Genomic DNA, 121,896 nt, shown 5'->3' with positions numbered 1-121,896 from the left:
TTTAAGGAAGAACCAGTGAATGAAGGATCTCTCTCATTCAAATAAATGAACTTTAAAAAGCGAAAGTGTCAAGTGACCATATGAGGAGAAAAGGAGAAAGCACCTTGGTGTTTGGTGTTTGCCTTTTCCTGGCGCTGTCAGACGGGTAGCACTGATCGGCAGGGGGGAAAGCACATTTTGTTCCCTCACTGTGTGTCTGCTCACCTAAGTGCAGTAAGTTAAGGGAATGATTTCCCTGCCACCTGGTGAAGCACAAGATAAAGAAAGGCAAGCACACAGAGAAGGCTTTCCAGACTGCAGAGAACTGGAAGGGGCTGACTAAGGAACTCCAAGAACACCTTAGAGGAACGCAGAGTTTCAGTCATTTTGAATTATGTCATTTACATTTGTATGTTCATATTACTTTTGGTGTATTTTTTGCCATACGTTGAGAAAGTCAATGCATTCAACTGATTTATTTGAAATACAGATCTTCCATCTGCTCTGTCACTCAGCAAATGGCCACAGCGGCCAAGGCTAGGTTAGGTCAAAGCCAGAGGCCAGGGATTCCATCTCGTATTCTTCATGAGGTTTGAGGTTCAAGTGCTTCAGCCATCACCTGCTGCTTCCCAGACACATTAGCAGGAAGCTGGATCAGAAACAGCAGGGCCAGGATACGGACAGCACTCTGGTATGGGGTGTATGCATGGCGAGTGTTGACTTAGCTCAGTGTGCTGCACCTCTGCCCCTAACTATTGCTTTTGAATGAGGAGGACAAACCTTATAAAATACTTGGGGCTGATGTTGTGGCACCGTGGGTTAGACCACCACTCATGACACCAGCATCCAATACGGATGCCAGTTTGAGCTCTGGCTTCTCCATTTAAAGTGGGTGGTAGATTTTATCTCAGTCTCTATACTTATTACTTCAAATACATCTTAATTAAGTATAAAATACTAAAAGGTGACATGTGCTAAAAGCAGTAGGTGATACACACAATAGAAGTTTGGCCAAAAGGGGTCGGATGTGGGCGTGAATACTTGGGGGCTGTCTCAGGTCGCTAAGACATGTCCCTTTCTCTGCCACTGCCACCAAAGTCATTAGTACTTCACGCCAAGTTAGTGAATTAGAGTAGAAGGAAAACGAAAAGGGGTAGGATAATATTGTGACCCAAGGGCTTTGTACCACATAGAGAATAGGTGCATCCTGTCCCTTTCTGTTGACCGGGGCTGGGTGTGTGTCAGGGGAACAGGAAGTAAGTACAGGTACTTCCACCGTAACTTTCTAAAAAAAAACCTTGTTCTTAATTTTTGAGGCCTCTAAAAAAAGTCCGAGTCTGAATGTCACCATTTCTGGGGATCTGAGAGAGACTTCTGTTTTGTTTGGAAGAGATTTCAATGCGTCTAAGATGAGCTGAGCTGGAATCGCACTGAACACTGCCCTGCGTAGCAGATGTGACTACAGTGAGGCTTCCGGGTCGTTCCATTGCAGTGACTCGTCTGCTTTCCCACCGGGCAGATAAGAACGCTGTGAGTGTAAAACCATCCATCACGTTAGGAAAACCAGAATGATTGTGTGACTCATGTTCATGACTTGCTCACACTAACCATGAACTGGAGCATAATGTTTAGGTAGCCAGGATCTTAGCTGGTGATAACTCTGTCAGTATCCTCAAGGAAGAAACCGAAAACGATTGGAGGGTCAGAGAGCACCTGTCATTAAACACGCCTCTGTTCACCTGGTGAGCCACTTCGGTGATTTTTCAGAGTGTTGACTTTGGAGTTTAATCATCACTAAAGAAAGGATTTTAGAGGGGAGTCATGGCACAACTGATTAAGCTGCTACTTGGGACACCACATTCCATATCAAGAATGGGAGGTGGTCCTGCTTCTTCACCCAGCTTCTTGTTAACGTGCTCCAAAGACAACATATGGTGACTCAACTACTTAGATCCTTGCCATTCTTGTGGGAGATTCAAGTGGGATTATGTATTTTTTTTAAAGATTTTATTTCTTATTGGAATGTCAGATATACAGAGAGGAAGATCTTCCATCCAATGGTTCACTCCCCAAGCAGCCACAACGGCTGCAACTGCACTAATCCAAAGCCAAGAACCAGGAGTCTCTTCTGGGTCTCCCATGCAGGTACAGGGTCCCAAAGCTTTGGGCCATCCTCTACAACTTTCCCAGGCCACAAGCAGGGAGCTGGATGGGAAGCAGGACTGCCAAGATTAGAACGAGTGCCCATATATGGGATCCCGGCGCATGCAAGGTGAGGACTTTTAGCTGCTAGGCTACTGCTCCAGGCCCTGCACTTCTGATTTTAACTTGGCCCAGCCCTGGATGTTGCAGGCTTTTGGGGAATGAGTCAAAGGATGCAAGATCTCTCTATTATTCTCAAATAAATGAAAATGAATAAATATACATGATTTTAACAAGTTTTGTTTTCCAGTGGCAACTGGACAGAGATCATTTTGAGACTTGAGATGAGCTCCCACTGTGATGGAATACCCAACATGATGGTGGCAGACAGTGAGCTTAGCAGAACATGTGACGCTCATGTTCAAGTGCTTTCCTGTTCTGGTGTTGCAGAAACTCACCAATGACAGTCTTCATTAAACAATATCCACCAGCTTGAGTCCTTGCAGAATGGACAGTGCTACCCGCATTCAATAATGACTTAAAAAGACTTAGTACCAGTAATTTCAACAGTGTTACATAAACATTAGCTAATATTATTTTTTTAGGGATAGAAACAGCAGGCCAAGCATGAAGGAACAGAGGTGATAGTTGGAGGTGTTCAAGGAAGAGGAAGAGTTTGGAATGGGGCAAATGAGACTGAGCCTGTTTCAATTCTTTTCTTCACATCTTTTCATCCTAATTTCCCCCTGCTCAAATCCAGAGAATATTAGGGTGTATGCCTGTCTTTATTCATTTGTTTTAAATTTATGTTGCTTATTTTAAAGGCAGAATGAAAGAGAAGGAGAAAGAGGTTTCATAATTGTTCCCCTAAATGGCCACAAGAGCTGGTTCTGGGCCAGGCCAATGCCAGCAGCCAGTAATTCCATCCGGGTTTCCCTGCAGGTTGGCAGGGCCCCAATACCTGCATCATCTATTACTGCCTTCTCGGATGCATTAGCAGGGATCAGGATTGGAAGTGGAGCAGCCAGGATGTGAACTGGCCTTTCGATGTGGGATGCCGGGGTCCATGGTTACAGCTTAGCCATCCATACTACAACACTGACTCCAGGCCTCTCTTTAATCAGCTACTCAAGTATTACTGTGCTAGGAGGAAACAAAGCGAGTGGGAACCATGGGAGCCTTTGCGACAGTGTGGATCCCAGACAATTAGCTATCACACTTGTTGAAAGGAACCTGGCAGAGAAGGATGGAAGAAATAATGGAAGGAATAGAACCCAGAATTCTCGATTTACAAGAAGGATATGCCTTTATTTGATTGTTAATGGCTTTATACATGTTTCTAGTTAGTGGTCCCAATTTTGTACTAAATAGATTGTATACTTGTGCATGTAAAGAAGAGACCACTTAACAGAATGCCACTGAACGGGTCTGAATTCATTCTCATTGATGGCTAGCATAGGGGACTCAAAAAGTTGATGAAAAAGTGGATTAAAGTTCACAGGGTGAGTAGCTGGTGTAGCCCACAAGACCCTGCAGAATAACTGAGTTTGAATTCTGTCTCCACTCCAGATTTTAGCTACTTGACAGTGCACAGGTGATGGCAAATGCTTGTCTCGGCTACCCACCTGGGAGACCTAGACTGGGTTCCTGGCTCTGAGCTTCAAGCTGGCCCAGGCCTGCTCCTGCAGGTATGAGGGGAGTGAAGCAGTGAATAGGAGCACTGTTTATTCCATCTGTCTCAGCCTCTGAAATTACAAAAAAGGAAAAAAATCAAAAAGGAAACTCATTTTAGTGAAAAACAATTTTGAAACCCATGCTTTTTCGATCTGTATTTTTCATGATTTTTTTTAAGATTCCTCCCATATTCCAACAGAATGGCTCTGGACATGGTAGAGACTTTTGTCCAGGAATAAAGGTGGCATTTGGGATGTCTGTGTCCCACATCAGGGATCCAGGTTCAAGTCCTGGTCCTGCTCCCAGTTTCAGGCTCCTACCCATGTGTCCCCCTAGGAGGTAGCAGGTGATGGTTCAACTATGTTCCAGCTACCCACATGGGAGAATTTGACTGAATTTCCACCTGCCAGCGTCAGCCCGGCTCAGGCCCAGCCCCTCAGGCGTGGCCATGCGGGAGTGAAGCAAAGGAGAGCTCACTCTTCTCCTTTTGCCTCTCAAAAAACAAAACAAAACAAAACAAAACAAAACAAACAAAAACAACAGCCCATGGTGGATTTGAAAGTTTGTTTTGCTCACTCCAAAAAAACCTTTCACTTACTCTTCTTGCCTTCAATCTTTCTCCCAGCTCAAAAATTCCCAGTCCATTGCTGAGAGAGCAGTCCTTCTAGAATAATGCTTTATTGGCACAGCTCCACTCGAGTTTCATCCTATTGACTAGAATGAATCTAACTGCACACTGGAGGCAAGATCTATTGCAGTGTCACCTTGAAGACTTTCATTTTGTCAGAAATGAGCACAAAATAGGGATACAATGTATTTTAAATTGACTCAACACATAGCAAACCAAGTAAACAGACTTGTCATTTTATGATCACTAACCATGTTAACTGGTTGCTGAGCCTGACCTCAGTAAAACTTGCAACGGTGACATCGTTTACATTTTTTATTAATAATTCATTATCATAGCCCCAAAAGGTTTTACAGATTAAAATCAGAACAATGAAAAGAAAACCTCACCACTACAGACAACCAGTGTGTAGACTTTATTACATAGGCACATATTTGTCTTAAAAAAAAGGTAAACTGGTTTTTACATTTACCACAGCAGTGAAAGAAGTTACATCGAGTGAAGACAGACTAAGACAAAAGGAAAATACAAGACTTGGATCAGAAGAATCATTCATTAGATACTGGATTCATCTACTCTGACATATTTGAATTCATTACGGACAATTAAAAAAAGGAGGGCTTCTGTGTCACACCATGGTGGAAATACTGACTCTGAGTCATCCCTTGACTGTGCTGGTTTTTCCAGGGTCTGTTGGCAAGTGGACACAAAGGGATTCGCTGGCTTATGATCAGAGAGCTCCTTCTTCTAGCCCTACTGAACACCCTTACATCCACCGAGTTGTTATCAGGATGTGACCGTGTATCTGTGTTCTCAGAACTTGCATGTAGGACAAGCATAAGAGATGAACAATGGTGCCCATCACAGGATGGCTGCATGGTGTTGAAAACTGGAACTGAGGGTATGAGCTGGGGTAGAATACAGGACTAAGAAGACGCTGGAATGCCTAATTCTAACCAGTTGAACTGGATCCATTTCACCTAACACTATAACCAGAAATGAAACTAGAATCCCCCACACATCACAAGACATGTGATTTTGTAGCTTGTACCTTTTAACAAAATTTAAACTACATTTTCATGCCACTAAGATGGCAGGAGAGGAGGGGGAATGCTCCATCACCTTCTCTCACTTGGTGTGGCTCTACTTTGCAAAAGAAAATCATCTGAGAATGCTCATTGAGTTCCTAAAAATGTTCACTATTTTTTGCCTGAATTTATGCAGTCTTGCTTTAACTAAAAGGACATATCTATTTATAAGTTGTTGATGATTTTAATAGTTTGTATTCCAACATCCTCAGTAACCTGGAGGATTAGACCTATGTTTGCTTTTAGTAGCCCAGAAATCTTCACACCATCTTGTTCCTCTTCACACTCACTGAACTTCCAAAGCAGCATTTCCACATTGCAGCCACTCTGTCCCACCACCCCTGAGCCCCTTTCTCATTCATGCTTCTGATAGCAACTGAAATACAGACGGCACCAGGTTCTTCTGTTTTCTGGGCTAATGGTTAAATGTAGATACAGACTTGCAAAGTAAAACATGAACCAGATGATTTTCACAACATTCAAACTTTTCAATTTCTTGGTTCTTACACTAAAAGTGGTACCCAATGTTATTTTGTTAAATACTCATAAAGCTAGATCTGGGAAGGATGTGAGCATGTCTTAGGAAACTCAAGCTCAACTCAGCAAAGAGCAAGTCTTTTGACGCAGCGATTGTCTCCATGCCCGTGTCAAGATTCACACCAACTCCAGCTTCCCCACTGGGACACGATACACCTGTGTTTGGCCTTTGCCCCCCGCCACCCTCAGGGAGAGGTTGCTAACAGCACCATGACTGGATGATTACATGCTGAGGAGAATTAATCGTACTGGTGATTCATGCTATGCAATCTTTTCTTTTTCCCTAGAGCTCCTTACTTGAAGAGATGGGCTGTGGTTCAAGTATTTTGAAGTTTGGTGGCTAATGTCATATTTGTCATTTCTCTGCACTTTAGTTTTTCATAATGAAATTCTGGGTCTTTTTTATACTTTTCTTTTTTTGCTTCTTATGCATCCAGTTTACTTGCCTCTTTCCAGTTCCTACTGAACACACTATCAACTAGACTTTCTCCTGGCAGGTTTACACTTGTTAAGGCATACTAGAAGAAATGGAAAATTCCATCCTTGATTTAGTTAACACATAGGAAAATATTACTATCATATACAGTTAACATTGACTTTTACCATATACATACTTCCTTCACTTTTAATTCTGTAAACACATAGCTCTGAGTCACAATATCCCAAGCCAGACTCATTTACAGAAAGCATAATGAAGATTGGTGATTTGTAGGGAACTGGCACTTAGACGTTGGTTTAGAAAAATAATCTTTGAAAACAGATGTCTTGACTAATTTTATATAAAAAGTTGTCAGTTCAGATGAAACTTGGTAGTGAAGTGTTGGAAGTGATTGGTTCACTACAGTTTCGAGTGTGTACATTTTATTTTTTAAGCTCTGTTTGAATTTCTTGTTAAACTGCATGACCTACACCTAACTGTACATACACTGGAATTAATCCATAGTCATGATTCTCAGAAGAGTTAAGTTTCCACTCTCAACTGGGAGCATTTGTAAAAGTGGACTGGACGGCAGCACTTCCTACTCACACCAAGTTGATACTCACAAAGCTTTTAAGAAGAAAACTTCAGAGGGATGGCACTCAGCCAGCGTTTAGATGACGACATCCCACACTGACGTGCCTACATTTGACACCTGATTCCACCTGTCTCTATCTTCTTGCTCATGTGTACCCTGGGACGAGACGAGGTGGATAATGACTCAAGGAGCTGGGTGACTGCCACCCATCTGGGAGACTGGTCTGAGTTCTAGCTCCCTGCTTTTGCCTGACCTAGCCAGAACCATGGCAACCATCTGTGAAGTGAACCAACAGATGGGAGCTGAAGAACTAAAACATTAAGAACTACTTTTCAGTTCACTCTGCCTTCCCACCAGGACACTCCTTATGTAATATAAACCATCTCAGAAACCATGACTTCATCAGGATGAGTTTTGGCCCTACCCTCTCCAACCTCCAACTCACTATGGTGACAAAATAAACACAGGGCAACACTGGTCAGTGGCTAATGTTAGGGGGAAAGGCCCAACACACCAAGCCTGGCTGTGCACTCTCTCAAATGCTTTCTTCTCCCTTTGGCCATGAATGGACAGGGCTCAGGCTCAGAGATCTGTTTTGCTTACAGCAACAAACCTGAATGTACAATCCTTCAGCATGGATGGCATCTAGGCTATTCTGCGCCTTGGCACAAGTACATGTATTTCAACGTCAGGGGCACTGTCGTTCAAAATCAGCAGCACCTGAAGTGTCTACATGCTGCTAGTTACTGGTTGACTCTAGAGACAAGAATAAAAGGAAAGCAAAATGACTTAAGTCCTCTAGGAAATAAAAGCATGCATGTGTGATTTAATCTGAACATCTGATAATAAGTATGGGTTAACTAGACTGGGTACCTGATCATTTACCTTTATTTCACAAACATATGTTGACTCTACCAGGAGATTGAGGTGGCAGAATCCTGCTGTATTCCAAGCTTTGTGCTAAGTATTGGAAACATAAGGAGTATGACTACATTCTTTGCCTTCATGCAGAGCATTTCTCAGGAACACGATTCCTAGGGAAATACATTTTGGTTCCCAATCATCAGATTTCAGCAGAAATTCATCTTACTTCAAATAATAAGTTTTAAAAAAAATAAAAAAGTGTTCAAGGATTATGAGCCCTCTCAATAACACAGGGAGGGAGTGAGTAGGGACAAACAGCAAATAGAAAAAAAAAGAAATTAACCAGATAATGTCTAATATGAACAGAATGCAAACTTTTTTTTTTAAGAAGCACGCTCGTGATGTCCAGTGCTCTGCTTTCTTTCTTTCATTTATTTATTTATTTTTATTACACAGTCAGATATACAGAGAGGAAGAGAGACAGAGAAGAAGATCTTCCATCCAATGATTCATTCCCCAAGTGACTGCAATGGCCAGTGCTGTGCTCATCTGAAGCCGGGAACCAGGAACTTCTTCTGGGTCTCCCATGCGGGTACAGGGTCTCAAGGCTTTGGGCCGTCCTCAATTGCTTTCCCAGGCCACAAGCAGGGAGCAGGATCGGAAGCGGAGCTGCCAGGATTAGAACCAGCGCCCATATGTGATCCTGGCAGGTTCAAGGCGAGGACTTTAGCCACTAGGCCACGCCGCCAGGCCCAGAATGCAAACTGTTAACAGAGAATAACTAACGCCAGGGTCAGTATAGTGGCTCAACTGCTCTTCCTCAACCTCCAGGTGCTACATTCCATATGGACTCTAGTTCATGTCCTGGCTGCTCCACTTCTGATCCAGCTCCCTACCCATGGCCTGGGAAAGCAGTGAAGGGTAGCCCAAAGCCATGGGAACCTGCACCTCTGTGGAAGACCTGGAGGAAGCTCCTGGCTCCTGGATTCAGACAGGCTCAGCTCTAGCCATTGTGCCCATCTGGGGAGTGAACCAATGGATGGAAGATCTCTCTGTCCTTCTCTCTGGAAAACTGCCTTTCCAATAAAAATAAAAATAAATCTGTATATCTGACTTTGCAAAAAGAGGAGGAGAAAAACAGAGGAAGATCTTCCATCTGATGATTTACTCCCCAAGTGACCACAATGGCCAGAGCTGTGCTGATCTGAAGTCAGGAGCCTAGCGTTTCATCCATGAATTGCACGTGGTGCAGGAACCCAAGGACCATCCTCAACTGCTTTCCCAAGTCACAAGCAGGGAGCTGGAAGGGAAGCGGGGCTGCTGGGATTAGAACCGGCGCCCATATGGGATCCCGGTGCATTCAGGCAAAGACTTTAGCCACTAGATCATTGTGCCAGGACCAAAATAAATAAATCTTTAAAAAAGGAGAACTAATGCTATGTATAAGAGCATGGGGAAGGGAGTTTAATGTCCTCCAGTAAGTACTGTGATTTTTTTTTTTACATATTATAATGAGTAATTTTTTTACTCTTTTCTGTAAATTCAAAAATCAAGGCCAGAACTTAAACGAAAGCACAGCTCTTGATATTACATGCCATCCAATTTATGCTCTGATAGGAATACTACACATTAGTAAAATAAGCTCACTTTTACTATCTTTTTATTATTTATAATAGGGAAGGATTATTGGTAACCACAAAGAAAAGAGTTAAGGGTGGCAAGCATGGAATGGACACATTACTTGTGAAGTAAGCTTATCACATAGGTAATTTGTCTAGCTGTGCTTTCTCTGCAGGTCAATGGTCAAATGATAGATCTAAAATATACAGTATAGATTGAGAAACCCGTAAGCTTACATTCTGGGAACCAGAGTATGTCAGATGTCAAGTTTGGCTTGTAGAATAACTGTACATACAACTATATACATAAGTATCTATATATATCTCATACACATGGCCTGAATATAATTTTATATACAGTTTAAATAGTTTTGTGCATGAAACAATGCTTTCATTGGTGGTGGCATTGTGGCAAATCCTCCAAACTTTCAGATTCTGGGACATTTTAGTTTTCAGATTTTCCAATTAGGGATATTCAGCATGAATTATATTCCCCAAGGCCCCAAAGCCTACCCAGAATCAATTCTTAAAAACAGTAGAGGGCAAATAACAAATGAACTAAATGGTAATAGTTTTAAACAGAATTCATTTGGGCCCTGGCATGATGGCTTAATGGCTAAATTCTCCCCTTGCAAGTTCCAGGATTCCATATGGGCACTGGTTTGTGTCCTGACTGTTCTAATTCCCATCTAGCTCCCTGCTCGCGGCCTAGGAAAGCAGTAGAGGCCCAAAGCCTTGGGACCCTGCACCCACCTGGGAGACCTGGAGGAGGCTTCTGGCTCCTGACCTCAGATCGGCTTAGCTTTGGCCACTGTGGCTATTTAGGGCACTGAACCAGTGGATGGAGGCTCTTTCTTAGTCTCTCTTCTCTCTATAAATCTTATCTGCCTTCCCAATAATAATAATAAACCTTAAAAGAAATTCATTTGCTGGATGTAGATGGCACAAAAGGGATTTTTACCAACTTGGTTTAAAAATATACATAGTATAAATGTCCAGGAGAAAGCACAAAGACTAATGAGAATTAACCAAGGGAGCAGAAGAGTAAAATCTGCAGTGATGCTAGCTAGCAAGGGAGGTGGCGTCTCTAAGGCTGACTAAGGAAGATGGTAATGACCTTCATTCACCTTTCCAGCTCTGTCACCTGTTCTAGGAGAAACCTCAAGTGCTCTTAGGTCAATAGGGGAAGGGACATGCTTAGAATCCCTTGACAATCTCTAGGGGATGTCAGTGTACTGCACACAGCATTAGAAACCACTTGCAGAGGGAAAGACAACGAGTTAGAGAGCCCTATTACCACTGCAGAGACTAAACCTGCATTTAAGGAGGACCCGTGGCAGTCTTCTATCCCAAATACATCCATTGGAGGAGTCCCATTCAAAGCACCTGGCACAGGTAGTTATTTTAAACAGTTGATTTTTTGCAGCAATAGGAAATTTTACTACTTGAGTCCATTCCTGTTTAGAACAACTTTTATTAGAAAGTTCTTGTATTGAAGCAACCATTTGTCACTTGTAAAGTTCCTCTTCATTCTTGCTGTTGCTCTGTGAAGCTACAGCGGGTCTCATCCCTCTTCCCTTATATAGTTGAGCAGGAATTCGGAGGCAGCTCAGAACATTCTCTCTCTGCCCTCTCTTCCCAGTAGGTTCTTCAAGGAACCTGTCCCCTGGTGTCTTATACAAGCAGACTCATTACAAACCAGTCACCTGGCTGTGGACACAATTTATTAATAGCACTCCTTAAAAATATGGCACCAATAAGGGAATCCAATGCTATAACCACATGTGGACTAACACTGCATGTAGGGCTCCCTGAACAAATACTAACACAGGTTGAATGTATTAGCTTTGTGAATAATCACAATATATTCCTGATGAAAAAAAAAATGAACACTCATTTCCTAGGAAAACTTTCTAAATGAACTGCTGTGAAATCATATCTTACTAACACTCGTGACATAAACACAGATACAAAAACACACATTTGTACACTGTACTTGGTACTTCAGGGTTGCCTTTAAGGAACTTAGAATATACGATGGCCCACTAATGCATACTCAAGCTCATCCTTTTAGTTTCAGTTCTATATTCAAGATATTTCAAAACATTTTATGCTTGCTATTCCTACTTGTCAGTACACTGACTGTTCACTGGAAAAATCAATCTTGCACCTACTGGCCAGAAACTGGAGATTATTGTCAATTTCTGGATCTTCTACAATTCTGATAAAGTATGGTTTCCATCCCTGCTTCATTCATCACGGAAACTACCAAGATGCAAAGCAGCAGCTGAAGTGAGCAGGACCAGACGGAGGAGAAGACTGGATGGTCCGTGGAATCAGGATTTCATGTCCCCAACATTAAAAAAAATGCTTTTCTCCATTTCTACCCTTTTGATTTGTTTCAATACTGATAGTATCAAACTCTGAATCTAGGGGAAAGCTCATTCAAGTTTGGTTTGACACAATTATTTTAATATAGTCTCAGTTTAAGTTTCCTGTTGATTTTGCGTTAAAGAGACAGGCAGCTGTCTACTGGCTCTGAGGTACAGAGATCCCCTAAATGCCCCTGAGGTATAATAAATACAAATCCATGGATTTCAAGAATCAGATGTGGCCTACACCCGGGAATTCAGTGAGACCGAACCTGTCTCCTAAGCTTGTATTTCATGTCCCCTTTTCTCAGAAGGAAGTAAAACAAGCTCGATTTTGCTTTCCCTTCAGCAGCCCCCCCCCCTTTTTTCTTTTTTTGCAAATTCTGGGCCCAGTCAGAGAACAAAAAATTTCCCGACAGGGACCTTTCCCCATTGTGTATTGTGACTCAGGATACCAAATCTTACAAAGATAAACAAAACAACAAAAACCCAAGGCATATGAATCTAAACAATGAAAACCAGGAAGAGCCCTGTGGCCTGGTGTTCACATGGAAAGGAAGCAGATGCCTGCCCAGGTCCCGGGCCCACCTTTGCATGGAGGGAGTGACAGAGATGGACCCCTAGTGAACTCCTCGGGACTGCCTTTCTGCAGAATCTCCGCAGTGACAGGAGAACACGAACGAGGAGCGGTGCCCACACCGATGTGGCAGGTTGGTTTCCTAACAGTCTCAATAAACCACATACCAGTGCTGCATGACGAGCAGGGAGGAGATAAGGAGGCTTGGTTACACAACAGGCTCCCAGAGCCAGGCGGACCACAAGCTTCAGGCGGGCTCAGAGGCAGCGAGCCTCTCGGGTGCAACGACCTCAGGGTCCCCGGCTAAAATGCACATGACTGCCAAGAGCCAAGGCCGACACCCTGCTCCTAGTGTGGACTGGCCACAGCAGTCCTGACTTTAACCTCAGCTATCCAGGAACACTCCCTATCATAACGCTTGGGTCAGGGTCCCTTGCTGTAGGGCTTGGTCATTGAACCCCACACTCCCTGGGATTTTCCATTTCATCTCCTTCAAAGTCTGGCTTCAAACTCCTTTTCTGTTCAATTTCCACCTGCCAAGAAGAGAACATGGAAATGAGTACCAGAAAGAAGAGAAATGCACGCAAACAAGTAAACAGACGGGAAGGAGGCACCTCAGTGGGTTCCTTGAGATTCTTTGTCATTTTGCCAAAGTTCAGGACTTCAGCCACGTTAGAGCTACTGACCCTAACGATATTATGACTCCTCTCTTTGCACACACTCTTCACTCCACCTGGAATTTTCTCTTGACCTGCCTGGAAGGAAGTCTTTTTCTCTGCCTTGCACTGTAGCTCGATGGTCGTGCTTGCTTGTGCAGGGCTTCTTAACGCACGGACTTGACTTGGATGCTTTCCACGGTGACTGTTTCTGCTGCACCTTGGACATGGTCCAGATCGCAGAGGACAGCGGCAGGATCCTGTCCTATTTCATCTAATCAGTTAGGAATACAGCGGGTAATCGACAAACCGCTTTGTAATGATCTAGTCTCACTTCTCAGAAACTTCATCCCTTTCAAAAGCCTCCAAAATGTTTTACTGGAGTATTTACAATTTTATATTTTTTGTAAAATATTGTAGCTATAATTATAAAGGGATTTAATATATTAATCTTGCCTTGAAAATAAGAAACTTCAACTGAATTCAATGCTAAGGGTGTACTTTGAGATCAAGAATTTAACAAAGTTGCTTTTCTCAGCAGCACTAGATGTACTTGGATGTCTAAGATGTTAACACTTCATGATCACGCTGGGGGAAGTGCTATCTTCTTTCTGGCCACAAGGTGGCGGGTTCGCTCTTTCCAGTAGCTCGAATGTTTCAGCCCACATAGCTAAGGAAACATTTACAATAAATTTAAGGAAACTGTCACGAGTAGAAAATTACTATAAAATCTTGTAAATTCCTTTTTCAATAACTCTTTTCAGGATCTGTCATTAAATCGACAACTGAATTTTTAATTCTTCAAGAAAGTATCACTACGTATCTCAGAAACATTAAAAGTGCTTATCCTGTCCGTAGCACTGATGTACATGCTGAGATCTTCAGATGCCACCCGGTCCTACAGCTCAGTTACACGCTTTGGGTTAGCACCTTCCTGACATTTCAATAAGTCATACTGCAAATAAGTGATCACTTTATCTCACTGCTCTTTTTCGTTGTTGTTCCAAGTGACAGAAACATGATATTCTCCTCCTTAACTGGCCTCTTTATCTTTTCTCAACCTTTCCAGTACCCAAGAGATCCACTTACAGCACAGCAGATTCCTCCACAATTCTGCATGAACTTCCCTGAAGGCAGGAAGGGAACGCCTGGCACTGGTTAAAAGCAGCTCAGTGGGGGAGGGGACCAGGTGAACAGAGGTACTTGGGAACATGGCAGACGCCTGGCGAGGCTACCTTGTAGCTGTAGTGCGCCGAATAATTGACCCACTTCCTGACATCAATCTTGTCCTCCACAGAGATGGATCTTACAGCGGCCTTGGAGGCTGAGGTTGTGGGCATGCTGAATTCCACATTCACGTGGTTGGCGAATCTGGAAGGCACCTCCCGGTCAGAGCCGAGTTCCAGGTGGCAGAAGAAGCAGTGTGGGTGACCGGAAGCTACGAGAAAAACAAAGTAATCAGAGGTGAGGTTCTGTGGGGGAAAGACACTGGAATGTGAGGGCAAAAGGAGCCTGCTCTGTAACAATGCTGAGTAGAAGACTGGCCTCCGTGGAAACCATGCTCGGGTTGTTGGCCAGAACACCATCTGAATACAGTCGTCCTGGGATCCTAGCAATGAAACCCACAGCCCGAGAGCCTACTCAGGTCACAGCAGATGCAACACAGCGAGAAACAGGGGCTGCAGGTTGGCAGAACACAACAAAAGGGAGCAGCACTCAGCACCTAGTAAGACGCCAGTGACAGCCACCTGGAGCACAATCATGGCTTTCCTTTGAAAGACGAATTGAGTTCCCGTAATAGCATTTCTTTATTTTCAGAAACACTGTTGGCATGTCTCTGTGGGTGACTGATACGTGTGAGGCACAAAGGCCTCATGCCCAGCCCGTGTTAGAAGCACACAGAGGCCTGGACAGAACACCTGGGTTCACTGCTGGCTCACCCACGGAAGCCACAGAGACCCCACACTCGGGGCTTTTGTTCTTCTCTCATCTCAATTCTTCACATGCAGGTTAGAGTACTGGGGGGAGGGAGGAAATGAGTCGCCTAGAACTCTGTAACAACATCATATAAACTGATTCCCAAAACCTATGGGCAAGCGGGCAGCACTTGGACAGCAAGCTTAGGGTTGCATTTTCATTTGGGTTTTTATGGAAAAGAGTCAGAAGGTAGTTTTGTGACTACAACCACTGAGGCAACAAGGCCGCGTCTGTGAATATTCCTAACAATCATTTGAGGTCACAGCAGTTTGTTATTACTGTTACTGCTTATTATTTCTGTGGAAAAATGAGGAAAGCAAGATTTCAGGAAGCCAAGCGAGCCGCCCCAGGTCATGACCGGTGAGCGCTAGGACTGAGACCTGGAGCCAGGGGTCTGACTCCACACTGCTGTTGACCACAGTGAGCTACGACCTCCTGGGCTCTAAACTACACAGTGGCGGCATGTGCAAGGCTTCCACATGGGTGAGGAAGGAGAGAAGTGCAGGAATCCTCCTATGGATCACAGACATGAAACGGCTTGGACTTCAATATCTGATACACCCCGTTCCTTACTCTAGCTTACCGACATGAAACAATTCTAACCTTCTTTGCTGGTCTGGGTAGGACTTTTTCATTTCAGAGCGTAAGGACATAGATACCAGCTCCCCAAAGAAACGCTGCAAGGTGAAGTATTTTGCTTTCACAAATGTAACATATTAAAATCATTATTTCTACAGTCATCATGTTTGGAAAATAATTGAAAATTTTGTATTGATTCTTAGGGAAGGGATTTAAATGACATATGATAGTAAAAATTACATTATTTGAAAATGAGCCCATTGAGTATTTTTAAGACTGTACAGCACAGATGTAATTAGATAGTTCTCATTTATGGGGCATTTATTACATGCCAGATAATGGGGTAGGCACTTAGAAACATTATCCAATTTCACTCAGAACTGGCTTGATATTAATAACCCAATTTTATAGGTGATAAAAATGAGGTCCCCTGAGAGGGTTAAATAAATTGCCTGAGGTCACACCACTATTAAGAGGTAGAGCTGCGGATAAAATTTAAAAACTGACTCCAAACTATGTCCTCAATCCTTCTCAATACACTGCTATGCAATCAGATCACTCTAAAGCAAACAAGAGTTGAATTCAACAGCAGCCTGAATAAAAATTTTATCAAATGACTCTTACTTGAACATGTTGGAATACTGTGAAACCATTTTAACCACAAAGACACCACCCCTTCTACTTCACTGAATGATATTCATACCAGATTCTGAGATGAATCCCTCACACTCCCGGCATGCACTATGAGTGGCACAGGGCGGGGAGACAATTAGAAACTGCTCAGTTCATGGTCATGAACTACAAAAACCCACTACGGCATCTTTCTTGATGAAGTTGAGAAAATTTAACATTCAGGTTTTTATTTTCCATAAAGGGTTGCTTTCTCCTTACCTAGTCTAATGAGAATGGAATTCCAACCAAGAAATCTACCAATGCAAAGAATGTTTATTTTATTGGTATACGATGACTTGTTCTAGTACCTTCTAAGATTAAGAAAAATTCTTTGAGATGAAGCTGGGAGGCATCCTTAGGAGGGCTCAGTTAGAAGTTGCAAATGAACAGGGCTTGGCAAGGCAGGGCCCTGATGGCCAGAGTCATGTTGGAATTCATAGATAGCCATTTAGTGCCCTGGTGGCCGGGGCTGAGACAAACCCTCTGTGGATGCAAGCTTGTGATAGCAGAAAAACCAGGCAGCTGAGCTGCTGGCCCAGCCTGGCTGCCTGCAGCCTGAAAACCCGCCTTCTGAGGTCTGGGGATGCAGAGCCAAACACAAGAGGGAACGGGTGTGGAAGGGTTCCGGCCTCCCCACCAGCTCAGCCTAGTGACCTCATGTGGGCCCCAGCTACGTGACTTTAATGGAGGTAAGAGAATTATTAAAAATTATCTCTAGAGGGCAGCTTCCCAAGGCTAATAGCTAGACAGAAGAGCTCGTATTACTCCTAATAGCTCATCAGATCTCTGGTTTGGCTGAGTGGAGCACTGGAGAGGAGGGCCAGGAGCTGGGCACAGTGAATACTGGCCATGGACAAGCACCATCATTTGGACTGGGATTCAGAACCTGAACATTTGCAGTCTCCAGAAGGGGCTGTTACCAACCTCCTGCACTGATAATGGAAATATACTGTTGGCCAGAAGGACGAGAAACTCACTTGGCGAGTTTTACCACCAAAAACGTTCTATAACCATAACAGCTAAACACAGCAATGGGGGTGGGGGACTAAGGAAAAACATCTCCAAATCTCCTTAGCTTGTCCTGCACCTCCAAAATCTTCCTCAGGTGAGGCTCTAGTAAGCTGAAAATACACGTGAGTAATACAAAAGCTGCATCGTCTCGGGCTTGAGCCTACAGAACCCTCTCCATTAAGCATTAAGGAAAGTCCCTGCTAAGGCCTTATTTTTTTCTGCTGGTCCTGTGTCCATTCTGCCTTTCTTGTCATCTCTGTCTTTTTCCACCTTGGTGTCAAGTCAGCGAAAATGCACTGACCGCCCATTTCCAAGCCATGGGCCATGACACACAGAACAGGGGTGGGCCGGCTCTGGCAGCTGAACCTCAAGGAGACATGACCACCCATTTCCAAGCCATGGGCCATGACACACAGAACAGGGGTGGGCCGGCTCTGGCAGCTGAACCCCAAGGAGACATGACCGCCCATTTCCAAGCCATGGGCCATGACACACAGAACAGGGGTGGGCCGGCTCTGGCAGCTGAACCCCAAGGAGACACATATCTATTTGTTACTACGTCTGCCCTGAACACTACCTCTCTGACTCCCCCTGCGTTTCCTAAGTCCAAGCGACAGCTCCCCTTTCCTTTGCTTTAAAGTCTCTGATGCTTATAAACAAAGATCTCTCATTTAGTAAGCACGTGAGAGAAATCAGTTGGAACAGATGACCTATGTTTGTACACACCGCAAAAACAGCAGCTCTCTGGTCTCCTGGTGGAAGTTGTTCCAACTCCAGTTTTTTCAGCCGCTGACAGGCAGCTGGGCCACTCAGAGGGCAGCCTTGTGACTGCAGATGTGCCACACATTACCTCCTGGCGCTTCCCTTGAGGGTAAAGAGACTTCACCATGCTATCCCCTCAGGTCCCGTCTAGCTTGAAGATCCAGTAACTCTGCCACAATTCTCTCTCCTTAAGGGCTTTGGGACCAAAGAGAATCCAGGTTCTGCCCTTTCCTCCGTCAACTGACAGGCCTGAGTCAACACGGATAACACAGCATTGTCACCAGGAGAGCCCAGGGCTGATTTCAGGTGAAATGAATAAGCAAGCAGAGAGGAAGACCTTGTCTTAAGACGACCGTCAGTGCAAAGACAAAGGGTGGCAAACGCAGCCTCTGTCCCAGAGGTGCGAGCTCCCTTCAGTCTGCACTACTCTGCCAGCTGTCTGACACAGACGGCCCTGCTCTGTGACTCTCTCTGGACCACTTCGGAAGCTGCCAGGCCCTCTTGCTTCCTCCCATCATGTTCCATTCAAGATGTGATGCCGTGGGCCACTTGGAGCAGGGGAGGGATGCTCTGAATACTGTCAGGATTTATAGGTGAGAAAGGGGGAAAGAAGGCCTGGTCGCTTAAGAGCACAACATTAACAAATCCACTTGTGTTGATAGATTGGCAAAGTTCACATAAAAACAAGAAGAGAAGTTGTCTCAGGTTTTCCAGGCTTGTTGCCTGCAACTCAGGTCACTCATTCTCAGAACCTGGGCTATTATGGTTGGTTTGATGGCCCCTGAGTTTCGTCATTGCAGGAAGTACCACTGGACCCGGGAGCAAAGTCATAGCCTTCTGGGTTCACTCAAATGCAGACGCATCACACGTAACTCTGAGCAGGACAGCGAGACTGGAAGCTTTAGCTGCTTAAACCAAACACTCCTTCCTTTACTTTTTTTTTTTTTTTGACTGGCAGATTTTTAGCCCTTTTGGATCTTTCTTTCCCATCCTAAATGTCAAGATCCAAACTCTGAGTCTGAGATGATTCGACTGACCAGCCTCCACACAGTGCCTGGAGTCAGGATCGAACCCCTCCCATGTGTTGTATTCTTATCTGGACTCAAGCCGGGTGCAGGCAGAAGATGCCACTTCAGAGCCCACCAGCCTTCCAGGATCCAGAAACAGGCTGCCCGAATGCCTCATGCCAGAGCTCATACTCAGTTGGTTTTAATTTGAGAGAGAAAGGTTTCATCCACTGGTTCACTTTCCAATGTCCAAACAACAGCCAGGGCTGGGCCAAGCCAGGAGACAGAAACCCCATCTGAGCCTCCCCACGGGTGGCAGGGATGCACACACTCCAGCCAGCATGTGCTACCTCCCAGGTGGTGCACTAGCAGGAAGCTGGGATTAGGAACAGAGCCAGAAATGCAACCCACACACACTCAGGGTGGGAGGCAGGCTTCCCAAGAGAAACCTTAGCTGCTGCATCAAATGTCCACCCCCACAGCTAATATTCAATGAGTCCCAAAAGAATAAAAATCCAGAGGACACCACGGAAACTTCTTAGTTGCCCAGTGGGAAGAATAACACAGTCTTATGGAAGAAGGGATAATGAAGTGGTGGTGTATGTGTGTGGTGGCATGTGTATGATGGTGGTGGTGGTATGTGTGTGATGATGTGTGTGTGGTGATATGTATGTGTGGTGATATGTGTGTGTGTGTGTGTGGTAGTGTGTGTGTGCGATGGTGGGCTGTGTGTGTGTGATGATGTGTGTGTGTGGTGCTGTGTGTGTGTGTGGTGGTGTGTGTGTGGTGGTGGGTGTGTGGTAGTGTGTGTGTGGTGGTGGTACATGTGCGTGGTGGTGGTGTGTCTGTGCGGTGGTGGGCTGTGTGTGTGTGATGATGTGTGTGTGTGGTGATATGTGTGTGTGTGGTGGTGTGTGTGTGGTGGTGGGCTGTGTGTGTGTGATGATGTGTGTGTGTGGTGGTGTGTGTATGCGGTGGTAGGCTGTGTGTGTGTGATGATGTGTGTGTGTGGTGATATGTATGTGTGGTGATGTGTGTGTGTGGTGATATGTGTGTGTGTGTGGTGGTGTGTGTGTGTGTGGTGGTGTGTGTGTGTGGTGGTGTGTGTGTGTGTGGTGGTGTGTGTGTGTGTGGTGGTGTGTGTGTGTGGTGTGTGTGTGGTGGTGGGTGTGTGGTAGTGTGTGTGTGGTGGTGGTACATGTGCGTGGTGGTGGTGTGTGTGCGGTGGTGGTGGTGTGCGTGTGGTGGTGGTGTGTGATAGTGGTGTATGTGTGGTGGCCGAGTGAACTGAGCTCTGCTTATTTTTCACTTGGCTTAAGTATTTCTACTGTCTCTCACCTCCCCCGTGCCATCACCAGTCCCATCATGTGACAACAGGAGTGTGACGTGGGGCTTGGATCCCAGCCCTTTTGTAATGATGTAAGAGAAAGCAGTTCCTACCTGAGTTTTTGTCTGGCAGCCGGTTAATCCTCCACACGATGGAGTTGAAGGCATGCTCATACTTGGCAGATCCCAGGGTCACCCTCATCACAGGCTCAGAGCCGGAGATGCCAGCTGAGCCAAAACTTGCCCCCCGGTTCACTTTGGCTTTCAAAGACTTTTCCCCCAGGACGCTCTCCCGGCGGAAGTTTTTTACCCACTCGCTGGGCACAGGGTAGCGCACCATCACATTCTCACAGGGGACCTGAGTGAGAGGGTCCCGGTTGGAGGAGAAGCCGGTGGACATCCTCAGCCAGCTCTGCACCTCCACCTCCGCCCCATTGATGCTGGCTGCCGTCCTGAGCGTGAACGGCAAGGTCTTCTCGGCAAACACCGTCCTGAACCGCATCAGCTCAAACCGGCATGCATCCAAGGGGTTGAAGAGAATGACTCGTGAGCTGTTGAAAACATCCTCATCTGCACACCCGTGAAAACGGCACTCGTGGAGCTTGATCCACTTGGTGGTGGTGGTGGGCATGATGTCCTGCCGTGAGACAATTTCATTCCCTTTGATGAGGACGTCGTTGAGGCCCAAGCGGCATTCTGCGAGCCCAGAGAGGAAACTGAGAACGTGGATCCGTGTCAAGATGTGGTGCTGGAGGATCTGGTTGTCGCCTTTGCTCACGATGCCAGAGAATTCATCTCGGACATCCACTGTTATCTCTTCTTCCAGGTAATTCAAACCAACCGTGCTGAGCTCCATGGACATCACTGGCAGTTCCATGAGACGGTCCTGCACCGCACGGATGAAGCTCAGGAAGTCGTCATAATTGGTGGTGCCCAGCTTGATCACTTGTTCTCTTTCTGCTGTATGGGCCACAGCGGGCTTGGGCTGGTATTTCTTCTTCTCCTTGTATGTGACGCGATCTATCCGCAAGCTGTGGATCCTGCCATTTTCATCATAGTTTTGGAGCCGGGGTTCTGAAATCTCATGGTAGATTTCCAGCTTGAACTCACGGAAGGGTTTTTCCAGGCCCTGCTCGTAATAGAGCTGCAGGTAGCCAGCATCCGTCAGTTTGATGTAGATTGGTCCCCAGTGTCGGGAGGACATGATGTTCTTCTTCTCGGGGATTCTCAGCATCATGGGCCACCCGTCCCTGGGCTGGGGCTGGGCCAAGCCAGGCAGGTGAGAATCTAGCTCCATCCAGGCTACAGGGTCATCATCTGGTAATGTTGCGCTGCCCAAGTGATCAGGGTCATCAATTTGGAGCTGCTTGAGCTTTTCAACAGCAACAGAGTGTGACTGGCTTTTGCTCGAGTCATCAAAACTGATGGCATCTTGGTAGACGACAACAAGGGAATCCCTCTGACTTTGGCTAGCGGCACCGGGCACAGAACTGTTTTGGGAGCGTCTTTCCCGTTCCTCAAAGAAAGCGCTGAAAGGGTTGATGGGGGAGGGCTGCACATCCTGCAGAGTCTCATTGAGGAAAGGGTTGGTGGCGCTCCATGGTGGAGCCTCGCTTTTGGATGGCTGGCGGCTTAAGGAGGAAACGTCCAGCTTCTGAACTTTGGAGAAGTTCATCAAAGTGCTCCTGGGACGGTCCCTCTTCTTAAATGACCCAGTTGAATTACATGTTACATCTGGGATCTCAGATGCAATAGGTGGTGTATTCGGCTTCAGAGGAGAGGTGACCAGCGGCCCAGGGCACAGGACTTCATTGTCATCAAAGGTGACCCAACTGGGGAAACGAGTAGAGGTCACTGGATGGGCAGGGTGCCCATTCGTGGCTGGACTGCCAGCTTGCCAGCCAACGGCCTCCATTTCTACTTCTTCGTCTTCCTGGAGCGAGGAAGAATTGTCTACAAAGAAGAGGAGAACATATAGCAGCTGCCATTAGGGCCTTCTTTAGATGTAGGACACTGAAGTATGGGGATGGGAAGTGGCTAGAATTTTATCTAGTACATGGCCCATTCCAAAGTAGCCCATAACCTTCCTCAAATGCTTGCCATTTTGTTGTCATTTTGTAATAGGTAAACCAGAGGACCATCACAGAAGATTCAGTAAGAGCACATTGGCTCAGCCAATACAGAAGCATTCAGTGGTGAAACCAAGATCCTTTGTAATTTAAATCAAAATACCTTCCCTTCATTTTATAGAAGTTTCTGGAATAGATGTTTTCTTACTTAGTTCTATGGTATATATTCTTAATTTTTAAACATCTAAAACCACACCCTATATAAAATGTGATTGTTTTAGAAAACGAGTTATCCTCTGTTAAATGATAATATGATTGTAAATAATGTACTTTTGTTGGGTGACAAATTTACACAAGAAAATAAGAAAAACATAAACATTTCAGTAGAAAACTTACAAAAAAGAAACTAAAAATGTTCAATAAATATATGAAAATATCCAACCTCACCAGTAATAAAGAAAATGCAAATTAAGCAAGATCAAAAGTTTTTCTGTAGTCAGTGAAGGTAGCAAAAACTCAGTGAGCTGCAGATATCTTGAGAAAAACACTCAATTGAGATTATATGTTGCTATAAAGCTTCTAAACTATGCCTTGGCAATTTAAAGTTTGTACCAGTGGTCACAACAATGATTTAAGAACTCTTCCCTAAGAAAATAAATTCATTCTGTGGATTAGGTCTGAAGAACAAAGAATCATTTTAGCACTATTTACTGCTGGGGAAAGATGTAATACATTTTAAACATCCAACAGGTGGGTGGGTGAATGTTCAGAAACTGAGTACTATCCAGACATCAAAATGTTTAGAAGTGGAAAGGTGTGTGACGCAGTAGGTTAAGCCACTGCCTGCGACTCTGGCATCCCATAGGAGTGCCTTTTCAGGTCTCAGCTGTTCCGCTTCCAATCTAGCGCTCTGTGAATGAACCAGGGCATGCAGCAGAGGGCGGCCCAAGTGTTCGGTCTCCTGCAGGACCGGAATGAGACCCGGAAGGAGTTTCCGACTCCTGGCTTTGGCCTGGCCCCATCCTGGCTGTTATAGCCATTTGTGAAGCAAATTAACAGAAGAAAGCTTTCTTTGTTTCTCTCTTCCTCTTCCTCTGTAACTCTGCCTTTCAAATATATAAAATGCCTTAAAAATAAATAAATAGTTCCCAGTATGTATTAACAGGAGAAAAAATGCACATAATATAATTTTGTCTTTTTTCCTCTGAACTGCTTTTCAGTCTTGGGGTATGTCTATTCCATAATTAAAAGCTTATTACGCATAAGACTTCACCATAACAGCATTCAGAGGAGATGTGAGACCCAAATGCTGAAGAGGAGATATGCCAAACCTTTCCACTAGTTCAATTGCCCTTATGATAAGGGTTTGCTGGAATTATGGCAACTGAAGGGATGTGAGGCCTTCAGCAGAAAGGTATACCAGTTACACATGCAACTTCGCATGGGTGCAAAGGCTGGCTTGTCACCCATCTTCTAAGCAGTCCATCCAGAGAGCAACTCCTTCAACTAAAAATGTCACTTTCAAAACATAACCACGAGTATGCATACACATGGATTCATATGCACCTCAGGAATATAACGGGCAAAACGCATTTTCTACATGTACAGCACTACAAAGGGATTTCAAAGCATTTAAAATTAAAAAATGAGGATTTCCTTCAAAGTAATCATGAGTTCATTTTTTCTAGGCACATAAGTGATTTAGTTTCTGAACAACGAACTGAAAACGACCAACAGCACATTTAACTCACTCGGCGATACTCTGTGATGAGGGCTGAGGGAGGACTGCGGGGAGCACCTCCTGGGGACATCAACACGCTCCTCCCTGGACAGCTGGGGAAGGGCTGCGCTTCCAAAGTCATGCATTTCTAATGAGGCAGCCCTATGGAGCTTGCATGAAAAAGTACTGCCACCTAAACAGTCCGTTATAGGCCCTCCTGGAGTTCATCACTATTCCTCCAAGATCATTTCTCAATTTATTTATTTTTATTTTATTCAAAAGGTAGAAAGAGACAGGTAGGCAGACAGGCAGGGATAGATAAATGGTGGATTCTCCTACTGTTAGACCACAACTTATTTTAAGTTCCTAATTTATATGATAACAGTAATCAAAGCTACAAAAATGGAAGAGAACATCAGAGCTTTAAAGGTACTGCAAATGTAGCAGACACTCTGTCATCATTTTTCAATAATTGATTTGCTATTGCAACAGCAAATGCAGAAAACGTACTGAAAGTTGTTCACTGGAATTTATTAGAAGTATCAAGAACAAGTGTTTTCAGATTGCTGCCAAGTTTCTCAAAACAGCCTTCACTGATATATAACAGCATACATTTAAAGTAGTATAATCAACTTCAGATCCACAACAGACACGTAAATATTTATGGACTAATCTGTAAAGTACAAGGGGGAGCACTGAATTCTAGGCTTGACAAGATTTTAAGTAGTAAGATTTGACCTTTTCATTATGTGGAGAAGCTGAGACTCGGCGATTTTAATTGAACTTCCCAAAAAGATCCAAAGTCAAAGTTTCCTTTTTTCACTTTCATCAATCCTAATATCTCTTAATGATTATTCATTATGCTCAAATCTAATTTTTGCCTTTGAGATTATCAGTAGTTATTCTGACACACAACTTCTTAACAGCATTGCTCAATGGGGAAAAGAAGTTAATTAAATAAGGATCAACATCCAATTACACAGAGATGTCTTTAGGCCCAAAGTCAAGTGATGTAATCGTCTAACGTGCAAATGTGTACAGCTCAGAGTAGGGCATGAACCATCTGAACCTTATCAAGGGAGCCTCTAACTTGAACAAAAGATGTGGAGACCTGCCCTGCTTAGTCATCACAATACACAGCTACCTGAAATAGGGGAGGGGCAAGGGGAGGAAGTAGGGGAGGAGGAGGGGCATGAGAAGAACAGGAGCCAAGGCTAAGTCTACTGCCCTGCTTTCAACACTCCCACGGGATGCTTTGGTGCTGGTGAAACCACCTGCTCAGGGAAGCTCCAGAGTCATCACACCCATTTTTTTTTTTTTAAGATTTATTTTGTTTGTTATTGCAAAGTCAGAAATACAGAGAGGAGGAAAGACAGAAAGGAAGATCTTCTGTCCAATGATTCACTCCCCAAGTGACTGCAATGGCTGGTGCTACGCCGATCCGAAGCCAGGAGCCAGGAACTTCTTCCAGGTTTCCTACATGGGTGCAGGAACCCAAGGCTTTGGGCCATCCTTGACTGCTTTCCCAGGCCACAAGCAGGGAGCTGGATGGAAAGCGTGGTGGCCCGGATTAGAACTGACGCCCACTGACGCCCGTATGGGATCCTGCCACATTCAAGGTGAGGACTCTAGCTGCTAGGGCACTGTGCCGGGCCCATGATGCCCATCTTAAGCACTGCCTACCACCATTTATAGAAATCTGTCAAGGATCCTCAACACTGCGATCCGATTTTGATTTAGTAAGGGAATCTATAAAGCAGTACAAAGCATTTTCCTCGGAGGACTGATGTGTCTGGCCCTGCTGGTTCTCCCCTGCTTCTCAAGATGGTCTGACCCAAAGTATTTCAGGCTGAGTGTGTGTTTCTGTTCAAGGAAACAAGTGCAATATATTCAATTGTTGAATGGCTGAGAAAATCTTTTTTTTTTACCCCTCATATTTGGTCTTTTAAAACAATTAATTCATTATTTGAAAGGCACAGTGACACAGATGGAGAGACAAAGGAAGATCTTCCATCTGCTGGTTTATTCCCCAAACAGCTGCAAACTGTCAGGTCCAAGCCAGGCCAAAGCCAGAATCCAAAAACTCCAACCTTGTAAACACCGGGGTCCCACATGGGTGCTGGTTCATGTCCTGGCTGTTCCACTTGCCACCCAGCTCCCTGCTTGTGGCCTGGGAAAGCAACGGAGGATGGTCCAAAGCCTTGGGACCCTGCACTCATGTTGGAGACCCAGAAGAAGCTCCTGGCTTCTGGCTCCAAGCTTCGGATCGGCTCAGCTCCAGCTGTTGCAGTCACTTGGGGAGTGAACCAACAGATGGAAGATCTTCCTCTCTGTCTCTCCTCCTCTCTGTATATCTGACATTGTAATAAAAAATAAATAAATCTTTAAAAAAAAAAGAGCTAGATAAGAAGATGCTTGCAGTGATTATAGGGAAAAAGTGCTCACAACATTTCACACTTGCCTGACTACTGAACAAAAACATTTTAATTAAAATGGAAAGATTTATTTGAAGTGCTGGGAGAAGAGAGAATGAGCTCCACTCCACTCGTGTGCTCCCCAGCGCTGAGCTAGGCCAGAGCCAGCAGCTGGAATCCAGTCCAGGCCTCGCACGTGGAGACAGGGATTCGAGTCCTTGAGCCGTCAGCTGGGCCTTGCCGTGTGCATCAGGAGGATGCTCAGAGCAGGGGAGGCCAGGCCTGGCCCTGCGGCACTTTGCAATTGGAATGCAAGTGCCTGAAGCGGCATCTTAAGTGTCAGGTCAAACATTTCCCAACTATTTCAGCTTTGTTATCCCTCCCTACTCTCTTTCCACAAGAACACAGATATACACTCTTATTAAGCAATACAAGACACACACTTTGAATCCCACAAATGTGAAGTGAATAAGTTCTTATTAAGCCCATTATCAGAACTGCCATATTTGGTCTGGGTGAACTTGAGTGAGAAGCAGACAGTGTCGACTGCATTGTGGAGGGCTCCACCTCACAGGCTGTGGCTCTATGCTGGTTCAGATCCTGGCTGCTTCATCTGCTCGCTCTATGACTAAATACACACACACATACACACATTTAAAATTTACCTGTGTGACCCATTCTATCCTTACATTTGTCTGCAACAAAAAATATAAATATTCTTGAAAAAATATAACTGTGGACCTAGTGGCTTTATTCAGGTTAGTGAAAAACTAGAAAGCCTACAATAATTATCAATGGGAAAATGGATAAACTGTATTAGATTCATACAATGAATACTAATATTTCAGTAAACACAGGTTTCCCATGTATACACACAACACCATGATGAATCTATCGCTATCTGAGGCTCACAAGTTCCTACTGCATCCTCTATCCTGGCTTGGAGCAGTCATTTAATCTCACAAAAATCCTGTAGCATAGATGTGATCCCTCTACTTTAATAATGAAAAAGACTTGCAGAGGATAAATAATACCTAGATTTTATTCATTCTTTCATTACATATTTACCATGCATCTAATATTTGCTACCAGTTAGTGTGAAATCTGCTAAGGATTTAATGTTACAAAAAACAGACCCAAGATTTAAACTCAAATCTTCCCTTACAAAACACTGGCGGATACTATGCTAGGCAAGCATTACAAAACAAACGCCTCTTGCCTTCAATAAGTTTAGGGTTTAGCAGAGGACACAGGTGGCAAACAACACAAAGTGTTCCTTTTTTTTTTTTTTTAAAGATTTATTTATTTTCATTGGAAAGGCATATATACAGAGAGCAGAGAGAGGAAGATCTTCCATCCGATGGTTCACTCTCCAATCGGCTGCAATGGCTGGAGCTGAGCCAATTTGAAGCCAGGAGCTTCTTCTGGGTCTCCGATGTGGGTGCGGGGTCCCAAGGCTTTGGGCCGACCTCAACTGCTTTCCCAGGCCACAAGCAGGGAGCTGGATGGGAAGTGGGGCTGCCAGGATTAGAACCAGCGACCATACGGGATCCTGGCACATTCAAGGTGAGGACTTTAACTGCTACGCTACTGCGCTGGGGCCACAAAGTGCTCTTAACATGTAGGCAAAGTGATGTATAAGTCCAAAAACTGAAACGACTGAAAGTTTTGCTGAAAACAGATGAAGCCAAACTGGCAAAGGATTTGACAGCACATTTGGCTGACACACCATTAGACAACGCCTGGAGGCACTGAGGCAGAGCAGACAAGATCTGGAGCTAAACACACCTGGTCAGGATCCCAGCATTCACATCTGTGAGATATGAATAATTATCCGATGACTTGAAGGGCTCTTGTGAGAACTAAAAAAAAAAAAGATCTGTGAAGCTTTGCACTCTGGCAGAAGATAGTCAAGTTTTTAAGATGCTTTTGGTTTTTGAACTAATAACCAGTGTTAGTCACATTGCCAACACATCTCCTATGAGAACTAGTGTCACTCTTCAGAAAGGCTTGTCCTTGGAGTAGAGCATGGCCCATGTCCTTGTGACCCTGCACCCACAGGGGAAACCTGGAAGAAGCCCTGGCTCCTAGCCTCAGATCAGCCCAGCTCTGGGCATTGTAGCCATCTGGATAGTGAGCTAATGGGATGGAAGATCTCTCTGACTCTTCATCTCTTGCTCTCTGTAAATTTTACCTTTAAAACAAATATAGTTTTAAAATGGCCTAAGTCTCAATACATACTACGACCCTGTGGATGAGGTGGATTTGACCTTCTCAATCTGAGTGGTTAGAGACCAGGACACAGTAACAGTGATGGCCACTCTGCAGACTGTGTCCTCATAAATAAACTTTCAAAAGCGTTTACTTGAGGTGCTCTGTTTGGCCAAGGGGTTAAGCTGCCAGTTAGGATGTGTGCATCGACTTGGAGGAGCCAGGTTCAACATCTGTGTCTAGCTTCTGATTTCTAGCTTGCTGCTGATGCAGACCTGGGGAGGCAGTGGTGAAGACAAAGGTAATGGTGTTTCTAGTATCCACAAGGGTAATTCAGTCCATCATGGCCATTGCAGGTGTCTAGGGATGGAAGCAAGAGATGGGAGCTTTTCTCTCTCTCTGCCCCTCAATACATTGAAGACAAGGAGAGACAACACAATAAGCAGTAGTAAGTGCTTTCATGAGCTGCCTCTTCTGTGCTCATTTTGATCCATATCAGATTCCCCTATCTGTTGGCACATTTTAAAAACAGATGGTAGCAGTTAAGTATTAAAATAGTTTGACAGAGACGGTCCAGTAGGGTAGGACCAACGTGGTAGACTTTACTCAATCTACCCAGGTTCTTTCTGTACTAACTAGAAGGCTTGCTTGCATCCAAGATTTTAATATAGATAGTGAAATAGGCTCAATATTTCTTCTGAACACAGAGAGGTTAGCGTTGCTGAAAATGAAGGCATTTATAAAAGAAGAGCTCAGAAGTTGCCAGTAAGAGTAAGGCTGCCTGACTCTTCACTGATAATTCCAGTCAAACCAGGATCATTAAAGCACCGAAGTTGCCATGGTGTTAGAGACCATGGGGCCACCTCCACTAAGCCCAGATGCAGTTTACCGGGTAGTTGGTGAACTGACCCAGAGGGTGCTGCCATCACCGTGTCATCACAGGGGACACTGAGGATGGCTCTACAAAGAGAATTACACATGGAGAGCGTGTGGGCAGTGGCTGACAGTGGGAAAACCATTTAAGTAATCCAAACGTCGGGTCCCTCGCCTATAAAACAGGATTATGATGCCCTGTGGGATATTGAGAGAGTTACAGAAATGTGATCAAGTGCCTGGCACAGTGCCCTGCAGAGAACAGGTGCCTAATAAATGTTTGCTTCTGCTACCACAGTAATTAATTAAGGCATTGCCATCCATAGTGCTTTATTTAGGGAGGGCACAGGAAGGGGAAGATAGATACCTGCTATGAATACATTGCTTTTGTTGGAGAGAGATGAACATGCTAATGGATTTTAATCTGCTTATACGGAATGGAGTTTGCTGAAGTGTGTGGTGAGGAAAGAGGGGACAGGCAACAAACATAAATGAGAATGAGAAAATGAGTACCGGGTTTGTATAGGATAAGGAGAAAGAGGAGGAGAGAAGAGAGAAATAGCCCTCAGAAGAAACATACATAGATAAAAGCCTTCACCCTCAGCATTTTATTTTATTTTTATTTTTTATTCTTCATCATCATTGCAACCTACATCAGAGGCTTACATACTGCCTGGCATCCATTAAATATTTTGCTAAGTGCACACCTGGATCAGGCATTGGGCGGCTTGCAGATGTTGCTGTGACTAAACACAGAGAAGGAACCCAACAGCGGTGATGTGAGCAGCGCCAAGCCAAGGCCCTGCCTCACAGACGTGCCCTTTGCCCCTTGGTTGAGTCACCGCACCACGTCAGTCCACAACACCAGTCATGACATGGAGCGATTCCTCTAGCAAAGCAGCAAGCCCTAGACACAGCTCCAAATCTTAACGTAGGAAAGGTCTGCCTAAAACTGCTACCCCGTCAGCAAACGAGATGTGTGAAATACTTGACTGTCCCATTCTGGACTAGGTGTTCCCCTACATTGCTTTTATTAAATCCTCAAGGTAATTCATAGTCATAGAACTTAACCTGATCAGATATCAATTAGGTTTCAAAACCACTACCTTTGTCATTGTTGTGAAGTATACAAACACACAGAGTGGTGCACTGGCATAGGTGCCGAACTCTGTGTACTTTCCCAACTGAGCACCTACACAACCAGCACTCACACCAAAGAGGGGAGCCCTCTGTGCTCTAACTGGGAGGAAGCACTACTCTGACTTTAAGCAATGCTGAACATTCTTGGCTACAGTAATCTGGCTTTCCTACTGCATTCTTCATTTTTCTTTATCTATAAAACCATCTGGAATTTTCTCCCGAGTTATTCCTTGGTAGCCACTTGGAATTAATTCCAGGACTCCTCACAGGCACCCCAATAGACGTTGTTGAATTCCTTGACATAAAATGTGGTAGTATTTGCATATGACCTATGTATACTCTCTCACATATTTAGATCAGCTCTTGGCTACTTACAATGGTTAATATAATGTACATGTAATGGAAATAGTAGGAGAGTGGTGCAGCGAGCTAAACTGCTGCCTGCAATGCTAGCATCCCATACCAGAGAGGTGTTTCTAGGCTATGGCCATTCTAGTATTGACCCAGTTTCCTCCTGAAGTAATATGCCTTTTCATACATACACACATACATATATATATATGAAAATGTTTATATAATGTATATAATTAATATTCATTAGTTGGCCCACCATGATGGCTCAGTGGCTACTCACCTTTCATGTGCCAAGATCCCATGTGGGTACTGGCTTGTGTCCTGCCTATTCCACTTCCCTTCCAACTCCCTGCTTATGGCCTGGGGAAGCAGTGGAAGACAGTCTGAAGCCTTGGGTCCTTGCACCCACATGGAAGACCCAGAAGAAGCTCCTGGTTCCTGGCTTTGGATTGGTTTAGCTCTAGCTGTGTGGCCACTTGAGGAGTGAACTGGAAAAATTATTTGTTTTTATTGCAAAGGTAGATTTACATAGAGAAGGAGCTATAGATAAAAACATCTTCCATCCTCTCATTCACTCCCCAAAAGGCTGCAGTGGCTGGAGCTGAATCAAACCAAAGCAGGAGCTTCTTCTGGGTATCCCATGTGGCTGCAGGGTCCAAAGGCATTGGGGCATCTTCTGCTTTCCCAGGCCACAAGCAGAGAGCTGGAAGGGAAGTGGAGCAGCCAGTATATCAAAGAACGCTCAAATGGGATCCCAGCGGAAGATGGTCCAAGTCCTTGGGTCCCTGTACCCACACAGAACTGGAAGCAGCTACTGGCTCCTGGCTTTGGATTGGCTCAGCTCTGGCCACTGTGGCCATTCGAATCAGTGGATGGATAATCTTTCTCCCTCTGTTCCCTGGCCCTTCCAATGGCCCAATAACTCTGACTTTCAAATAAAAATAAAAATAAACCTTAAAAGGGAACAGTAGATCATTAAGTCTTAACAAATTTAGCAAGCCAAGACAGCTCCGCAGCTGTGCCTGACCATGATAATTACTATCTTTTTAAGCTTGTGGTGATAATAGCAAACACTGGCTATTTAAATTGAAGAGCAAACAATAATTTGGGTGAAATATTATTTATATAAGGAGCACTCTGTAAAACCAAATCCATTTTCAAGAGCAAGCTTGGGGAGGCACACAGGTACAGCAAGAGTGACTATTCCAACCGGAAGAGGGCTCAGGGGTTTAGCTCAGACATCATTCTCATAGAATCCTTTTCTTGAGGCTGGCTAGGTGCAATTTTTCTAGACACTAAAATTTACTTGCAGCAAAGCTGCAGAGTCAATTTCTATATATTTCTCCTTTTAGTTTTAAGGAACACTGTAACACAGCACAAAGAGCTTGGGCTTGAGAGTCAAGAGAAATCTGGTGACCAATGAACCTTTGCCAGGATGGGGCTGTGAACATGACCCTGCCTAGTGAAGCCTCAATGCCACTGATTCAGAGAAGGAACTAAGAATCTATCTGACAGGTGTTGTTTGATAAATAGGATAAGGTACGGGAAGCTATGATATTTTTTATTACAATAAAGAACAAGACAGGCTTTTGTCTATCGAATGTAAACTGATTTTAAAAGGACTCTCTCAAGGCAAATTTGCAAGTTTTTAAATACTGCCACAACTTAAACTGTCTCCAGATTTATGCAATCTAGTTTGGATCAAAAGTTAAAAATGACTTCTAAAGAAACTCAGAGCAGAAAAAAAAACCACGATCCCAGAGTCCCAAGTGCTAAAGTTGGGACATTTGCTCATAAGTGCACCTCTTGGCGGCTAACAAGAACTGGTTGTTCATACCACAGTCTGTCCTTAGCAACTTAATGGCTGTGGGGGAGGTCACTGAAGTAAGAGTACTTTGTGGTGGGAGAAAAATGAAAGAATTGAAGGTGGACATGAAACTTCTCAAGGGATAACCAGATTCACCCAGAAGACCTGTTTTAGCACTAGAGACACTCAACAGATAGTCAGGGGACACAACGGAAGAGGGGTCAGGAAGGCTGTTCCACTGGCCTGCGTCTGCAGAATCCACAAGGGCTGGCTTCTCCGAGACAGCCAGCAGGACAGCCTGGGCTCCTAACAGGAGTACTTCAAGTGGTTTAGCAGCTGGATTAACAACCTTTCCCTGACTGCTTCTGTAAGGACGACAGTTAAAATATTGAAATGTGTGTGGCTGTACTGGCCTTGAGCCTTGGTGTCCCATTAGCAACACGATGGAATAACATCTAACTCACAGCCTGTGCAAACTAAATGAAATCTTACGAAAAGCATTTATTACACTGCTTGACAGATAACAGTCACCTGATTGATGAAAGGTGTTATTATCACTGGCCTTAAGCTCAGGAGATGTTAAATATCTTCTAAAATTTTAATCTGTAGGTTGAGAGAAAACTGTGCTCTGGATATTTCTAGAACTTGCTGAATTTGATTTGAATCACTATTATATTCTGGATGTGTATTGTTTCCAAATGTTTTATTACTTTCTCATTCTACACGTACTCTACAAGTGTTACTTAGCTAAGAGCATAAAGCAATCAGTTACCCTTGAGAAATTCTACTCCTAAACACCCAGGCATTGTGCTGTGTAGGTGTAAGCCTTCCGTGGAGTTGTAAAACGAGAGGATGAAGTTTTACCATGAAACGTTTGTCCAGCTCACCCTCTGGAGCATGTGTGAAACTCAGCAATGTCCTTCTGTTTTGACTACGACTGTGTATCTAAGGGCACGACACCTGCGGGGGGGAGTTACTCCACCGAGGGAAAAACAGGAACTGCTCCTTCTGTCATCACTGCCTCTTTCGAATAACAGAAGCACATTTTCTACGGAGAGTCAGGGATGATGTGTCAGAGAGAGGAGGAAACTGGGTCAAAGGGATGCTATCTCATTTGAGAATCCTTCCCACAGAAGAACACCCCTGCATTTCAAAACAATGGCTGTCCAAATGTTCTACGTTTGTGGTGACTTTGGAAGTACCCCGGGCCAAGAGACCACATATGCAGGAGAGTTAATTAGGGCTGAAATATCTATCTTATGTCACTTGGAGACTTTATCTTATTTATTTTTTTAAATTGCAAAGACCAATATACAGAGGAGAGACAGAGAGGAAGGTCTTCCATCCACTGATTCAGTCCCCAAGTGGCAAATATGACAGGAGTTGAGCTGATCTGAAGCCAGGAGCCAGTAGTCAAGAGCCTCTTCCAGGTATCCCACTTGGGTGCTGGGTCCCAAGGCTTTGGCCGCCCTTGACTGCTTTCCACAACTCAAGCAGGGAGCTGGAAGGGAAATGGTGCTGCTGGGATCAGAACGGGTGCCCATATGGGATCCTGGTGCGTGCAAGATGAGGACTTATAGCCACTAGGCTACTGCACTGGGCCCTAAAGAATTTATTTTATATCCTCAGGCATCGATGTCCACATTTTAAAGTGAGGGCGGCTGGGTTCCATGATCCTGAACCTGTTGTCTTTAAACCACTACAGAGGCCTGTGCTGTCATGCAGCAGCTCAAGCCACCTCTTTGAGATGCAGACATCCCAAACTGGAGCACCAGTTCCAGTCCCAGCTGCTCTGCTTTTGGGCCAGCTCCCTATTAATATGTCTGGGAAAGCAATAAAGGATGGCCTGAGGCAGCTTAGGAATCTGCCACTCGTGTGGATTCCGACAGAGTTCCTGCAGCCTCACTTTAGCCTGGGCCACCATGGCCACTGTGGTCATTTGGGGAAGTAAACCAGTTGGTGTAGAGCCTGTCTCCATTATTCTGTCTTTCAAACAACTAAAATGTATGTTAAAAAAAATTTATATACATTCTATATTTTACCACAAAACAATATCAGCTACCTCATAATGCTTTCAGATAAGACAAAAAATGAAACAAAAAGTTCTAAATTCATGTTCTGTACAAAAGTACACTTTGCACAGTAAAGTTCAGAGACTTTGGACCAGAAAGTCTAACTAGCCCGAAGCAGCTGAGTGTCTGAGAGCTATTCATGAGCTAATTATGGGTGATACTTATTATTGCTCTACACCAAGCCCTACAGCCATAGGCTTTATGGACATTAACATCATTAATACCTGCTAGTTAATCCTGTTTTGCAGGTCAGGAAACCAGGGTGCAAAAGCTCAGGGTCCTGGCCGTGCTACACAGCTGCAGGATGCTGACAGCTGTTTTACAGCAGAGAAGAACAGGAAACTTCCTGCTTCCCCTTCCCGTGCCCTCTTCCCAGGGGCACATCCCTCTTCACATCCCTTCTTCTCAGGCCTGCAGATCCTAAGAAACTGGCTGACTCAGAATTTGAGACTTGCTCTTTGACTTTTTAACAAAATATTTTCCTCCAAATGGGCCAAATGGTCCTATGACTACTTCTGTGTTCCAAAGGAAATCAACTGGTTTCATTTGTATCTGTGGAGTGCTCATGATGAGCAATTAGCGTTAGCAATGAGTCCACGTGACAGGACAAGGTAGGATTTGTGCTAAACAGCACGGAAGAGGGTAAGGTGAACCTTGAATTCAGATGGCCACTTCGTGGAAGATAAGCAGGCTTCACAGTCCTTTTCTGTATTGTACCTAGGATTGTATCCAACCAACAGCAGGTGACAAAGCAGAATGGTATGCTGGGAAAGGCAATGGAATAGAAGAGAGGAAAATGTGTGGCTTGGGTCTCCATCAATCCTTTTCTGCTCTCACCCCTCAACCCAATGAAATTCATGGTATTGATAAGTTCCAAACACCTTGTTGAAGGTGTTACTAACTTGAAAGGGGCAAAGAAAAGTAGTTAATGCAGTGGTTAACAATCATTCCGCATGGGGAGTCTGGGTTCGAGTGCTGGCTCTGCTGCCTGCAAATGTGTGTGAGGTAGTATTGGTGGCTCGGGTACTTGGGCTGCTGCCACTCCTGCAGGAGGTTGAGTTCTAGGCTCCTGGCTTCAGCCTGGCCAAGACTTGGCTACTCTAGGAATTTGGGGAATTAGCAGATGCAAGGTGTTTTTCTTATCTCTCTTTATGGCTTCCAAATTGAAAAAGTAGATATTTTTAAAGGGTGCTGGAGAAAGGAAAAGGCTAGGTATCTTTGAGAAGTAGTTGTAAAAACAGTAACAACTTCAAATTCCATAATATGTGCCAGGCACTGTGCAAAAAATGATTTCTCCGATGAGCACATTTGCTTCTCCCAAGAAGTCTCACAGTGGACATTCCTATTAATTTAGTATAAAGATGAAGAACACAAAGGCCAGAGAGGATCCACACGTCTGGTCGCTGCATAGGAAGGGGCAGAGACTGAAGAGAGAGGCTGCCATGGAAAAGAAGGGGATGTGCTTGGGGAAAGACTGGATAAAATATTTGCTTTTCCTGAAAGGTTTACAAAGAAGCAACACACAGAAAAGTTTGTAGCAGACCTCTGGAACTAGCCAGAGGACCTCACATGGGCATGCACCATACTCCTCTCCCGCCTGCACTCCCTTCCAATATGACCTTTATCTAGTGGACTTAAGGAGTGGCTACAGTGCCAAATGAGAGAGGAGCCTCATGTTTGGCAACTTGTCAATACAACACAATTATTTCCTGGTTTCTGGCCAAGGCAGCATACCATACAGTCTCATTCTAAGCAAGCAGACTGGATGGTGTGTGTGTGTGTGTGTGTGTGTGTACATACATGGAGTATTTGTGCAATACAAATACAAAGCCCACAGGCACACTTTGCATTCTTGGCTAACTTTCCTTCCTCCTCACAAAGAGAAGAGATTATGTGATTATTTTAGCCTTTCTTCTCTTCCTGAAATGGTTTAGGAAATACAGTCTGACTGGAATTAAACTACCAACTGTACCACATCTAAAGGCAGGCTGCTGATACCCTGTGTGATGTGGTGTTCCTAAGAAAAGGGAGCAGTGACAACAATGCAGATCAGGACTATCTTTGGCCACTGAAGCTGAACTCTTGGGAAGAGGACCAAGGAGAAACCTCCCCACCTCACCCAGCTGTGCCCTCTCATCTGTTATACCCGTTCTCAGATAGGTGGAGGCTGCTTTAGATTTCTGAAACTAGAGATTGCATATTTTCTTACAGATATTTAATTTACTTGCTCAAGTTTCCCTAAGCCACTTCCTCCGCACATTGCAAAGGCACTGAAACCAAAAGAAGTCATAGTTTATCGTTTAACCAACCCCTCCCCAACTGCATGTGCTGGGGAGCAGCTCCCACGCCTCCAGCCTAAGGGAAATTCTCCCTCCACATTCTCAACACCTAGGCTTGGGCTTACAACTTAAAACCAAATTGCTCCTCAACTGGTCCTCCTCAGTGGAAAAGGCAGAGTAGTGGACAACTGGCCCAGATCCACACAGAAGATATGGCAGAGAACATCTGGTACCACAGCAGAGAAAGCAGAGCATAACAAAGTGGACAACTACCCAATTCAAGCGATGACAGCAAATATCTGGGTGAATGGAGACTCTAAGGTCAACTATGTTAGCCAATGGACATTGAAAGGATTCCCTCATTTTTGGACTGGTGAGATCAACATTTCAGTGTGTGCCACATTGGGACCTTGGGTTAGTATCAGGTGGCCATTCCCTATCCCAGGATACTGGGGTGGTTGGAAGGCCGGTATGGCTTCTCTCCTTATCTCTCCCAGTCCCAGAAACAGTAAGAAGAAATAAAAAATTTGGAACCCATGATCACACCCACTTTACCCTAACCCTCGATCCTTTCCATCCTGATGAACTATGTAAGGAAAGGATGCACAAATGTGGGGGGGAAATCAAATTGTTCTGTACTGTTTAAATGCAAAGGGTATTATGGTTAGCGTGCATTCATGAACCAAACACTTATTGTTTACAGGAAGCTGTCAATCCTTTTGCAAATTGGGACCTTTCTGCTTTTTAAAGTGAAATGTTTTCTGGTATCTACTGCAGTTAACTTCTTGTGAATGTGAAATTTGTCTTGTTTCCTTTTTAGAAACATGTGCTTCTTTCTTATCTATTTTAAAGAGACAGATAAAGATAGAAAGACCTCCCATCAGTAGGCTCATTTTCCAAATACCTGCAATGGCCAGGGTTGGGCCAGGCTGAATCCAGGAAGGCAGAACTCAGTCTGGGTCTCCTATGTGCCTGACAGGGACCCTCCCGCGTGAGCCATCATCTCCTCTCTCCCAGGAAGCTGGAATCAGAGGGCAGCAAGAGTACTCAAATCCAATCCCACTGACATGAGACCAGGTTCAACTGTGTCTAAGCCACTATACCAAACTCCCTCCCCTGAAATCTGAGAGCAAACTGGGTCAGTACTCAATGCAGCAGGTGAGAATTCTGGGTTGGTTTGTTTATAAAACCCAGTAATCAAATGGCAAGGTCCTTCAAGCTTATTAAAAAGGCCCAGCCCCATACTCCCAATGTTCTGGTCCTCCCTCGTTCTTTCTCTTCTGGTTAGTGACTTCTGTTATATGTACCCTTCTCTAAAATCTCCTTCCAAGGACTGGTCACATTTCATCGGTTCTGCTACAGAAGACTTAAGGAGACCAAGGAGAAGGAAAAATCTGTTTACTGATCATATCAACATTAAGAACCCAGGGTTTTTAATTTCCATTTCCTGCAGCATAGTTTGGGCCTGAGGTAGATGTGGTTAAAGGAAGAAAAGAAGGGTTGGTAGCGGGTTAAGTCACCACTTGCCAGCCAGCAAGCTATATAAGCACTGGTTCCAGGCCTAGGAGCTTCACCTCATATCCAGTTTCCTGCTAATGTGCCTGGAAAAGCAGTGGAAGATGAGCCAAGTCCTTAGGACTCTGTCACCCTCATGGGAGACCCAGGTGGGACTCCAGGCTCCTGCTTTAGCCTGGCCCACTCTCAGGAACTGTGGTCATTTTGGCCATGAACCAATGGATGGAAGATCTCTCTATCTGTGTAACTCTACCTTTCAATAAATAATCTTAAGAAAAAAGAGAGACAAAACAAACAAAAGAAACAGCAAGACATGGAAAGCCAGAGAGAGAGATCTTCCAGCCACTGGTTCATTTCTGAGATGGCTACAACAGCCCCATACTCAGTAAAAGCAATGTCAGGAGCTTCATGAAGGTCTCCCATGTGGGTGAAGGGGGCTGGTTTTTGCTGTTTTTTCCCAGGCCATTAGCAGAGAATCGGAGGAAAGGGAGCAGCTGTGACTCAAATACCTTGCAGGCAACAACGTTACCTGCTATGCTACAATGCTGGCTCCCAAATCCCATCTTTAAGATCTTTGGGGGCACCTTGAGATTTTAATCAAGTTGGAACCCTCCAAAAAGCCTAATATAGCACCTTCAGTCTTTCAACAAATGTTCCTTGGCTCCCAAGGTGCAGATGCAATGGTGAACAAAACAGATCAGGAGTCAGCCCTAGAATTCACCAATTCCTGGTGACCAGTGGAATGGGATTTAAAAAAAATGTAACATATGAAATATTACAAACCCTGACTGAGGCTAAAGAAAGAATGCCCCAGGAAGTGAGTGCACTATGATTCCTGACCTAGCTGGGGATTCTGGGAAGGCTTCCCTGAGGAGGTGGCCTTGACAATGAGGCCTGAGATGTGAACAGGATGCAGAGGACAGGGAGCAGCTGAGCTTTCTAGCACTTTGAGACTTTAAGACCCCTATGAGGCAATGACTGTTCTACTTTTCAAGGAACTGTAATGCTACTTTTTTTGTGTTTGGGAGAGAGGTGGAAGAAATCCCAGAAATCACATCTAAATTCTTTATTTTACCTTAAAGGGAGTAAAATATCCTCACCCAAGGAATGGAAATAAAGTCCCTACCCCACTGCTGGCTAGACTGCCAGCCCAGTGTCCTCTGACCTCATGATCACAAGAATGGCAGATTCAGCAGCCACAAGGATTGTGGGGGCAGTGATGATGGCACTCTGTTAGAAACAAAACAAAAAAAGAACAGCTGATCCCACACTTCAGGAACATGTAGTGTTGGGGGTTGAAGGGTTTCACTGTGGAACACTTCTCAGACAAACTCAGCTTTGCTGAGATTGGCTCAATGTGTTCCATGTGTAAACCAGGAACAGCGAGGCAGGCAAGCAGATTTTCTTGTCCGCATAAAAAGTGAAAGCAAGATGTAGCGGTGATAATGGAATGGAAGCAGTGGGATCAATCAATCTGGGGTGAGCCTGAGGGTCCATTGATTTTAGCCATTAGCCCAGCATGAACCGCAATTATCGCCAAGCTCTGACTTTCACCACACCTGAGCTTTCCTTGCCCCTCACAGAGATAACAAGAAATAGGAGCCCTCAATAATAGGCTGGACACTTTTTCTTTTAAGTGCCTGTGAACTCTGCAGGGCACTTAAGATTACTTAAGTAACACTTTTCAGTATCGTCTCCATTTCTTTTTTTCTTCTCTTGATAATACTTTTACAACAAGTAAAAATAACCCAATTCTCAGTCTCCATTCTCTTTTCAGCTTGGTAAGTAAGGCTGGCAGAGTTGGTTAGACGGACTGGTAAATGTGGAGGAAAAATCCACATCTTGGTCCAGTCTGGCTGCTTGCAATACTTAGAAGTGAACATGGGCATGAGTTCAAGTGGCTTTGCTATAACTGTATTTGCTGAGCAATAATAATAAGAGAAAATATTTCAAATGCTGCCTGGGGGTGGGTATTTCTTAAAAAAAAAAAAAAAAGAGGCCTCATTAAGAAAGGAGAACAAGATTCCACTGCCTACAGATTAAATCTCAATTTCCTCCCCACTTCATGCCTCTTCAGGGGACAAAAGGTTGGAAAGGTCCCTCCCAACCAAACAAGATCTCCCAGTGCCTTTCTGTGATTCTTAGCCCCAGCTCTGTGATGCTTCGTTGAAACATGATTTACAAAATAATAATAATAAATACATACATACATACATAAATAAAATGAAATACCCTGCCACAGTTGTTCCCCCAGACAATGAGGTCGCTTGCAGGCCGGCATTTCCAATGTAGGCAAGTGACAATGCTGGCAGAATTCTCAACCTGTTGCTATAGTAGCAGAAAGAATGTGATCCAAATCCTCCCGTTCCCTGGAGAACATTAACCCTTCAATGCCCTTTACCGGCGCAGAAGCACCTGGGAGGAATTCCAGTGTTCCCTTGGGAGCTGGATGCCAAGGTTGGTGCATTTGCTTATTCATGCTTTCACTCATTCAATACTTATTTACTTAGATCCTGGTATTCTGCCTCCTGGACTCTCAGTGGTAAATAAGGCAGATGTGGCCTTTGGCAGTGAGCAACAGGAGGATATTAAATTATTGCTCAAATAACAACATGTTATGTAGCCTCAGTGTGTGTGGGAGACATATAAGGTTTTCAATGATGAAATCCTTGGCAGGAGAGTAACTTCTCCATAACAAGCCGCTTACCTATTTATTGAGGTAGGCCCATACATTCTGGGTCACTGGAATTACTGCTTGCATGTATTACTCTGACAAAACCAGAACTAGAAATGCCTGCTCCAATTATATCACACCTTTGATAAATGATCAAATCCATATTCTACACAAAATAGAAACCGAAATATCTATTAGACAACTGCTGCAACTGGTGGCTAACGATGAGGTGATGATTCTGTATTTACACTCAGTCGCCATGCAACTAACTTGGAAAGGGAGGTCTCAGGAAACACATGAGGGGCAGGCATTCAGCCTCACAGTTACAACCCTGTGAGACTTGGGTATGGGTTGGAGGCCCAGTCTCCTGATTGCAATTTCCTGCTAACATGATTCCTGGGTGATATTTCAAGTAGTTGAGTCTCTGTACCACATGGAGACCTACAGTTCCTCTACTCCTAGCTCTGGCCTGGTTTTGGCCTGACCTAGCCCTGCTTATGTGGGCACTTGGGGAGTAAATAGGCAGATGGGACAATCTCCGTGTTTTTTATTCGACCTTTCAAATAAACTAAAAACAAAACAAAACAAAGCAAAAAAAATCAACTTAACAAATATACAGATGGGGGGCCAGTATTGTGGCTTATCCAGTCAGACTGCTAAATGTGATTGCCAACATCCTATATGTATGCCAATTCAAGTTCTGGCCACTCCAGATCCAACTCCTTGCTAATGTGTCTGAGAAAGCAGCAGATGAAGAACCAAGAACTCGGGACCTTAACGAAGTTCCAGACTCCTGGCTTCAGCCCAGCCCAGCCCTGGCCATTCTGGACATTTAGGGAGCAAAGTAGCAGATGAAAAATATCTCTCTCTTTTTCTTTCCCTCTCCCTCTTTCTCTTTAACTTTGTCTTTCAAATAAACAAATGTTGAACAACAAAAACAAACACACAAATACATACACACACACACACAGAAGAACCTGTAATAACCTGTGAAAAGTCCCCACCAGAAAAAATTTATGTCTGTCGTCAAGGCAATAATGAAACTTTAGGAAGTAACAATTTAGAAATGAACCTGCAATCCATCTTGCTTTCCTTAACACTCTGGTGTGGAAATCTCATATTGGTGAACACCCCCTTTGTAGATTTCCTTGTTTCCCATGGAGCATGAATACTAACAAGGTGGGGTTTCTCACGAGGATAAACTCAGTAGGTAATGGTATCCTGAGAAGCATTTTGTGAAATATGACTGCATCGATCAGACTGCCAAGAAAAAGCTAGAAAGAAAGACGACAGTTGCTAATCTCACTGGCCAATAGATGTGGTCACAGGGACGTTACATAATCGTTTGGCCCTCAACATCCTCAGAGGTAAATTTGATAACCCATGCAGATTGAAAGGCACAGACTATGCAATAGCAAGGCTTATCAATGACTGATCTTCCATAAAGTGCTCCATTCTTATGCTCAGTCACTAACCATAAAACATGATTTCCGCCCTGGTAAACATTTGAGAACAGCAATCACATGTTAGAATACTGATTTCCTTTCTCAATGGGAGAGACTTTGGCTACAAGCCTTCCATGAAACCAGTCAGGAAAAGATGGGCATTCAAGGTTTTCAGCCACCGTGATATGCTGTTGGGCTAGGGTTTAGGGAAAGTCCTCAGGTTCAGCTGAGATGGAAACAGGTTCCTTTTCAAGCTGAGAAAGGGACTGCAACACAGGGATGCTGTGCTGTGTGACTGTTCTGCTTCTGGAACTGAAGAGCCAGGTACAGACAGAAATAGAGGCACCCCTTGAGGATCCCACTGCTCATTCACCTTCTGCAACCACCAAGCTTCAACATCTCGGGAAATTCTTTCTCCTTTGAAATTCCAACAGCCCAGTCACGGATTAGAGAGACCCAGAGTGACTTCCACCTGATGTCACAAAGAAACAGGCTGGCTCCAGTGATAGACATTTCTCTGAGATCCAGCTCTGGCTTCCTAGGGGACTTTCAAGGTAGGAAAAGGAGCCACTTCCTCAAACGCCCCTCTGCCACTGTGAATGCTTACCTTAACAGCGCTATTTCTCCACCTCTCTCTGCATCCATGCCTTTTGCAGCAAGGCTCTGCAGGTGGAAGATATTCCCCTGCTCCTTGACATGGTATGTGGCTATGCGGGTTGCTTTGGCCAACAGAATGTTAACAAAATACTAACAGTCAAAAGCATGAAATGAGCTTGCATACTGAAGTTTGTGCCCTTGAGTCTGCTGTCATCAGGATAATAATATGCTCAAGCCACCAGCAGGTGCCGGGAGAGCGTGAGGGACCTGTCAGGCAGTCACCTCCATATGAGCTCAGCCTACAATCAGCTGATCCACCCTCAACCTGAAGACACAGGGGTTACCAGATGCTCTGCTGCATTCCAGAGATTTTGTGGTAGTTTGTGTGGCAGTGTTGTGGTGGCAACAATCAACACACATACAACAGTGAAATCTCACTTATAGTTTAGGGTTAAAGTAGAGTTTGCCTTATTTTATTTACTTGTTTATTGTTATGATGACAGATGTGCAATTCTCTCACATGCTAGTTAGACTACAAGATCCTACAAGGACAGTTCTAACACATTCCCAATGCCCAGGATATGTTTATCAGTCCATACCATGTTCTATGCCTCAGGGGTTACACCAGCAAATGACACACAATTCCAGCCAACATTCTGTACCTGCAGCAGGGTCAATGTGCTTTTGCCTAAAGGTGATAATAAAGTTTACTTCTGCAGCTGGAAGTACACCAAGTCACTAGCCAACTCTAACTGCCCGAATGTTATTTGCTTAAGTTCAGGGGATTGGAATAGGATCACTGCATTTCTTTAGTAAAAAAAAAAAAAAAGTTTGATAAAACTAAATTACTTTTTTTTTCATCTTCGACAAACACCAGAGCTTCTGAAATTATTCCAGTTTCCATCAACAGACATCTGAATGAATATTTTGACACAATGTCTAGTCATCTATATTGAAAAAAAAAATGTTTCAGACCACAAGAACTGAGACTTGCTCCCCCAAATAACAGCACTCCTGCATCCAGTGGCTGAGCCTCTTCTGAGTTGAACCAAGTATTTGTAACGACACTAGCATGTATAAGAGTGAGAACTGAGCACTAAGAAATGTGGACCAGAGAACTACACTGCAAGTAGTCACTGTTTGCACACAAACTATTTCTAGATGCAGCAGGTTAAAATAATAATAATGATTTAAAAAACCACACTTACTATTTCTCATGTATCCTTGAGTGATCAGATCCTTGTCTGATCTTTGCATGGCCCACGCAAGTGTCTGAACTCAACTGGCTGGTCTAGGATTCCTCTACTCTATGTCTGGTGTAGGACCCCCTATCAGTGGGCCTCAGCAAGCAAATCCAGGAATGTCAGAATGATGAACAGGGCTGGATTCCAAGAAAGCAACCAGAAATGCAAGAGTCCTCATAAAGACAGAAGCTGGCAGCTACACACGCTGACTTCTACTCATTCTATTGGCTACAGTAAGTAATAAGGCCAACCTCAGATTCAGGGACTGGGGACATTTCCACATCTTGGTAAGAGGATTGGTTAAGTCTCATCACTACAGAATTGATGCAAAGAGGAGAATAATTAGGACCACTTTTGCAAACAACCTATTTTCACAGCATAATGGGATTTCTGTTGGAGCCAAGGTTTTAACCTTCATCTCAGAGTCCTCAGGTAAAGGCTTACCGTAACAGTTTCATTTCTTCCCATTATTTAACTCAAGCCAAAGCAAAGTACTCTATTCTCAGCATGCTTTTCTTTCACTCTTTGAAGATGTGGCTCATGTATCATCCTCACAAGAACTTGCTTGGAGCAAACCCTTTTGGGATGCTGCTGCTTGCCTTGGGATGTGCCTACAGATGAAATGTGAAAATGACCATCAAGGCTACAGCTTCCAAAGGTCCCCACAGCATGAGGTGCATTAAAGAATTAAGAAGAAATTGCAGAAGGAGAACACAAGAAGACCAGCCAATCGCCCTATGTAGTAGTAAATTGGGACCTACTAAAGACTCTAGTTGGGCCAACTGCAAGGTTAAGTGCCCGTCTTTCCATCTCCCTACCTCATTCACCTTTGCCTAACTGTGACCACTTAGGAAATGCATCATACTACAAAACCTATATCTACAAGGGCTCTCCCAAAGATGAGGGCTGAAAGATACACACAGCCTCACTCGGATGCTGAAGCAGTGGGTGCAACATCCCTGTAACTGAAAAATTGCCATGACCCTTTGGTTAGTTCTTCTCAAATTATTTTAACACTTAGTTCAGACAGCACGGGATAGGAGAGAAAAGAAGCCCTGCAACCAGGATGGTAAAGGAACATCAAAGCTAGACAGTGTCTTAAGGTTCTTTGGAGGGAATATCGCAAATGGGAAGGAAAAAGTGCATGATGTTTGCAGGCAAGACTTCAGAAGCGGACAGTCTAGCTCCTATGCATATGTTCAGTTTTTGTTGTGCTTGATAGAATTGATGCTTTAAAGGACTAGGCATCAAGAGTGAACAAAATACACTGTGAAATAAAAAAAGAAATGGTAAAGTCATCATCAAAGTTGTCTTTCAAAAAAACCTAAATTCAAGCAGATGGTGCATTCACTTGGGTTTACAAAGAAACCCTAGGAAGTTCTGAAAAACATATTGAAAAAAGGCAATCCCTGGGAGGGAATAATGCCCACCCTCTTACCAACTGGATTTTCTCTGAGCACTGGCTCTGGGAGGGAAGCAGGTTTGGTAGGGCTCATGATGTTCTTGCCCTGTAGCACGCAACACCCAACAGACAAATGGTCATTAGACCAGAATGGCAATCAGGAGTAAGAACAGCGGCGCTCTGGGATGTCTCCTATCAGAACGTCTGGCTTCAGTTCCAGCTATTCTACTTTCTCTCCATCTTTCTGCTAATACGTACCCTGTAAGGCAGCAGGTGATGGCTCCAGACCTTGGTTACCCATCCATGCGGGTGATGGAGTTTGGGTCCCTGTGTTTGGCGTGACGTAACCACAGCTGTGTGTGCAACTGGAGAGTGAACCAGCAGACAAAAGATCTTTCTAAATTTATCAATCTCTTTGCCTTTTTAAAAACTGATTTATTTATTCTACTTGAACATCAGAGTTATAGACATAGAGAGGGAGAGAAAGATCTTTCATGTGCTGCCACTCGTTCACTCCCCAATCGGCTGCAATGGTCAGAGCTGGGTTGATTCAAAGCCAAGAGCCAGGAGCTTCTTCAGGGTTTCCCATGTGGGTACAGTAGCCCAAGGCCTGGGGGCATCCTCCACTGCTTTTCCAGGCCATTACCAGGGAGCTAGATCAGAAGTGCAGTAGCCCAGAACCGAACTGGCGCCCAAACGAAATGCTGGCACCACAGGTAGAAGATTAGCCTGATATTCCACTATGCCAGCCATTCTGTTTGCCTCTTAAATAAATAATAGATCAATCAATAAATTTTTTAAAAAAAAAAAGGCTATCAGTTACTCCACAGGTGACTTCGAGTGACAGTTACTTGTTTTTTGGTAATAACTAAAAATTCATAAATATACATTTGTAATCTCCAGATGAAGTCATTATAATGGTCCCCACCTTGACTTCTTGCTCACTCTGCCTTAAAATACCTTGCAATTTTGGATCATTTAAGAAACTAGCTGGGCCCGGTGTGATAGTGTAGTGGTTTAAATCCTTGCCTTGCACGTGCCGGGATCCCATATGGGTGCTGGTACTAATCCTAGCGGCCCCACTTCCCATCCAGCTCCCTGCTTGTGGCCAGGGAAAACAGTGGAGAACGGCCCAAAGCCTTGGGACCCTGCACCCACGTGGGAGACCCAGAAGAGCTCCTGGCTCCTGGCTTCAGATTGACTCAGCTCTAGCCATTGCGGCTGCTTGGGGAGTGAACCATCGGACTGAAGATCTTCTCTGTCTCTCCTCCTCTCAGTATATCCATCTTTCCAATAAAAATAAATAAATCTTAAAAAAAAAAAAGAAGAAAGAAATTGGCTGGTTGGGCTGAAGTCATTCTTCACTTCTGATTACTTAGGGAAGGAGAAGCCAAAGCTGTTGGAAAGGCAAACGACTGGCCTCATCAGCACAAGAGCACTGAGAACCACAATGTGGGAGAATTCCAGAGTTCTCCTCAGCAGAGAATACTCCCTGCTTTCCTGAAAGGCTGTAGCACAGCGGTGGAGGGGGGTGTGCACTCTAAGGAAAAGGGATTCTCATGCCTGTGCCCCCGCCAGACATACTTAGACATAACACATTTCATGTCCTTTTTTTTTTTGCACCAGAAAGCTTAAGCATGCCATTCTCAAACCATGTTTTTAGAACTGTTGTTCACCACAGTTTTAATACCTAGCTATGTTAAACACAGGATGCTCCTAAAGAGAATCATTAAGTTGGCTGCATAGAGAAGCCAGAATGAACCCGAGTTGCATTTGTAGAAACACCTGGGGTTGGGGTCCAACTCTGCCAAGTGTCACGGGAACCCTTCTGTGACAGGAACGCTACTATCCCAGTTTCCTGCGCCACAGTTATAAAAGAGTGTTTGGTGCACCACTTAAGCCACCACTTGGGACACACACATTCCTTATTGCAGCTCCTGGGTTCGAATCCCAGCTCAGCTACCAATTCCAGCTTACTACTAATGCACCCAATTGGTTGGCAGTTGATGATAGTTCAAGTACTTGGGTCCCTGCAGCCCCAGATGGCAGACCTGGATTTCGTTTCTGGCTTTCTGCTTCACCCTGACACAGCCAGTGCTGCTGCAGGTGGCATTTCAAGAATAAACTGGCAGATGAGAGATATCTCTCTGCCTTACAAATACAATTTTAAAAATTAAAGCCTTAAATTCAGCTTCTTAACACGAATGTGATCACGCTGTAATTCCTCACTGCTGTCAAAAGAATGGGGCTGATTTGCACACTGCATGATGGCAGCATAGTATCAAATTAACTTTACACTTTACACGCAGCGCAGCCTTATCTTCCCTACGACGTTTCCCTTGAAATCCCTCCAACAGTCTCGGCTAGACCAGGAACCAGAGGCAGCAGTTTTATTCCTTCACATGCCAGTTGCAACCAAAAGCTGGTGTTCAGAATAAATATTTGAAGCACAGAGGCCAGTTAACAATGCAGCGCTTGATTGCCCTGAATGACTTCTCCCAGGCACAGCAATCCGGGACGGAATCCTTGGCATCAGCCCCAAGCAAAAAAACCTGCTCCCCAGCCGCCTCCCATTGCCTTCCGACCCTCCCCTCACGAAGTTCTCAACCCTCTACAAAGATCTCTCTTTTTCTCTCTACATACCACACCAATCCCACACTGAACATAAGAATTTTTTTTTCTCCTTCCCAGAACAACACAGATTTAATCCAACACTTTCACACTCATACATATTTGCACTAGATCAACTTATCTCTTGAAGGCTTTCCTCACACCTCACTTCTGGCACTTTAACATCCAACACAGAAATCTTTTAATAAGGTTTTCTGTGGCTTGTTTTCTAACAGTGGTGAAATGTCATCTTGGTCTATTTTAAAACTGTGGTCACAATTGGACTGCACTACAATTAGCCAGTGGTGCCTGAGTATTAAAGCACCCACAACTCTCAGTACTTTTTCTTCCCTAAAAATCTATTCCGAAAGCTATGAGATTTTTTTTTCCTGTACAAGGCCAAAAGGGCTAGCAGTACTAACCAGCGCTAATCAGTGTGTTAAGCTCTGTTCCAAGGCAATGCGATCAGGTTACAAGTTCTAATAACCCCTGTGAGGCAACGAAGTTTCTTTGTTTTACGACCCTCAAAAACTAAACAACCAACCCAACCCAACAAAACACCTTCCATTCTCTGTGAAACTCTGCCCATTGTAACACCATCGAGAGGCAAAGCTGACACTGAAGCAAATACAGGTGATGAATCGGTCCTGCTCCTCGCAGCCCTTACCATTCGGATTCTCATCAGGGCTCTGGCTCCTCCTGAGGTGGGGAGGCAAGAGGTCCAGGCTGTGTGTGCGGGTGGATGTGTGCTCCCTGCGTGCTTCAACAAGACTCTCCACCGTCTGACTGCCTGTCTGCCACTCGGGCCTCTCGTCTGGGTGGGAAGGGCCAAGACGTGAAAAAAAAAAAAAGCGCAGGTTACTCACTGGCCTTCCTGGGAGGACACACCCAGGAGGAGGGAGAGGCAAGGCGCAGACAGAGAGATTCTTCTAGGCGGGGCCCAAGATCATGCTTCTGATTCCTTTTGTTATTACTTCCTGGACTTTCAGCTCAGTCTGCATGGGCACTTAAGGGAGGCAAATAACACGTGGGTACCTGGATTCCAAGAGCGCCCAGCAAAGGTTACTTACAAGGCAATGCTTCAGCTCACATCCCTTTAAATTCAGCCCTGAGATGTGTTGCTGCCGTGAGAGCATTCACATTGGCAAAGGAAAGGAGAGTGAAAGGTTACTCCGGGCCAAGGGCCTGCAAGAGCCCGCCAGCAGGGAACAAATCTGGATGTGGTTTAAACAGTGAATTTCCAGGGGCCAACGTTCAGACTCAATTTCAGAAAAGCCAAGATTCTCAACAGTCTCCCAGGGTCTATGACCTTTGCCTTGTACAAGAGGCACATTCTTCGAATAAGGACCTGTAAAAGCAAGGTATCAGAAATGGAGTCATTGTCAAGGCAAGAACTTGTTACCTGATAGCCTGGCCTCTGATTACTCCTGAAAACAAGTCACCTCATAAATGGAGGGGTCCTTGAGGAATTTGTTTGGGTGCATGTGGGTGTTCATAAGCAAGTGACCTACAAAACGCAGGAGATAAAACCAAGGTGAGGAGAGGCCAACCATCATAGGAACAAAGATGAGGCCCTTAATTCACTGTGCACTGAAAATGCCTGGGTAGGGAAGGTATTGTTACCTCTTTCACATGTGAGCATACATGGACTCAGGCTGGATAACCTGGCTCCCGGCCACCTCTGGGACAGAAGACCCAGGATGGAGACCCAAATGTGCCTGAATGCAAGCCCGTGTACTGCTCCACGGCAGCCAGGAACATCTCCTACTCCGCCTTACTACACGCTCACCTTTCTTCCACTTGCATGAACCTTAGGCCAAGTCACCTTAATTTTGATGGCTTCTCAAAAATTGATATGCCATAGTTTTAATAACATGCTGTAGGATGTTAACAAGCATAATAAAGGCTGGGGAGAGGAACCCATATACTGTATTGGTTACTGAAGCTTTTCCCAGACTTCAAAGTGCTAATATCTACCATGGCTTTCCAAGCTTGGAGGGTCACGTTTCCTTGGCCAAAGATGTGCCGCCCTTGGAAGGGTGAGGATCTTATCAAGTATGGAAAGCATAGCTACAGAGATGGGATACTTTAGTTTTCTTTCTCTTGTATTTACAAAAAAAAATTATAAGCAATATAGGAAGGCATAAAATAAAAAGTAAAAAATCTCTCTACTATCCCTAATAATCAGTCCGATTCCCCAGAGATAAGCACTGTTGAGCAACTTCTTGGGTATCGGGTTCAGGAATTTTTAAGTAAATAAAGCATCTGGGAATACTCTCTAAAAAACACTACTGGAATTTAAGTATACCCAAGGATGTGCTACTCAGCATTATTCTTCACCTAATGATATGTTTGAGATTTTCAATATCCGCATGCAGACCTGCCAGAGCAAGTCAGACTCAAGAAAAGTAGAACGTGGTCTAAGATACTACACTACCACTTTATAAAGAGCCCCCCTCCCCTGGTGTGGATCACAGAATACTTTATGACTTGATATCAGAAAGTCTGGCTTCCCATTCCAGTTTTAGCTGTGTAACCAAACATACTTAACACTCATGTACAACATGAGGAAGAGTCCAGCCATGACGTCACAGGTCGTGCTGTAAGGATCAGTGACAATGAAGGCAATACCCCCGGAGAGAAGCACGGCCAATCTTGGCCAAAACTGACACAGCACGTCTTCCATGCCAGGCACTGAATGTTGTGGCATTAACACAGTAAACAGGATAGTACAATGTGGCCCTCTTATTCATCATACCCAACATTGACTGTCCACCCAGAAAGACATCTATAGGGGGAGATTAGGTAGAGCATTCTTGCTTTGAAATGCACATATATTTTAAAGATAGATATAAAAGTTTTTCTTGGTAGTTCTAGCAAATACAGTATGACAGAAACATCAAGTACACAATGACCTTGAAGGAAGGGTCTGAACCCAAGTAGTGCTGCCTTTCCACCTCCCAAGGCTGTGATTGTGGATTAATGAGAAGAAGTTTGTAAAACACCTTGTATGCTGCGGATCTCTGTATAAATGTCAGGTCATGACCGTTACTCACTCTGGCTCTCTGAATGTGGCAGCAGTGAAGCTTGATACTTGCTGTAAAAGATAAACCAAGTTGTTGCCTTTGACCCCTGCCCAGCACAGGGCCTACTCAGCTGCTGTTCCCAGAAGAGGTCCCGCTGAACATCAACCAGCAGGTGAGCTCAGGTCAGTTGGAAAATGGGACCTGCTTATTGTTTGCATATGGACACACCTTTTCCTTCATTCCTGCTACGTCATCAGACCTTCTGAATGGCTTCCTTTTAGAATACTTACAAAGCTATTTTTTCAGTCTTTGTTATGGAAAGTTTCAAATATATACAAAATACATAGAAAGGTAAGTGAACTCCACTAACATCAACTTTATCTATAATCAATTCTTTTAAATCCTGTTTCCCCTATAGCCCTATCACTCTGGATTATTTTGAATTTCCAGTATTAAGCCTTCTACCTTTAGAAATGTCTCTGCATATATCTCCAAAATATAAGGATTTTATTTCAAAGCACAAAACATTACATATAAAAATGAATCATATTTACTTAACATTCTCTAATACCCAAAAAGTATTAAATTCCTACCAGTGTCTCAAAGATTACTCTTCTTTTTGCCTTACAATTGGCTGACAGTAATTGTCTGACAGTAATTGTATATTGTAATCTAAATGTTCTTCCATCCCTTTTTTCTTCCTTGCAACTTATTTGTAGAAGAACCTGGTTTTTGTCATGTAGTTTGTCCCAGAGCTACGTTATGATAGGATGGTCTTGATTTTTCTTTGCTTGTTTTCATTTTATTTAAAAGACAATGGGGCCCGGCGCGGTGGCGCAAGTGGTTAAAGGTCCTCGCCTTGCATGCCCGGGATCCCATATGGGCGCCGGTTCTAATCCCGGCAACCCCGTCTCCCTTCCAGCTCCCTGCCTGTGGCCCGGGAAAGCAGCAGAGGACAGCCCAAATCTTTGGGACCCTGCACCCGCGTGGGAGACCCGGAAGAGGCTCCTGGCTTCGGATCGGCATAGTATCGGCCGTTGCGCTCACTTGGGGAGTGAATCATCGGACGGAAGATCTTCCACTCTGTCTCTCCTCTCTGTATATCCGCCTTTCCAATGAAAAAATAATAAAAAATAAATCTTTAAAAAAAAAAAAAACAATGACAAGAAGAGCACGAGAGAGAGAGAGAGAGAGAGAGAGAGAGAGAGAGAGAGAGAAAGGGATCCCCCATCTGCTGGCTCACTCCCCAAATGCCCACAACAGCTGGCTAGGCCAGGAAGAAAACAGGAGCCTGGAAATCCATCCAGATTTCAGCCACAGGTGGCAAGAACACAAGTTCTTGAGTCACCAGCTGCTGCCTCCACCATCTGGCTTAGCAGGAATCTGGAACTAGAAGGGCCTCCAGAGCTTGAACGAGGTAACCTGATATGGGATGCGGGTGTTCCAGATGACCATCCTAATGAGGGTATGATTTAACATGTTCCTCTACCCCTGTATTTCTTGCCAATTCATGGTTAGACCTATGTCAAGAGCATGCTTCAGTGATGGACAATTAGTAGATGTTCCACAAACTGTAGTTACTACACATCTCACTATACTTTCCTTATGCCTAACACAGTGCCTAGAAAGCAGTGATTCTTCAGTAAATGCTGGGTTCGTAAATAAAGGGATGACTGGCTGACTCTGTCCCAAGTTGATGGTGGTTAGCACACAGAAGTGAGGAAAACAAAGTCTCAGCTTATGAATTTGCATGCAGTTGGATGAAGAAATAGAAAAGAGCACAGTGTCCTCCCAAATTCAATGATCCCAGCTGACTGGGAAGCAGCTACTGTTGGTACCCCACAGATCGGGACTGAGAGAAGAGCAAGATCAATCCAACTGCCACGGAGGATGTGAGAAGACATCAACTTCCTCCAAAGCTGTCAGGACCTCTGACTTGACCTGAGGTTCACCGACGACTCACCCAAGGCAGTGGACTGAACTGTGTACTCCTCTGGAACCTGAAAATGTGACCTTATTTGCAATAAGCGTCTTTCCAGATGTACTGCTAAGATAAGGTCTTACCGGCTTGGAGAGGAGTCCTGATGACATAAGGAAGGTGGTGGTAGAGGTCAGAGTTGTGCTGCTCTGTATCAAGAGATGCTAAGGATAACCACAACCACCAGCCCTAGGGACACACTGATAGTGAATTTCTAGCCTCAGGGTTATGAAGGAATACATTTCTATTGTCTAAAGTCACTTGGTTTGTGGCGATTTGTTGACAGTAGCCCTGGAAAATTAAAAGCATCCAGAGAACTCAGACCAGAAGTATGGATCTCTGCATCTACCTGTGGCTTAAACTGTTTAGTGGGGAAGAGAGAGGGAGGGGGTGGGGAAATTCTAGACAAGAGAAACAGAATCAGCTTTCCTTTGTCTTACATCCAATGGCTGACTCTTCAAAGCGGCCCAAGTATTAACAAGGCAAGCCTGCTTTACCTGAAAGACCGGTGGGCAGAAGTCGCAGAACCTGTCCCCCTGATAGCCTGACCATGGGAATGCTCCTTGCAGCTCCTACAGGTGGGGAAGGGGGACTATTCGTGCAGCCTGGGGATGGTGCCAGGGGCATTCTAAGCTGGGCGTCCAGCAGTCATTCCTCACTGCATCTCAGGAGAGCTCTGTGGGCTAATGGAACAGAACGTCCACACACTGCGGAACAAGCACAGCCTTACTTAGCTGGCCAAGCCAGGCCTCCACATACCTCGTCCCCAGCACCATGATGAGAACCCAGCACAAAATGCAGCAGAGACCTGGCACGACAGAGGTGCAGATTGGGCGCCCTTTACAAAGCCACTGCAATGATAAGACTGGTGGTGGCCACTGACATTCATCAGCCCCTCAGTAAATGCTGGCCACTAGGCAGGACACAAGGAAACCTCAGGAATCCTTGATAAATGAACTGTGTTAGGGAGGGCCACAGAACAGAGATAGTGTGCTGTCTCTTACATTATTCTTTAAATGTTATAATGTTCAATAATAAATTAGCTTACAATTAAAAACTCTAATTTTTAGGAAAGCAATATAAGGGACCAGTGCTATGGTGTAGCAGGTAAAGCCACCACCTACAGTGCCAGCCTCCCATTTGGTGGCCCAAGTCCTTGCAGCCCTGCACTCAGGTGGGAGACATGGAAATGGCCACTGACTTTGGACAGCCCCAGCTGTTGGGACTGAACCAGCAAATGGAAGATATATCTCTCTCCTGCTTTTCCTAATATTTCTCCCTCTGGCTCTAATTCTGACTTTCAAATAAATAATAAATAAGCATATTTTAAAAAGTAATGGGAAAGCTGCCACATACATTGTTTAAAAAACACTTTTCTTTTTTCTATAACACTGCTCAACTGCACAGCACAGCAAAACACTAAGCACAGAACGGGGGAACAGTGCTCCCCCTCCACTTCATCCTCACCCACAATGAACTCCAACACAGGGTCAGCAGCACAGCATCTAGCATTTAATAGATGACTAAATAGTTCAGGTGTGCTGGTTTTATTTTTCCCAGTCCAGCTGCCTGAGGAGCAGTAATTACCTACTTTCACATTGTCTGTTATCACCTACTCAGAAGCCCACCATGCCCCAGGATGCGTTGGCTTTACAAACAGGACAGGGCAATAAGCTCTTCTCCATCTTTCTGGGCAATGAGCCACAACAAGCTCCTGGAGATTATGTTAAGGCAAGCAGGAAAACAGGAGAGGCTATGACTAAGAGGTCTGCTCACTTCTGGGGTCTGCTTAGTCATTTCCTATTGGTCCACCCTGAAACGCTGGTGGGACCACCATCCAGCTATGACCAAAACAACAGTGTGTGCTTGCCTGCTTATACTGTGCACAGGCACTGACGTGTGTATTATCTCAAGGCTACAGGACAGAAAGTCTTTCTTAGGATGAGGTTTTTAAAGAAAACCAGCCTTTCTCAATGATGTGCAGAATTGACGTTCCTTCCTGACAGCCACAGATGTTTTGGGTACCTGCTGCAATCAACTAGTTGAATTCAGCCCATATGTCCTTGGAAAAATGCCAGATGCTGCACTGAGTTCTTCACACTTGTTCTTTCATTTACCTCGCGCAGAGGTCCTACCAGAGAGGACAAAGCCTGTTTCCTGCGGTGGGAAACTTCCTAGAGAGAGAAGAGAGAGCCAGACCTCACAGGCAACTCCAGCACAGCTTTCTTCCTTTAGCACAACACAACTGGGATGGAGGGCAGAAAGGCACAAAGCCAGCATCAAATAAACTTGTTAGTCCCTGGACTTTTTTCTCCCTGTACTCTCGGACACTTCCCACAATAAGAGCAATGAATTTTGGACGGAGACCTCCAAGAGGCAGCAGTAACTGGGCCCCTGCCACCCATGAGAGACACTGAATGAGTTCCAGGCTCCTGGCTTCAGCCCAACTGTTGCGGGCATCTGAGGAGTGGACTAGTAGACGAGAATCTGTGTTCGCTTGTCTGTGAATCTTTTCGCTTCTCAAAAAAAGAATGACCATATGTCAAAAATAAATAAATAAGGCTCTATTCTCCCGCCTCTTCATGCAGGGCTGCTGAGGTTAGCACCATAGAAAACGACTGGAGGCCCACCACCCTAGCCTCGGTGCTGCTAATACCAGCTGCTGGGAGGAGGGAGAGAGGGAGGCCCCGTCCTCCCCCTCTTCCCTGTAGTTTAATGAAGACCCGGCCTGTCACCTTTCCCGGGGAACAAAGTCCAAGGCCGTCTGAGAGAGACTGACGTTTATCCTCAAAACAAACCAGCAGATTCCCTGTTAAATGCCAGAGGTCTGCCATAAAATGGGGCACAGAAACGTATTTATGGGGTTATAACCCCCTCAGAGTAGGCAAGTGGATTTCCCTCTGCTCCAGGACCTGACAAAGCCCTGCCTCCTGGGGCAGTTCTGGGGCACCAGTGTTGGGGAGGGGTGACCTTACACGCATTCCTGAGGCCCAGAGCTCACCTTGTTTACACAAGTCACACACACACACACACACACACACGTGCACCCAGTGCCACCACTTAGCAACTGAGGCTATCCTGCCTGCTTTGCACAAAGTTCCAGGCACTCTCAGAAATGTTCAATATTTTCTCACATAAATGACATTTGAAAATTGTAAGTACTTTATATACTTCATAAGTAAGCAAGGCCTATCTTTGAATACAGCAAAAACCCAAACATTTTCTTAGTAGATTTTATTTATACTTTTTAAGTTTTTTTTAAACTATATTATTATTAGTTGAAACACATCCAGAGAGAGATGTTTTGTCTGTTGGCTCACTTTCCAAATGCAGTCAACAGTCAAAGCTGGGCCTGACTGAACTCCACTCGGATCTTATCATGGACCCAAATACATGAGCCATCACCTCCTCTGACTAGGGTGTTCATTAACAAGGTGCATTCGAAGTGGAAGTAGGACTTGAACTCAGGCACGCAGTTACAGAATTGAAGTTTCCAAACAAATTTGCTGTGCTGCAGCACCCACTGCTAAGAAGCTAAGGGCTTACTTTGTCATCACAGGTAATATTCAAGTTTCTAAAGAAAAGATTTAGATATGTACATCTGTTCTCAAACAGCTTCCATTTCTTTTTCTTTTCTTTCTTTTTTTTTTTCTTGGAAGCAGGTGGTTAACGTGTTTTTGCCAAAATTTCTGTTCTAAAACCAAAATGCTCCTAAGTGAGGCAGGTGCCATGGGCAGTATCTACAGTTCATGCTACCCTGAAACAAACCCAATCAGAATGAACATCAAAGGTCAAACCAGGAAAATAAGGCCAGAAGTGATTAGGGCATGAAGCAACCAGGTAAGATTCCATTAAAGAACCCTTTTCAAGGTCTTGATTACAGTGGTAGGACCTTAATAGTTGATCAAACCTAATATCACTTCCTCTCTGCTGCAAGTACTGGGACTAAAAAGCATCTATAAAAGACAGGTGCACACATCAGATTTGATTTTATTTCCACCACACACCATAGGGCTTTCAAAAGACAGGAGGTGGATAGGGTACCAAGTTCACTGTCAATCTGGGAATCATTAAGAGACAGGGATCCTGACCAAGCTCCTGGAACCGCCTAAACAAGGACAGCATCATCATTTATTACCCTGGAAACCAATAACTGGAATTCCAGGACTCCACCATCTTCCTCTCTCTCTTTCTTCCAGTTAGTTCCTCCCAGCCACCTGTTTCCAAAAGGCTCTGGTACCAGGGAGGAAAGACATGCTTATCCTTTTGGAAGGGGCTGAAGCACTTTGGCTGCTGTTATTTCTACACGTGAAGCTGAGCAAGAAACCACCGGTAAATCGAAGGCAAAAACAGAGCAGAGGAAGAGGGGAACGGGCAAGACAGATGGGGAAGAAATACCAGTTCAAAAACTTGCTTCCAATTTTATTTTAATTGTTACAGAGAGGGAGGGAGACATACACATACCCCGCCCCCTCACACACACAGAGCAAGAGGGGTCAGAAGAAAGAGAGAGAGAGATCTTCCATTCACTGGTTCACTTTCCCAAGTGGTTCCAGTAACCAGAGCTGGGTCAGCCTGAAAACAAGAAACAGGAGTTCCACCCAAGTCTCCACTTGGGCCAGCTTCAGCTGCTTTCCCACGCATGTTAGCAGGGAGCTGGATCAGAGGTGGAATAGCTGGGACTTGAACCAGTACTCACATGGGATGTTGGCACAATGGGCAGTGGCTTAACTCACTGCACCACATGCTGGCAGCTCTCTGCCACCAATTTTAAATCTGAGAGTCGGCACTAGAAATGAGGATACCCTCTCTGTATACAGAATGAGTAGGGACATTCATCAAGACATTCCCCAAGGGCCAAGTCTACATAGCAATAGAAAGAGAAAAAGGAAGAGAACAAACTAAAAGAAAAGGTAGAGGGGAAGAGATCTCAGTACAAAATTTATTCATGACCACATGAACCTCCCCATCCCAGCCACTCTCCCTAGCTTCCCTCCAGTAAGACAAGCCTGGAGACAAGGGAAGTCCTGCAGAGTTTTAAACACAGCGGAGGAGGAAGCTGCTCCACTTGTCCAGAGCTATTTTGTTCTGTCAGGCACCCTGCCACACGGAAAACTCTACACTGACTAGGGAGCCACAAGGAGACACCTGAAAGGAGAGACAGAGATCTAAACTGCAGAAAGACCAGGATTTCAGACCATGGCTGCGAAATCCGAAAGCTTTGTAAATAATATTCTTGGATGTATGATGGAAGACAGTCCTGGCAAGACATATACCATGGCTAGAAACTTAATTAAGGAAAAGTCATTAAAAAATATCAACCCAAGAAGGAGTAATACCAAACAAGCTGTTCTAAGAAAGAACTGATATAACATATTTTGAGAAGAGAGAAATCTAAGAATTGAAGAGAGATATAGAACATGATTTGTAAGGAAAGATGTTAGGAGGAATACAGTTTTTTGTACTAAATTTGTTTTTCTAAAATTTTTCATTTTTATTTATTTTGAAAACTGAGAAATCATCCATTCACTGTTTTACTCTTCAAATGCCTGCAATAGCAAATGCTGGGCCAAGCTGTAGCCAGAAGCCAGGAACTCCAGCTGGGTCCCCCACATAGGAGGCAGAGACCCAAACACTTCAGCATTATAATGCTAAGACGCATTAGCAGGAAGCTGGATCTGAAGCAGAACAGCTAGGACCCAGTATGAGATACAGTGACTTAACTTGCTGCAAAAGCCTGCTCCATTATTTTATTTAAAGGAGAGTGATCTGATGTCTGTCAGTTCATTTCCGAAATATCTGCAGCAAGCAGGGCTGGGCCACGCTGAATCAGGGAGCTTGGAACTCCATACGGTCTCTCCGATAGGCGGTGGAAACCCCAGTACTCTGGATTACATTAGCAGCAAGTTGAATCAACAGCAGGGGAAAGCAGGACTTGGGACTTGAGCCAGAAACCCTGATATGAAATATGGGCAACCCACATGGCAAATCAACTGTGGGGCAACTGGTCACCTTAGGAGCAAGCTTCTCGAACAGGCAACTTTAATTTAGGTTTGGGAGGGGGGGTTAGTAGAGCCCAGAGGGATGGAGGTGATGAGTGTCTGATAGGACTGAGAAATAACTACTGGGTTATTGTGGCAGTGGGTCAAGAAATCAGAATTCTAAGGCTGTTGGTGCAGGCGTTTAAGCAAAAACTGCTCTTGGGCTCCAGCCAGAGTCATGAGACTAATGACGCCAGGAGACTGACCAAGAGCAACATCCTGAGTGAAAATGACATCCAAAGTTTGGCAATGTGTACAGCAGCTGACAGGCTAGCATCCATTAACACCTGATGCGTACATACTGATCACAGTTTATAAGTTAATGTTACACACCTCGGTTCTCAATGAGTCCTTCAGTTCAGTTATACAGGGTGGGTGTCATTATCACCACCTCCAAATGAACAAACTACAGTTCAGACAGGTTGAAAGGCCCATGCTTTTGCTGCCGAATGGGAGAATGCGGCCTCCAAATAAGCCTTTTTCTTACTCCTAGCCCAGCATCCATTCCATTCCATTATAACTCCAGAATACTAAAAATATCCTTAAGGGGAATATATGTTTGGGCAAGATTTAAGTCAAAGGCTAGAGGCAGAAATGTGAAGCCCACGACCTTAGTGGAAGATGATAGAAGTGGACAAACTGAAGGTTTACATAAAAGTAAGAAACGATGACTTCTCAGTACTGGAATGTAAGTAACTGGTGAAAGAAGATTATGCCAGTCCTGACAAGGGTGAGGAAACTAGGACCACAGGGAGAAAGACAAGCAATTATAAAAACTACGATGTATAGGTAGGGAATGCAGGATTAGTTTTTCACTGTCAACAAGGGTTTGAAAGATGTAAGATAGCTCAGGATGTAGTGAGTGGATGAGTGAAAGCCAAAGCAGGGATGGGCATGTGGCCTATCAGTTAAGGTTCCACTTCAAAACCTGCGTCCCATTCCAGAATACTTAAGATCTAAGTCTTGACTCCATTTTCTAACTCAAGCTCCATGTTTAGGCGAGAGATGATGGCTCAAGCACTTGAGTTTCTGCCACCCACGTGGGCGTTTCAGCTTGAGACCCCAGTCCCTGCCTTCAGCTAAGCACATGCCCAGCCATTGTGGGCGTTCATTTGTCTCTCAAACTAATTAACTAAATTAAAAAATTTAAAAACATGCCAAAGGATCTGGGCAGAGGGGTTTTGATCTCAAATACATGATAACAGCAGCAGGGATGAGGAAGAATGGGGGTAGAGAAGAGGTGAGATGGTACCACTGTTAGGGAAGAGGCAGCTGATGGAGAAGGTGCAGAACCATCCCAAGGTCCTAGTCCCAGTTCCAACACCCTACCTGCAATGTAACTTGGAGATGTGAAAACTCCTGTGAGCTTCAGAGGACGTAATGTGTGTATGTATATATATATATATATATGATGATGTGCCTGCCAAACAGTATGTGCTTAATTTCTTTTTGACTGAAACTGAAAAGCTGAGTCACAGAAATCCTGAGAAATTTCCTCCTCACTTCGACCTTTGTCTTTCAGTCAAATATTTACTATATGCTGTACGGGCAATGTGTTTGAGGTGATCTAACAGTGAATCAGAAATGGATATTGGTTTTACCTCTGGATACATGTGAGATAGATTACACTGTAATCTGATAGTCATTTCTCAGCAAATAGTTACTGAGCATCTGCTCTGAACCAGCCAGTAACAAGAGGCTGGCGACAATAAAAAACCCTGTGCATATGGGTTCATATGAATACAACAGAAACATGTTTTCAAATGGCTCTAAGTGAAATGGCACAAAGTGGGCAGAGACATGGAGAGTAAATAGGGCACAGGGCACCCTCTTTGAGGTGGGGTGGTCTGAGAAAGCCTGGATGAGAAGGGAAGAAAACCAGGGGGCACCCTTCAGAGAGAACAAAGAACAAGGAAAAACATCTGAGACAAAAGCATAGCAAGCAAGGACAAGAGGGTGTGGGGAGCAATGAGTGACACTGTAGTGCTGCTCTGAGAGAGGCAGTCCCACCGTGGGGCTGGGATGTCATGCCTGTGTCATGAAGGCTTCATAAAAACCCAACAGAACAGGGCTTGGGTGAGCTTCCGCACAGTTGAACTTGTGGAGTTTCCTGGAAGGTGGTATGCTCAAAGAGGGCATGGAAGTTCTGTGCCCTTTTCCATATGTTTTGTTTTATGCATCTTTTCATCTGGTTATTGTCATAAAAACAAACAAACAAGCCAAATCAAACAACAAAAAATAAAAACTGGGACCGATGTTGTGGCACGGCAGGTAAAGCCACAGTCACAGTGGGCAATGCCAGCAACCTTCATCAGTCCTGGGTTGTGCTCCAGCTGCTCCACTTTCGATCCAGCTTCCTGAATGGGAAAACAGTACATGTACATGTGCATGTGGCACATGGTACACGTGGCAAACCTGTAAGAAGGGACTTCGGACAGGACCACAACCAGCCACTGCAGCCATGTGGGGAATGAACCAGCAAATGGAAGAGTTCTTCTTGTTCTCTTTCTCGTTCTCTCTTTACCATAACTCAAACAAATAAATAAATCTTTTTTTTTTAAACAAAAAGCTATTAAGAGTTAAGTGTTTCCTTGAGATCTATAAACCACTTGAGTAAATTAATCAAACTAAAGAAAGGGCTCATGGGAATCCTCAAGGTACACTCAGCAGGAGAGAAGTCTATGTGACTGTCCACCCTTTGCAAATGACACCTGAAACAGGGAGGAGCAGACTGTGGTGCTGAGACAAAATCAAAACTGAGTTAAACTACAGGACACTCAGTTATCCACTGGAGACCTGGTTGTTACTGATTAAAGAAAAACGTTCACAAATTTTGGTGACTAGAGGTGCAGCATTCTGTATGGAAAATGAGTGTTAAAAAAAAACATTTGATAGTGGGTGGCAGGGGGTAAGACTATGATAAGGAATCAAGGATTACTTTGTGAAAGGGTTGGCATTTGACCTATGGCAAAACAACACTGTAAACCAAGGTGTAAAGGCAAGAAAGGCAGAGCAGGCAAGAAAGGGTAAAAAGAAAGGAGAATTTAATTGTTTGGAATACATATATCATCTCCCCGGCACTGTGCTAAGCATTCTATGACTTCATTCAATAAACATTTAACCCCAAGTCAGAAAGATTCTACTCTTAGTTCTATTAATCACCTCCTATTTGATATGACCTAAAGGCTCTTCACTGGGAAAATTCGTTTTGACACGAAAGAGAAGAATGGGTGCACATGTTCCCTGTAAATTCACAGACAAGATTACATTTTTATAAATAAAAAATATCATCAGCTATCCTTCGTGGTTTATTTATATTTTCTCATTTTATAAGTCCCATAAAGTCTAGTCCCGATCCTATTTCTGGAAGGCCAGAGAGAAGCAAAGCCAGACCAAAGAATGCTCTGACACCTGATGCAGCGCTACAGGAAGAGGATCCTCCCAGTATCTCTGAAGGATATCAATGCAGAAGCATCAACTGGGCCCACCTGGGGCATAGAGACCCAGCCTCAGAACTCCAACAAACTCCTGTTGCTTGTTCCAGACTCCTCGACACTGCCTCAGGCAGCCGACAATAAAGTTCTGACAATGTCATACTTAAAGCAGGTGACGTCGGAAACTTTTCAATAAAGGTACATTTTCATTGTACAGTCACTTTCCAATATGCTAAATAACAGGTTCGTGGTGACTTGAAAAGGTTTATTTCTCTTGTGACACCCATCAAGAATCCTCTGCAGTGGATCGTTTTCCACATCTTGACTCACAAGAGCAGCCCCTCTCTAGAACATCACACAGACCTGGCTAAGAGTCCGGAGGCAGGTTCACAGAACATAGAAAGCATTTAAAAATACACGCCAAGTTTTTAATCAAAAGTTTTGATTAAGTACACCCTAACTTTCTCAACCAAGATATAATTACAACCTGGAAGGCTAAGGCACAACAGCACAGGGCAGAGTGAGAGCTGCCCTGGACCGGAAGGGAGTGTTCGCAGCCACCCTCCTCCCTATGCGGTGCCATCCTCGCGGTGAAGGCCCTGTGTGCTTGAAAGTGCCTCCTCTCCCCACCACATGCTCAAGCTCTGTTTCTAGCTCCTGTAAGTCTAAGGGGGTACACACACACACACACACACACACACACACACACACACACACAGACTCTGGAAGAGGCCCAGAAGTCACTCCGAGGCTGTGCAGTCTGAAGATTCTTGAGTCCTAGGTCCATGACTATGATCTGGAAGGTGGGGCATGGCAGCACGAGAAGCCAGAGGGACAACAGAACAGAGTCCCAGCCAGAGTCTGAGGGGCAGCATACAGGGCAGTAATCCAGAGCTTTGACAGAAATACAGGAGTGGTGAAGGAAGCACCTGGAAATCCAGGCTGGAAGGCTCATTCCCCATCTGCATTTCACTGGCTCCAAAGCAAGTCACACGGGGAAGTCCTATGGCAACAGAGTGGGAGGGTTGTCCTTTTGCAAGGAGGCCCAATCACAGGGAGGGACCAGGAATTTTTTCACCAGCGAGGGTGATGCAGAGAGGCTCAAGTCTAGTTCTGAAAATAACGGTTAATAACTTATAAGCGGCTGCTTCTGAAATGGAATGCAGTGACCCCAGGCTTTACAGCACAGCACACGCACAGCGAAGGGTCAGGGAACTGGGCTGAAACACATCAAGTGGAAAATGTCCTCCCAGTTCCAGCATCCTCTGCAGGAAAAGCATAACAACTTGGCAAGAGGGAAAGCAGTGAGTCTCCTGGGATACACTGCAGCTCAACCTAATAATGTGTTGCTTGAGGCAACCAATTTGTGCAAACAAACCAATGCAGAGGAGGAGGGGGAGGCCACTCACCAATGTAAAGCTGGCAGTTGCTCCCTCCCCCACTCAGCCCTCCTCCCTCCCACGTCTGCTCAGACAAGCTCTCCTTCCTGGTTCCAGTTCTACAGCAAAACACCTTGGCAGGCGCTGCTTCGCAGAGCATACTGGGTCAACTCAAACAGCTTCAGTCAAACACTAAAGAGGAGCTGCCTTTACAAAGAGTGACCAGGGGCATCAAATTAACTCTTCCTCATTAGATTTAGCTGTTTTTCTGTGATTTGAAAAAAAAAAAAAATCCTACGCATTCATTAAGTCTAGGCTTTAAAGCATGAGGAATTCTGAAAACTCTCCTACTTTGCTCTTGTCAAATTACTCCTCACCAAGTTTTGGGAACTTCAGAGACCCAGCTCACTCAGCCCTCAGAACAAACCTTCACACTTTCTGTTGGTGCTATTTCCACTTGACAGTTGAAAAACTGAAGGCACCTGACGATGCTAGATGATGCTCACAGAGGAGGGAAGTGACAGAGTTGAACTCCTGTCGGCTAAGCCCTACAGACAACAGCTTTCCATTATGCTTATGCCCTACAAGGAATAAGCAGCCAGCATGATGGTAGCACCAAGTTAAAAACCGAGCACATGGCCCTTACACAAAAAAAACAAGAGTATTTGAAACTCTGGCACATCCCAAGGTAAATGGGCCATGTCCCCACTATTCAAGAAGATAGACCAGCTGCAAAACAAACATGTCTCCCATAAAATGCTTAATAGAAGCTCTGCTACCATTTTCAATTTTATTACTGATGGCAAATATTTTTCCTGATTTTTAACTTATCGGTATTATAAGTAACTCAAATCTGATATAAATGAATGCATTAGGAAATAAAGTCGTCCATCCTTAAAACTGCTGATAGCAGCCGCTGTTTGGGATACACTCTGTTAAACCTTTTCCTATAGATTTAGAAATGTGAGTTTATGTCACCACATACACCTACCTATACAAATACATACAGTACAGCAAAACTACACACAGGTCAATGTAGCAAACTATTACTTATCCTGTTACCTGCCATTTCTTTTTTTTTTTTAAGATTTATTTTTATTATTTTGTTATTGGAAAGGTGGATATACAGAGAGGAGAGACAGAGAGGAAGATCTTCCGTCCAATGATTCACTCCCCAAGTGAGCGCAACGGGTCGATACTATGCTGATCCGAAGCCAGGAGCCTCTTCCGGGTCTCCCACGTGGGTGCAGGTTCCCAAAGCTTTGGGCCGTCCTCGACTGACTGCTTTCCCAGGCCACAGGCAGGGAGCTGGAAGGGAAGCGGGGCTGCCGGGATTAGAACCGGCGCCCATATGGGATCCCGGGCGTGCAAGGCGAGGACCTTTAACCACTTGCGCCACCGAGCCAGGCCCGTTACCTGCCATTTCAATGACCAATATAATTGGATACTTTCCATGACCGAACATCATTTTATTGTATAATATAATTCATCTAATATTCTGCTCGGTATTTGGGCTTTGCTTTTGTTAATTAGTAAAGTACTGTACACAGGTGCACGTGTAAGTATTTCCCTGGGATAAGATGAGGGGTCTTTCCAAACCCACACTCCTAACATTGGAAATTGCCAATACTTAAACCTCGCTGGGCTGGTACTATAGTTTAGCACACTAATCCTCCACCTGTAGCACTCCATATGGGCCCCAACTCGAGACCTGGGTACTTGACTTGGCTTTCTCCCTGGTAAAATGTAGAAATTCTACAACTCACACATAATCTTTAAAACGTCTCTTAACATTTTTTTTAAACTTTTCAAGCTTTTATATTCATTTACTCAGTTTTAAAGATTATGTTTATGTGTATTGGAAAGGCAGAATTACAGAGGCGAGACAGGCATAGTGATCTCAGTCATACGATCATACAGGTCATAGTGTTGGTTCACTATCCAAATGGTGGCAATGGCCGGAGCTGAGCTGATCCAAAGCCAGGAGCCAAGAGCCTCTTCCAGGTCTCTCACAGCAAGGGCCGAAGGGCTGGAGATGTTCTCCACTGCTTTCCTTGGCCATTAGCAGGGAGCTGGATTGGAAGTGGGGCAGCTGGGATATGAACCAGCGCCCATATGGTATGCTGGTGCCAAAGGCAGAGGCTTAGCCTGCTATACTACAGCACCAAAATTTGTCTTATAACTTTAAAGATCTGTGATGCTTATAGAAACCACTCACTAAATCTCTAAAAACCGATTAAGAAACCATTATTTCTAAAGGCTCTGAGTCCTCTGCAGCAATGATAAATAATAAAATAAGAATGATATTTTATGCCAACACCACAACTACAGTATATTTTGGGAGCATCTGATTTATGCTAGCGAGACATTGCTAATCCTACTGTGGTTTGTTGTCTCTCTCTGCAAATGAGGGAAACACTTCTTTCACTGCCTTCCTAGAAGCTGGAGATGATCAAGACGTTAATCATCCAAGTTCTTGAGCCCTCTGGATTCTAAAAGGTTCCAAATATCTAAGTTTTGATCAATTGCTTAGAACTAAAACAAAGCAAAACAAACGAAACCATGTAGCATCTTAAACACTGTCCTGTAGATCTGAGAGCAGAAACCTAGGTATTTTAGAGACTCAGTTCGAAGAAGGGCAGGGAATGTACAATACTGGCAAGCATAGGAGGAGATCTTAGCTTTGTCACTCAACTAACACATGGTGGGCGTGGTCTCCATGATGGTTCACTTCAAGGTGTCAACTTGGCTGGATTAAGGAATACTTAGAACCTGGAGAAACATTTTGGGAGTATCTCTGAAGGCGTTTCCAAACAGAATGTGAGTAAACCAGATGTGAAGAAGACCTGGTCGTGATATGGCTGGACCATCAAGTTGCTGGTGATCTAAAAAGGCTGAATACAGAAACAGAACAGATCTCAAGCTCTCTCGCTCTCTCTCTCTCTTCATTTCCTTCCTCCTGACCCCATTCTCTGAGATGCAGTATGCCAAACTCCAGCCATGAACATCTGTTGCTCACCTTTGGACTCCAAGCTTAACACTTGCAGTCCTTTGGCTCGTCTTCAGGCTTCTGACCCCCACGGGGAGTCACGCCCTCTGGTCTGAGGCCTCTTACTCGGCCTGAGCCATACTGCCAGCAGCCCAGGGGCTCCAGCCTGCAGAGGGGGCTATATGGGACTTCTCAGCGGCCATCACCACATGAGCCAATTCCCCTAACCAAAACCCTCGCTAGCACAGCTACATAGATGTCCTGCACTGCTGTCTCTCCAGAGAACCCCGATGGACAGTGTCCTCATCCGAAGAAGACAGATCCTAACAGCAAGAACATCACAGGAGGCAATCCACACAAGGCATTGTCACCTTGTCTTTGATCACCATCCTGGCAATTCTGGAAGAGTTCTGCAAACTCTGCAAACCTGTGGTTGGGGACCACAGGTCTTTAATTAAGAGACTTCAAAGTATCTAGTTCAGATCACCTGTGTGAAATACAGCATCTTACCACTCCTGAGCAAAAGAGGCTCAACAAAGATGGTTCAGCAACTACAAGAATCTATCTCAATATCATGGAAAAGCTTTTCCCAACTCACTTTACACTCTGAGTTGAATAAACATGGACAGAACATATAGAATGTACAATTATAAGACTGAGATTCTGAGAATCCCAAACTCAGCACCCTTCCACTGCAACCACATACATGCATACATAAATCTTAGATGAAATCCAATTAAGGCCAGGAAAAACAAAACGAGTGGAAGCTACTGGATTATAGCCTCACATTTGAAAACAAGGAGGGAAAATTTTATTTCCATGCTAGACACATCTGCTTGTTCTCTTGTAATTCTTCTCAGTCATGAAATTACGCTGCTATGAGCAACACACGCAAGTGTAGGGAAAAAGACTTTTCCTTCTATATCAGCATAGTTCATTTAAGCCATGAAGATCCACTATGTAATTTCAATGTGCCAGGAAGTAAGCTGGGGACATGAACACATACTGTTCCTTTCCTCAGTCTAGTGGGAAACTCCTAAACAAATCGATGCTATTCAGTAGAGTAAATGAGAGGTTTGTATATGTCTCCTGGGAAATGCCAGAGTAACAGCACGAGGCGTGCACAAGGCCCTCTAATGACACCTTCCCTGTACTCACTGACTCACAACACGAGGCTTTCAGAGGATACCAGTACAGGGCAGGGGATGCCAGGCACAGGGTAGGGGATGCCAGGCACAGAACAGGGGGTGCCAGGCATAGCACAGGGGATGCCGGGTATGAAGAAGGGGATGCCAGGCACAGAGCAGGGGATGACAGTCAGAAATGTGGGTCAAATTCCAGCTCTGCCATTAGTGAGTCACATGATTTTGAGCAACTGATTTTTTGCGGGTGTCTACTTCTACAAAATGGTGCAGCACGAGGTACTTCTTAAGATTGTAAAGGTTAAAGGAGACAATGAATATACAAAATGTATCATATATTCCTGACATGTAGCAAATATTCTATAAATAGGGATATTTAAAATTATGTAAAAATCCTTTTCAATGCAAAAATGTCTCTTTGCACATAATCAGTTCCTCATGAGAAAATGTTAAGTGCCTTATTCTTCTTTGTAGTTTCAGTGACCAATAAATGGGAGGAACATTAGTGCTTCTGAGACATTTTTAATCTACCCAGAGAAACTCTCAAAGCAATCACCACTGCTTTTATTTGTCTCTGGAACGCTGATTAGAATACGAAATGTATGATTTATGCAGGTAAGAATATATAAGAACAGAAATGAGGCCACATTTGTATTTGTTAATGAAAGTAAAAAAATGCAATTTATTTAAAAATGCTCTGAGGGCACCAACGCTGGCTCAAGCAGGTCCTGCCACCCACACAGGAGACCTGAATCAAGTTCTCATTTCACAACTTTGGTCCAGCCCAGTACTGGCTGTCATGGGTATTTGGGAAGAGAACGAGCAAATGGGAGCTTTCCGTCTTTAAAATGTTTTTAAAGTAATAATAAGTTAACTGGTTCCAAGCAAAATATGTTGATGACAAAAAAAAAAATGGAATACAGATGTGCTTTAAGAACAAAAGTCCCAGGTAATCCCATGACACACACTCTGATTACTGTTTACCTGTGGCTCTAGGCCCCCCGAGTCTGGTATCAACCCCCCAGCTGCAGCGCGATTAGGACGAAGCACGGAGCAGAGAAACATGCCCCATCCTGCAGTCAGACACAGCCCCAGCGATGTCCTCATGCTACCCATTCACAAGTCGTGACACAAGCCGCCCTGCCCGCGGAAAAGCCTGCCACAAAAACGGAGGTGTTGGTCCACGACTTTCCATCCTACACAAACGTCCACTTCGGAGGGAAAAGAGAAGAGAGAAGGAGGGAAATCTCTAGCGATAGCCTACTGCTCTGGCAGAATTCCACCGTGATCAGTTAAACGCAAGTGCATCAGGAACATCTGGTCCAAATTTGTTTTAAAGCTAACAAGGGGTTTGAACACAAAGAAGGTTTTGCAAAATGTAGTCTTGGGTCTGCTGAATCTGGAATTTAAAAAAATATTTTTTAAAGGTCAAGAGTTTAACAGATCATGCGACAAAGTGCAGTTAACCTTGTAAAACTAACCAATCCAGACAAGTTCATCAAAATACTTCTTTCTGATTTCTCTGGTTTTCAGCACTTTAGCAAAAGCAATAATTCTAAGTCACATTTTCCAGTTTATATATTTCCTTGTACACTGAAATGTAGGTGGTACACATTAATGCAAAATTATATAGATGGGAATGTATATAACTCCTATAAGCACTCATATGTATATAATATGGTATCCATGTATAAACATAAATTATATAAATAATTATATATATATGCATTCATTTATAATATACACACTACAGATTCACAAACATAAATGATACACATATATGTAACTCTAGGACTTTTTGAAGTCGTTAATATAACAAGCTGCTACTAAACACTACAGCTCTACAACAGACAGGGACCAAACACACTGAGCCCTGGCCTCCTGATTTTTCTTGAGTTGCTGCATGAGATTCCTGCTGGAAAACGCAAGAATTGTACAGCCAAATGGGATACAAGCGTCTGGGGTGCAGACAGTTTTTATCCCATGCACTCTCATGCCATCCACTGCAGCATCTCTTCAACAGTTACTGAAGAGGTGCTCTATGCTTCATGCATGCGTCACAGTCCTCAGCTGGCATACAGCAGTGTTAACCCCATATCGAAATCTGCTTTTCTTGTGTGCCGAGGAAAACCAAGACCAAAACCCACCACTGAGCAGCAGCTTGTACTCCTAGGAACGTTGATGTTTTTTCTCTTTAAAGTTAGAGGCTTGTTTCTAATTTCTTTGGCCCTCTGGCCTTTTAACAACCCATGTAAATCCAGTGGCAAAACAGACTGGCTCTGACTGCAGAAGACAACAGGGCAATGAGGGTCAGAGGGAAGCAAGTGCTGCTTGGCATCTTGCCCGCTCCCAGTTCTGCTGTTGCTCTGTCTGCAGAGCTGAACGCCAGAGCAAACATCACCACAGCACTCCAACTCGGCCCCACCCTGTGATTTAACCAAGGTGAGGGGATGGGTTTGCCACCCTCCTCCTAATTATTCCCTTGGTGAGAAAATGAGAAGGAAGTACAGGCTGATCGCAGAGTTCTTCCCTCCACAATTATGCCAGGACTCAGACTACCCTCGGGGCAGCTGCATCCCAGCTGAATTCCTGCCCAGACCACCGGGAGAGGGCCCTGAGCCAGCCAAGGGAAGCAGTCTAAGCATGGGATGCAGTAATCCTTCTCCGTGCAAGAGATGAAGCACAGAGCACCTGCCCCAGCCATTTCCCTCACACACTTCCCTGCTGGAGTGGCCACAGGAGGTCCTCTAGGGGCTGCAATTCTGCTTGGGCTGTTAACTCCTACTGCCCTCCATAAGGCTAAAGAGCATGCTGCTAGTGGGGCTGGGAGGTGGGAGGTACGGAATCAACTTTAAGTGTCTCCCCAATGCAATTCGTTGCAAGGACTCCCTAGTAGTCAGCACAGACACTAACCATTGCAAACCCACCACAGTGTTTTTCCATATTTACCTACTGCTTGTGCTGAGAAGTACAGAGTATTTTCCTAATCTCATCCCAGTGTCAGTTTCTAACTCCTTATAACAAAGGAGCAAGTCATAATTATCCTTGCTTTGCGTGTCAAAGGACAAGGCATAGAGAGTTAAAATTAGGAATTAAAAAAAAAAGTCCCCATAGGATTTTGCACAGAACACCTTCCCACACATCCCAAACTGTCCCTGGAAGGAGACTGTAAGGAAGGCAAGCTCCAGACCGATGCCTTGCTCCCAGGAGGCAGGCTCAGATGGCAACCTGCTTCAGAGTCCCATAGCGGGTCAGGACATCCAGCACTGCCTCAAGTCTGGTGCCAGACAGGAAGAGGTGCTCACCTAGCTGGGGCCCTTCCTCAAAGCTTCCCTCAGCTCAACTGAAAGTATGTTTGCAGTCTGCACTGCAGGGGTAGGCAGATAAAATGTCATCATTTCTAAATACTTCACCATTCTTCCTAAATCTCCTCTTCCTTCCTTTCCTTCTTTTCAAGGACCCATGATGAGTCAAAGAATTTTTCAAAGACATATCAAAAACACTCAACAAGTCAGTGTGTCCAGGAAGAGTTTTCCCAGGTTCCGCTATTCAGACTGTATCCTAATGCTGACCCTATGAATGGGGACCTGCTCCCCAAGGATTCGCTTCACTCTCTCCCACTTCTCAGGGTCCTGCCTGTCACTTTGAGGCCTGAGGGAGTGGAAGGGGATGAAGGATGTGAGGGACATGGCTGCAATCATAAATAGATGACAACACCTCCCAGCTCCTGGACATTTCTAACGGAAAAGAAGGACGCGGCTGTTTAGCCTGCTGGTTGAAATCTCCACATCCCATATAAGAGCTGGCTGGTCCCAGCTCTGTTCCCAATCCCTGGGAGTCAGCAAGTAAGGGCTCTGGTTTGGATTCCTGCCACCCATGTGCGAAATGGGGACTGAGTTTCTGGCCTCCAGTTCAGCCTGGTCCAGTCTGAGTTTTTATAGGCCTTTGGGGAATGAATCAGCGGAGGCAAATTCTCTGCCATCTCTCTTTCCGTCTTTTGAGTAAATAAAGAGCCTGCCATTGGTGGTGCATCAGGTTAAGCAGTTGCTTATCAAGCCAGCACCCCTTAGCAGAGTTATTTAACTGCCAGTTTCTCTACTTCCAATGCAGCAACCTGCCGAAAGAACCTAGGAAAGCAGCAGAAGATGGTCCAAGTACTCGGGATGCTAAAACGCACACAGGAGGTTCAAATGGAGTTCCAGGTTCCTGGCTTTAGCCTGGCCTAGCTCCAGCTGTTTTACCATTTCTGCTTTTTGAAAATCAATCAATCAATCAATCAATCAATCATCAATCATCAATCTCGGGGCCACCACAGTGGTGTAGGAGGTTAAAGTCTGCACCTGCAAAGACAGCATCCTCTGTAGGTACCAGTTTGAGTCCTGGCTGCTAGCTTTCTGATTCAGTTCCCTGCTAATATGCCTGGGGAAGTAACGAAAGATGGACCCCTGAATCCACATGGGAGACCCAGAAGAAGCTTCTGGCTCCTGGCTTCAGATATTTGGGGAAATGAAACAAATGTAGATTGAAGATCTCTCTCTCTGTCTCAATTTTTAACTTTGCCTTTCAAGTAAATAAAATAAATCTTAAAAAAAAAAAAAAGAAAGAAAAAGAAAAGAATTGACAGAAGGACACCTACCCTGTGGAAGTGGTATAAAATCCAGAGACAACACATCACACAGACAGGCACACAGCAGACATTCAGTAAGAGCTGGCTGTGATCATCACTAGTGTTACAGTGTGGTCACCAAAGCACGCACATCCCTCTTGCTCCTTGTAGCTATGGAAACAGCCTCCTGCTGAAGGAAAGAAGATTAATAACATGCTACTCTCCAGTCTTGAGCTTGCATTTGAGTCCCCAAAGCAATCCTGGCCTGATTGGGGCCACTTAATTCCTGGTGGTAGCTCTTCTCCATTTGCTCCATTCTACCCTGTGCCCCAAATCTACTATTTGCTGTGTCCCCTGGTGATTGATCTCTGTAACCTGCCTTCCCACAGTTTTGTGCCCTGTGGCTTTTGTCTTGGATTTGTCTGTGGAAAACAAAAGCATAAGATCTGGGAACTTATGGCCCGGTATCTCATTCCCTCACCAAATCTCTGCTGTGGGCCTGGTGTTTCTCAGTCTGTAACGGGGGCTGGGTGATTCTTCGCCTAAGACTCCAGCTCCTTCTGTGTCTGTGAGCAGTTCTTCTGTTAAAAGTCTCTCCAAGTGAACCCTTTTCAGAGACCCCTGTGCCTCTTCCCGGGACTGTGACAACAATGACCCAGAAGGGGGTTTACTTGATGTGGACGGCCACTTTGCTAGTATGACTTTATTTTATTTATTTGAGCAGCAGAGTTATAGAGAGAGATCTTCCATCCACTGCTTCACTCTGTAGATGGCTACATTGGCAAGAGCTTGGCTGGGGTTAGGCCAGGCCAAAAGCAGAACCTTCTGCTGGGTCTCCCACATTGGTGACAGGGAACCAAGGACTTGAACTATCTTCTCCTGCTTTCCCAGGCACATTACCAGAGAGCTGGATGGGAAGTGGAGCAGCCACGACTCAAACCAGCATCCATATGGGATGCCAGAGTTGTAGGTGGAACTTAATTCTTTATGTAATATCAGCCCCACTAAAAGCAAATTTCACTTTTGAGATAGGTGAATAATATCGAGTGCAGCCTAGATCCAATTTTCATCAACTGAACCTTCATAACTAAAGCTACTTTCACTTATAAGAAAGTAAAGATCCTGTCTTTTCCTTCAGTAAGGCACCCAATTTGTACCACCTAGAAACAGAAGTCCTACAGCAGGAAGGGACAAGTTTCATTCTTGATGATCATTTATTCTCCTGCAGATTGTGCTATATAAAATTGTCTTACCAGGAGCTGACAACTGGATGGAAAGGAAGCAGAGGGCAAGGGGAAACAGAGTGGGCAGGTCAGCTCATCCTCTTTCCCAGTGGCTTTAGCAGCTGCAGAGGTACTCCCACCCACAAGATGCTCTCCCGCAGCAGAAATGGGATTGTGGGAGAACACACAAAGTACTTGAAATTGCAGAAAAAATGGAATGAAAGATACTTCATGTTAGCCTAATTTTTGTCTGTGAAAATAAATGTCACAAATAAAACCAAACCAATTCTGTCTGAGCCCTTTAGTCTGCAGGAGGGCCTGGTCATACTTGTAGGCCCCAACAGCACACAGCATGAGAGTGTTACCCACACTTGAAAAATAATCTGCGGTGGGAAATCAGGTGGGGCTTCTTCCTCAATATCCCCCTTTACCTCAGACACATGAAGGAAACAATATGGAAATAATAATCTTACCCACTTTCCTGTAGCCCTTGAACCTTTTTAACTATGTAAAGATTGTCAAAATTAAAAAAAAATTATTAAAAAAAAAAGAAAAATAATCTGCAAAGTCCTCAACAACATTTTTGAGAAGTTAAATAAATGAGGTTGACACACTGGATGTGTTCATCCACTGAGAACCTACTGGTACCTCCATCAATTTCACCGGAAACCATTCCTTGGGCTAAATAATCCAAACACTAAGAAATGCACTTTTTCCACAGCTGCCCCAAATGACAGCCACTGCACATTGCCTAGCGACAGGCTCGTATTTGATCTGCAGAGAAAGCCAGCATTGCTATGATTTTCATAAAGTTTAATAAATGAGATCGAGGGACATTGAAGACCAGCAAAAAAGCTAACTGAAGGCACAACAGAACTGTTATTTAACTGCAGAATGATATGCAGTCTGGACACAGTGGCTGAGTTCTGATCCTCATTCCGCTCCATATAACATCTACTTTGCTTAAATCTTCCTCCCTCTTGCTGTTGAGTGAGGATGTGTGTGGGTGGTAAGATGAGAGATTCAGCTTTGTGCATTTTACACAGAACTCAGTTAATCCAAGGAGAAAGTAAGTTGGCAGGGAACAGAACATGCACCAAATCTTCAGAAAAAAACACACATTACGATACGCCATTAAATGACTTCATGCTATGAATCAAGTGCCAACCAGCCAATATGTTTATATGTTTTTGCCATCGCAATTTCAAATCCTGTTGCATTCTAGCTTTTTCACTAGATAACCATACCTGAACTCATTTGGGAAGTCATTCAGGCTGCATGCATTTACGAGGATATAAAAGAGCATCTAGGAACAGCATAAAGGATTTGCAAAGCCCTCTGGCTTGGAGCTCCATCTTACCAGTCGAGTCAGCCCCAGAAGCTTTGCCACTTGTCCGCGCCTCAGCATTGATGAGCTGTAGGTCTGTGTATGAAGGAGCAAAACTAGGACTGCTGGTGTCTTCAGAAGGTGTGGTCCAGCTGCTCTCGGAGGTCAAAGGGCATCTGCCCAAGGAGTCAAATGAAGGGCATGTCCAGCAAGGCATGGTCAAGGCTGGAGATAGACCAAAATCCAAGAACATGTGATATAAATAGCTATACTTCATTTGTCTTTAGTTGTTTGATGCTATTCAGAGTCTGAAATCTCAAAAGCTAGACAAGAGGTTTTCAAGAAGTGATGGCAAATGTGCATTAAGACAAAGCTTTTGCACCAAAATAAATGCATATTTTAATTTCATCTCACGGTGAACTTTTAAAATTTTGTCACACAAAGCAAGGAAATACAGAAGAATCACTCATGACAGAGACTGGCTGGAAACTGGCTGAGAGCCTATGGTGAGTTAACACTACAGCTACTATAGCTAAGATTTCAGGATCTTTCAATCAAAGGGAATCACAACAAAAAAGTAGCAGTTACATTTGGGGCTCTAATATTATTTTTAAATGTAGACCGCAGCTTCATTCAAAACGAAACTGAACACACGCGCTTACATTTTCTCCACTTTCAGTGGCACACCAATCATTGCAAGAAAATCTGTGAACTGGTACTGCAGAAATGAAGCCTGTTTAAGAGATGAGTGGATCTGGGAGTGCATGCACACACGCCTGTGACACGCCCCTGCTAGCTCTGCTTTGGACAGCAGTTGATGATTCTGCAGACTAAGACATGCACACTCACTCACTGCAGTTGCTGACATGCATGCAATACTGTGATGTGATATTTATATGGTTTTGATTCTCGTCTATGATACTTGGCTTACAGCTCTGGCAGCTCTTGTTATTTCCTAAGTGACTGAAGCAAATAAAAGTATCATTTGTTAAAGTGTTTTGCCTTTAGTCCTTGGACCCTGAAGCAGCTGTAAGCTACAAAGGGGAAAGATGGTCTCCTCTGTAACATATCCTTTCAAACACATCTGAACTAGTGTTAATGAGGCAATTTTTTGCTAACTCCCAAGGCCTAGACAACTACAAGATGAGAGGCTGGTTGCCAGGGGAACTAGCCATGTGATTAGACCTGGAACTTGCCATTCCAATCTCCCTCCACTCTCAACTCCCAGGCTGAGGAATTATGGGTTAACTAGGTCACCAATGGCCAATAACACAGTGAATACTGCCTAAATAATGACATCCCCTTGGAAGTCAAAAAAGATTGGATGGGGCAAGCGTCAGGACAGTCAGATTATGGGGGAAGCAGGAGGTGATGATTCAAGCAATGGGCTCCTGCCACCCATGGGGAAATGGAGTGAGTTCCCAGCTCCTGGTTCAGGCCCAGCACAGCCCTGGCCACTGGGGCTGTTTGGGGAATGCATCGGTTAATGGGAATACATTCTCATGTTTGATTTTATGTGCTCTCTCTGCCTTTCAAAATAAAAAAGCTTCAATTATGAAAATAATGTAAAAAAAAAAAAAACAACTATGGAGGGAGGGTGTTTGAGCAGTTAAGGCACTACTTTGGGATGGTTGCATCACATATTAGAATGTCTGGGTTCGTTTCCAATCCAGCTTCCTGCTGAAGTGCATCCTGGGAGGCAGCAGGTGATGGCCAAGGCCTCTGTCAGCCATGCAGGATTGAGGACGAGCTCGTGGCTTCCACCTGGCATTCGGGGAGTGCTGGGAGACCTCCGTCAGTTGGTCCCTGACTCTGTCTCTCTCCTTTCAAATCATTCAAAGTAAATGAACAGAAATGGCTAAAACTGCCAAGAAAAAAAGAGCATAAATAAAACCAAGAATATAAAAGTATCCAACTAAGAGTATCTTAAGAAGGCAATGAGAGAAAAATAATGAATGTGTTTACACCAATATATTTGAAAACAACTAAAATTTAGAGGTCTTAGAAAAATGTAACTTTGAAATATCTAACTTGTTCGATAATTATAAAATACAGTTAATCAGTACTTATAACTTCACATAAGGGAAATATAAGGCCAACTGGTTTCAAAACTTTTAGAATTTATTCCTTATGAAAAAAATTTACAATTTATTTGTTTGAAAGACAGAGAGAGGGTCAGGGAGAGGGAACAGAAGTTTTTCATTTCACTGGTTCACTCGCCAAATGGCCACAACAGACAGGTCTATGCGAGGCTGAAAGTAGGAGCCAGAAGCTCCTTCCTGGCTTCCCACACAGGCGGGAGGCTTGGCCACCTCCCTCTCCTTCCCAGGCATGTTAGCAGGAAACTGGATCAGAAGTGGATCAGCTAGAACTCGAACTGGCATCTGATGGGATGCCAGTGTTGCAAGCAATAGCTTAACTGACTGCACCCCAGTTCTGGCCCCTAAATGTGATTATCTGAAAGTCAGAGATTTAAGAACAGATTAATTGGGGCCAGCATGGTGGCACTGCACAGTGCCAGCTCCCCGTATGGGAACCTTCTGTGCTTCTATACAAGACAATCATCTGCACGGGTTCACCAGCACCTAATTTAATGTTTATTAACAGGGCCTGGCACGATGGCTTAGTGGCTAAATCCTTGCCTTGCACATGCAGGGATCCCATGTGGGTGCTGCTTCATGTCTCGGCTGCTCCGCTGCCCATCTAGCTTGTGGCCTGGGAGAGTGGTGGAGGATGGCCAGGCCTTGGATCCCAGCTCCTGGCTTCGGATCAGCTCGGCTCCAGCCAAGTTGTGACCACTTGGGAAGTGGACCACTGGATGGAAGATCCTTTGTCTCTCCTCCTCTTTGTGAATCTGCCTTTCCAATAAAATCAGGTAAAATCTTAACTAGTAAAATAATGTATATTAATAAAATAAAAAGAATGATCATGGAAGTACTTTCTTAACTACTAATAAATGGAAATAACCCCAATGTCCCTCAGTAACGGAATGAATAAATGAATCATGCTACACAGCAATAAAAACTAAACGAACCATAGCTACAGGTATTGGTGAGGACAAACCTCCCAAATAGGGTTGTGCTGAAGGAACGAGCCACAAAATAAATGAGGTACTGTTTCATTCTTATGAGGTTCAAAACCCAGCTAAATTAAATTACATCATTCTTGATGTATGTGTAGGTAGGAGAGCTGTCAAGAAAAGTAATGCAGTTATTATCGCAGAACTCAGGAGTGTGGTGATACAGGAGGGAGGGAAGGGACGTGATGAAGGCAGCAGATACGATCAGCAGAGATACACGCAGGCTTCTGGATGATGACAACATTTACTTGTTAAACTAGGTGACAAGTCATGCTGCTGTTCTTTATCATTTAATACGCATCTTAACACGTTCCTTTCCATGTATTCAATAGCTAATGCAACTTATTAAAACCACACATCAGAAAGGACTCTACTGGCTCAGAAAGGAAGCTATTACAATTGTATTTTCACACTGGCTTTTGACATTCACGGTGTGTCCCTTGAAGGAGAAACCAAGAATAATGCAGGGGGAGAGGCAAAGTCCCTGCAGCTCACAAAAGATTCTCATTTGGTCTAATACGCTTTATTTATTTATAAGCTTAGAAATCTCACAGGAGTGATTTGATTTAGGTTCTGGGTTGAATGTCCTCGGGCCACAAGCTGTACTGAGCCTGGAGCAGTTTCCCTCTCCCAGGAGCTAATTCTTTGATGCTCAGCCAGAGAAAAGCAGATTGATGCCACTGCTGTGCCTCACAGCCACAAACCTCCACCAAGAAAAAAAATGTGAAAGAAAAAATCAAACTCTTGCCTCTTATCCTCTCCCATGAGGATGAGAACAAAGTGCCTGAACTCGGACAGCCTGGTTCACATCACGTGCGGCCTAGGCAAGTTACTCAACCCAGCTGCTCCTTAATTTTTCTCTTCCATAAAATGGGACTACAAAGAACCTAAACCTGACAAAGCAATACTAACATGCTTGACACAAAATAGGTATTCAAAATGGGTTAAATGGAGCTGTCTTTTACAGACATATCATGCACTTGAAGTCTACGTTAGATTTCCATGTGTCCAAAGCCAAGCTTTTGCCAGTCCATCGAAACCAAGGCCTCCATTCTTGCAGCTGCTCAGAACGACACTGCCATGTCGCCATGCCATCCTTGACTGTGGTTCAGTCCAACCAATCACTTCCCACCAAAGGAACGATGGAGACTACTTAATCACCTCCCACCAGCTCCAGGATCCCAGCTAGCCCAAACTAGCTTCCCTTCATGCCTGGCACAATACACTGACTCATTGCCTGGTTTCCCTGTGTCTATATGTCTCCTCCGCCTCTTACGCTATTCTCCACCGCTCCCCTGTGGCAGCTGCATAGTCTGACTGTTATCTGTGAAAACCTGCCTTTTCGAACCCGGTGGCTACCCTTGCACCATGTGAAGTCTAAATCCTCACCCTGCTGGATCTGTATGTTAGACCACTTGTGGCCTTTGAGGCCCCAACTGCCTCTTTGCACTCACCCCACTCGCGTCGCACACTGTGAACACTACCCTTCTAGAGGGTTTTCACTTGCTATTTCTTCTGTATGCAAAGCTCCCCCCTCCCTTGCCTTGGCTCTTCCATCACATTTACCTCTTAGGAAGTTGCCCCCTCGACCTAAGAAGAGTCTCACCCCCTCCTCACCACAGTCCCTTCCTTCGCCTCATTTTCCTCTCCTCCCCACCTGCCACATGACATCCCATCCTTAACTCTGGTTCTGCTTCATTCTGGAGTGGCTGCCCCAGCAGAGTGCATGCCCTTAGTGAGGACTATTTGGCTGCATCTGTAGCATATGATGGTGCTCAAGGCAACACTGGCTAAAGAACGACAATCTACAAGTTGTCAGCTAATACAAGGATACTCCCAAAAGTTGATGGAAAACGAAATGGAAAGATAAACTCATTTTGTTACACAAGAAAGCTTGAAAGCCATGTGTGGTTGTTCCATGATATATTTTTCATGAACTTTTTAAGATCAGTGGTACTATTAATATAGCTAATATAACATTCCACTTCCCTGCTTTTTCTCCTCTGGAATCTTGGGTAGATAAACATGTTAAGCATGAAGGGCTTTTAAAAAGCATGCATTGGGCCTGGCGGCATGGCCTAGCGGCTAAAGTCCTCGCCTTGAACGCCCCGGGATCCCATATGGGACGCCAGTTCTAATCCTGGCAGCCGTGGCTTCGGACCGGCACAGCACCGGCCATTGCGGCTCACTTGGGGAGTAAATTATCGGATGGAAGATCTTCCTCTCTGTCTCTCCTCCTCTCTGTATATCTGACTTTGTAATAAAATAAATAAATCTTAAGATAAAATAAAATAAAAGCATGCATTATAAAAAAATGCATGGATTTCAATACTTTTGTCCATTAAAACAAGCTTCTTTTAAAGAAAACATTTATTTGAAAGGCAGAGTAACACAGAGAAAGAGGAGAGAGGGAAGGAAATTAAAGAGCAAGAGAGATCTTCCATCCACTAGTTCACTCACTAAATGGTCACAGCAGCCATGGCTGGACCACGTGGAAGCCAGGAGCCAGAGATTCCATCTGAGTGTCCCACAAGGTGGGTGACTGGGGTCCAAGTACCTGAACCATCCTTCTGAGGTGGATTACCAAGGACATGGAACCCGAGCACAGCGCTCGCTACTGGGATGCCACCATCAGCACCAAAGGGTTAGCTTCATTTACTACACCTCGACACCTGCCTGTAAACTTAGCTTTTACATTTCATTTTTCCACAAACAATTAAAAGTATCTTCGTGTAAATATTTTGATGCCATATCATCTATTTGTACGTTTATGTCAAATCACTGAGACTGCTTAATTGTTTCAAAGCTGTAAATGTGAACATAAAATAGACCTAATTCCATTCTTCCTTTGTTCCCCCCCCCCCGAAGATGCCCAGTGGACAACATAAAGCAGCTGTCCCCAGAACTGGTTCAGAGAAGCTCTTGTTGGCTCCCAGAACGTTCTATTAGTGATAGACTGATTGCCCAACAATTAGGTAACCTCAAAACTTGGCGAGAGCAGGAATGGTGTCCAACTTTCTCATCACTGTACTCCCAACATCGAATTGTTTTCTGCATGAATGCGCTACTTCATTGATGCATGCATGGGTAGTTTGTGTTTCAGAGAGCCTTGTTGGAGGAGCTAGAACATTCACTGAGGGAAGTTTTGACACAATATTTTAAGGTCCCTCTGAGATAACCTGGGAGGATGCCCCTGACTCCTGGCTTCAGTTGCGCCCTGCCCTGATCAGTGTGGTCATTTGGGGAGTAGATTTGGATCAGTAAATGCAAGATCGCTTTCTCTCATTAGCTCTGACTTTCAAAATAAACAGACAAGTCCTTTTTTTAAAGAAAAAAAAGGGGGGGGGGAGTTAGAAGCCAGCCCAATTTCCTTACCAATTTTGCTTTCTATTGTTTACTTTAAAATATTTTTATAAATTCATTTTTATATAAAAAGCAGAGAAAACAAAAATACTAAAAGAGAAAGAGAAACTTCCATGTACTGTTTCTCTTCTCAAATGCTTACAACAGCCAGGAGGCTGGAACATCTGAGTCTCTTTCATTGGTGGCAGGAACCCAGCTACTGGGGCCAGCACCTCAATCAGCATGAAGCTAGATTCAGGGATGGAGCCGAGACTGAAACCTAGGAACACCACGGCATGTGTGTGTCCCCCAGCAGCCTGTCAGCTGCATGCCAAATGCCATCCCTCCTTGTGTATTTTATTTAAGAACAAAGCAAAACAAATAAAGACTGAGAAAGTCATCCTTCTATCAAGTTCCACCGGACTTTACACTAGCCCCACTTAAAAAAAAGAGCCACTTAGTGTTTCTACAGAAGGTTTCCTATACATCTTTCATTTCTTCATTCACTACAATATACCGTTTTCTGGCAAGGAGAGTAAATAATAGGGACGAAGCTCCTTTCCTCTAGTAATCTAATACATCATGACATAATCTCACCTAGAGACATGGACTGTGAAGAAACTTACTAAAGCAACCGAAGCCCGAGGGTGGCCATGGAATGTTCTGGGCCTTTCTGAGGAGGCAACTTGGGACAAGGTTCTGAGGAAGAGCGTTAGGGTGAAGGGCTCAGCACGATCAGCAACCAGTCACTGTGCAGCAGAAGAGGAGAGGCTCACGGCAGAGCAGAGGCCCGGCCCTGAGCGTCCACATCCCGCCACAGAGTGCCCAGGGTCAGGTCCTGCCTTGGCCTCTGACTCCAGCTTCTCAGCAGTGTGCACTCGGTGGGGGAGAGCAGGTGGTGGGCCAAGGAGTCTCTGCTACTCACATGGGAGACCCAGAAGGAGTTTCGGGCCCCAGGCTTTGGCCTAGCCCAGCCCCAGCTGTAGTGGGCAATTAGGAAGTGGATCAGAAGAAAGCAGATCTTCTCCCTTTCAAATAAATTTCTAAAAGCGAATAAACACTATGTGAAATTCATTCCTGGTTACAGCACCATGTGAGATGGGCTCCAGAAAGGTCATCAAGTACATTTAGATGCAGAGAACAATTTAAGGTATTAAAAAGAAAATAGAGATCTTCTGTTGAGCAGGGAAATGCATATGCATGTAGTGAGTGGGCTTTGTCTACACATGGACCAAACTGCTGGGCTCTTATTCCATCCCCACCCACCAGCCACCCCCTGGAGCCAGAATGAGCAACACAACACAAATGAACCGGGGTGAGTCTCCCAGACCAAGTCTCTCAGCTGTCACCCCTGCCTATTTCTCACATGGCGAACGTCATTTCTGATTCTCCCCAAACAAGTGGTTCTTTCTCTGGGGTAGATAATTAGCTTTCCCAGACACAATGGGAAGGCCTTTGGGACACAAGTTCCGGAAATGAAAGGTTTTTTTTTTTATGTTTGTAATTATGCACATCCTGCGGTATCTGCTTAATGGGCCCAATTCATCCTTGGCCTTGCTGAAAAACTGCCATGTCCACCGAGGAAGGTCACTGTACACAACTTGACGAGCGCGCAGGAAGCCTCCTGCTGATAACGGTCCTTTATTTATTTATTTTTTTAATTTGGGAAATGAACTTTGTTCTTTCAGTCTATTTGCAGACATTTACAAACCTATTCTAAGTACACACACACACACACGCACACACACACACACACACACACACACACACACACACACACACACACGAAATGCACATGCTGGTAATCAGCCTTTGTTCCCAACAATCCTTAGAAAGATGTTTGATGCACAGGTAAGCTGACTGCTACATCTTTCCTGATGCACAGTGGAATTTTAAAGTCAGAGCAAGCGTTACACTAGGTTACGTCAAGAAAGCAGTGTGCTCCTCTACTTCCAAACCCAAGGTGAACTCCCAATGGAACTCTTAACTGTGTCTTGACACTGGAATGCTGGACTTCACACTGCTCCCCAGTCCTACAATAACAAGATACACTGAAACAGCAGAATGATGGACTTATCACTGCTTTTGAAGGACTATACTATTGTAATAACAGGGAAACTATAAGGAGGAGGAGATTTGGGGAGGGAAGAACAGGAGGGGAGATCCCAGAGCCTATGGAACTGTATTATAAATTAAAATTTTTAAAATGAAGCTAAACCTAGTTGGTGCCTTATTCACATTGTAACCTTCAGACATGGTGCTCCTGACTACTTAGTTGCAAAAGTTTGACTAACTTCTATGACAAGTCTTCAGAAAGCTCATGGAAAAAATCTAATTTTTTTTTACAAAAATAAATTTATGTTTTAATTCAATTTTCTGTACATTTTTGAAGAAATCTAATGATAAGGAATGCCAGGAACTCAAATAAGGTCTCCCAAAAAGGTAGCACGGATCCAAGTACTTAAGAACATAACCTGCTACCTCCTGGAATGACTTCAGTAGGAAGCTAAATCAGAAGCAGAGCTGCCTGGACTTGAACCAGGCACCCCAACAGGGAAGGAGGGCACCCCAGGCATCAATGTAAGCCATTGCATCAAATGCTCACAATTCAATACAATTTTCCTAAAGTGAAATAGTTACCAACATGTCCTGATCCAGGGGCCGGTACCATAACATACTAGGCTAAGCTTCTGCCTGTGGCACTGGCATCCTGGAAAGACATGGTTCGAATCCCAGCTGCTCCACTTTCAATACAGCTCCCTGCTTACCGCCTAGGAAAGCAACAGAGAATGGACCAAAGCCTTGGGTCCCTGCACTGACAGAGCAGACCTGGAGGAAGCTCCAAGCTTTCAGCTTCAGATTGACTATAGTTTACCATTTGGGGAATGAACAAGAAGATGGAAGATCTTTGTCTTTCTCTCTACAAACCTGCCTTTCAAAGAGAAATAAATAAAATTTTTAAAAGATCATCTGAAATCAAAAAGGTCAAGCCTACATTTTCCATTCACTAAATTTGAAAGGTTTTAATGGAGGAAACAATTTTCACAAAAGGTTCAAGGAGGATTACCTTAAATGTGCCCTATTATCTAGTAACCTCAAGTATTTGACACCAGCTTCCCCTTCCACATACATGGCTATAAAAAGGCTTCTGTTGCTATTTTATTTAATCACACTTTTCTAAATATTGTGCACTTCCTTTTTCCCAGGCCAACCACAATGACATTTCATTTACATTCATGTCCTACTTGGGAGTTCAAAAGAAAGGTATCACCTTGGTGGACTAAAGCATTTCTGGAGTTGTCTTCCCCACCAGCTATTGCTCCTGGTCATCCAGTCACCCTTGGTACTTAGTGCACTGTGAAACAAGTAACCAGGTCACCGGTGTGGGGACTAACATCTCCTAGGTTTCTCTAGATTTCCCACTGCAGGCTCTGGCTGCTGAAAAGCCATAAAAACAAGAGATCTGTCACTGGTGACAGTCTCTTTGTTCCTGACTCCACGGTGCCCAAGGACTCCTTGCATTTTAATTAGGGCAAATAGTACATCCCCATTCCAGGCCGATATCCAGGGCTCTCCCGGCTTTTTTTTATTCACAGGTGGCACCGCTTAAAAGACAGACTCTTGTTATTTTGTGCTTTATTTACCAGAAAAAAACTTCAAAGAATAGAGGAAGGAGAACTGGAGGATGGGAAGCAAGTTTTCCATATATCATTTCTCCATCCCAACTTCTTTTCACAAGTCAGGATGTTCAGTAGGGAATGGCTGGCCAAGTAAAGCTTCCCTTTGCCTTCCGGAAGTCGAGACTAGGGAATGGTACTCCTCAGGCCCACGTCTCCTCTGCCTCTATCCCGCTCCGATTGCTCCAGGGCCAAGATGATAATCTTGTCACAAGAGGCTCTCTACAGAGAAGTTAAATAGGACAGGAGCCAAGATGAGCATTTTCCCTTTCCTTACCTAAAAGGACACCTATCTACTCCGACAGTCTCAGTATTTAACAGAAGCAAATAGCAAACAGTAAAACAAAATGGGAAGAAATGGAAAAACTGCAACTCCGTATCACAGGCAAGAGCCCACCGGCTCTGGGGATGCTCTGATGACTAAGAGGGTGGCTGATGCCCAAGTTAGTTTTCAGGGCTCCTTTCTGCAGGCTGAACTTGGCAACCTGCACGCATGGAAGCACACCTACACGCTCCACACCTCGTGAGGGAGTCTTCATACCTGTTTCTTGAAATATGGCAAATCAGACATCTCCCTTGCCCTATTCCACTTCATTCATGTTTTATCCATATCAAGAAAAAGTATGCTTGTTATACATGAGTGGAGCAATAGCAAAGATCTAGGATTTGACTGATGTAAGCTAATAAAATGACAAAAGCATTGTTTACAATGGTTATGGAGAGTTGGGCAGATTTTGGCTCCCCAAACTCACTCAGACTTAAAGTCCAAATTCTTACTTAATGGTTCATGGATTTAAGAGTGAAGAGTGGATCTAAATACGATGTAAGAGAATGGGTCTACCAGGAGGTCCTGAGGTCATTAAGTGCTTGCCCTGGGAAGGTGGTTATCAACAGAAGATGGGATATATACAAGCCAGGAAGGATGCCTGTGTCTGTCTCTGCTTCCTGTGTCATCATGTGATTGCCCCTCAACCATTCTTCTCTATCACCAGAGGACTAAATTAATGGGGCCAATGGCTTTGGACGTGTTCATTTCAAAGACTGCCACCATGAACCTTCCTTGAGTTACTTCTCTTAGATATTTTACTTAAAGCAACAAAAGTTGACAACAAAAGCAACAAGTAGATAACTGAGAAATTAATGGACAAGTCATTTGTATGTTGTTATAGTAGACTAAAAGGCTGATGGTCCCTCGTTTTACATAAATTGGCTACCTAGCTATGAGCTTTTTTCCACATGAGCACCACTGGTCCACAGCAGAACACAGCTCTGGGGATGTCCCAGTTGACACTAAGGGGAAATGGTCTCAGACTCTGACTTGAATCCTTCATAGGACATAAGAATAGATGCACCTGGCTATAAACCAAACCTCGCAGGCAAACAATTCTCCTGATATCCACCTCTTCATTTGCTTCCTCAGTCAGCTCCAAATCCTCACCTACCATAAGATACAAATAATGATAACAAAGCAGGACATGCTATAGTTATAAGACAATCAACCCACAGTAAATGGGGAAATAGTAGGATCCAGGAAGAAGTTTAAGGGATTTGTGCTACATTGGGAGCATTAAGTTATGTCTTAGAATATCCACATCTAGCAGAACAACAAACGCTAAGTAAATATTGGGTGGTTCAACAAATTACAAAGTGGCTGTGCAGCAGATGAAGCATTGTGGCTAGCATACATCTGTTTACAGTCTCCACTGTATCACAGCTGGCCCCATAACCCAAACTGACTCACTCTCAGCCTTAGGCAAATGGTTTTATTTTCAGATTTTAGTCTTACTGCATAGGTTTCTTTTGGTTACTGTAACAAATCACCACAAATTTGGTTGCAAAAAAAACCCAACAAAAAAACCCCCAGTGATTTCTCCCCTCCCTGCTCTGAGGGTCGGTTGTCTGCAATTACAATCACTGAGCCGATATTAAGATGTCAGGAGGACCACCCTCTCGCCAGGGGCACGAGCAGACAATCTGTTCCTTGTCTCTTCCAGTCTCTGGTGGCCGCCTGTGCTTCTTGGCTGCGCCTTCATCGCTACAGTCTTCAAAGCCAGCATCTTCAGATCTCTCTCTGTTCCAACTTGACCCTGCCCTCTCCTCTGGGTGAAATCTCCCTCTGCTGCTCTTCCAGGAGGATGGTGTTATTGCATTCAAGGATCGCATAGATAATCCGGGATTATCCCCTTCCTCACAAAGACCCTTTTTCCAACTAAGGTAATACTGACAGGCTGCAGCGTAAATTATTCAGCTTACTACACCATGAAACCGAGTATGACTGAACAAAGAGAGCAGACAGCATGTTGCATCTCACATGCTCTCCATCACACAGACCGCGTGCTGTGCAGAGTGCCGCTGTATCGCTGCCATACGCGCAGTTCCAAGTGTGAGGTTATGTCAGCACGTGTAGCCAAACAGTTTGAACTGAAATTAAAATCTCAGCTATCCATCAGCATTCAGGAATGCAGCAACTATCTAACTTGGAGAATGTTTTCATTACATAAACTGACAGAAAGCCTGGTTTCTCCTGCCTATCACCTGGTCAAAGCTCTACCAATCAGCTTTGCTTATTTTTAAACACACTGCTGTAAGACAAAACACACTGGAGAGATAGCCTTTACGGGGAGAGGGGTGGCAGCTAGTTACAACAACACATCCTGCGGGCCTGGTGGAGTCCTTGCCTTCCACGCAGACAAAGGATGTTTCTGTCTCTCTTCCTCTCTGTAAATCTTACTTTCCAATAAAAATTTTTAAAAATAAATCTTAAAAAGGAGGAGGGGGCGGCACATGGAAGACCTGAGAGAATTCCCGATTCCTGCCTTCAGACCAGCTCAGCTCTTGCCATTTGAGGAGTGAATCAACAGCTGAAGAGTCTTACTCTCTGTCTCTCCTCCTCTCTGCATAACTGCACAAACCTTTTTAAAAAAGAAAATGCTGGGCCCAGCACAGTGGCCTAGCGGCTTAAGTCCTCGCCTTGAATGTGCCAGGATCCCATATGGGTGCCGATTTTAATCCCAGCAGCTCCACTTCCCATCCAGCTCCCTGCTTGTGGCCTGGGAAAGCAGTCGAGGACGGCCCAAAGCTTTGGGACCCTGCACCCACATGGGAGACCCGGAAGAGGCTCCTGGCTCCGGATCGGCATAGTATCGGCCGTTATGCTCACTTGGGGAGTGAATCATCGGATGGAAGATCTTCTTCTCTGTCTCTCCTCTCTGTATATCCACCTTTCCAATAAAAAATAATAAAAATAAATCTTAAAAAAAAAAAAAACTTCATTAACAGGAGCGAATCCAGCATCTAGTAATTTCTTCTGAAAAACATTCTACCCACGTCAGATAACCCAGCAATTTTAGTCTCATGAATTCCCTGGCCATGAAAAACTCACTAGGATAAAAATGAATCCAATAAACAGAAGGAAAAAAAAAAAAACCAACTGAGTTTTTGGAATATTCGGTGCATTGGATCTGTCTGCAATTAGGAAACTTAAATCTTTCCTTGTAAACAGGAAACTTGCACTGTTAGTTTACTCTGTAAACCAAGAAAGCCACTGGCCTCTGGTGCCCGGGTTCATCAGTCATAGAGCCAACACTTGGAGTTCAACAGCAACTGTCATAAATATGTATCATATATATATGTTTTATTTTATAAAAATATAATGAGTACTTATATTAAATCTATTTGTACATTATATATACATCATAAATATATATCATAACTATTCCTCCAGTGACGAAGTGGGACGCCAGCAGCAGCGCATGCACCATCATGGTCAACAGGGGGCGCAGCCATGGAAGGTTCGTCAGCTTCAGCCTGGACTACTCAAGCACAAAGCAGAGGACTCAGTACAACGTCGCCATGTTAGCAGCGGGCGGGCTGAGACATTGTTGGGCCTCAATCCCCTCATGCCCATAGGAACAGTTCTGCCCTCCTTCCCTTGGATTTTTTTTTTTTTTTTGACCATTTCATTTACCACCCTGATGTCTCTCCCCCGTCACTATACTTTTCAAGTCAATAAATCTTAAAAAAAAAAAAAGTAAATGTTGTCTTTCAAGCACAATATAAGATTCATCAAGGGTTTTTGCACTACTTTGATTTCTTACAAAATACTTGTGGCTTTTAGTTTATTTTTTAAATTAAAAAAATACAATTTTGTTTTCAAGGAAATATTTTTTCTTCAAGACAAACATTATACTTTGGTATTTAGCAAAAAGTGCTTCATGCTTATTTCTCAATGCCAAACAGAATGTTTAAAAAACATTTTAAAATTCAAGAACTGAGAATCAATAAACACAACAGTACATAAAAGTCAGAAATTTAGCTCAATTTTGCACCATCAATACAAACTCTGATGCAATAAGAAGACAAGGGCCCAGCATGACAGCCTAGTGGGTAAATCCTCACCTTACACGTGCCAAGATTCCATATGGGCACCAGTTCATGTCCTGGCTGCTCCACTTCCCACCCAGCGCCCTGCTTGTGGCCTGGGAAAGCCGTAGCGAATGGCTCAAAGCCTTGAGACCCTGCACCCCACTTGGGAGACCCAGCAGAAGCTCTGGCTCCTGACCTCAGATTGACTCAACTCCAGTCATTTATGGCCACTAGCGGAGTGAACCAGCAGATGGAAGATCTCTTTGTCTCTCCTTCTCTGTGTAAACCTGCCTTTCCAGTAAAAATTAGTCTTAATAAAAAAAAGGCCAAAAACACCTTAGATTATGACCATAATTTTGATCTCACTGACTCGGTGGCAGTGTCTGAGGAAACTTCTTGGAGTTACGGAATACATTTTGAAAACTGTGGCATTCAAGACTAAATCTTTAAAAATACATCAAAGCCATGATCAGTGTAACAAGTTAATGTCCTCCCTGAAATGGAGGCAACATGAGCAACAACCCCCAATTTTTTTTTTTTAAGAAGCAGTGAGAACTTGAAGCAAATTGAACCATCTGTTTTATAAACACTTTTAAGCAATCAGGAAATCTTTAGGGCTAAAGATAAGCTATAAATGAGATAAATGAGATCAAGGACCGAAAGGTGTGGTCACTTCAGGGCAGCCGAACGGACAAGGATCTGGAGTGACACTGGGATTAGGGCGAGTGAGGCGAGCAGGACAGAGCACAGGCCGTGTCAAGGTCCTGGGGCCATCACAATCAGTGCACAAGCTCCTCCCAGTCCTCTCCTAACATGCGGTCAAGGGCAAATTCCTAAACCTCCTTGTTTCAGTCTCTCTCACAGTGGGCGATATGACACATGCAGCTTCCTCAAACAGCTGATTCGTGGAACACTTAAGATGTTATAGTCCTGAGCACAGGACTTAAGACACTCAGGATTCAATAAAAATGCTTTTGTCCTGATGATTCACTGTCCAACCATCTTGGTCCATTTTTGACCATCTAACAAGGACCTCGGATTAGGTAAGTTAGAAACAACTCGACTCTACTACTTCCAGAGCTCTGGAAGCTGGGAAGTGCAAGTTGGAGGAACCGGCATACGATGTCTTTTGAGGGCCTGTTCTTCACCAACTGGGCACGTCTTCATATGGCAGAAATTTGGAGAAAAGCTCCCTTTAATATCTCTTATGAAGGCAATAATTTGGGGCCTGAGCAGTGGCATATCACACTAGCCTTCCTGCAGCAACATAGCCAGCTAATCGTCCACCTGGAGTGCTAACATCCCACATGGGACCCGACTCATGTCCTGGCTGCTCCATATCTGATCAGGCTCCCTGCTGACAGCCTGGGAAAACATCAGAGGATGGCTTCAATGCTTGGGCCCTGGCCCCCATGTGGGAGGCCTAGAAGAAGCTCCTGGCTTCCGAACAGCTCAGCTGCAGCTGTTAAAACCATCTGGGGAGTGAACCAGCACATGGTTCCTTTTCTTTCTTTCCTTCTCTCTGTTAACCTTCCTCTCAAATAAGAAGAAAAAAATCTAAAAAAAAAAAAAAACCTTTATTTTTTGTCTTCCATTACTCAGCTTTGCAGGTTTGGGGTTTCCCCACCACCCCTCTCTTTCTTCTCCTCCTCTTTCTGTCATTTCCCCTACCTTTTATAACAGCCCAAGCCTTCAGCTGCAGCCACAGTCCCAACATTCCAGTATTTACATGTGTTGTGACATTACAGGTACAGGCAATGGTGAAGATTCCAGTCCCTTTTGTCAAGGTACATTTGCCAGTTTCACTGGGTGTCCTCTCATTAACAACAGAGAAGTCCACCGCAGTGCCTCCTGTTTTCCAGCACTCTGGTCTCCATTACATCATTCACTTATGAGAGCAGATGTGTATAGTTCTTTAATGTGTTATCTTACTGTGTTTTGTGTGAAGATCGCCTTATATCAGAGAGAAATGAGCATAATGATCTACAGTTGGGATCCGTTTGTGGCAAATGGTAGAATTTCATTCTTTTTAATGGCTGAGTAATATTCCATAGAGTTGATGTGCCACAGTTTCTTTATTCATTCCCTCTTTCAATGGGCATCTAGGCTGTTTCCGTGTCTGCTATTGTGGGCTGCACTGCTACAAATATAAGGATGCAGGTTGCTTTCTCATAAATAGGCTTCCCTTCTTTGGGGTATATTCCCAGAGTGGGAGTCCTGGGTCATATGTTTGGTCAATATTCAGTTGTCTGAACACTCTCCACACTGATATCCATAGTGGCTACACTAGTCGACAATCCAAACTGTAGGGAAGTAGGGTACACTTTCCCTCCATACTCTTGCCAATAGGTGCTCTTAGAAGATATCTGTATGTAGGCCGTTCTCACTGGAGTTAAGTGCAATGTCTGTATTTCTAGGTAGCCAATCAAAAAATCCTAAATGAAGAAGTTCTGGTACAGGGAGAAACAGAAATATCTAGGATTGGTGTTGCTGTGCTTCTGAAGCTCTTTGTAAATCCTGGATATTAGTCCCCTATCTGTTGTGTAGCATGAACACATTTTTTCCCCATTCTGTTGGTTGCCCCTTGGCTTTGCTGATAGATTCCTTTGTTGTACAAAGTTTTTAAATTTGATGTATTCCCATTTGTTTGCTTTAGCTTTGACTGCCTGTGCCTCTGATGACTTTCCTGGCAAGTCTTTACCAAGGCCTATACCTTGCAAAGTGCTTCCTCTGTGTTCTAATAATTTGATGGTTTCTGGGTGTAGATTTAGGCCCTTCATTCATTTTGACTTTTGTATACGGTGAAACTGCAGGGGACTTGTTTCTTCCACATGCAGTTATCCACTTATCCTAACAGCATTTGTTGAAGAGAACAATGTTTTTCCTTGGGTTATTTTCGGTTCTCTTGTTGAATATTAGTTGGTTGTACATAAGTGGGTTTGCTTCTGGGGTTTCTATTGTGTTCCATTGATCTCTATTTCTGGTACTAGTACCAGACTGTTTTGATGACCACTGCCCTGTAATATGTTCACTTAAGGTCTGAAATTGTAATTCCTCCAGCTTGATTTTTATTCCTCAAGACAGTTTTGGATAGTTGTGGTCTCTTGGATTTCCATATGAATTTTTGTATCATTTGGTCCAGCTCTGAGAAGAAAATCATTGGGATTTTTATTGGAATCTCAATGACTCTGTATATTACTTTCAATAATATGGACATTTTGATGGTGTTGATTCTACAGTCCAGTAAATTTCCTCATCTTTAATGTTTTCTTACATTTCATTTTTTAATCTTTTTTTGTAGTTTTCCTCACAGATGTGTTCTACATCTTTGGTTAGGCTTATTAAACCATATTTAAAGTTTTTCTCTGCTACTTTAACAGAGACTGTTCTTACAAAGTTCTTTCTCAGCCATCGAGTTGTTTGTGTATACAAGGTCCATCGATTTATGTTAACTAATTTTGTCCCCTTCCACCTTGCCAAATTCTCTTATAAATTCCAAAGTCTCTTTATTGAGCTTTTTTGTTTTTCCTTATGTATAGAATCATGTCATCTGCAAACAGGGATAATTTGACTTCCTCTTTTCCAACTTGAATATTTTTTAATTCTTTTTCTTGCCTAATAGCTCTAGCAAGGACTTCCGATGTTATGTTGAATAGGAGTGGAGAGAGTGGACATCCTTGTCCAGTTCCACACCTTCATGGCAAAGCTTCTAACCATTCCTTGCTCAGTATGACACTGGCACTGGGTTTTTTATACACTCCGATCGTGCCATGACAGGTTCCTTCTGTGTCTCTCTCACAATTTTTGGCATGAAGTGGTACTGTATTTAACAAATGCTTTCCATGCCATCTATTGTGATGATCTTTGGGTTTTATTATTCATTTTATTGATATGGTATAATGCGTTTAAAATAAACAAGTCTTTGAAGGTACTAATTCCAATCACCAGGGCTCTATCCTCATCTTCTAGTCATCTCCTCAAAGCCTCATCTCTTAATATCAACACATTGAGGGCTCAATTTGAACACAGAGTTTGGAGCAGCACAAACATTCTCACCACAGCACCAGTGTTTTGCAGCTTTTTCCTTGTATAAGGCTTCTCATGTATAAATGGCTAGCCTAGTGCCCTGTCAGCATTAAGTATTAAGAGTTACTATCCCCCTTTTCCAGGTTAGAATCCTGTCTGCCCCGATGCTTTGAGTGTGACGGCTCTCTTACCAACAGTTCACAGAGAGGGGGCCAGTGTTGTGGCACAGCCAGGAAAGCCTCCACCTGCAACCCTTGCATCCCACATTCACAGCTGATTCTAGTCCTGGCTTTTCCACCTCACATGCAGCTGCCTGCTAACAACCTGGGAAAAGCAGTAGCAATGGCCCAAGAGCCTGGGCTCCTGCCACTGACATAGGAGACCCGAAAGAATCCCTGGCTCCTGGATTCCACCTGGTCCAGCCCCGGTCAATGGATTTGGGAGAGTAAAGCAGTAGAAGCAAAGTCTGTCTCTAAAGAATCACGTTTTATACCATCTAAGAATAGGTTCTCTGTTTCTGTCACCAAAATCATGCTTGAAAAAAAGGTTTGTTTTTAAAAAGTAAAACTTGCCACATTTAACCCATCAACAGAAAACTAGTCTTGCTTTCTATGGCAGATAGAATAATATCACCCTGCCTTCAGATGACACACTCTAATCCACAAAATCCATGAATATGACCGTTTCCACAGCAAAGGGGACTCTGTCTTTGCAATGCTATTACAGCTCTTACAATGGAGAAATTATTACCCAGGTGGACCTAATGTAATGCAAAGGTCCTTGAAAATAAGATTAGAGTACAAATCATTGAAGAAGCCACTTCAAACAAAAGGCATAGATGCTGCATTCCTGACTGGAGACAGAGGAAGGAGGCATGTGCTAAGGAATGAGACAGGCCTAGAAGCTGGAAAGGGCCATGGAACACGCTTTCCCTGAGAGCCTCCAGAAAGGAATATTGTCCTGTCGGCATTTTCATTTTAATGGAATGACATCCAGGTGTGCAGAATACAGAACTGAAAGATGACAAAATCATGTCATTTAAGCCACTAAGCTTGTGCTGACCAGTTACTGCAGCAGGCAGAAAGTGAACAGATACACGGTCTCAAAGGTTACTACCCACTAGAACGCACAACAAAACAAGTCTTCAGGTCACCAATGCAGAGAATAACAATTTCTATGTTTCCCTAAACTCCCCAGTGTTGCTTCTGGTTATCAAAATGGCCACGAACTAAGAGGTTTTCCATTAGTGGCCACTTCTAGTCCTGATTTGGACCCATGGGGTTAGCAGCAGGATAGCACTAGCTGTTTAAAAAGTCCCTCTTGGTGATTTTATTGGAGATGATCAGTGGCCTACATTTTGAAACTCATTTCTACATATACAGAACTTATAGTTTAGTTCCCAGGTAAGAAAAATTTCAACCTCTGCTAGATAAATGTTTATGCATCCTTCCAAAATCAAGCTAATGACTAGGGACTACAGTAACAGTCTAGAGATGGCCCCAGACATATGAATGCATTATATATACACAAAAATTAGTTATAACATTAAATTGGGAAGACCTCTGCCTGCTCTGTCCTAAAAAAAAATCTGGATAGAACCATGTACACTCCTTATGGAAAAGCCTGTTCCCACATTGAATCTTTAACCTCCTACTACCCCACCTGTTTCTCTATGAAGCGGTGATGTGTTAGCCCAGGATGTGTCATCTTCAAACTGAACCCAGCTGCTGATGGCTGAAGCCAGGTCAGGTGCAGGCTGCTCCGGGCTCCCAGGGCAGGAGGCCACTTCGGAGATGAGGCCCATCTTGTCCGAGGAGTCATCTTGCTCAGAGTGGGAAAGGTCCTGGGAGCCAGCATCCACTGCGTGGTTCTCCCCAGAGGAGCTCTCGGACCGGTCTGAGGGTGATGACAGTCTCGGGGGGTGCTCATCTGTGCCTCCTGAAACAGACATGAGATACCACCATGAAGTGAAGGGAGCTTTTCTGAGGCAAAAAAACAAAGGATGGGTTAGAATGACTTCAGGACCCACCACTGCAGTGGGCATGAGAAAGGAGAAAAAAACAGCCATGTCCATCTGCCACTGCAAGAAAGGAGTGTTTCTCAATGCTTGAAAAGTAGGACCTCAGGACAACATTGTGTTGTGGCAAGGTAAGCTGCTGCTTGAGATGTTGCATCCCATACTGCACCTGCTCGTGGCCGTGTAGTCTCATGCTTTCCAGGTACAGTAAATGAAAGCAGGATGAGTTTAACTGGCACTGCCAAATAGTGGACAAAATCAACTGCAAATAGCTCCTGGACACCACCTTGATCTTCACCATCTTGTTTGTGACTGGGGAAGATTCTTAAACTTCCCCAGTCCAAGGACTGCTGAGATTCTTGCCATGTGTTAGGCACCGCTAGAAACACATTACATGGATTAATTCATTTAAGGGTCACAACAAACTATGTAGGACTGTGGTTAACCCTATGGTACAAGTAACAAAAACAAATGCACAGAGATGCTAAATAAATTACATCTTAGGATACACCACACTATACATCTGTGATGAGGGCAGGAATTGCATCTGAGTGACTGAGCTTTAGCGTCTGTCAAACTAAAAACTGAGAACATCTAAACAGTTGGCAGGAGTACCAACCAAAAGGGTCGAGAGTGAGGTACTTCCTATAAATAGGAAGATGATGTTCCTTGGAAGAGCCAACACAGTGTTCACAAATCCTTTTTTAGATCTCCAAGTTTCCCAAGATGTTTTGTCCAAGCTTCTAAATGGAAGGACTCAGGCACCTCAAGGAAGTCATGAACTGGCTCACTGTTGATATTAAGATCCCACTGAAGAATAATCAGATACAAATCATAACAAATAGACATGGTTCTGCGTCAATCTTTTCTCTCTAGGAAATGAAAACACTGCTTACCCTTGGAAGCGACAGGGAAGATCAGTTCTTCATTAAAGGAGACCCACTCGGACTGGTGGGTGGCTATCACATGGTCCAGGGTCGTCATGCTAAGACGCTGGTCATCTTCACACTGCAGTCCTCAGGTACACCCCAGAGTGATGGCTGGGGCGGAGGAGAGACAGAGCAGAACGATGAACTTGGGCTGGAGGCTGTGACAGGGTCTTGCCAGGAACAGTACTTAGAATGGAGACAAATCAGTCGTCTTGCCTTTAGTTAACCTGCCATGCAGAAATCTACTGAAAAAGAAACAGGAAATTTAGAAGAGTAGTCATCACATTATACGTAATCTACAGATTCAGGGCTTTTATCACTGCCCACAAAACACCTGAGGTGCTTTCCAACTTACTGCACTTCTCTTGGTTTCTATCACGCCCTCACTTTGTATCTTCCTTTGGCATAAAATATCTATCTCAGCATCAAGATCTCTGAAAAAGTCCTCGCGTCAGACTTGTAAACATCATGCAAATGTTACCAGTTAGATTGCTTAATTTCCCCAATTAGCATAATTTAGAAATGATGTTATCAATCATACAGGGCTATCACTGTGAAACAAATATTAAACCTTTTCAAAGTACTTTTACTTTCTTTTCCCAGACGGTGAAATAAAAGCTTGTTCTGTCCTATTAACTCAGTCTCTTGCCTTAGGCAGGTAACTCTGCAAGCTTGATTTGAATCTTTGGCAGAAATCCAATTATCTCCAGATGGTACCTCCACGACTGGTATACAAATTAAGAAACATAGAAGGGGAGTGATCTCTCTCACTTTGGAGGAAGTGGATAGGGAAGAATTTGCTTTAGTGAAAAATCTAAGTGAAAGAAAACACACTTGCCACCTAAGCCGATCTAAGCACATACAGGGCTCGCCTTTGCCCACATACCAAAAGAGAAGTATTTACTTAATGATCTTGTTTCTGCTCTTGATGCATTTCTACAACTTGAACATAGCTCTTGATCTTATAATGAATTAGCAAAATTGGAATTAATGAAAAATTAATGTGTTTCTACAAAAGAGCTACTCTCTACTTTGAATACTATCAGTTCCTATTTATTGAGGATCTACAATGTTTGGATAATTTCTAGGACAACTTTAAGTCCTCCAAATGGTACACAATTAAGTCAAAATATTGAAGAAATTTCCTATAGGTTATTATCTGCAATAAATTAGCTATTTTCAGGAAAACTAGCCTTAGGGGCTTATTTTCCCTGCATGATACTTAAAAAAAAAAACCTAGTATTTGTATAGACTCTTTAATTTTTAGAAACACATTTTGATATAATCCTGCATTTGATTCAATAGTCATTTTAGTTATGCAGTGTCACAACCCAAAAGCAGAAAACATCCTGCAGATCTCATGATGATGAACCCAGTAAAACTGAGAGATAAACAGGCAGGAGAGTGAACAGGGTAGGACAGAAGGAAAAGGTAAAGGTGATGGGGGAGATATCTATAAATATTAGAACATGAGGCCTTTATTTTCTATTTTGTTGCTATTATTTTCCATGATACAGTTTGGCAGGTATAGGGACTACCTCCTTCCCTTCTCTCTTCCCCCACTTTCCCCTCCTCCCATTTAGAACATGAGGGTTTTAAAGATTAATAATCCAACTCCCAATTGTCACAGATGAGAAAACTGAAACCCAGGAAGTTGAGTGTTAAAGACTGTTTGATTTTGAGTCCTGTACAGTCTTGGCATGTATAATTTATCCTCTTTAAGCTTCAGTTCACAAAAGTACAGCAAGAACAACAACAACAACAAAAAAAACGCTATAACCCTAAGGATTAGATAACATATACCAAGTGCTTAGTATTGGGTATAATAAAATTTTTGTAATACTGACAATGATAAGAACACCAAATGACCTCACAGGGGGCTTCCGTGGTGCCGACCCATTCTAAATGGCCACCGCTATCACAGCTTCTGTGCCCAGTGTTGCACAGCTTGTCAACAGAAGTCCTGTGACTGGAGTGTAAATTTCATAAAGTCACCTCTTTGCTATTTACACATTCTGGAGTTCAGGATTTCCCGTTTCAGTCATTATCACAGCAATTCAGATGCTAGGTGGAGTCAGTAGCACAGAAGACTCATTCTGAAACTTTGTTCTTACAAGAAAGGTGAGGACTTTAGCTGCTAGGCCATGGTGCCGGGCGGGCCTGTTCTTACAAGAAAGAAGCATTCCAGCTGAGGAATCAATATCACTACCAAGAAACTGGGAGAGAAGGCCCCCAGAGATTTCTCTCTCTTCCTCAGCTTGCTCATCTGTGATCACACACAGGGTGGTTAAAGATAACGAGTAGCCCCGAGAAAGGCTGGCAGAACAAACTTGGCACGAGGAACTCCCTATCATAACTCCACGGGATGGATTTAGCTGTGTGCCACAGAACAGCCACATCTGAGAAGCCACAAGTCACCAGACTTCAGAAGTGCTGTACCAGCAGCTGGAAACACTGGAATGAGTTGCTTGGTTTAAAAAAAAAAAAAAAACACACACACACACAAAAAAAAAAACCACCCCATTTTTAGAATATGAATCACAAAGCAAGGTTTAGAATCACCACAAATGAGTAGTGACTCAGAATCAGCAGCAGGACTGACCAAGAGACACTGAACATCTCACTGGAGTCTTCAGATTGCCATTTCAGAGGTATTTCTCAACATCATTCATGCATTAAAACTCAATGAAGAAAGGAACTGGCTGAGACGATGCAGTCCTAAAACTCTAGTTATCATGTCGCTTCTTTGACACATACGCATGAGCCCTGTGTCTGAAAATGCATCTAGCACTCCGTGAGGTAAGAAACTTCAAGCACATGACTCTCCGGTTAGAAAGATGAGGATATGCAGAATAGCAAACACAAGCCCGGGGAATGCCTGTCTTCTGCAGGGCATCCTGGAAGGGCTGTGACAGTTGAGCCAAAGGGAGATCTTCAAGGGCTGGAACCATCAGGAACCGGGTAGATTTCTTGGATTTGAAGAGTTTTCTCAATTCTGGACCCCCAAAGGGGAAGAGTGGGCATATCCCCAGACAGAAACATTCAGCAGGGGTAAGAGGTTCAAGACCTCAGACAGATTTCCTTCTGGGCCAGTCTTATGACTGAGGAACTATGTGGGCAAAAGACTGATGAACCTTGAAAGCTAAGGAGAAAGGATCGATGGGAAGTAAGAAGTGCTGAAGGTTTAAGAGTAGAGATTGACTCAAGAAATGCACTTCAGAAAGATGAATGCTCCTTGCTTTGTACTAAGCAGCTGCTTGGTAAGGGAAGATGTCAGGCACAGCAGTACTGCTGTAAACCAAGCATAGCACCGCCAGGGGCATGCACTGAGGCCACTCTAGCAGACCCATTCCAGGACCTGTGAGTTCAAGGCCACACCCTCAAGCAGCTTAGGTTTGCTTGTACAGAGGCGCAGCAGCAGTATGAAAACAGCTGCTCTCTAGCCGTTCGACAGGTCATCAAGACGGTGACAGCAGACAGAAAGTACTTTAACAGATGACTTGGGCTTTAACAGCACGTGGTCTCGAGCGTACCTTAAACTGGAAAGGATGACTCTCGGCAAAAAGGCAGAGAAGCAAAGGTCTCCAGGAATGGGGAGCAGGAGCAGCAGTCTTGTAGAGACAAAAGGAATGGTACGCTTTGCTTAAACAATCTGAAGAGGGCGGGAATGGCAACAAGTGCGCCAGAAAGGAAGGGCTGAAATACTGACAGCTCTAAATTTCAGAATGAGTTCAAACTCTGGAATCTACCCTCTCCCTTTTCAATGCCAATGCCATGGTTCAACCCTTCGTTACTTCTCATCCAGTTATGACTCTCTTATCTATCCTGGCTTCAGCATCACCTCCTCCAACCATTATACAACTTACTGTGCTACAATGAAAGCCCTAGAACCAGAGAATGGTCATGCCACAGCTCTGCTAGAAAAAAATCCTCAATGAGATCAGAACTGTGCACCACATGAAGTTGCTGCTTGTGAAGCCAGCATCCCATATCAGTATGCCTGCTTGGAATCCTAACCACTCCATTTCTGATCCAACCTCCAGCTAACACATCTAGGAGGCAGCAGATGATGGTTCAAGCAGTAGGATCCCTGCTATCCATGTGGAAAACCAGCAGAGTCCTGACTTCAACTTGCCCCAAGCTTGCTGTTGAAGCCATTTGGGGGGACTGAACCAGTGAATGGGAATTCTCCATTCATTCTCTCTTTCCCCCACCCTTTGATTTTGAATGGAAAAAAAAAAGTCTTAAAAAAGGCTTTCACTACTACTAACTGTCCCATATATTCTTTATCCAATAGGATAATGGAATTTTAAACTATAATCATTTACCAAATTATAATGGAATTTTGCTCTTGCCAAGTGACTTGTGAAATATCAGTGGGGGGAGGGGGGGAGAAGACTAGATCTTTTTCCTGTTATAGTACAACTTTTATTAAAAATAACTTTTAATACATTCTATGATATAGTTTTGTAGGCATAGGGATTCATGCAGAGAAGGCATCTGATAAACTCCAATACCATTTCAACCTAAACTCATACGCGATAGGCATAGCAGGAACACTCTACAACACAACCAATGTATATACGAAAAACCCAACACCAGCATCGAAAATTGGAAGCTTTCCCACTAAGACATAGAACTAGACAAGGATGTCCACTATCTATCACTCCTAATCAACATAATACTAGAAGTCTTCCCTAGAGCTATTAGGCAAGAAAAAGAAACTAAAGGAATTCAAATTGGAAGAGAAGAAGTCAAGTCATTCCTCTTTGCAGATTATACGATTCTATACAGAGAACCAAGACTATTGGAACTTACAAGGTCGCAGGGGACAAAATCAATGATATACAGAAAATACTAGATGGCTGAGAAAAAACTTGTAAGAACTGTCCCTTATTAAAATATCAGAGAAGAACCTTAAACACCTTTGAATAAACCTAACCAAAGATGTGGGACACCTCTCTGAGGAAAACTATAAAACATTAAAGGAAGAAATAAATGAAGACTTTAAAAGATGAAGAAATTTACCATGTTCCTGGATCTGTACAATCAACATTAACATGTCCATATTACTGAAAATAATGTTTTTAATCACAAAAATGGTAATATTTTAGGGAAGTTCACTAAGTACTACATGTAAGACAGCTTAGGAGAAAATCTAGATATAAGGCAATATGTTCACTCTCCTTTCTCCTTGATGCAAAATTGTGATATTCAATTCTAATACTGTAGTTCCTGTACACAAAGATTACTGAAATGTGGCCATTACATACTGAGTTATTCTTTAATAAAATACACATCCAACTTCAAAGAGTATAAAATTGGACAAAAATATCTAATAAGTGTCATACTTCTTTTGTTAACTGGTATGATTTTGAGAAGTAAAACGCATTACTAAAATTATCTGTTTGCTTAAATGTTTTGAAACTAGTGCTACTAAAAATTTAAATCCATAATTTTTAAAATTTTTTATTAGATACCATGGCTCTAAAGCATTTTTATTTTTATTATTGCTTATGAAAATTATTCTAGATATAATTTTCCAAAAAATGTTCTGTACCTGTCTTTCTGATCTGTCTTCAAGTTTACTGATTCTTCTGTCACCTCCTTTGAATAAATTTACTGCGAATTTCATCTTATTTAAAAAGTTCATTCTAAAATTTTCACTTCTTTCTAGTTTTCTTTTCTCTACCGAAATGCCCTATATATTCTCTCATTGTGAGAATATGTTTTTTAGTTATTTGAATATTTATAATAGCTGTTGTAACTACTTTGCTTGCTATATCTAAAATCTCAGCCATCTGATAATTGTTCCTATTGACTATCTTTTTTCCTTGACTATGAGTAATATTTTTTTTTATTTCTTTGTACATCTAATGGTTACAGATAAGATAGTGAAGATGTTCTGGATCCAATTTTCACCTGCAGAGCATTGTTTTTCATTCAAGTGGAAAGTTACTGGCTGCCTATACTGAGTTTTTACACACTTTTCACATTGCTAGACTGATTTCTTTCCTAAACCCCTTAAACTGCTGCACAACTCAACTTCCAAACTATCACTCATGCAGAACTCAACAAGACACAGCTGTAAGCTTTACTGGCTTTGCTCTTTGCTTGAGGCTGTCCAACTACACCCACAGGCTCGGTATGCTCTCTGCCTCTTTTTGAAAAGCAAGTTATACACTTAGATGGTCTCAAAAATCACATTTATTAGCTTACCGTACCTATGGTAGTTTATGATCTGCAACAGTGTAGTTCTATAATTGTAACAAAACTGTAAGGACAAAAACAATTGGTCAGTGATGATGGCGGATCACAATGACAATTATTGTGGGCCTTTATAGAATGAAATTTATAAACCTTGCTTGAAAGTATGTTCCTTACCCCCCAGAAAAAGACTTCCTATATATACCATGGCAAAACGCTTAGGTTGCTAATGTCTTCCCGCAGTGTCTGGGCTGGACCACCATGTCCCTCAGTATTGCCTAACTTCTGGTATCTCTGTGCTAACCTCAATCGCAGAATGGCTATCCTTCAAACGCTTTATATGGTTCCAGTTTGCTAATTTGCAGCTCAGCTAGGCCAAGGATTCTTTTCTTCCCCACACAACTCTGTCACTTGGGCATGATTTGAATATAGTTTGTCTCTCCAAGGTTCATGTGCTGGACGCTTAGACACCAGTGTGATGGAATTGTGGTGGCAGACCCTTAGAGAAGCAGGGTCCGGTGGAAGAAATTGTATCAGGGGAACAGCACAACCATGAATGGTTAATGTTCTCTCTCAGCAGGGTGATTACAAAATGAGACACCCCACAACTCAACCCCCTGATACAGACACTGGCTTCTTTTCTGTTTCTTCAGTCTATATCTGATGCAGCCCTGGGCTCTTACAAGATGCCAGTGCCTTGCTGTTTGGACCCTTCAGTCACCAGACTCCCAAGCCAAACTAGCATCTTGTCTTTATTCATTACTAAGCAACAAATACTTGGTTAAAGCAACACCAGACAGACAGAACCTGTCCTGCAGATTCCAGCTGCTTCAACTGCTTCAAATTCTGATTGTGCTTTCTTCAGCTCAACAAGACTGCCGAGCTTGGCTGACACTCCAGCTGGCTACTGAAGTGGACCCAGGTGCTCATCCGAGGAAACCATGCTGCGTATTGACCAATGTCTGCAAATATTACCTCATACATGTCACTCTTCTGTGGCTAATTAGTGAAGACTGCATGACTTCTTTAAGTTATCTTCTAAAGCAGTATGTTCAACTTATTGAGCATTTACTATGTGTTCAGAATTAGACACAACAATGCAAAATCTTATTAAGCATGATTTTATATTCTGAGACTTCTATCACAGTGGGCCAGAGAAACCACAAAAGTTTACTAAGGAAGTTGAAGAAATCGTACTGGTTGCTTCATAAGTTCTTAGAATAAACAAAAGCCTGGAAGACTCCATTACTCCATGAGAAAGACCTAAATCAGCTCAAGATCTTGGAACACCACTTCTCTTCCCTTTCCTTCTTCTAGATTCTTTTCCTTTATGAAAGATCAGAGGTCTTATTGATAGAACTGTTCAGAATTCACTGCAGAATACACACACACACACATACGCATCGCTTATTTTCATTAATAGGTGTCTTGATGCTCTTAGAGAAAAAAAATGAGTGATCCAGTTATTTGTTCTTATCTCAAACTTCTTTCTTTTAAATGTTTTATTTTTGAGGACAGGAGCTCAACTACTCATACTTCAACAAATCTACCTGAAATCAAACACAGAACATATAACAACTCCAGAAAGAAAACATTGCATTCCAACAACAGAATCTATCCCTGATTCTCCATGACCTATCCTCTGCTCTTCTTCTCTTTCATTCACATACACACACCATTCTCCCCTGCCTACTCCGCTATCCTTAGGTGTCATTTCTTTAAAAATCTTTTAAAATGAATCTATACACACGTTTTTTAGAATTAATGAAATATAGACTGATAATTATGCCAAATAGCTCCTGAGAGGAACAATTAATTTACAAGTTCAGAATGCAAAGCACTTCGTAATTATTTAATGGGGGCAATGGCCAAAAGATAAGATATTTCCCTCACTTGTTAAAGGAACTGGTTATATGACTAGTTCAAGAATGTTAGAGGATGGTGCAGTGACAAACAGATTAATCCTCCACCTGTGGCACCCACATCCAATATTGGTGGTTTGTGTCCTGGCTGTTCCTTGTTTATGGGCTGGGAAAGCAAAGAGCTTGGATCAAGTCCTTGGACCCCTGCACCCTCATCAGAGACCCAAAAGAAGCATCTGGTTGCTAGTTCCTGGCTCCTGACTCAGGATCGGCTCAGCTGCAGCTGGTTTCAGCCCTGGCTGTGGCAGCTATTAGAGGAGTGAACCAATGGATCTTTCTTTCACTCCCTCTTCGTCACTCTTTCAAACAAGTAAACAAGGCTTCACAGAACAGAAGTAAAATCAGGGATGGGCATGGTAAGTCACAGCTTGGGAATTCTGCATCTCAGACTGCCTGGGATGAAATCCTGCCTTTGTTTAGATCAAGTGTGTTGCAAATGCAATAATAAGGCAGCAGAATGTGATCTTGGGTGATCTTGGGTGCCTGTCACCCAAAGGAAAAACCCAGACGGGAGTTCCTGTCTCCTGGCTTCAGTGTTGCCTAGACCCAGCTGTTATGGGCATTTGGAGGGTCAATCAGTGAAAGGAAGATCTCAGTGGATGCACAGCATGCCGAGGCAGGCAGGCATGCAGGCAGATCAAGAACCCCCAGTGCTTACAGTATTCATGGGAACGCCTCTTAAATGCATAAACCCAGTGCTTCATCTAACAATACGTACCTTAGAGATCCCTGCAGAATAAAAGATGCTTCAGGGAAGATTTTATCTCAGTGACTATTAAGTGCTCAGTATTCTCCATTACCATTGTTCTCTCTAGTAATAAAAAAAAAAAAATGAGTGGGAGTTACTCCAACAAAGAAAAAAGGCAAGAGCTGACTGATTCCATTTCTCACTCGGGAAGTAAAAGCAAAAGGAAGGAGAATGCAGAAATTTGAGGAGAAAAAGAAGCAGTAATGTAGGCTCCAGCCTGACACAGGAAATGGCCTGGCCTGCTCCAGAAAATGAGTAGTGAGTAAAGTACGGGAGGCAGGGGCACAAGGTTGCAACCTGCCAGAACAGGTGCTCCAAGGATCCCTGAGCAATGGACACCACTGTTCTAGGCATAAGCAAGAAGCACCACTGTTGGTTGCATCCAAATCACACGGGCCACTACCAGCAATACAAGCCAACAAAATGACCAGACCTGTCACGAAACTCTTCGGGCCACATGGAAACCACATCCAAAGCAGTCCAGTTGTGACATGACAGCCTGAGGTTATTTATCAGGACAGCTGCAGGAACATGAAGCTTTCATTTAAGAAGCTCCTGCCAACACTCTTCATACCAAGAATAATAAGGCTCAGAGGAGAGCAGAGCTGCAGGCCACAAATCTCAGACTTAATGGATGGTTCTACAATGAAGTTGGCTCAACGCACATTTGTCTAGAAAAACACAGAGCTTGATTCCCCCAGGGAGGTGACAGATACATAAAACTATTTCCTCATCCTTTTTTGTGGAAATGAAACTCCCTTCCTGGCTTGAACTTCTATTTCTCTCCATTTTTTCCTTATTCTCAAGCATCCAGTGTGCCAGACACCTCACCAACACTGCAACCCTAACATCCCAACTGTTCCACAGCATTGTAGGCACGTCTGTAGCGGGCATCACTCACAGACAATGCTATGTGAACCAAGCCTCACTAACTGGATGCTGCCCCTGGAGCCACATAACCCAGCAGTCCCACAATAGTATACATCCATGCACACCATCAATCTCACTTTTTAGAATTTAAACAGGGAAGTGTTGATTGTTCGGGGGAAAACATATTTGGGGCACAAAGATCAAAGTAGAGAAAACACCTATGGCCACACAAGACTTCTGTGAATGAAAGAAATTTCAGGGATCGGACACAACGATGAAGTGAGGGTGATGAGGGGCACAGGATTTGCCACTGTGCCACAGCCAGCCACAGGTGCTCGGGGCATGCTGGTGGACTGGGCAAAGTGTGAAACTGAGTAACTTATCTGCTGAGTGAGGCTGGCTCTGCTTTGGTGGAGCCATGTCTGAGATGTGGATGCGTGAAATGCATTGTCTACATGCTTCATTTTTTACAAATTATGAATTCGGAGAGAACTTCTGGAAGTGTCCTGACTTGTGAGATAAAGCAATTCCACATCACCAACTGTGAACAATTGAGCACCTTTAAAAGATGACCACTTACCCCTCCCCCTTGTGTCTTTGAGACACATTTCTGTAACTCGATTGCTTCTATCATAAAAAGAATACAATTTTACCAAAGAGAATTTGGAAGATACAGAAAAACATATCCCCTGGTGTACTTCTAAAACAATTTGGTTTCGTGTATAACAATTCCGTCAGCTGTACTTGAGTTTCCCAGGGTCACTGCCATTGTTTAGGTGAAAGGCGTTCCTCGTAGGGGGAGGAGAGGATGTCAGGGCAGACAAATGTGACAGAATTCTCGGACCTTGTGACTCCCTGTAGCTAAGAATTACTTATTCTATTGTTTTTTTCCAAGGTGATGAAAATTTCCCACCATTTTATGTCTATTCCATTTACTTCTTCAACCTGAAAGAGCCGAAAGAAAACTGATTCACTGGGAGCTCTTCCCTGTTAACCCGGCTGCTCTGGAGTGGCTGGTGTTTCCTTCTGTCTACGTGTCACCCACATCCATCTGGAGAAGACTGTCACAAACTCTTGTAGGGAGTTACAAAACAAACCACACCACTACATATATCTGGTGCTACCACTAATGGCAGCATTTCTTTGTGTAGACCTCTTACTGACAGTAACTCTTGCAAAATAGAAAAGCCACAAATTCAAAGCATATAAACCATAAATGCAAACACAGCAGACATGCTAATTATAGAAAAGAGACAAGACTTCAGAATGTCATCTTCGGCATATCTCTGGGTTCATATTCGGTTTCAACAGTGACTTTTTTTTTTTGTAAAATAGGGTCTGAATAATATAAAAGTGCTTTAGATACATTTTAAAATAAATCGTACAATTTGAACTTAAAAGCAACAGGAAGGATCAGTCGGTTTATTACAAAAATGTGAGCAGGGGAGAATGTGTGAACTAGCAGTTGAAGCACTGGTTAGAAAACCAACTCAACCTTGACTTGAATCCTGGTTCTGATCTCAATTCTAGCTTCCTGATCACAAAGACCCTGAGAAGCAGCATCAATGGCCAAAGTAATCAAGTTCCTGCCACTCACAAAGCAGACCTTGACATCCAGCTCCCAGCCTTGGCCTGGCCCTGCCCTACCACTGTAGGCGTTTGGGAAATGAACCAGCGGATGGGAGCTATCTCTGTTTCTTTCAAATAAAATACACATTTTAAAACTTTTTTAATTAAGGAGGGAATCAGCATTTTGGCACAGTGGGTTAAGCCACTGCTTGTGATACTGGTATCACGTATCAGAGTACCAGTTCACTTTCCAGCTGCTCTACTTCCAACCCAGGTTCCTACTAATGTGCATAGGGTGACACGCTTGCACAAAACCAGAAAGTAGTTCCTGAATCCTAGCTTTGGCTATTAAGACAACTTGGGGAGTAAACCAGCAGATGAAAGATAGGTGAACTGCTCTGCCTTTCGAATATTTGTAAAATATAAAGCAGTGCCTTTTTACGTGGCTTATGCTGGTACATCAAAAGTTCGAGGTCGGAGCCTGTAACACTGACAGAGATAGCCCTTTTGCATGTTTCAGTTTCCACAACTCCGAATGCTTGTGCATCTATCATTCACAGCAATGGCTACCTACACAGGGTGAGACTCATCTCCTGATGTAACGTTTCAATTACAGAAGAAATCTAAGTCACTGAGAGACACGTGCAGAATTTACGACAACATCCTTTATTTTTCAATAAAAAGAAATGAGCTACATGAAAACGTGATTTTCAGTTCTGGGAAATTTCAAATATATGTGAGCTCTCGCTACTCCTCTAATTTCTTAAGATTTATTTTTATTTTATTGGAAAGGCAGATCAAATTTACAGAGAGAAGGGGAGACAGATGTCCCATCTGCTGGTTCACCCCCCCCCCAAATGTCCACAACAAACAGAGTTGTGACCTGATCCAAAGGCAGGAGCCAGGAGCTTCTTCCAGGTCTCCCATTTCTAACAAGTGGCATGAACAGCAACAATTTCATGGTGATGAAGGGAATAGCTTCACAATGTGAGTGCAGCACTCCTTCATATCCAGACATAGACCAGGAGGCCTCACATCACTGGCTTGGAAACTGAGTCTGAGATTAAGCAGCTTGTCCAAGGCACAAAGCTTTCAAGAAGTCAAATGGTATTTAACCCCTGTCTACTAACTCAAAAGTCTGTATTTACTCATGGCACTAAAGAGCGCCAATAAAGAATAAAAATGATCCAAGGATAATGCTAACATCCATAGGTACATAACTGATTTTACAAAGTCAAAGTGAACACAGAAGAAAACTGGGGGCCCACTGGGCTTTTCCACCGAAGCTGGGGTGCTGCCCTTGGACCCTTCCCCAGCCGCCTTCATTTCTTCCTGGCTTTCGATCCCATCTATGAGCCAGAGACCTCTCTTGATGCTCCCTTCCTTCTGTTCTTATTTGACTCAGTCTGATATTCAGACTGATGTTCATCTTCACTTCACAGATATTCATCTTTTTTCAGTGTTTATAAGATTCTCAAACTCAACATGTCCAAAGCCAAGCTGTTCAAATGTCTGCAGCATTAACTCCCCAGCCCTGTCCACCTAAGATGATGGCTGCACCATCTTCCTAGTAGTTCTGGCAAAACTCTTAAATTGTGGGCCACCTATGTAGAGCCATGGTTTAATCCACCACCTGCACCAGCATCCCATCTTGGAACACCAAATCAAGTCCTGGCTGCTCTGTTTGCAATCCAGCTCCCTGCTAATGTACCTGGGAAAACAGCAAAAGATACTCCAGTATTTGGGCCCCTAACATCCATGTGGGAGATGTGAAGATGGAGTTTCCGGCTCCTGGTTCTGGTATGGCCCAGCCCCATTTGTTCCAGCCATTTGAGGAGTGAAGCAGCAGATGAAGATACCTCAGTCTGTCTCCCTCTCTCCCTCCCTCCCTCTCCCCCTTCTCACTCTGTCATTCTGCCTCCCTCAGGCCACCTACCCTCCCTTTTTGTCCTCTTATACTGTTTTTCTTATATTCATTTTACAAATGAGTAGCTTACAAACATTTCTCATGGGACTTTTTAAAATTTGAATCTATGTATTTTTATTTTATTTGAAAGAAACAAAGAGACAGAGAGATCTCGATCCACTGGTTCACTTCCCTAACACCCACAACAGCCAAGGAGGGCTTGGCCAGGCTGAACTCTGGAGACCAGAACTGAGTCCAAGTCTCCCACTTGCATGGCAGGGATCTAAGGATGTGGCTGCTCCCAGCACGTGCATGAGCAGGAAGCTGAAATTGGAGTGGAGCAGGAATTCAAGCCCAGCTGAGATGAGGCTGTCCCAATCAGTGTCTTAGTATCTATGCCACTCACTCAACTCTCATGTGTATTTTTAAAACACATAGTTTCCCTGGCTCACTTAGTGAAAAACGATATGCACGGCTCACAGGGAGAACCTTTACTGAAGCAGTCACGTGAGCTTTATCTAGCACAGCACCACTTAACCTACACAGGATGTGCACCTGCCACTACATTTTTACATGGTGTAAACACTTACGTAACATTCCCCATCTCTCAGACACGGATTTCAGCATGCTTACAACTCATCCACTGAAACAACTTATGGAACACTCACATCAGTTCCAGGAAATAGATTTTATTATCCCCTTCCTAGAGATAAGGAAACGTGGGCACAGGGAAGTTAATTATCTTACCCCAAGCCTGGACTCTTCATCAACTACTTCGTCATGCTGCATTCTAACATGAACCTTCTTCCCTTGCAAGGCTTTCTCCCATAAAGGAAGATATATACACACATAGGAACTTATACTCTTGGTAGACTTTCCTACAGTTAGTACCTCTGCAAAGTGGCTGGCCTGAGAGGGTACACATTCTCCAGCTGCTTCACAGGAAAACACAACCAAATGACAGGGGACTGAAGTGCCTGGTCCCAAGAGCACTGTGCTGTGAACAGCCACGCCGCCCAGGCCAGCAGCCAATATGTGACCAACAACAATTCTGACTGCTTGGAACTGTGCCCCAAGGGCCTGCTCAAAGGGATCCCAAAGGGACCGGGAAGTTGAAATTACTCATCAGCAGAGCTTGTGAATTCCAGGGCCTTGCATGAGATGGGTGGCACAGCTATGGAAGCCAGCAAACACAGGTCAGACTGCTGGGTAAAGTGACTGGGAGACATCCTTAGCCACTGGCACAGACCCCACTCTGCAAGTCACCACCTATGTTAGAGTTTTAAAAAGCTGAGGAAGAAATTAGGAAAAGAGAAAGAATGTGCTTCAAATACCCTGCTGTTAGTGTGAACTAAAAACAATGGTTATCTCCCTCCCACCCAGTTGTGCAAGTATGCAGCCGGAAGGGGCATCCAGCCCCAGCTAACTTCAGAGAACTCCTGCTTTTGTTTACTGACCCCATAGTGACTGGTACAGCTTCTAGGGCTAAGAAATGTGCGAGACCGGTTCAAAGTCCAGCTCTGCTACAATCTTTGACAGATTTCTTAATTCCTGCCTCTGCCTCATCTGTGAAAATGAGCTATCACCTCTGAGGACCTCAAGTCATGGATGTGCACATTCAATGAGACAATGTGTGTTGGTCACTCATCAGAAAGCCTGGCACTCAGTAAGATTTGAGGCATGATAGCTCCGCTCAGTGAGTTTGATCATTTCAATGATGAAAGTGTCCACACCCTCCAAGTGTTTGAAGTCTGCAATGGAGGGGAATTCAGAGACAATTGATGTAGAAAAAATTATTTTCTTACGTTTGGCAGGAATGGAAAAATACACACACTATGTTTTTGACAGTTCTGGATTCACATAACAGACTATTTAAGCAATAATAACTAAGTTCTCTAGCTAGGGACCACCCCAGCCTTATCCACTTAACCGAAACATTAAAATCAACTGTCTTAAAAGATTCAATGGGGGTGGACATTTGGCCCAGTGGCCAAGACACCGCTGCAGATGTCCACTCTCACTTGCAGAGTGCTTGGTCCACTCCCAGGTTCCAGCCTCTCTGAATGCACGTCCGTGATGACCGCTGGGTGCCTGCCACCCATGTGGGAGAGCAGGACTGAGTTCCCAGCATGGCACTACCTGTGGCCGAGATTGAGGAAATCAGTGAGCAAATGGGAGGACTCCTTCTGCTTTGAAAAGAAACAAATTTTCAAAAATTAAAAGCTTAAGTTAGGAAAAGTAGGAAAAATGTATTTGGTTTCTTAAGAAAACAGTGACACAAAATCTGGTTTCACTTAAACCATTTCATTGCTGTGAAAGGAAAGAAAGCAATTAGCAGAATTTCCAAAGGCAGCCTGGAGGAGTGACTCCATGAGGCTGGTACAGGTCTGAAGTCTCACGTCAAAGTTCAAGCAAAGTGAAAGCCGCTGATAATGCTGCAATATTGGTTGGCATTCCTAAGAACTACTAAAAGTCATTCTGTTCAGATGGTGTGTTTGCACAGACCTACAGCACCCACGTGGTGCTTTCTTTCAGCGAGAGCCAAGGGGAAGCCTGGAAGAGAAGGGTATAATTATTTTACCTTCTGTTTAAAACTAATGAGGACCTTTTGGGGTGATACCAGAGGGCCTCCACGGGAGCCAACATCAGCTCTACCATCCTAACTAGATGGCAGGGCAGCGCGTAATGCTCTGTTGGGCAACATAAACTGAGTACTCTCCCAAATGTCAGAGGGGACAGCAGGGTCAGGTAAGGTGTCAGGGGATTCCTGCATGACTTTAAACAAGTCACTTGATCTTTGCAGACCATTTGGGAAATGCAGAGACACCAACCACCTGCCAGCTCAAGAGTTTATAGTAGGATTAGATTTTATTTATAAAGAGGTCTGACATCCTTAGCTCCAACGTGCTTTCCTATTAATAAAATGAGCACGTTAAGGTCGATGAGGGCACAGGGTGACTCGTTTGCTGATGAGTCACTGCATGGCTTCATTTGTTGGGAGGTAACATACACTGTCAAAGACACTAACACTCAGATTAGGTGGTCGGATGGCAGGCAAAGGTAAGCTCATAAAATCATGTAGCTAACTCCCTTCTCTTCAACTCCTTCTGTGTAGATGCAGAGTTCTCGTTGGTGCACCGGACGCATCCTGGCATACCAACTCAGAGGTACAGTTTCTTAGGTCCATCCCCTAAACCACTGCTCCCACTGAGCTTCCCCACACCCACATTCAGTTCAGTGGAAGTTCTCTGCTGTGAACCCTCTCAGCCCAGCACAACTTCAGAGTGATGCCTGGTCTTAGTTCACAGCACTCAGCACACAGCTCTGAGTCTCTGACTACTCTTGATCTCATTCTCATTGCTGTTTAACTATTACTGATTTTCACAAACACACTACAGTGGAAAGTACCACAGTGTAGTGGCCTAAGCTGCTTCTGGAACACCAACACCCCATTATGGACACGAGTTCCTGTCCCAGCTGCTCCACTTCGATCCAGCTCCTTGCTAATGGCCTGGGAAAGCAGCAAAGGATGACTCAAATCCTTGGAATCCTACACCCATCTGGGAAGACTGGAAGACGCTCCTGGCCCTTGGTTTTGGATTGGCTTAGGTCTGACCATTGTGGCCATTTGCAGAATGAACCAGCAGATGGAAGATCTCTTACTCTCCTTCTCTCTGTGTTGCTCTGCCTTTCAAATAACAAAATGATTCTTTAATAGATAAGTAAAGAACAATAGAAGTTGTGTGTAGAAGACTAAGAACAGAACTTCTCTGAATTCTTCCACTTTATGCAGTTCTGTACCTAGAAGACAGTCAATGCCATTCACATGGAATCGTGTATTGTAAGTTTTACTGAGCCATTAGCAATATGAAAAAAACACTTCAGATCTACTTATGACAAAGCATCACAAGGGACACCGACCTCCCCTTGCCAGTTACGGGGCCATGACACAAGTGTACACATGCATGAAAAAGGACCTTGATTTTTAAGTCCTGCCCTTCTATCTATAAAATTTTAGCCAATTCCTTTTATCTTAGTTACTGAATTTCAGAAATATGGCAATCAATGACACTAGAAATCTATCATTCTAAAACTTCTAGATATAAAAACGTATGATATAATTTGTTCAATATAGACACTATTTATCCAGTGATTTGATACTTACATTCTTTAAATATCAAATTGTTAAGAGAATATTATCTAACTGGGATACTAACATTTTCTAATAGATATGTTCAGCATTTTGGATTAGGTTTCAAGCCTTACTTACTGATTTAAAAGGAAGAACAACACCAGTGTGGAGAACATCTACTGGATCACTCCCCAGATACAAGAGTCAGAGCAGGCCAGGCTGAAGCCAGGAGTTTCCCATGAATGGCAGAGTTCCAAGTACTTGGCACACCAACTGTTACCTCCCAGGTACATTAGCAGGAAGCCAGACTGAAAGGAGGTGGCAATGAATTCCAGGCATTTTGATACAGGATGGGGAAGTCTTAGTGGTGATTTAGCTTGCTGTGCTGCAATGCCTTCCCCCCTCCTCCCCCCCGTACGGTGTATGCCCTTGGTCTTACTACTTCTTCCCGTAAACTCTAGAGTCTTGTTTGCCACATCTTTCAAAACTTGAGGCCAGGTCTTCTGGAAATCTGAGGTTAAGGATGCTGTCACAGGTCATGGTGGAGTGACAATGGGAAGGTGGAACTGGGGTCAGCACGCAGGAGGAAGTGAAACAGCTTACTTTCCACAATCACCAGGAAAGGGAACTAGAATTGGCCTTGGGCCTCATGGCAGAGGTTACAGTTCCAGGCTTTCTCATCCATCCCTGAAGGCATACAGAATCCTGGATAAGTCTCCTCACAGCATGATTTGTCTGCTGTGAAATCTCAATTAGGACAAGGGTCTTTCCAATTCACTATATTTTATAGCTTTGGCCTACCATATTTCTTATCTCACACAATTTTACACCCCAACAGACCATTTTATTCTCATCTCACCTGGAAACCAATTTCCAACCTGTAGCCAGCACTAGAAATGACAGCTTTAGAGGATGCCAAGCATTCATACGCTCTGTTGATTGGGCACAACACTGACGCTCTGGACCCCAGCTATGGTTACAATCCCTGAATGTGCATGGCTGAAAAAAACATAATAAGCAAGCGTCCCTGTGTCATGTTATATGCTCCAACATAGTTTCCTCCTAACGACCATTCTGGAATGCTCTGTCCCTACAGGAGTGATGACTCACACAGCTAGGGGAATTGTTGCGACTTGCTCCACCTATTAGCACATGCCAAACCACCAACAGTCCTGAGTTCTCAGGGGGTTATTTATCTTGGGGGGAGTCATCACAATTTGCATCACCACATGGTACAGATGTTTATTCATGAGTGTGACCTCAAGTGAAGCAGGAGATCTCTTGGTCTGGCTATATGAAAGATTCAGCCAAACATCCACCCAGTAGGCAAGTTCTGCTTCAGAAGAAGTTACAGCTGGAATGGCGAGCAGTGTGATGGGTCAGGTTTGGCATATGGTGACAGGCTGGAGTGAGTGGTCTGGAGACAGACCAAAGGGTGTGTGCTCAATGACAGGATGGGGAGTCTGGCCACGGTTACAAAGCCAAGAGACAAAGCAGCACTTGTACGTTTCTTCCTTCTCTTAATCTGAGCCCTTTTTCATTTCCTCACTGTAAGAACTGCAACTGCAGCTTAACATAAACCTTATGAATCATTCACTCCTACAGACTCCTCAGCTCACGGCCAGTCAGCCTGAAGCAAAACTGCTCTTTGGAGAACACTAGAACCTTCCAGCTGATTTCCTCCTTCACTGAGGGCCTTCTAACGGCGCTCTGACACCAGCTTGGCCACATTTTCATTTCTCCCTTCAGTTGGGAGGATTTTAAAGTCTGGTCTTCATATCAGCAGCATCACAGCCCCTCAACACTGGATGAAAGCGCTCGTTCTTAGGCTGCGCCCCAGACAGAAACACAGGGGGCTAGGTAGGCATCTGTGGGTGTCTCAAGCCCTCCACCCAATTCTTATATACAAGTTCACGAATCACTGCTTTAGAAGTTATGACAAAATGACCTTACGAAGAGGCAGCTTGTGCATAAAAGAAGCCACTCATTTGCCCAATGAGCAATTCTCCTGACCTTTCAAGTCACATGGCAACAGTGACAAGGAGCACAGAGGCTGCTATACTGGCTCAGGCCTTTATCATCTTTCGCCTTCAGTCTCACCTACTTCAAGGGTCTCTACTTTGTCTCTAGAGATGTACTCCACCTGAAGGTCTCATCTTGTCAAACACGAGCTTAAAACCTTTCACTGGCTGTCCTCTGTTGGTAAGCCAGTTACCAAGCCCTCAGTTGGTACCAAGCGTTGGTGGCATAGTGCTGAGCACAGCTGCCTTCCAAGCCCTTAGCACAGGGCCTCGAGCCCTGCTTCACCTGCCTCAGGCCACTTCCCTGACTTCCTCTGCCCCTTCCCTCCTTCTCAGACACACCTTGTTCTTCACAAGGAGCATCTACTCCCCACACCTCTGCCATCACAGCTGGCCATGGGACATCTCTGGGCCAACAACATGACAGCTCCAGTGACAGCTCCAACTTCTGAGTAATACTGTCTTCTCGTTTACCTTTTGTCTAAACAAGATGTGCACTGCATCAGAGAGACAGAGGCTGATATTAAAGCCTCTGGCAGGGGAGTCAGGGATAGGAGTGGGGGTGTCAACCCACCATTTGAGTTGCCCACCATCAGAGTGCTGGTTCCAGTCCTGGCTACTCTACTTCCAATGAGGCTTCCTGCTAATGTGCCTGGGAGGGCAGTAGATGAGAGCCCAAATACTTGGATCCTAGCCACCCACACAGGAAACCCAGGTGGAGTTCTGGGATCCTGGCTTCAGCCTGGCCCAGTTACAGTTGTTGTAGGCTTTGGGGGAATGAACTAGCGGATGGGAGATCTTCAGCCTGTCTTTCCATGGATGTGTCATTCTGCCTCTCAAATTTTTTAAAACATCTCAGCAGGCCCCATAGTCAATGTTAGGAGCAGATGCACACCTGGCCTATACCACATGCAGCGTTAGTGGGACATAATCCTGGGTTGTTGCAAACCACTAAGGTTTGGAAGTTGCTACTTATCCTAAACTGACCCTGATACCACCTGTTCCTATTCCCCTGGGAGGTCTTCTCCCCTCCCCTCCACCCTTCCTCGCAATCCTATCTCACCTCTGTCTGTGCAAGAGCCTTCCTTTTCCTTTCATCATCACTTGGTGTCACTCCCTGATCAAGCCTATTTCTTTGCCCCAGGTAGCACTGCCCTCAGCTTCAGGACCTCATCTGGAAGTGACAGTCCTGTAACCAGTCCCTGGAACTGTGCCTAGAATTTTCCATGATCCCTAAAAACAGCTGCAACAATAGTGTGAGTATACATCTGAAAGAGTGGGAGACTTTGGCTCAGAAAAGTGAAGCAAGTTTTCCAAGTTTCCTGGTCTCAGTCTGAGCACAGATCTTGCCAGGTGAATTCTGAGGTCCCTGCCCTGCTCTCTCTCCCTTCTGAAACAAACTTTCAGATCCCTGACTCCCTGGGAGAAAGTAAAAGTCTTTTTTATCAACAGCTGCAAAGGCAGCCTGCTTAAGTAGAGAGCTGAAAAATTTGCATCTGGGAATGGACTTTTTAACCAGAGGAAGTAATAATCCCTTCTCTTACTGGATGCATGTATTCTGAGGCTCAGCAAAGGCACTGATCACTCTAGGAGAGCTAGAGCAACTCAACCCACCCATCAGCCTATAGGGGTGCTGATGAGAGAGGCACAGTCCCACTGACATCCCCTGGGGACCTTAGAGAGGGTGCTCGTGGGTTTGTCACAGGGTGGGAGGCAAGGAACAGAGGATCCAAAACTTGAGGCAGGTCTGGTACATGTTGACATTCCAGGTTTTAAAAAGAAAGATTTAAAAAAAAGAATAGGCCAAATGTTTATCTGAATCTTGAGATTAAACAAAGAAATGAAAAAGACACAGCAGCAAAAGACTGCACTAGACCACCCAGGTCAGAGATGGGAACCCACACCTAAAAGTAGCAACAGCAGTTTGAGGCTTGTGAGAGCTGCTACCCAATGTCTGTATGGTTGGTTGAATTCTGCCTCTCTCCCTCACTCTTTTTCTTATAAATACACAAACACACACAATGTTTAAGGAAGAAATACAAAGCACAAAAACTTTCAAATGCTTTCCTCCAAATCAGTCATGTCACTGAAACACGGATATTTTTTAAAGCACCATAATCTTTTCAAGCAACATTCACAGCAATTTTTACAAAGCTTTTCTCAGTTTCCACTTATCTCTCCCACCATCAGAATGGAGGTTTTTTTTTTTCTTTTTTAAACTTCCAACATTCACTTCAGGACATACAATCTTTAAAAGATACTATCAGCAACATTAAAAAACAGAATTTTTTCCCCTCGAGTGTAGAAAGCTGTAGAAAGCTATTCGGAGCTCCAGATGGCTGCTGGGCCAGTTTGGACATGTCTGATTCAGTCTTTTAAAGGCAATTCAACGCATCTAATAAAAAATTAGAGGCAGCATTTATTGAGTACTTAGCACCATGCTTATTGTGTTTGAGACACTGGTCACACAGTCCTCAAAGCAGTGCCATCAGGCCAGTGCAACCATTATCACCACTTTACAGATCCCGAGGGCAAGCCCCGGAGCAGGAAGCATGGGGGTGGGTGCTGCCAGCAGCTGCTTGAGACCATTAATGATTCACGGAGGCAGCTCCGAGCAGCAGTGACGGATCCTGAGAGCGCATGCAAGCATGGACTCATGCACACACACACACACACACACCACACACACATGCTGACACAACCACACACAAATGCAGAAACAAGCAGACACACACAGCCATGCAGTCACACACATACACAACGTTACCTTACACAATTACACACACACATGCAGCGACTTCACACTGACACAATCGCACGTAGGCCACACAGCCACATGGTTACCTCACACACAACACAGCCACCTCACAGCTAAACACACACACACACACCACCCATATACACACATGAAATCATCACGGCACACATATGTGCTCTCACACACACACACGTGCAGTTACACAACCATACATAAGCCACACACAAATCGCACAGTTCCACAGTTACTTCATTCACAGCCAAACAAGTTACACACACAAGGAACACGGCCATACACAAAACATAGTCACGGACACGGTCACGCAGTCACACCAAAACCTCCAGTCGCACGCACACACGCACGCACGGGCTCATCTTCAACTCTTTCCACAACCCCGCCAGGGCCGGGTGTCCGGCAAATCGCTTGGCAACGCGCACAGAAACTCCATCCAGCGCCCCGCGTCCAGGCCGCCCCTGGGCGCTGTCCAGCGGGCAGCGCGCCGCAGAGGCCAGCCGGGGGGTGGGTCCAGGCTCAGACACCCCAAGGTGGGGCGCGACGCCAGGGCCCGGCTTGCAGGCGCTGGGGCACCGTCGTCTCCGGGGACACCTGTTGTCGCCTCCTCCCTCGGCAGAGCAGCCGAGCGCTCCAGGTCTCCGAGGAAGCAACGCCGAGGCGGCCAACAGCGCCGTGGACCAGTGCGGGGGTCGCAGGTGGCCCTCCCAGCCTCACCCGCCTGCCTGTCTGCCTGCCTGCCTCACGGGATCCAGCCCCGTCGCCTCCCAACCCGGGACGCCCGCGGCCGGCCGGAGGGACGCTCGCGCCGACCGGTGGCCCCGGCCGAGGCGCGGCGGGCGCCAGGGGACGCCGAGCGGCGCTAGGACCTGCCATGGGGCCCGCCACCCTCCTCCCCTCGCCCGCTCCACCTGCGGGGGCTCCTCTCCGGGGGGAACGCACCGGCCCCTCGGGGTGCGGCGCACGGTTACCTGGCCCGGCAGTCTCGCTGGAAGCGCCGTGCGCTCGTCGGGCCCGGCAGGGCGGCCGCCCGGCTGCTCTCTCTCGCCCGCGCTCGCTCCGGCCGCCGTCGGCTCCCGACACCCGGGCTCGCTCGGCGCCCACCGGCTCCCGGCGCCGCTCCCGCCGGCCCTGATTGGCCGCGGCGCGCAGCCCAGCCGCGCCCTGATTGGGCCGCGGCCGCCGGGGCGGTGGGACGGGCCGGCTGCACCGGGGCCGCCTGCACCGGGACCGCCTGCACCGGGGCCGGCTGCACCGGGACCCGCGCCCCGAGCCTCGGGCGTCCAAGCCGCACCCCGGGGCTCGCTCCCGGGCGCTCGGCGGGGACCGAGAAGGGCGAGCCGTCCGAGCGCCGGGCCAAACTTGGCGGGAAACGGATGTGGCCAAGGAGTTGCACCCGCACCCCTTCGCACCGACTTCGCCGCCCTGGCCTCACCGCTGCTCCTGGAAGGGTTTACCTTTAATTCTGCAGCCGGCGTATGGCTCAGGGCAGCAGCTATTAAGTGTTGGGAGGCCGAGTTTGTGAACTCACAACGCAGCTGGAGCTCCACACAGTCTGTGCGGGATCCTCCCCGGGCTCGCGAAGGCAAAGTGGCTTGTCCAAAGAACTAGTCTTGTCCGCCAGGTGTTGTGGGGGGCAGACAGCACTCTTCATTTGCCAAGTGAGCTTCCTTTGCCGAGAAAGATTTAAGCACCTAGCTAAGACAACGAGGCTGAAGCCACAACGAGCCTAATATTTCCTTGGCGCGTGCTGTTTGCCAGGCAGTGTTCCAAGTGACAGCTCCCTCCCTCCCACAGGCTGAGGAACACGGGAAAACGCCAAGGCATGGTAAGAGAGGCAAGTTCTGAGTTTGGAGCGGTTTTCACCAGAAAAGGCTATTGCGGGTGGAGAAGCACCGCTTGTTGGAACAAAAAGGAAGGGTGGGGGAGCCACTGTTGTTCCCCACGATCCGTTCTCCAATAGTGTTTTCGTTTTGTTTTTAGTATTTACTTATGTGAAACAGAAAGACACAACGTGCTTTCACCCACTGGTTCACTCCCCATATACCAGCAAGTCAACTCTTGCAAAAAAAGAAACCAGGAGCCCAGAATTCAATGCATGTTTCCCCATGTGTGGGGCAGGGGCCCAAGAACTAGAACCATAAAGCTGAATCTTTAGCTGTTCCTTAGCTCATGAACTTCTTTAAGTATCCTCATTAACTAAAAAGCAAATATGTAACCGTTTTTCTAAAGGCGATTTGCCCTCGTTTGACTCTCTTA

At 44.4% G+C, this 121,896-nt stretch overlaps 1 protein-coding gene across 3 annotated transcripts; it reads right to left on the bottom strand.

The window, feature by feature from the left end:
* Positions 1 to 10,410: 10,410 nt before the first annotated feature.
* On the bottom strand, positions 10,411 to 97,745 carry STON2 (stonin 2). 3 transcript variants are annotated; one of them, XM_040975210.1, is made up of 10 exons: positions 97,460 to 97,745; positions 96,209 to 96,484; positions 83,991 to 84,005; positions 76,091 to 76,282; positions 49,580 to 49,726; positions 41,342 to 41,355; positions 39,920 to 39,923; positions 20,601 to 22,439; positions 14,388 to 14,590; positions 10,411 to 13,029 (listed from the first exon to the last, which is right to left on the bottom strand). In XM_040975210.1, the coding sequence occupies exons 1-10, from the start codon at positions 97,545 to 97,547 to the stop codon at positions 12,946 to 12,948; spliced, it is 2,862 nt and encodes a 953-aa protein (XP_040831144.1). In that variant the 5' UTR covers positions 97,548 to 97,745; the 3' UTR covers positions 10,411 to 12,945. The 3 variants fall into 3 exon arrangements, with proteins under 3 accessions (XP_040831144.1, XP_040831146.1, XP_040831145.1); XM_040975212.1 differs by lacking the exons at positions 39,920 to 39,923; positions 41,342 to 41,355; positions 49,580 to 49,726; XM_040975211.1 differs by lacking the exons at positions 39,920 to 39,923; positions 41,342 to 41,355; positions 49,580 to 49,726; positions 83,991 to 84,005 and having other exon boundaries at positions 96,194 to 96,484.
* Positions 97,746 to 121,896: the final 24,151 nt, after the last annotated feature.

This window comes from Ochotona curzoniae, unplaced genomic scaffold, assembly GCF_017591425.1.
Source record: "Ochotona curzoniae isolate NIBS_2020 unplaced genomic scaffold, NIBS_Ocur_1.0 contig_2688, whole genome shotgun sequence".
Classification (NCBI taxonomy): domain Eukaryota; kingdom Metazoa; phylum Chordata; class Mammalia; order Lagomorpha; family Ochotonidae; genus Ochotona; species Ochotona curzoniae.
The sequence above is the reverse complement of the archived record's forward strand: the minus strand, read 5'-3'. Positions and strand labels throughout refer to the sequence as shown.

What these genes read in the sequence shown, in the direction of transcription:
- STON2 (XM_040975210.1), bottom strand. Translation starts at nt 97,547, where the DNA reads ATGACGACCCTGGACCATGTGATAGCCACCCACCAGTCCGAGTGGGTC. An exon ending in CTTCCCTGTCGCTTCCAAGG is followed by an intron (nt 96,485 to 97,459) that starts GTAAGCAGTGTT and finishes TGTCTGTTTCAG; the next exon opens with GAGGCACAGATGAGCACCCC. An exon ending in TTCTGGGGCTGACTCGACTG is followed by an intron (nt 49,727 to 76,090) that starts GTAAGATGGAGC and finishes CTTCCCACCCAG; the next exon opens with ACGAGAGGCCCGAGTGGCAG.